Below are 142,032 nucleotides of genomic sequence, written 5' to 3' on the forward strand. Positions count from 1 at the left end.
GAAGACAGAAAAGCATTAATTGAGACAGAACAACATTAATTGAATATTTAACTTTTGCACAAAAAATTACCTAATGTCCTATACAATCACAGGATACACATCAGATGTCCTAAGGTCACTGAAGCCAGCTGACTTCCATGAAATAGCAAGAGGGAAGCAGTTGATGTGAAGCACCTCATGGTTTCAACTCCATCCCCATTAAGATATAGGCAACTTAAATGAGGAGTTGGTATAATAAATGAATCTCCAAGATCAGTTCCTCTCTGAGCTAGAGCACTGATTGGGAACTCTGCACTGATCCTTATTACAATATTTTCAAAAAGGCTAACAATCCTGAGCAATAAAGCCTTAAAAATCAAGCATGAATAAATTCTAGTCACTTCACTAAACATTATAAAGTTGAAGTTGTGTGCAGACAACTCATTCCCTACCTGATTGGCCCTCCCTAGGATATACTGCTAATAGGGAGAGATCACTCTACCAATGAGGGACAATCATGGGATTTATCTGCCTACTTCGTCCTCTTCCTGCTGCTTACCAGGTGGAAGAGGTGCTGGCCTCTCTGAAAGGTCCTGCTGCTGTTAAGTTTCCCCAACCCCATCCTCAGCTTTTTTCCATCCTCCATCTCCCCCAGGCAGGGCAGGGAAGCCAGCTGCTTCCTTTCCCCCTGTGTTGGTCTCAGGTTTCAGCTCTCTGTTGAAAGGAAGCACAGAGGAGCTGCCAGGGAGGCAGAGAAAATCAGTATTTCAAAAACAGAATGCCAAGGGACAGACAGAATGCAATTAATGTCTTACCTCAGTCCAGGGAGTCAAGGGTTTGTTTGGGCAGTCCAAGGGCATCAGCAGAAGCCACAGTTCCACAACCAAGGCCCCCCAGTCTCAGGTTAATATAAGAGGGGGCTCTCAGTCCTTACTCTGTGATGACTCAAGAATTTTGCAGTGAGGAGAAGTCTTGTTAACATGGTACATCGCCTTTAGACTGGAGCTGTCTTCTAGCTCCTAGCTGATATTGCTTAATTGGCTCAGGTGAGCCAGGTGGGCTGACAAGGCAGGGAGCTGAAGATGGTGGCTGGATAGAGGAATGAGGAAAGCTTATAACCTGAAATTCTAAGGTGCTACTGGAATCAAATTTACTTGTTCTACAGCAGACCAGAATAGGTTCCCTCTGAAACTGCTTCTCCATATTTTCTGAAAGATCTTGACTTTAACAACAAAAACCACCTTAACTGGCATATATAATGATTACAAAATGTATAGTAAGACAAATCAGGGTAAAATCCACCAGATCTTAAGTTCCTGGAGCCTAATAGCCATTTTCAAAAATTTAGCCATCCTGTCAATTATATGGGAACTTCCAGGTGTGAAATGGGGATTTCTAGGTGTGGAGGAAGGCAACAGCTTTATCTTCTCCATTTTAAATGGTGTGTTTTTTTTTTTAATGTACTGATTATTTACTGATTTTGGTGTCTTAGTGACAACAGCTTCCATATAAAAGACCTTGATATTCATTAAATAAAAAACCAAAGCAATACTATCACTTTATGCAAATATTAGATACACTGAAAGTGACGTAAATTGGAGATGAACTCCCTTTATTACACAGAGGAGTTTGTAGAGTTCTGCTGTCTAGAAGACTAATCAACAAGCAAGACCTGCTGTGCAATAAACCATCCTATCAGGACTCCAGATCTGGCCTGCACATCTTAATTTAATGACAATAAGGCAAGACTGTCTCTCCACTGCACAGCACAAATTAGCACATTGACTTCTAAAGGCATAAATCTACTGAGTAGCATATTTTCCCTGTAGAACATTACTAAGAAAGTTATCTGGCCAGGAGAAAAAAACATAAAGCAAGAGGAACATAATGAACTTATTGAAAGTATAAGTCTTAAAGAAACCACTACAGTAAGTTCTTAATTTCTAGTTTCACATTTCTGGAATTACCATCTACAGGTACATTTTTTTCATGTGAAATGTACTGGAATTATGGATAATGCAAACCTAGTTTTTTATAATTTGACAGGAATTACACTTCTTTTACACTTATTGAAAACTTTATATTAAGATAGAAAATTGTGCATTTTGTTTCAGGACTTTGGGAAAGGCATGCTTTTTGTTAACCTTGTTTTGGGAATGCCAATCTGGAAATTTCAGAGCCATTTTTCTCTGAGCGCCTGAACATTATGCCCTTAAAAATTAAATTAAATAGCTATGCCCCTTCAAGAGACAGAAAGGGGAGTGAGGAATGATAAGAAGAGAAAGAGATATGGGGGGGGGAATCCCTAGCTAAGACCCATTTAAAAGTTTAAGACCCATTGCTGTAGACTTGACTTCCAGAAGTCAAGTGCCCACAGTTTTTCAATGGACAGTAGACTTCATGTCCAGACTCAGAGGTCAAGTCTACTACCTGTGGCACATATTGATCCTTTTAAAGGGAGAGAGTGAGTTGGTAAGTCATGACACAGATGCTGCCAGTTTTTGAACCCTGAAGATCCATTGCAGTAGATCTGACCACAAGAGGGGCAAGCCTGCCAAAATGATTGATAATGAAATGTACATCAAAAAAAGATAATATGGATGCAAAACAAGACAATAAAGGGGCCAGTAGGGCTTGATACACAACACAGTGTGGATAGCACAAGTAAATGTTGATATTAAAAGCAGTAGGCAGCAAACGTTAGAGACAATTTATATTTCATTATGCCCCCTCCCCCCAACATACACTCACACAACTTTATTCAGGGGCATCAAGTATGCAGGTACTCTTCTCTCTGCATCCCTGACTAGAGTTTGCTGGTGGACTTACATGCCTTTCTTATATTATCCTAATAGCTCAATACAGTTGGCCACTACTCACATATCTTAGTGGAGAAGGGATTATTTATTTAGTACATCATAGTTAAGGAAGAAAGAGGAAGTTGAAGCCTCCTAATGGGAAGAAATATTCAGTGCCTAATAGATTTTCTCCTGTCTCAGTTGTGCCATCTTGATTTGACTTTCAAAAGGAATTCACAGGAAAACCATTTGTCTGGCTATGTAAGTTAAGTCAATAAAGGGAAACATTTTTTAGCCCAAGAACATGGCCAGTTATGTCCACAATCCTCCCATTAGTTCCTCTTTGAAATGTTATGATGGGCTGAAGTGGTAAGCATCTGTCAGCATTTCTATTTCAAACCTCTGCCTTCAGAGTTTTCGAAACCCCATCCCTGCATACAATAACACCGCAAGAGAAAATAAGGTATGCAAGTTGTCAGCGGGGGTGACTATGTTTGCTTTAAAACAATTTAAAAGAAGTGTAAGCAGATTATTAGGGTTAGTGAGGTTGGATATAATTTGAGGTGTTTTTTGCATAAAATATATGACACCTCTAGAGTAATATTGGCCTCATATCTGAAACTTTCAGTGCATTAAATCGAATGGCTGCAAAAATATTAATAATAAAATTGCAATGTTTCAGTGGAAGAGTGCCACCCCTTGCCACTCAGATGCTTTCATGTCCTGTGTTTGTTTTGGATGTTAACTTAAAAAAAACTGACTGTGTATTTGTGGTAGGCCCACTTAAACTCAATGTTTAGAATGCAGAAGTATCTTATAGTCTTATAATTATGAACTGTAGGTCTGTGATGGCAGAAATGTGTAAGAAACATTTTTCCATGTTGACACTTGGCCTCCAAGAAGTTGCCCAAGGGTTGGTTGGTTCCTCATTGGTCACCTTTCAATTCCATACTTTGGACCCAGCAAGGGGTCATGATCATGATCAGAGTGGGACTTTCTAGCCTCCTCCAATCTCTCTGCAGCACAACAATCTCCCCAAAATTCTGCTTTTAGGGGATAAGACCACCCCCCAAAGAGTATGAAGAATATGAATATCCATTTAAAAAATCCAACTTGTAATAGTGGAAACTGCTGGATCCAAATGTAATATTGCAATGACTTTTTGACCAACAGTTACAAATTGTACACCCTCCAGGATACTGGCCTATTGTTTATAATTTGTCATTATATCTCATAAATAATGCTAATTATTAGGGCTGATCCTGCGTTGAGCAGGGGGTTGGACTAGATGGCCTGTATGGCCCCTTCCAACTCTATGATTCAATGATTCTAATAAGGGTATTTGATTATATCTTAGAGATATTCAGTGGGTATATTTACTTCTGTTTTGTACTTGACAAATTAAGTTTCAAAAAGTTTTTTCCCCTCTCTCCTAGCAGAAGGCAGGCAGAAAGGAGTTAATTGCTTTCAAGCATCCATGAAATACCAATCACCAAACTTTGAAAATGCTAATGGCCATCTTGGTCAGAGCACAATGAAATGATTAAGTCACACCTGACACCTAAAAGGGAATGAGAGACTACTGGGTATGAAGGGCTAGATTGTATTTTTGTTTGTTCTATTTATTCACCATCACTCCCAGGCCTGTTGGCTCATGGCAGTTAACAACAATAAAATCAAGTACAACAAAAACCCATCTCCCAACCACCCTCTCAAACCACCGATTCCTAAAAACCCAGTAGCTCCCCTTCAGCCTGGCACCTCAAAGCAAGTGCTTGGAGGAGAGACCTTGTAGATCTTCCTTGCCCTGGCCTCAACCAGATGTCTGGTGAAAGAGCTCCATCTTGCTGGCTCTGCAGAACTGGGACAGCTCCATCAGGTCCCTCAGCTATTCTGGGAGCTCAATCCAACATGTCAAGGACAAGGGAAGGCCCACATAAAGCAAGTTATGGAAGTCCTGTCACATGGATCCTGGGCCAGGTAGGGTGCTAGAAACCTGGCCTGGTGAAGATTTTAAAAATGCCATTTGGGCTACCTTCGTGACCTGCACCTCCATTGATAGGGAGGCATCAAAGGTCACTCCCAGATTCCTGGTATTTTTCTGTTAATTTCAGGAATGGATTCTTTGACTCCTTGAGGTAGATTGAGGGAGAGGAGCTCAGTTTGCAGGTCCATTCATAGAGGATTCCATATGGAAGTAGCAGCACAGGGAATAACACTGCCTGGAGAATAGGCGAGGTCCTGCCAACTGGATTAGGCAATACTGGCTGGATTAACTAGGCAGAATATAAAGGAAGTACATTTAATTACTGATTAAATTCCCTTTTAAGTTGGAAAATAGACTTTCTAAAATTTCTTCAGGGAACAAAATAATTTCCCTTCATTTTGTCAGTTAAGTTGATAGCAGAATCTTATTCAACCAGAGCCATCAAATGCTACCAAGGTGGGAGCAGATGGTATTCTGGGGGTCCTGGACCATTTATGCACTGGGAACTTCACTGCCCCACTCCCCTCTCAGGAGCACAGATCGGGAGCAGATGAGGTGCACTGGGCCAAATGCTCCCCCATTTGGATGTAGGAAGAGGTAGGGCAACCTGCCACGACTAAAACTCCAGCCTGCAGCATGGCATGAAACCTCCAGTGCATAAACGGTCTTGGTGTCTCAGAAGACTCTGGGAGCCAACTGAGGCATGTAATAATTTTTTTATGATGGCTGGTTGGGTTTTGGGAGTGAGGTCAGGGACCAAGTAAGACTATTATATCTCAAATATCCCCCTAAAATATCCCCCAATGTATTATCCATTTTATAGAAGAAATTTGGCCAAATCAGAATTTACATCTAGGATTTATGATGCTGCCATTCAGTCTGATACAGCTTTAGTGAAGAGTAAAAAAATTGCCCCATGATTGGCATTGTTTGCATATTAGAATACTTGGGAAGATTATCTTATTCAGATCAGCTACTTTCCACTAAAAAGAGCTCTTACACTTCTCTATTTAATCTCATACTGGCAATTGTCTTGGAGGGGACTTACTCAGGTTCCTTGATGCTTGTCTGTGCTTTTGTGGCACAGGAGGAACTGAACATCTTGTTAAGTACCCATCCTTATGTCAGTTTTAAATAAATTTCTCCCTTAGCTGCTGAAGGGTAAAGAAGTGCTTCAAAAGAATGACTTTTTATTAGCAAATAAATGTCAAAGCAAGTAAATGTCAAATAAATGTGCTTGAATCAGCAACGTCTGCTTTGGCACTCCCTAAATCCCATGCTGACTTTGTGGAGTTACATGTTATGAATAGTTACTACGATTATTGTAATGGCAACTCTGAGAGTTTATTTTTGTCTGTCATTTCAAAATATTTTATAAAGTATTTTGTTATGGACTATACACAAATTATGCAAATTTATGCACAAATTTAGACTATCTCTGAAATTTGGTTGCATTCTACTTAGTCTTTTCTGATTTACATAAGTGCAGTGATCACAAAGATTAATATGAGAGCAATATTTACATCACAAGGGGAGGACATAAATATGAACACCATGAAAAAAACAATTAAAACCAGGCATTTTCAACTCAAACAAGAACATTTTAATGCTTTTACAGCAATCTGGTGCACAGTTAGGCTGCTTAAACGTAAGGACTCCATCTAGGCCAGGAGCTTTAGTATTCCAGGCAAGACAGCCTAAAGAGAAAAGGCTACAAACATAATCCTTAAAGTACTGTGCCAGTTCAACCCAGTTTGCCACTTTGGTTTAGAAAATATGGAAATTGCAGGCATGATATTGTTACCATCTAATTGCAGTTGAAATTGAAGAGCAATTATATTTATGATCACTATTCTCCAAGTTGAAACAACATCTCCATTCTGCAGCACTGCTTGCCCTAAATAAATGGGCTCCTTGACAGCTGCTCATTATTATTGCAGTTCACCTCTTGATCTCTTTTGTTTGTGATCCCAACCGTGTATGTTTCCTCAAGTACATGATAGCAGCAGTATAACTACTTCATTATCTAGAGGGTTTGAAACTATTTGCTAGGTATCTTTCAAACTCAGGAGCTGGAAAGTTTCAGCCATATTTCATTTATAAAAATATTCCACCAAAATCCAATCCCCAAAAGTGAACTTTCAAAGATGAGGACCACTATCCACAGTCTGATGAACCTTTGCATTCATTTGAATTGTCTCCTAACAAGACTGGAACAAAGTTAGGGTGCCAAAATCCTCAGCAAGCCTACTCAGAAATAAGCCCAATTTCAGTCAATGGAGTTTACTGCCCATAATTTTATTGTCAGGATTGTAGCCTTTAATAACCTCCTATTAGAACCATGAGAAACTGTCTTCTGATTCTGATCTCTGACCCAGCTGGCGGGAGGGTGTGACCAGAAATGGCCATCCAACTGAACTTCTGAACTCTCCCATCAAGAGTTAGTAATAACAGGGTACCTATAAAACTATGTGGCATTTGCTCAAACTATTTACTACTGAACTGAACATCTCTGATATTGGCAAATGTTTTATTGCGAGAGTTGAATGTAGGTAATTTGGCTGATGAACTTGCTGTCTGTGAAATATGTAGCATCTCTAACAGAGTGTGCTGGAAAGAGCTTTTCTGCCAGATAAGACAAGGTTGCCAACTTCTAGAGTACACAAATCTGGCAAGGAGCAAGTCCCATCGAGGGCCAGGAGGACCATACTGTCAAGGGATGTAATCCATGTGCACAGGAATAGAGATAAGGGGTAACAGAACCCAAAAATTAATTCAACTGAGGTGCGCAGATCTCTGTCTTTTCTGAGGAGATATCGGGAAGGAAAGTAGAAAGGGCAGCTATAGTGTTCAAAAAAAGGACTAGTCTGAAAATTAGGGGCTTTTCGCACGCCTTCAAAATCACACAATGGTTGCTAATTGAAAACGCTACTGATTTGCCATTATGCACAACGTCGTTGACAATCTGCCACACACCTGAAACCGATCCACAAAAAGCGCTTCCTTGTAGCGCTTTCAGGGAAATCCCCAAAAGTGGATTCACCCTCCGGAAAGCGCTACACTCCTGCAACCAATCTGCAACACTAGCGGGAAAGTTCTGTGCGTTACCATTGTTGTGGTTTCTACAAAGTCCCTCCCCCTGGCTCTCTCCTCTGATCTTCCGGTAAAGCGATAGCCATTTTTTTTTCTCCGAGCGAGCGGGGCTCAACCCACCAGCGAGCCTCTGTTTAGAGGCTTCCCCGGCTTCAGTCCCTCCCCAGAGCTGTTTAGTCACTAAGCACAGAGAAGCCCGTTTGCTGATGTATTTTCCCTTTATTTTTTACACTGTTTTCGGCCGAAAATCGGGCCCGTGGGGGGGGGGGTTACTCGGGAGGAGCGTGGCAACGATGAAATGACAGCTCAAACACACCTGCCAGCTGGATGGGTCTCTCCATTGCAACGAATCTGTGTTGATTCGTTGCAATGGGTGTGTTTTAAAAAAAAAACTTTCTTAAAGGGAAAGGGGATGTTTGGGAGCATGCTAACGGCTGCCCATTGGCTGCTTGACGGCCAGGGGCGGGACGAGCTTGGCAATAGCGCTTCCTTTCTAGCGATTTTTGCTGAGACCGGAAGCCTTTGGGAAACGATAGAAACGCAACTGGATTCCACTACAAAGTCAGGTATGCATAATGACGAATTCCACTATTTTAAATGGCGATTTTTCGTTCAGCAAACAATTTGCTATAAGGATCCCGGTGCGGAAAGCCCCTTAGAGTCCAAATTGGTTGCAAGCCTGCTGCTATAAAGCCCTTAAAAGAACAGTATAGCAAATCCCTTTGCTTTAAAATGTGCTAAATATTTCAAAATACAGCCTTACTCTTACACTGCCATGGTATTTATTTATTTTATTTATTTTACATTTATATGCCACCCTCCCCTGGTATAGAACTTAGTGGAACAGGAACAATACAGAAAACCAGTGTCTATAAAAAACAATAATACTAAATAGTAGATATCAATAAAACAGTAATGTGGTAGAACAATAGAACAGTAGTGAATAGTAACAACTGCAGCATACTGTCAGCTCCATGGTTAGGTGGTTCAGGCAATGATTTTCATGGGAGGGAGTGTTGGGGACCCAGAGGAAGCTAATGGTTCTGGGCAACCTCAGCCAAATGCCTGGCAGAGGGGCTTCCTTTTGCAGGCCCTGTGGAATTGTTCTAGTTCCACAAGGGCCCTGATCTCTTCTGGGAGCTTGTGTCACCAGGTGGGGGCCAAGACAGAGAAAGAGAGCTTCCTTGGGGCCAGGGATCACTAGGCAGTAACAGATCACTTGGAAGTAGCAGAGCATAGAGCTCTTTGAGAAGTGTAGACAGAAAGGCAGACCCTCAGGTACACTGGGCCTTAAGTCTGATCCAGAATTTGACTGGTAGCCAGTGCAGTTGTTGGAGGATGGGCCAAATGTGGGACCTCCAAAGTGTTGCTGTGAGAATGGTGGCTGCAGCATTCTGAACCAGCTGTAGTTTCCGGATCAAGGTTAAGGGCACGTCTAAGTAGAGCCAAGTCCAATCTAGAGGTGATTGTCGCATGGATCACTATGACTAGGTGTTCCAGGGCCAAGTAGGGCACTAGTAGTTAGGCTTGGAGGAAATGGCAAAATGCCAGCTGTGCTACTCTCATGACCTGAGCCTCCATTGAGAGTGAGGCATCAAGGATCATCATGCCCAGGTTCCTGGCAGCGTAAGTCACTGAAAGCTGCACTCAGTTCAGGTTTATTTATTATTTATTTATTAGATTTTTATGCCGCCCTCCCATAGGGCTCAGGGCGGTTGGGTAGGCATGCTTCCTTGCTTGGACCCTTCCTGCCTAGCCACAGGACCTCTGTCTTTGAAGGGTTCAGCTTCAGGCGACTCTGCTGGAGCCACCTTGTCACTGCTTCCAGGCAGCTGGCTAATACTTCTAGGGTAGAATCAGGCCAGCCATCAATCAGGAGAAAGACCAGGGTGTCATCTGCCTCTAGGATGACATCCCAGCCAAACTTCTGCACCAGTTGGATTGTATAGGATTGGAGAGAGAACGGCTCCTTGAGGGACTCTACAAGGAAGTTGGCTCAATGATCTCCTATTTCCACCCTCTGTTTGTGATCCTGGAGAAAGGAGATCAGCCATTAAAGGGCTGTCCCCCATACCCCAGAATCGGCGAGGCAGCGAGCAAGAAGCTCATGGTTGACTGTGTCAAACGCTGCTGAGAGATCTAGTAACACAAGCAGCACCAACCATCTCCGGTCCAACTGGTGACAGATGAAACAGCTTTATTTGGCAACCAGCCAGGAGAGGGGGGAAGGCATTATACCAATGGAAAACTGGCCACTTGGCTATAGTAGCCCTAGATCAGGGCTAGTCAAACTGCGGCCCTCCAGATGTCAGGGTGACTAGTGCTGTTTCTACCCCATGTCCAGAAACCAGACTGGGATGGGTCTAAGACTGAAGCTTCTTCCAGGAATGCTGATAGCTGGTCCATGACAGCCCTTTAAAGCATCTTCCCCAGAAACACTTAATGCAAAAGAGGCAAATAGTTGTTTGTTTCTCGTGGGTCCAGAGATGGTTTGAATCATAGAGTTGGAAGGGGCCATAGTCCAACCCCCTGCTCAACGCAGCATCAGCCCTAACCATCCTAAAGCATCCAAGAAAAGTGTTTATCCAGCCTTTGCTTGAAGACTGCCAGTGAGGGAGAGTTCACCACCTCCTTAGGCAGCCTATTCCACTGCTGAACTACTCTAACTGTGAAATTTTTTTTCCTAATATCTAGTTGCAGGTGGTGATAAAAAAAAAACTTCTATGATCTTATGTATATCACAGGGGATTCAGTTTTAAGCCATGCAGATGACACTGACACATGGGTGCTTCTGACATCTCTCATAAGAGTCTGTGACCTAGGTGTCAGCAGATTTGGAACCACCTTAAATAATTGAACTGTTGCCACTGCTGCTTCATGGGCCTTCAAATGTTCAAGATATCTATCAACCATCTTCAGTGTCAATTGCTGCATGTCCTAAAGAGGCATAGATAGAAAGCTATGTGCTTTCATGGACTTAAATACAATGGCCATTTTCACAAGAAATATAAGAATTGGCATGATCCTCAGAGGTGTGACTTTGGTCATCACAAAATGTTTTTTCAGACCGTAATTTACATGCTATCTTGGATTAGGTTTATAGATCTTTTTGATTTACTAGGTAGAGTGAGAATTGCTTTTATGAGGAACTTTTCTACACACTGCTGTCTGTTCTTGTTTGAAGTTCAGTATCTTTTCCATCTCCAGTATCCTTCTGTTAACATACTAGCAAGAAACAAAATAGACAGACATTTTAATTAGGAGGATGATATTCATTTTAATTTGAACATTTGCTTTGAATGACCTAATAGATATGCATTGAACTGTTATGCATACCTGTATTATTTTTTTAAATATATATATATTTATTTTCATAAATATAGAAATGAGACAGTATAAGTTGTTAATACAAAGAACAGTAAAATATAGTCTTCATTTGTTACACTTAAACCCACTCCATTAAGTGTCTCCTTTTAGTTAAGCTTTGAGTTTAGGCTGGGAGGTACTGCGGAGATATGTTTAATAATACAGATTCAGCTTACATAGGAAATCTAAGACCCCATGTTAACTACACAATGGTATGAACTTTTGCCCAAAACTTATACGCTTTTTCACATTTTCACCACATTTAGGAAAAGAAGCCTACTTTGTTACCACATTTCCAACATTTGTTAACATAGTTTTTATCAATTTTAACAGTCACTTTTGGTGTCACATACCACCTATAAAACATTTTATACTTGACACAGTCTAAGAGCCATCCTGACAGATATTCAACATATTTTCAGATTTCAATTAAATGCTTAACATTGGACATTTTTTGTAGAGCAGTATGAACTTTGGCCCTATAACAATACTTTCTTTAATAATATTAAAGAAGAAAGAAAGGGGGGGAACCCCACTTTATCATGACATTTCCAGCACTTACAATTATATTGCCTTAAAAGTGTACAGAAGAAGAATAAAGAAAAGATTTCAAACATTGCTTCTCCTTTCCCTTCCCCAGTCTTCTTAAGGGGGTCTCATATCGAGGCTTGCTGCATCTTGTTGTTCCCGTAGACTTATATTCTGTCTAGTTTGGCGTAGAAAGTGCCGTTGTACTCTTTTCCGCAGAGTATTCACCGATGAATCTTGAGGCAGTTGCACCTCCTGGACTCCGATATCCGGTGATAAAAAGGTTGGGGACCACTGCCCTAAAGGATTGGAGACGGCCCCAAGAGCTCACTAGGACTTCCTGGGTAGAAAAAGTGAGATGGGGTTTGCGTACCCCTCCTCTTTTCTGCCAATTGCTTCCACAATTGGCCCCTGTCAGGCTCCAGTGATTGCACTACAATCCCCTCAGGACGATATCTTTAGCCACACATACCTGTATTCTTTATGATATAGATTATGCTAGTCTGCTGTTCATCATGATCAGAAAAATACAACAGACTTTCTTTCTGGGAGCATGCTATATAATTTCCTCCTTTTCTCTTTTTTTTCCAAGATGGACAGTTGCTTTTCTTGTTCTTTGTTTCTGTCTGCCTCACACAGTTGTTTAAATGTATATAGATATGTGCTGACCCACTTGGAGGAATCAACAAAAATCCTTTGTTTGTATATGGCAGATTAGGATACAAGAGGCTGATAGTAATTCAAAGCAAACAAATTGCATTATTTCACTTTTCTAGGAGAAAGGGTCACGTCAGACTGTCATGTTGGTTTCAAGTTTAAATTTGGCATGTAAAAAGGCAAAAGGAATGAGGTAACTTCGTATAACTATGTACAACAGCTTGTCACAAAAATGTAGCTGTTTTGTTTTACAGGTAGGTCTTTCAAACTGTAGACTGCTCTCTTGGCAGTCACTGCATAAATAAACAGACAAGCTTCTTTGTCTCTAAATACTTAAGTATGTATACCAGAGCATTCACACAAGTCCCCATTTCCCTTCTAAATTAATTGATAGGGATCACCCCCTTTTACTAGAGCTATTTCCCTTAGGGAAGGGCTACCAGTCCAACTGATGTAGAACTTACTAAGGACATCTGATTGACATAGAACAATGCAACCCAGAATCAGAATCACACAGAGGTGGGAGAGACCACAAAGGGCCATCTAGTACAGATCTCCACCTTCTTGGGGACATACAAACTACACAGTCCTGACAGATGCTCCTCCTGTCTCCTGAGTTCAAGCAGTCCACCAGCTTCAGCCTTCCTGGCATCAGGATTACAGGTGCAGACTACCATGCTTGGCTGTCAGGAAGGCTGAGGACAATGAACTGCATGAGTTCAGGAGTTCTAAGCTGCAGTGGGTTATATCAATAGGATGTTCAGCATGACTGTTTTTTTTTCTAGAAATAGACAGAACTTTATGTGAAAAAAGGAGAAACCAAGTCTCAAAACTTTTAATTCTAAAGTTACATGATTTTTATGACAAGACAAAAACAACTTTTGGATGTGCATAGATGTCTCCTCAAATAGACAAGGGAATTAGATGGTTCCTAAGATACACTGGGCCCAGACCATGAATGGTTCTGGTTCAAGGTTCTGGTTTAGACCATTAACAGTCTAACTCCCAGAGGGTACGTGAAACACATACCTGCTCTGGGGTAAATTGGTCACTCCCCCCCCCTTGCAAACACACATGCAAATACACACACTTCCCTTCCTTTTCCCCCTCCCCCCCTTACCTGCTGGTTTCCTAACCTCCTCTTTGGTTCCTGAACCCTCCCTTACTCATGCACACATGCACACACAGACACACAGAGAGAGACTCCCTTTCCCCCTCCCATTTCCTCCTTACCTCTAAGTTTACCAACCTCCTTACTTCCTACTCCCCCCCCCACTCACATACATACACACACATGTGCACACAGACTCCCTTTCCTTCCCCCCTCCCATTTCCCCCTTACCTTTTGGTAAGACGATCATATATAAATTACAATAAAAGGTAAAGGTATCCCCTGTGCAAGCACCGAGTCATGTCTGACCCTTGGGGTGATGCCTCCAGCGTTTTCTTGGCAGACTCAATATGGGATGGTTTGCCAGTGCCTTCCCCAGTCATTACCGTTTACCCCCAGCAAGCTGGGTACTCATTTTACCGACCTTGGAAGAATGGAAGGCTGAGGCAACCTTGAGCTGGCTGCTGGGATTGAACTCCCAGCCTCATGGTCAGAGCTTCAGACAGCATGCTGGCTGCTTTACCACTCCGCACCACAAGAGGCTCTTTATAAATTACAATACAGTGGCCAGTATTGTGGGTGAATGCTTAATTCTCTCTTTAACAGAAGAGAATCCCAGAGAGATAAGCTGTTTTGAGAGGTTTGAAGATCTGATGCTATTTGGTGGTTGTTGTTGTTAGGTGTGAAGTCATGTCTCACCCATCGCGACCCCATGGACAGTGATCCTCCAGGCCTTCCTGTCCTCTACCATTCCCGGAGTCCATTTAAGTATGCACTGACTGCTTCAGAGACTCCATCCAGCCACCTCATTCTCTGTCATCCCCTTCTTCTTTTCCACTCAATCGCTCCTACCATTAGGCTCTTCTCCAGGGAGTCCTTCCTTCTCATGAGGTGGCCAAAGTATTTGAGTTTCATCTTCAGGATCTGGCCTTCTAAGGAGCAGTCAGGGCTGATCTCCTCTAGGACTGACTGGTCTGTTCGCCTTGCAGTCCAAGGGACTTGCAAGAGTCTTCTCCAGCACCAGAGTTCAAAAGCCTCAATTCTTTGACACTTGGCCTTCCTTATGGTCCAACTTTCACAGCCATACATTGCAACTGGGAATACCATAGCCTTGACTAGATGCACTTTTGTTGGCAGGGTGATGTCTCTGCTTTTTAGGATGCTGTCTAGATTTCCTCCCCAGGAGCAAGCGTCTTTTAATTTCTTTGCTGCAGTCCCCATCTGCAGTGATCTTGGAGCCCAGGAAAATAAAATCTGTCACTACCTCAATTTCTTCCCCATCTATTTGCCAGGAATTGAGAGGGCCGGATGCCATGATCTTTGTGTTCTTGAAGTTGAGTTTCAAGCCAACTTTTGCACTCTCCTCCTTCACCTGCATCAACAGGCTCTTTAGTTCCTCTTCGCTTTCTGCCAATCGAATGGTATCATCTGCATATCTGAGGTTGTTGATATTGCTGTTTGGTAAAAATCTTCAATAATCAATAGTTACATCCATCGCATATATGCATTTGCATTTTTTATTTGTAGTTTCAGTTCAGACTCAAAGTGTCTCCCCTCCTCCAATTTTCCCAACAACACCCCTATGAAGTAGGCCAGTCTGAGAGTTTGTGAATGGGCCCACGGTCATGGGGCAAACTTCTGAATATCTGAAAAAGGCAATTTAAATAAATCCATTAAGTTTATATTGCCAAGAATATATTATCAGGGGAAGTTTCCTTGCAATTCAAAAGAATTATTTCTAAACTATCGTTAAGTATACTTGATATGCAACAATAAAGCTATATTTTCCCTTAGCAATAAAAAAGTCAGCCTATATCAACCCTTTGAGGCTGTAGTACAGCACAGATACCAATGAACACATAATAAATAAGCCACTGTGCCTTTTCCACAAAGTCAGAGAGTAAGATGGGTTTTTAGATTCCACAGTCTGCAGTTTTCCAAAGTTCAAATGAAAAACAGATATGATATTCTGACGGAGACTGCCTGGAACATTCATTGCAGTTTCACATTCAGAAAGGCATGCAGCCTAAGTCATCCAAAAAGGTAAATATTTCTTCCCAGCATGCTTTTATGTATTAGGATGATGGCCTTGTGAAAATGAGATTTACAGGAATTCTTTCTAGCAATATATGAAAAAGCTGCTTTTCCTGCAAGACCAGCTGGAAGGGAAAAGAAGGTGTCCCAAGGGTCAAGGATTAGCAATAGGATTGTCGGCACAGGGAAATTCCTAGAGATTTGAGGGCAGAGTAGGGTTGCCAGGCCCAGCCTTGCAATTAGCAGGATAGGATGGGGGAAGCAGGAGGGACATCCATTGATAGCAGTGTGACCTCAAATCCAGGGAAATCCAGAAGTAATGTCATTCCTCTCAAAGAATCTCTGAAAAATCTATGGTTTTATCATAGAGTTTCTATTAATGCTTAGAGATAACATGGCAACACTTCTGGGTTTTTCCTTGAAGTAATGACATGCAACACCCACTGTGAGTGCAAAATCTGCATCCCCCAGTGGGCATATGGCTACTCTAGGGTGGAGGCTGGGGAGGGCAGAGGTCGGGGAGGGAAGGTACCTCAGTGAGGTATAATGCCATAAAGTGCTACCTCCAGAGCAGTCATTTTCTCCAAGGGAACTGATCTCTTTAGCCTGAAAAGCATCTTCAGACCTCAAAGGTCAGTTCCCTTGGAGAAAATGAAGGATAGACTCTATAGCATTATAACCTGAAGGGTCTCTCTCCAGACTCCACCTCCAAACCTCCAGGAATTTCCCAACCCAGACTTGGCAACCCTAATCAAAGCACCCATCACACTCTATCAAAAATCCCAAGATGCCTGCAGGCTCAAAATGTTGGAGATATTAATGTTGTATTGGTCATGCACTGAAGTAATAGCACTGAAGATACAGCTTAAATTTCAGCTCTAATCTGATCTTTAAGTATACAAAGCAGCTAGCTGCTTACTTAATTTAGTTGCAAGCATTATCATGCACTTATTAGCACACTTCTTGTTTCAACTTATCAGCTAGCCTAATTAGCCTGTTCCATGATGTTTCTGACTGGATACCTGATTGGGGATAACAGCTTACAGGTCAGGCCACACAGCTCTTTGCCTGGGCCTTGAGCTTGTATTTAAGATGTGGGGCACCATGTTTCATTGCCTTCCAGCCTCCTGCATGTTGCCTTATGTCAGTCTCTCTTAAACTTTTTTACCACTGAGAAACACCTGAAACTTTCTTCAGGTTTCCAGGAGCCCCAGGAGTGCTGTGATCATGCTGAATATGGTTGGAAGGCATAGCTATATACATGCCCACCCAGGGCTCTTCCATTTTCCACCCCCTCTAGGCCCATCATTGGCCATTTTGGTAGAGGTTGGATGGGTTGACATGACCATGTATGGCCATATCATCCGATAAATATTTAACATTTTTTTAAATATATATATTAAAATTTAATTAACTCCCACCCATTCAGGAAACCCTTCCAGGGCTGTCAAGAAACCCCAGGGTTTCATAAAACCCTGTTTGAGAAAGCCTGCCTTATGTTGTTCTTTACTCTCAGTGTCTGCTACTTTGAATTGACTGCCTAGCTGCAGTGATGTAGAGATCCAGATAATCAACAGCGAAGCAGAAAATGGACAGCCAATGTTCTATAATCAGCAGTGAAGATATACCTGGATTTCTCTTCCCTAGATTTTTCATCAGTTTCCCTGTAGATGTAAAATAAAATGATCCCCAGCCTTCAGGCAAAAGATATAGACAAACTGGTTCCAATATGGCTATGGACTCACTGGCAGTCTTCAAGCAAAGGTTGGATACACACTTTTCTTGGATGCTTTAGGATGCTTAGGGCTGATCCTGCGTTGAGCAGGGGATTGGACCAGATGGCCAGTATGGTCCCTTCCAACTCTATGATTCTATGATTCTATGACCCACTTTGGTAAGTTATAACTTGGAAATGCTATAACTGTGCAAGGAAAATGTGGAGTGGGGGACCAGGATGTGAAGAATATTTTTTTTTCTGCTGACAGGTTCTTTGCAATCTCTTTTCAAAGAAATACATGGATTGTATTTGATATGACAAGCAGTGATGGGAGTAGCAGATATAATTTTTTAAAACAGAAAAAGGGAGAAGGCACAGTTATTTGAGAGGAGTCAGCATTTTCTGCCTTTTTAGTCTTCTGTGATGGTGTGCTCTGCGGGTAGGAGAACCACTGAAGCACTAAAGCTTGCCCTGTTTCCCCACTGTCAGTGGGTGGGAGGCTTTGACTGGCAGCCCATCGATGGATGGCTGCTACTGACCTGATTACTTTGCAAAGAGCTTTGTGTCTGAGAATCCTTTTAATTATTGTTATTATCATCTTCAGAGGCAGAAGCCTCGTCTTAGGGAGAGGTAACAAATATGGACATTCACGACCAGGATTAACAACAAGCCGCACTAGTGAGCAAGGGCCAAAGGCTGAGCTGAACTGAATGTAATTCAAAACCTCCACAGCTGTTTTCATTTTCCTCCCTTCAACACAGCCTCTGTGTGGCACTTCAGGGAGAATTATGAAAGTGGTGTGTAATTCAGAGAAGAAATGTCCTCCTCAACCTAACCCCCCCCCCCCGCAGTGCCGCCTTTTCCTGAAGCAGTGAAAACTGCTGTGGTAGATCATTTTCTGTTCAAGGGAAATATCAGATTCTATTTAATAGGTATTTGCTGTGTAGACTCTGACTATTTCTAACTGCTTACTTTCCAGTCCTGTTTCCCTTCCATTCTTATTCAGAACTTCCATCCATTAACCTAAGCCACCTATTGTGCGTGTCTTTTGTGATAAAAATGGAATTGACTTCAGTGGATGTAGAGCAGTTCAGAAAAGCCAGAGGATTTTTTTATCTCTTGAAAGAGAATGCTGAATTATTTGGTCTATGTTAATAGGGCTAGTGCTTCACATACATCTCAAAGGGTTGTAAAATCTCTTCAATTCACTGATCTTATCTTTGGCAAACTTAAAATGCATCCAAGGGTTTGGGTTTGTGACCCACATTATACTTTTATACTCTTATAGTATCATCCTAAATGGGTCTACTCAGAATTCAACTAAATTCTGTTAAATTGGATTTAATCCGAGGCAAGTGTTTTTTAGGATTGTATAGCCAGGCTGCAGTTCTAAACATGCTTAAGAGAAAGTAAGCTCATTAAATTCAGCAAGATTAACACCTGAATATACTTGTTTAGGATGATACTGTATGAGATCGCCACTGTTTCTGGCACAAGGAAAACCACGTGGAAGAGACAGTGAATAGTTAATGCTTTAACCCGGTCTGAGAACTGATCTTTCTCTTGCCATTTCTTGGCTTTTGAAAACTTTGGTTCAAAGTTTGGGGCCTAGTAAAATTATGAAAGGTTTATCTCTGGGAACTTAATGACATGCAATTTCAAGAGAGGTAAGGAATGGGATGGAGCATGAAAAATTTATTTTAGACCATCTTTGTAAATCCTCTTGAACAAGAGGTAATGAGGCAAAAAACTGGATGTGAGGTTAACCTGGAAAAAGTAAAGTATTTAGGAGTATATATTGATAAAGATTTGGAACACCTGTTTGAAAATAATTATAAAACAGTATGGAAGAAGGTACAAGAGGATTTACAAAGATAGTCTAAAATGAATTGTTCATGGTCAGCAGGAATGGCAACCATTAAAATGAACATATTACCGAAGCTGAATTCCCTATTTCAAGTTTTGCCTATAGATTTGCCTATAGTCATTAAAGATAAAACTTTATGAAGCTGGCAAAGTTGTCTTAATAAATTTATTGGAATTACAAAAGACCAAGAGTAGCTTTTAAAATCCTCCAGGATGACAAGATGAGAGATCAAGTATTTAAGATTGTATTATCATGCTTCGGTTTTAACTTGGATAACCAAGTGGATTATGACCCTAGCACATCAGCCAACTGGCAGGCCAGTTGTAAAGCAAGGAGTTTAGGCACCTCTGGTACACCATTCCACTAACTGATTGACAATTTGGTGCCATCAAAAGAGCCCCCAAGTTTTAAAAAGATTGGACCAGAGGGTCCAATTCTACAGGCACATGAAGAGGTTGCCCCCATCCAGCCTCCACGATTTCTAATGGTGAGATAAGAACAGAGAATCTTTTATTTTTCTTTTGAGGAGAGGCTTCAACAGCTAAGCTGCAAATGTGATGCCTTTACTTCAAATGCCTCCTCTGCCAACCATGAAATAGATGGAAAGGGGAAATTTCCTATTGACTTTAATGGCACCATTGACTTCGATGGCACCAAACTGCTTCAGGTTCTGCTAAATCTATTTGGCCAAATCTGAGACAGGGAAGGATGCTTTGAGTGCTTCAGATTCAACCCAAATCTGAAACAAGCTGATTGTTTTTTTACATGCCTAATGACAATCACAGACAAACATGGCTACCCTCTGAAACTACTTTTGGAAGTATTTCAGAGGCTGCTACCATTGTTAAAAACTGCGGTCCTTATGCTTTGCTTCTTGAAAGTTAGCTTGCTGCTTGTCTTCTTCCCACGTTAGCTCAGCTGGTCCTTTCTATATGAGCAATGGGCTATGCTGCTCATTCTTGTATGTTTAAGTTGCAACTGGGATCTATCAAAGTCTGTATAGGGAAGGACCTCACTTAGGTTTTGTGCTGAGATTGTGGCCCCTCACTGGTTAGCATTCTCCTTTGGTCAGTGTTTTCTCTTAGTTGAAAATAATAAAGAGAGATACTGTTATGTCTGCCAAAGTACCTGAAGTACTCTACAAAAGTACCTGAAGATTGAAGGTGGAACCTGGATGGCTGGGGCTTAGAGAAGGGACGGACCTCAGTAGGGTATAATGCCATGGAAGTCACCTTCCAAAACAGCCATTTTCTCCAGGTAAAATGGAATAACAGATGTTTATAATAGACAAATAATAAATAAATATTGGATTTATGTAGTCTGGAGATCAGTTATAATTCCAGGAGCTCTTCATCCCCCACACGGAAGTTGGCATCCATAGCCTGTTGTTGAAGCTTCCAGGGTCTCCTTTGACCAGGCTACAAAGCCACAGAGGGGAAATGTACACCCTCATTGAAGTGGCAGGTTCCTCATATCCAGCATGAAATGTTCTTAGTACACTGAGGCAAAACTCTTTCTTGTTGTCCTCCTCAGCTTCTCCAGCCAATCAATATAAGTTCCTCCATGAAACATGGAATTTTATACTGGAACATTTTATTAGGCTTTGGAGAGGGAACGCCCCACCCCCTTTTTCATTTGTATTTTTTGCCATTCCATTTGGTACTTTAGTTGGATGCAAATCTCAGCTGCAAAAAAAATGTTCCTACTTAAAAAAAAAGAACTCTTCAGTACTTTCCATTTGAGTGAACGAAGAATTCAGAACAGGCTATGTGCAAACAACTACAGTTAGCCACAGAGGCAACTCAAGTGTGAACTCAATATTTATTCAGGTTTTTACATCATTATTTACTACAGAAATCAGTGTAAAAACAGCACTTACACCTATGCCACATCACGCCTCTACACTACCTCTGGGATGCCAAGCAGCTGTATTAAAAGAATCAGCTATGCTGTATGTGTGTTTTACAATGTTTTCCAAAACCTTTTACAACATGTAGAAACTCTTCTATAAAAGTAGTCTTATTATTCCCAGTGTTAAAGTTTGCTGCACAAATATTTTGCTTGTCTATCTCCCTCTCTTCTTTTTAAAAAGCATTGTGCTACAAACATAATGACCAAGTGTTTCTTATAAGTACGTTTTCAGGAGTTCTAATCATGTTTTGTCCCTTGATGACACCTGTTAAGCTATTTCTCCATGCCCATATTTTATATTTATTAGTTGTTGAATTTTTACTCTGCCTTCCCTGAATTCAGGAGAGTAATACATTAATAACCAACCACATTTCCAGTAAAAACAGACAGCACCAATAATTAAAAACTAACATTTAAAATATCTACTTATAATTAAAATTATAAAAAATAATCAATGCAATTAATTGAAAATTATTTTTAAAGGATTAACAATAAGCAAAAGAAGCCCAATCTCTTAACCTGTCAGTATATACCTCACAATTTAGATTGTAAATTAAAAATACATTAAAATAGGAAAGAAGCAACTGTAGCATTATTTGTGGAATAGAGAGCATGGGATTAGTCAAACCACTAAAAAGGCAGAGCACCAAGAACTAGGATGAGATGAGAAAGGGGAAGAAAATAGCTGCAAGTAATGTGCAAATGAGTCCAGAGACCTTGCTGGACCTTGCTTTCCCTAGATTTATCTCTGCAAAGACTCTCCCCAGAGGGCTTCTCTGAGAGCACTATGCATGTGAAGAGGGACATGGGCATTTGGCTTAGTAGGCAAGGGGAGGCAGTTGAAGGGAATGTCTGGGTGAAGTAACTGAGCCCCCCTCAGTCTCACCAAAGTGGTCAGCATGGAGGTGTTCATGAAAATGCAGTTCTTCCCCCAATCCCCCATGAAAGGGAGAGGAGTGGGTTATCCAGCAGAGGACTTTGTCTTGTCCCAGCACTTGGAGTTTGTGATGAATGTGCAACATGGATTTTCCCCTCTCTGCCAGAGTCATGTCAGTTGACCTTTCTGGGCTTTACTTTGCTACAACTGTTCAGCCCTGAAATGAACAGGCAGGTGTGTCTGCCCCCTCTTCCAAGGAAGATGAGTAAGTGGGCTTGGCTTTTTGTTTGATCTTGTCTCACCACAGCTGTTGAGTGCCTAATATGAACTTGAGGAGGCAGCACCACCTCATTGCTGGAGAGGAAAGGGTTAGCATGGCCATGATCCAAGTCTTTAAGCCTCACCATAATTGTTGTGTGTTTCTTCAGAACATCACAAGAGCTGGGGGGTTGTCCAGTACTGCTACTCTAAGAAGCCTGGACAGAAGATGTGAGAACTAGCCAACCAGCTTCCTCCCAAGAAAGCCCCCACTTACCTTTCCACTTTGGACGAGGGCACAAGTATGAGGGAACTGATCACTCAAATCAAGGCTATGGATCAGGCTAGGAAATAGAAACTTGCAAAGTCTGATCAGTTAGCAGGCGATTCTTCTCCCCTCAACCAACCTAGGTAAACAGAAGAAAAGTTCACAGTAATCTTTATTATTATTACTATTAATCTTATTATAGAATCATAGAATCATAGAGTTGGAAGGGGCCATACAGGCCATCTAGTCCAACCCCTTGCTCAACGCAGGATCAGCCATAACCATCCTAAAGCATCCAAGAAAAGTGTGTATCCAGCCTTTGCTTGAAGACTGCCAGTGAGGGGGAGTTCACCACCTCCTTAGGCAGCCTATTCCACTGCTGAACTAGTCTGACTGTGAATTTTTTTTCCTGATATCGAGCCTATATCGTTGTAAGGTAAAGGTAAAGGTATCCCCTGTGCAAGCACCGGGTCATGTCTGACCCTTGGGGTGACGCCCTCCAGCGTTTTCATGGCAGACTCAATACGGGGTGGTTTGCCAGTGCCTTCCCCAGTCATTACCGTTTACCCCCCAGCAAGCTGGGTACTCATTTTACCGACCTCGGAAGGATGGAAGGCTGAGTCAACCTTGAGCCAGCTGCTGGGATTGAACTCCCAGCCTCATGGGCAAAGCTTTCAGACGGCTGCCTTACCACTCTGCGCCACAAGAGGCTCATTCCACATATCGTTGTACTTGAAGTTTAAACCCATTACTTGAAGTTTAAACCCATTACGTCCTCTCCTCTGCAGCCAACAGAAACAGCATCCTGCCCTCCTCCAAGTGACAACCTTGCAAATATTTAAAGAGGGCTATCATGTCCCCTCTCAACCTCCTTTTCTCCAGGCTGAACATTCCCAAGTCCCTCAACCAACCTTCATAGGGCTTGGTCCCTTGGCCCCAGGTCATCTTCGTCGCTCTCCTCTGTACCCTTTCAATTTTATTTACGTCCTTCTTGAAGTGAGGCCTCCAGAACTGCACACAGTACTCCAGGTGTGGTCTGACCAGTGCCATATACAATGGAACTATGACATCTTGTGATTTTGATGTGATGCCCCTGTTGATACAGCCCAAAATGGCATTCGCCTTTTTTACTACTGCATCACACTGCCTGCTCATGTTTAGTTTACAATCCACAAGTACTCCAAGGTCTCCTTCACACACAGTGTTACCTAGAAGTGTATCCCCCATCCAGTAGGCATGCTTTTCATTTTTCTGACCCAGATTATCTTTACACTTATCTTTATTAAATTGCATCATGTTCTCATTTGCCCATTTTTCCATTGTGTTCAGATCTTGTTGAACTCTGTCTCTATCTTCTGGAGTATTTGCCAGTCCTCCCAATTTGGTGTCATCTGCAAACTTGATGAGTAGTCCCTCCACCCCCTCATCATTAATAAATATGTTAAGAAGTACCGGGCCGAGCACCGAGCCCTGAGGTACCCCGCTACTCACCTCTCTCCAGTCTGATGAAACACCATTGACAACAACTCTTTGAGTGCAGTTCTCTAACCAATGCCCTATCCACCTGACTATCTGAAAATCCAGATTGCAGTCCTTCAACTTATCCATCAGAACATCATGGGAAACCTTGTCAAAAGCTTTACTAAAATCCAAGTAAATGACATCAACCGAATTTACACGATCCAGCAAACCTGTTACTTGGTCAAAAAAGGAAACCAGGTTGGTCTGGCAAGACCTGTTGGAGACAAATCCATGCTGACTTCATTGGATCACCAAATTGTCCTCCAGATGTTTGCAGATCGCTCCCTTTAATATCTGCTCCATTATCTTCCCCACAACAGAGGTCAGACTCACTGGTCTGTAGTTTCCCGGGTCATCCTTCCTCCCTTTTTTGAAGATCGGAATAACATTTGCTCTCTTCCAGTCCTCTGGGACATCTCCAGTCCTTAAAGTGGTCCCGAAGATGATGGACAAGGGCTGTGCAAGTTCTCTGGAAAGTTCTTTGAGCACTCTCGGGTGCATTTCATCCAGCCCAGGGGTTGTTATTTAGCCTATCCTTCCATGTTGCTCAGGGTGGGTAACAACATTATGAAACATCATACAAAAGTTTAAACATTATTAACTAAATGAATGCCTCCAACTAAAATTCCAGAACGGGAGTTTTGGAGTCAGGAGCTGATCTTTGCCACCATCACCCTCCTCCCCAGTGGTGAGGCCAGCATTTTTTGTGGATGTTATTTTCGGTCCTGACCATAAGCCAGGTGGAATAGTTCTGTCTTTCAGGCCCTGCAGAATGGATTAAGGTCCCACGGGACTCTGATATTCCTTGGGAACACATTTCACCTCCTTTGGCTGAGGTGTTCTGAGCAGGTATTGATTCAAAGAATTTAATATTCTTGGGAAAATATAAGGAAAAATATGACCCCATTCTAAAAGACATACCTTTTGTCAACTCTCTATGATATGATGAGGCAATTGGAAAAGTATACAGAATAATCTTGGTCATCTGACACAATGCTCAATATGTGCCAGGCATATGGAGATGTCTCCTTGAAGACTGCCTTCTATTATGGGGGCTCTTGCCATGGTAACACAAGGTGGACCAGAGGAGCAGAGGGTAGGGTATGATGCTATGGATGCAACCCTATTCAGATGTTACAGGACTTTTCTGGCTCTAAGGGGAATTGGCTCAGGTTGCCTGCTTCAGCACCAGGATGGTATGGTCTTGATATATTATCAGTTTTGAAACCTGAATGTCCAATGCTGTGTTATCAGTGTAGTAATATTCATCAAAGGTTATGAGCAATGTCTACTGCTGCTAGACTTAATTTCTAAATGCATGCCATCCAAAGAGTGAACAGGTGACACTATCATTCTTATACTGCATACATAAGCATGCAGGCAGACACTGCTTACTTTAGCAAGTGTGTGCATGAGTCAGTCCCAAAAGGTCAGTCCTTGGTGGTCTAATGGAGAAGAGGATTAGTAGCTTTGGATCTGACACCTAACTGAAGCACAGACTGATGTGACCAAAACAACATCTGTTTACTAGTAAGAAGATACAGAAGGAGAACAGCTGATTTTCAGGAAGTGCACAAGGGAGTTCAGGCAGTCTACAATTCTAATCAACAAGCACAACAAACTGAGCAAAGAGTCCACCCCATGAGACTAAACCAACACATGAATGTCAGATAGTGGGGCAACAGACTATTTCATTGTAATGCATATAATAATTGCATCTCAGAGACAAGGTGGGTTTGTTGATAGACATAATAGACTGCTTGCTAGCCACAACCCATCCTAAAAGTTGAGGAAGTATCATGTTGATGAAGATCAAACATTAATAAAACCTAGTAAGTAATATCCTTTGTCTTCAATTTGGATGCTGGTAAAGAAGAAACCTTCTTTGTGGGATACCATACATGCTTGTGGACTATTCAGCTTGGTGAGTTACATGTTGTACAGGTTTTGGTGCAGACATGTAGAAAAAGGCAATCAAGGAAAATCGAAAAAGCTATGGTAACCTTGTGCCATCTCCTGAGCCTTTAGAGATATTGTCCTGGAAATCAAAACAGATGTGCAACCATCAGACCATTTCCTCATGATCAAAACGCAGGTTGCTGCCAACATCAGGTGGAAACAGCATTAAAACCCATGTGTGATGAGAGGCTGTGCAGGGGCAAATTCCTCATGCAGAAATGGTCTCAGAATTGTTGGGGTGGAATAACCAAAAGCAAAATTGGTTGCACCTTTTATTCTTTTATATTTTTTTGAAGTCATGATTATTTTAGTGCACTAGCTAAACTGTCATAAAGCCGCTTCCCTTCCCCATTTTCAGGATTTTATTTTCTTGTTAAACTGGAATAAATAACCTATAGGCACACTTTGTTCTTCCCTCAACTAGTGCCCTATGTATTTCTTCGTGGAGTATTCACAGCCTGAGACTATAGTTGTTTTCCGAAAGAAAGCATTTGTATCTCAGCAGGTTAGAAAGATGTTTTGCTTACAACCTTAAGAATTTTTGTATCTTTTTCATAAAGTTAGGCCAAGCTATCTTGTATACCTTGATTCCCTGTCTCTGACTTCTTTCTAATTCAGAGGAATGTGTGAAATCTTTATTCTGGTTTTCAATAAGATCCAGCTTATATTGACAAAACTGATACTGAGAAACTTATATAATAGACCTCCTGTATTGCAGGAAAGTGTCTGAAAGAAGTTTGATGATGCAAAAGCAGAAATGTTCTTGTTAAACATTTGCTTTGATGGAATATCAGAATAATTACTCATGAGCTCATATAATTATGCTTGGGCTCGTGTTAGTTCTACCTTTGGATCAAAACTTTACTAGATACTCACTAAGAATTTCACAACCGTTCTTCCTTCCCTTCTGGCTGCAAGTCAATTAATTTACCTGTTCCTCCATCCAGAAAAAGTTCTAAGGCAACTAATGCAGTATGATTAGCTACTTCTGCCAATTGCGTCTCAGTGCCAAAGACAGGACTGCAAAGCTTGCAAACAGAGAGCAGAATTAACCAAACAACTTCACTGTTGGCAAGTTCTTGGTTTGGAAGAGCTTGGCTTTGCAACTTCACATGTTATTTCATTAGGTTATCATGTTCTACACAGTACATATTTCATGTGCATACATTTGTACACACATCACATTATATGTGCATTGCTAAAATTATAGAATGAACTGATCAATTTAAAATATTCCCACTGACATTGTAAATTGTAAGTTTGTTGAGCTGAAGCTTCAGTTGCCAGGTTTTAACCTAGCAGGGGTTATGACTGTATTGTAGCCCATAGAAAAAAGAGACATGAAATGGAAATCATGACAAATCCTTAACACAGGCCCATTGTGATGTATTTTGTACCTTGCCTGTTGATTTACAGTAGTCAACAAAGACAACTAGATGTCAGAAACAAAATTTCTCTTCTGCCTTTGATTTAATGTGGATCAAGTCAGTTAAAGACTAAAGCTGATTTCATCTCTCTGACTTCAAAGGGCCAGGCCACCAGTTTTATAAACTCAGTCGAGCCTAAATCCCTGGATTCAAGTCATGCTGGTCAATCTATGACTAAAGCATATGGAATCCAGGTATTTATGAATAGGTGGGTTGAAGTTCTATGAGTTCAGATACAGAATTTTGAAAGGGTAAGTTTTACAGAAGAAAAGCATAAAATTCCTGTATAATAGGTCTAACACCACAGTTATTTCAATTTAAATAAGCTGTGGGGGAATGATTCTACAGCCTTTGGCCTCTAGACTTACTATGCATTTCAACATCTACTTCAAATTACTAGATGAGGTCATAGAATCATAGAATCATAGAGTTGGAAGGGGCCATACAGGCCATCTAGTCCAACCCCCTGTTCAACGCAGGATTAGCCCTAAGCATCCTAAAGCATCCAAGAAAAGTGTGTATCCAACATTTGCTTGAAGACTGCCAGTGAGGGGGAGCTCCCCACCTCCTTAGGCAGCCTATTCCACTGCTGAACTACTCTGACTGTGAATTTTTTTTCCTGATATCTAGCCTATATCATTGTACTTGAAGTTTAAACCCATTACTGCGTGTCCTCTCCTCTGCAGCCAACAGAAACAGCATCCTGCCCTCTTCCAAGTGACAACCTTTCAAATACTTAAAGAGGGCTATCATGTCCCCTCTCAACCTCCTTTTCTCCAGGCTGAACATTCCCAAGTCCCTCAACCTATCTTCATAGGGCTTGGTCCCTTGGCTCCAGATCATCTTCGTCGCTCTCCTCTGTACCCTTTCAATTTTATCTACATCCTTCTTGAAGTGAGGCCTCCAGAACTGCACACAGTACTCCAAGTGTGGTCTGACCAGTGCCGTATATAATGGGACTATGACATCTTGTGATTTTGATGTGATGCCTCTGTTGATACAGCCCAAAATGGCATTTGCCTTTTTTACCGCTGCATCACACTGCCTGCTCATGTTTAGTTTACAATCCACAAGTACCCCAAGGTCTCGTTCACACACAGTGTTACCTAGAAGCGTATCCCCCATCCAGTAGGCATGCTTTTCATTTTTCTGACCCAGATGCAGAACTTTACACTTATCTTTATTAAATTGCATCTTGTTCTCATTTGCCCATTTTTCCATTGTGTTCAGATCTCGCTGAACTCTGTCTCTATCTTCCGGAGTATTTGCCAGTCCTCCCAATTTGGTGTCATCTGCAAACTTGATGAGTAGTCACTCCACCCCCTCATCTAGATCATTAATAAATATGTTAAAAAGTACCGGGCCGAGCACCGAGCCCTGAGGTACCCCGCTACTCACCTCTCTCCAGTCTGATGAAACACCATTGACAACAACTCTTTGAGTGCGGTTCTCTAACCAAGGTCATCTGAAGATTTGGGCTGGATCACTACTGATATGTAGATGTGGAAACTGTCAGTTCCTTGAGGCAATTTTGAAGTGTGTAGGAGCTAATAAACTAAACTTTATCCATACAAGATTGAAGTGCTATTGATGAGAAGCAGTTCTGGTCTGGGACTTAAGGTGTCATCCATCCTGGATGGGGCTGCCTGGAAGGAATAGGTCTGTGGTTTTAAAATTATATTTATTTATTCATTATATTTATGCATTATTTTTTATTTTTTATTACCTGCTACTCCCAGCCAAGCTGGCTCGTGGCAGGTTACACATTGAAAACCCCACAATAAAACCCAAATTAAATACTGTATCCCACCCTGGTGACAAAAAAAAACACCAACCCCCACTCCACAATTTCCCAAGTTCCTGCCTCAAGGGATAGATGGTAAGAGATGGTAATCGGGGAGTGGCTGCTGTTCTAGCCAATTGGAGGGGGGGTGGCTAGGTCTAATTAACCTGGACTTGTCCAAAGACCTTATGGAAGAGCTCTGTCTTACAGGCCTTGAGGAACTGAGAAAGCTCTGACAGGACCCTCAGCTCACCTTGAAGCTCATTCTACCAGGTTGGGGCCATGACCAAAAAAACCCTGCCTTGTGGCTCAAGGCGGTTTTGCTTTGCATATGCTTTTAATGTGTTAGCTGCTCTTGGACTTAGTCCTACTGCTGAATAAGCAAGTGACAGCTATGGCCAGGACCACTTTCAACTGGTTACCCAAGCATTTCCTGGGCAGAAATATATGGTCACTGGGGTGTTTCCCCACCTGGAGGTCTGGGCAGAAATATATGGTCACTGGGGTGTATCCCCACCTGGAGGTTGGCAACCTTAGGAGCAACCAAATAGAGGGTCTTCTCAGTCATGACACCAAAACTCTGGAACTCTTTCCCCAGGAAGACTCATCAGTCTTTTTCTGTTACCATCTTCTGAGAGTAGAGTTTTTTGTTTGGTTTAGAGATCTCTTATCTTTCCTTCCTGCCCTATGTTTCAATTGTTGGTTTTATGTTTCTGCATTTTAGCTTTGGTTTTAATTATGTGGTTTTGTTTAGTTTTTAAATTATATATCCTTTTAATGTTTTAGCTGCTTCAGTAGCCCTGAGGAAAGCAGAAAGATAAAGTATACATTTTGTAAATACACACACACATACACACATGCACATACATCTGTGTATGCATGCATTGTGGGAAATTTTTCATGTATCCTGTATCATTAAACAGATTTGAACTGAAAATGTAATTTAGTTATGAAGAACAAGAAAATATTTACTGATACTGTGACAACAAGCAATTTGCCATCCTGATATTTTTTCTTTGGCATAAGGCCAGTTGCTCTTTTTGCCAAGATACAGAGCAAACTTTATGTTCTTACATTCAAAAAGAAGCTATTTCCATCTTAGACACATTCCTTTCATTTCCACAGAAACTGATTAGGTCTTTGCTGCTCTTACATAGACATAAATTTTTTCCAACTTAACATGTTGCTTTAGGACAGCTCTACTAGGCAGTAGGATTCCATATGTGCTGTAATGTTTATGTTTCTAAGCAATACCTTTAGTGACCACATTGGGGTACCAAAAGAAAAATGAAAAGAAAAGGCTACTTTTAAATTTTCTGTTTCTGGCTATCTGCATTGGAAAGGGGAACGAAAAAGAAGGTGGTCTGTATTCCTGGCACACTGCGCGCTGAAAGAAATGTCTTTTATAGGCCAAATTGTGTACAGATCCCACCAATAAAACCTTGTAGCCCTGAGTGCCTATTTTTAAAAATGAGTGGATTTCATTGGAATTAGTTCAGGAGAAAGAAAAACATTAATTCACAGACACGGGAGATCTGAAACAAAATATCTTGTCATTATGAAATCTGCAGGTGTTGGACAGGCATGTTTTGCAACTGCCAAAATATTTCCAACGGCTCAGTCTTTTGGGACATTTTGTTTAACATTCAAGCAAGTAGCTTCACAAACTCCACTAAACCAAAGACATTCATGAACAAGCAAACAGATTACTTAGGCATGTTGACCAAAAATATATATATTCTTTACATGTTCAAAGCTCCTTCAGGATTACAGGAGGACTCTGCTTTATTTAATAGGTTTAGGATCAAGCATTCAAACCATAAAACAAAGATAAATACTTTTTCATACAATACACAATTGAGATGTGTAATTCATGACTTTGAGATGCTGAAAAGGTTTCTTTCTTGAAGAGAAGCAATGACCATTTCCACACTTGAGGCTTTGCAACAGGCTGCAGGCTAGAGTTTGAGCCAGGGCAGATTGCCCAACCTCTTCCTGCTTCCGCACAGGGGAGCATTTGGCCCAGCACACTTCATCTGCCCCAGATTTGTGCTCCCATATGGGAGCCAGGGCAACATAGCTCCCAGTATGAAAACAGTCAATGAGGAAATGCCTATGTTTCAGGAGATACTTTTGGTATCAGTAAACTTCAGACAGACAGAAAATTGGAATGAACAGCCACAAGATTTATCATTTTATTTGCTCTGATGTACATACACTATTTCCTGAAGATGAAACTCAAATACTTTGGCCACCTCATGAGAAGGAAGGACTCCCTGGAGAAGAGCCTAATGCTGTGAGCGATCGAGGGCAAAAGAAGGGGACGACAGAGAATGAGGTGGCTGGATGGAGTCACTGAAGCAGTAGGTGCAAACTTAAATGGACTCTGGGGAATGGTAGAGGACAGGAAGGCCTGGAGGATCATTGTCCATGGGGTCGCGATGCGTCAGACACAACTTCGCACCTAACAACCACAACATACACTATAGGACCTGCCTAAAATAATAGTTTTTGAAGTTTTGAGTAACCACCTATACTTGACTCAGACAACTCAGAAACTACAGCTGGTAAAGAACACTGCTGCCCAGTTACTATCAGGTTGAACGTGCATGTTATATCCATTTTGCAGTCACTTTGTGGGTTACTGATCAGTTACTAGATTCAATTCATGGTTCTAGTTATCACCTACAATACCCTTTGTGACCTAAACTTCCTGCTCCACATCACCATCACTCACCTGAACAAAGTCTTCTGAAGACACCATCCAAAAAATGGGAAAGATCAGCAGCTGTTTGTTCATGTGCATTCTCATATGGATTCTTCGACCTTGTGTGACAGTTTGCCTGAGGAAGCCAGGAAGGACTCCACTATTCTTGCATTCAAGATAATGGGCAAAACAGAAGTGCTCAGGACATTTGTGGTTTATTTAAAGACTAGAAATTTTGCAGAATGGACTAATCCTATATAACAGAATAGGATTATAATCCACTGCAATGATTATTATAGATATCACCTTCTTTAAATGTATTATTAATACCTTGTATTTCATGTCTTATATAAATTATAGGATACCTTGCCCTCTATAGTTTATTGTTCACAATGTTCTCTGTTTCTTAAATCCTAACCCTCTTGCATTCTGCATTGGTAGTTTTATGCTGCCTAACTGCATTGTTTTATATCCTATAATTCTCCTTGACTGTCAGTGAGAGCGGTGGGCTGTAAATAAAGTACATAAATAAGCAGGAACCCTGCTGCAACCCACCAAGCAGGCCATTGCACTGCTGCCACCCAGGACCAGAATGCACCAAGGGAGAGAATGAAGAAAATACAGCACCCCTGCTTGCTCTGAACTAGAGAGCTCTGCAGGTGCAGGTTTGACACCTGCAACCATGTCCCCTTTTGTGACATAGATGCATGGGAAAGGAATCATGTCAATTCTGATCATAGAAAACATTCCTGCTGCCTCATTATCTATTTTTGATCTCTGAGATTTTGTGAGAAGGGCCCCTTTCTCTGTACCATGGTATACCTGAAAGGTTCTTGATAAAAATAATACCCAATAATCATTCTGTGTTCTATCAAATTTTGCCACAAGTAGAGCTTTAATTGCAGGAGCTAATGTCACATTTTGAAAGCTGAAATTAGATCAAAGTCTGATCAAACTGCCTTTAAACCATAATCCAAATTGCATCACATCCAGCCTAAATTGCTGCTGTCCCTTTATATATTTCATTGCAAAGGAAAAAGAGTATGGTGCTCCCAAACATACATATGCAGGGCAGACATAATTTGGCTTTTAGTGTGTGGCAAGGCATTATACCAGAGCAAAGAGTATAATTACAGCTTGCACAAACATGGCTTCAAGACTCTTTTAATGTAAAATGCATGACTAACATCATAATTCTAGCCATTAGCTAAGTTACATAATCCTGCATAAACATATATATGTCTATATAAAGCCAGCAGCATCAGCATCACCAGATTTCTATTTTTAGGGGTTTGAGGAGTGATTAATTTTCTGCCCTTATTAATTGCAGCACATGTTAACATTTGATCAATTGCATTAGCTAATATTATAAGAACAAAATGAAATAGTTTCATCTGTTTTTACAATAAGACAGAGAGCATCATGGGAGCAGGCACGGTGGTCATGAATAAAAGAGAAACATTCATTTATGATAATTGGTTGCAGCTCACCATTTGGCTGGTTCTTGTGACCTAAATGTATCCAGTTGTTTCCTTTCTTTCCCTTTGGTTTTTGGGTCACTCCTAATGGTTTAATTCAACAAAAAATGTCTACCATTTCCTGTAACCTCTGTCTTTTTTCATTCTACCTTCCAAACTAAGAGGGTTTTTTTCACACAGAGAAAAAAAATCTCTCTCTCTTTCTCTCTCTCTCTCTCTCTCTCTCTCTCTCTCCCCTTCCAAGTGAACAAAGTCAATATTGTTGACAGAGACAAGGTCCTCCCCCCTCCCCCATGTAATAGCTATTTATTTGTTTCTCCTTTGAGTTCACAAAGCTTTTTTTGTTTGATCCCCTCGGTCAAAACTTTGACACGGAACATGCCCTCTCTGACCAAGAGCAATTTCTAGGAGTGGGGGGAGGAAGACAAATATCTTCATTCATGTTTAAGAAAGCAAAGAAATTGTTGTAGATTAATATTTGTGCATTTGTAGCAAATTTTCTGATAGGTCTGTAACACGTTCAGCCACCCTGGTTGAGAAATACAAGGGGCAAGACTACCATGGAGAGCTGAGCTTTTGTTACTCTTGGACACCTTTCAAAACATCAGCATGCCTCCAGTTTTCCTTATCCCAGCTGTTTTCCAGCACAAAGTAAAAGTACTGTGTGTTGTTTTCAAGAATGAGGCACTGCCTGCCTGAGGAATCCTTCAAATGCAAGATGGAGTTCTTCATTTTTTGCAAAAGTTCCACTCTAAGCAAATATCACAAAATTGATTTTTTTAAAAAAATGTTTCTCATTTACAGATGTCCAGTTTAGAAAAGGACACAACTGAAGTTTCATGTTCAGCAGCTCAAGTACTCAATGTAGTCAATGGCAGATATTACTAAATACAGTAGATCTGTTTTGGTACCAAGATAGTGGGCCATTCCGCATTCGTCCAAAATAGCACAATGGTTACTAATTGAAATCGCTACAGTTTTGCCATTATGCACAACGTCGTTGACAATCTGCAACACTCCTGAAACCGATCTGCAAAAAGCGCTTAGTTGTAGCGCTGTCAGGGAAATCCCAAAAAGTGGATTCACCTTCCGGAAAGCGCTACACTCCTGCAACCAATCTGCAACACTAGTGGGAAAGTTCTGTGCGTTACTATTGTTGCGGTTTCTGCAAAGTCCCTCCCCCTGGTTCTCCCCTCTGATCTCCCAGCGAAGCGATCGCCATTTTTTTTTTCTCCGAGTGAGCGGAGATCAACGCACCAGCGAGCCTTCGTTTACCCAGCGAGGCTTCCCTGGCTGCAGCCCCTCTGTTTAAAGTCACCAAGCACAAGCATCGCAGAGGCCCGTTTGCTGGTTTATTTTCACTTTATTTTTCACACTATTTTCGGCTGAAAATCGCGCCCGTGGGGGGGGGGGTTTCACTTGGGGGGAGCGTGGCAACGAAGGAACGGCAGCTCAAACACCACCTGCTAGCTGGATGGGTCTCTCCGTTGCAACGAATCAATGCATATTCGTTGCAACAGGTGTGTGTGTGTGTGTGTGTGTGTGTGTGTGTGTGTGTGTGTGTGTGTGTGTGTGTGTGTTTTAAAACCTTCCTTAAAGGGAAAGAGGCTGTTTGGGAGCATGATAACAACCGCCCATTGGCTGGTTGACGGCCAGGGGTGGGACACAGCTTAGCAATAGCGCTTCCTGGCTAGCGATTTTTGCAGAGACCAGAACCCTGTGGGAAACGATAGAAACGCAACTGGATTCCACTACAAAGGCAGGTATGCATTACGCCAAATTCCACTATTTAAAATGGCGATTTTTCGTTCAGCAAACAATTTGCTACATGGATCCCGGTGCGGAATGACCCAGTGTTTTGCTGTCCAGAGAAAAAGCCAGAAGGGGGTTCCAACATCAGTCCTGCAACCACCACAAAGATGAGGCAGGAGGGTAGAGCTGCAGCTCCTTCTTGGGGGCAAGAGGAAGGCACAGTACTTGCCTGCAGCTCCAGTGTTGGTTGGTACAGCTGTGGGGCCAGCTTTCTTCAAAGTGGTAAAAGTGGGTGGTAAGCTGGTAATGCTGTGGTTTTCAACCTGGCAAACCAGAACCAAAGCCACACCTTCACAGCTCAACATTGGCCTGCTGCAAACAGATCGAGGAGGAGGCCTGATTACATTTGGCATAGACCACTCAAAAATTTTTCCCACGGACAGAAGGCAACACCTGGTATTGGCTGGCTTCCTATGAACCAGAGGAAGGGGGAGGGACTTGCAGGGTTTTTTTGGGGGGAGCTATTTAAATTCCTCCAACACAGAGCCAAGGATTACACAGTCAAAGCTACTCCTCTCTCCACAGAACTAGGTCAAAGATAATAGCAGAGAGTGAAAGGAGATGCTGACAAAAAGAAGTGGATCAGAATAAAGATTCAACCCCCTCCCTTCCCTGTCTGAGGACTTTGCAGGAGTGAAGGTTGAAATCAGTATACCCTCTGGTAGCCTCATTTCCAGAGGGTAGGATTGCCAATGTCCTGGTAGTGTCTAGAGATTCCCTCCACTATTACAACTGATCTCCAGGAGACAAAAATCAATTCACCTAGAGAAAATGACTGCTTTGGAACATGGACTCTATGGCATTATACCCTGCTGAGTTCCCTTCAATCTCCAAACCCTGCTTTCCTCAGGCTTTATGCTAAAATATCCAGGCATTTCTCAACCTCGAGCTGGAAAACCTAAAGAAGTTGGGAGTACAATACCCTTGATGAACAACCTGCCAACCAAGAATGGCATCTTTTTATTGCAATAATGGGGTATTTACGGGGTTTTATATGATTTTACTTTGATTTTATATTTTATTGTGAACTGCCGTGAGACCTTTTGGCGAATGGCGGTATATAAATCCAACTATAAATAAAATAAATAAAAAATTAGATAGCCTTCCTTTTGTACTGCTAGCACTGGCCCACCTCCTCACATCTACAAACTGCTACTGTAGGTACAATTAGATTACTTGCATTGTGGTGGGATTCTATAACCTAATGCCACTAGTCTTCAAACCTTTGTGTCACATAGAGGCAGGGCAGGGATTTTATGCACTACCCATATATAATGAATAGAGAGATCTATTCAAAATCTATGACTGTGTGTAAATGTCTCTATGTTCACAGGAATATGATTTGTTTTGACTTCTCACTGAACATAAGTGTGGTCTGCCACCATGATGTAACTTTCTTCTGCCCATTTGAATCATGTTCATTATCTATGGTCTGGTGTGCTTTGTTTGTTCCTGAACATTGATGGAATTGAATTGGCCATCTGAGTTTAGAAACACCACTAATATTTGCAAAATGTTCCCAGTTACTTTAAATGTTGGGATTAAAGACCACCCAAAATGGAAAAGTCATAATCAAGAACAAATATTTTTGTACTTCTCTGACCATTTCCACACAGGGCAAAAAGGCCAGGCCAGTGCTCATATGGCAGCGGGACTAATCCCCACTTCCACACAACATCAGCACTGGCTTGGCCCCCTCCAGGGCCTGGTGTGCTTTGGCCCTCTGTTGCCCCATGGCAAGAGACCACATATATTTCCACATTCCCTTTTCTACCATGGGCACCAACATGGCCTATCCAAGCACAGGCTCATGAAAAAGGGAAGAGTTGGTCCTTCCAGACCCAGCTCTTCCCCCTCCTATAGTGTTCCGGAAGGGACCAAAAATGCCTTTGTTGGCTCCGCAGTGCTTCACAATGGTGCAGAGCTGACTGGGCATAAAAAAAAATAATGATGAAGGTGAGATTGCATTGTGCCTTACGTGGAGGCAGAAATCCAGGGGGGATGGGGACACAGGAAGCAGGGGCACACAACCCTGTCACAAACTCCTGGCAGTGGCCCAGTGCAGCCATGTTTCTGGTTCATGTTGAATCTCATGATTATACACTTAATAATTTCATACAGGAGATTCTTGAGTCTCAAACTGTCTCAAGTGTCATAAAGTATTACATGAGTCTATGCTAAAAAGGTACACCTGTTTTAGAAACCTTCATTGTATGACCTTCATTGTATTTGTCTTGTTGCCATAATACCTTCAGAAGGTCCATTCTTCAAACATTGGTAGAAGGTCCCATGTCCCGGGGGGGGGGGGGGCGGTATCTACTTTACCACTTCTTTTCATTGAAGACTAAAAGCACATTTTGTCTAGGTTCATTTCAGTAATTAGAAATAATCATACTAATGTCTATGATAGTAAGTACTTTTGTTCCCCCCAAAGGCAGAAGGCCCTAATTTGGTGCATCAAATATGTTTTCCTTGAAAAGCATTTCTGGGTTGATTCTGCACTTACTTTGTTTATTCTGGTGTGGATCCTGCTGAATTCAGATTGATTTGAACTCAGGTCTTCCTCTATCCCCTCCCCCCCCCTAATTGAAACAGAAAATGTTTTGTACATTAATGGTGGAAGCTCAGAACGTGGAGGGAAGGCAAGATAGCTGGAGGCTCTTTCTTTCTTTTCTTGAATGGGGAGGGGGGAGAGGATTGGATACAGAAGAAAAGGGGGAGGGGAAACCAAGAGGCAAATCTATGCTGAGATAAGTTAGGGTTTCTAGAGTGCGGTCACTTTAAGACAAGCCTTGCAACCGAGAACCAGGAAGTCTTTGAACCAATCAGGGAAGCCCTGGCCAATCAGGGAAGACTCCTTTGCTCCCAGGCATGAAGCAGTAAATTAATTCACAAAAAGGAGCCATTTTCTCATGTCGGTCTTTCAAATATCAAAGCTTATATCCACTCCAGGGCATAGTCTGCATGGGGATTTTTATGCAGTCCCAGTTTGAATTAATCCCTCCCATCTACAATGAATTTTATTTGCATTTTGATTTTGGGCACTTAAAATTTTCCCTTTGCAACAAGCATGATTGATTCATGGTGATCTTACCTTTCCACTGCAATATCCTGGAGTGGACATAAGCCTCAATATTTGAAAAACCAGCATCAGGAAGATTGCAGCCCTCTGCTCTTTGCGAATTAACTTGCTGCCATGAGGCTGTAGCAAAGAAGTCTTTCCTGACTAGCCAAGGCATCAGTTCAAAGACTTCCTGCTTCCCGGTTGCAAGGCTTGTCTTAAAGAGACTGTGCTCCAGAAACCCTCTCTCAGCAGAGATTTGCCTCTTGGTTTTTTTCCCCTCCTCTGCTGTCTCCAATCCTCTCTACCACCATGTTCAAGAAAAGTAAGAGGCTCCTACTGTGCTTGGCTCCCCCTCCCCACCCCAGTTCTGAGCTTCCCCAGTGCAGAACACTTTCTCTTTCAATGTGGGGGAGGGGGATAGAGGAAGACCCAAGTTCAAATCCATCTGAATTCAGAAGGATCCACAACAGGATAAACAAAGTAAGTGCAGAATCAGCCCAGGACATCATGGGGGAACGGTAATGTCACCACGAATCAATCATGCATGTTGCAGAGAGAAAATTTAAAGCACCCAAAATCAAACAGGAAATTAAGCATAGACTGCAGGAATTCATTTCATTTGAATGAACTGGGAGTGAGTTTGAACTGGGAGTGAGTAAAAAGCCCCATGCAAACTACACCCTGGTCTTGAGATACAAAACTGAATCTCCACATAAGGATTTCAAAGAGACAGAGGAACTAGAGATCAAATTGCCAACATACACTGGATCATGGAGAAGCCTGCTGAGTGACCTTTGGCCAGTCACACACTTTCAGCCTTATGTTATGTTCAAAATCCTACAAGCTAGGCACCAGCAATATGTGGACCGAGAACTTCCAGAAGTACAGGAAGGATCATGGAGAAAGCTAGGGAGTTCCAGAAGAACATCTACTTCTGCTTCATTGACTATGCTAAAGCCTCTGATTGTGTGGAGCACAACAAACTGTGGCAAGTTCTTAAAAAGATGGGAATACCAGAGCATCTTATTTGTCTCTTGAGAAATTTATATGCAGGTCAAGAAGCAACAGTGAGAACTGAACATGGAATCACTAATTGGTTCAAAATTGAGAAAGGAGTTCGGCAAGGCTGTATACTGTCGCCTTGCCTATTTGTATGCGGAGCACATCATGAGAAAGGCAGGATTAGAGGAGTCACAAATTGGAATCAAGATTGCAAGGAGAAATATCAACAAGCTCAGATATGCAGATGATACCACTCTAATGGCAGAAAGTGAAGAGGAACTAAAGAGCCTGTTGATGCAGGTGAAGGAGGAGAGTACAAAAGTTGGTTTGAAATTCAACATCAAGAAAACGAAGATCATGGCATCCGGCCCTCTCAATTCCTGGCAAATAGATGGGGAAGAAATTGAGATAGTGACAGGTTTTATTTTCCTGGGCTCCAAGATCACTGCAGATGGGGACTGCAGCAAAGAAATTAAAAGACTCTTGCTCCTGGGGAGGAAAGCTATGGTAAATCTAGACAGCATTCTAAAAAGCAGAGACATCACCCTGCCAACAAAAGTGCGTTTAGTCAAGGCTATGGTATTCCCAGTTGCATGTATGGCTGCGAAAGTTGGACCATAAGGAAGGCCGAGTGTCAAAGAATTGAGGCTTTTGAACTCTGGTGCTGGAGAAGACTCTTGCAAGTCCCTTGGACTGCAAGGCGAACAAACTGGTCAATCCTAGAGGAGATCAGCCCTGACTGCTCCTTAGAAGGCCAGACCCTGAAGATGAAACTCAAATACTTTGGCCACCTCATGAGAAGGAAGGACTCCCTGGAGAAGAGCCTAATGGTGGGATTGATTGAAGGCAAAAGAAGAAGGGGACGACAGAGAATGAGGTGGCTGGATGGAGTCACTGAAGCAGTAGGTGCAAACTTAAATGGACTCTGGGGAATGGTAGAGGACAGGAAGGCCTGGAGCAGGGGTAGTCAAACTGCGGCCCTCCAGATGTCCATGGCAGATGTCCATTTTTCTAATGATCATTTTAAAAATGTCCTCCTTGGGTTAAAATTGCTGCCACTGTCAGTTGCACTCCCTTGTCTACAATGAATGGCCTTATATGACCAAATCTGATTAGCTACCTGATGCTATGATGACAGTTCTTCACCGTATGGTCCCTGACTATAAGGGATCACCCATGGGACTAGTCTGGTCTAGACAGGAAAAGGACAGCTGAAGGTGAAAAAAGACACAGAACAAGGATGAAATGTGAATATTATTTTAGAGACAGAAATTTCAGCTCCAATAATTAAATCCAAAATTAAGAGTGGGGCATATTTAGTACAACCCTAATATACTAGAAATATAATCCTTTTCAGATTGCTTGTGTTTATAGTTCTATTTCCTTAACATTGGTAGTATTCCTTAACCCTGAACTCTTCCTGATATCACAGTTGACATAACTACTGTTAGTAACAATTGTAATAACTTGTCTGTATATACATTTCGGACAACACATGGTGGCATTTCCGATATATTGCAAATGTGTATATGGAGCTTTAAACACAAAACCCCCAGGACCCCACAAATACAAATCTGCCAAATGTCACTGTACCCTTCTCTAAACAGAGCAGTTGTATATTCAACCTTGTGATTACTTATTGTTTTGGTTGTCCCCAGGCCATACACATAAATGACCTTATGCAGCCAACTTCAGACTTGATTAATTCACTGATCAACATTTTGGGAATCTGAACATTTGTATGGTTTGTGACTGATACTTGAAAAATGCTTAAAGCTTACTCAGTAAAGATAAATACCCTTTCCCATTAATCTGGAATTACCAGCCCTCTTTCAAGAAAGCAAATCAAGAGCATGCAATTTCTGTTCCTTTCCTCCTTTTTTATTCATTTAGAATCTTACAACACACTATGGGAAATGTGACAGGGAATGTGGGGAATGTGCATATAGAATAAAGCACAGGTAAACCAATATCACAAAGGAAAAACAAAGTAGCAAGCAGGAGAACTATCATAATGCAAATACATTTCAAAAGGGGAGATTCTGTGATTAGAGAAGAAGTGTTCAGAAAGACTAGGAACAACAGTTATACAGTATAAAGAAATCCTCTTTTTGGCATTTTGGCTGATGTATCTGCTGCATAATTTTGTCTATGAAAAGGTGGCCCTAGATTCTCACACATCAGGTGAACATTTGTGATAGCACTGCAGATTTACAATATGTTGCTGCTAGTATTCTGGCTAGCTATGGTGTAGTGCAGTGGTCCCCAACCTTTATTAGGCTGGGGACCGGCAGGGCATTGGGCCGCGCCCGCGGGGACCGCGCCCGCGCAGGCCACGCCCACGCATCGGGCCGCGCCCGCAGGCCGCGCCCGCGAGCCACGCCCGCGGATCGGGCCGCGCCCGCGGATCGGGCCGCGCCCGCGGGCCACGGCCACGCATCGGGCCGCGCCCGCGGGCCGCGCCCGCGAGCCATGCCCGCGGATCGGGCCGCACCCGCGGGCCACGCCCGCGGATCGGGCCGCGTGGGCGCGGCCTGCACGGGCGCGGCCCGGCCCTGATTCCCTCTCCCCGCCCTCCCCACAGTAAGAAGCTTCCCGGGCCGCAAGCTTGCGGCCTGGGAAGTTTTTTACTGCGGTGGGGGGGGCGGGGAGAGGGAGCTGCGGCCCAGCGCCATGGCCTTTGCGGCCCGGCGCCGGGCCGCGGCCCGCAGGTTGGGGACCACTGGTGTAGTGGTTAGGAGTGTGGAGTTCTAATCTGGTGAGCCAGGTTTGATTCTGCGCTCCTCCAGATGCAGCCAGCTGGGTGACCTTAGGTTTAACACAGCACTGATAAAGCTGTTCTGACCGAGCAGTAATATCAGGACTCTCCCAGCCTCACCAACCTCACAGTTTGTCTGTTGTGGGGAGAGGAAAGGGAAAGCGATCGTAAGCTGCTTTGAGACTCCTTCTGGTAGAGAAAATGAAGTTAGTGGAAGGTCAACTGATTTGAACTTTCCACAAGTGGTCCAGCTGTTTGTGGCAGATCATGAACAGACACACTTCCAGATCAAATATCTTTGCTCAATTGAAATATTTAACAAATTTCAAAGCAACATAATTTGGAGGGCATATAGAAGTACATTCAGGGGAGGTCACCTATGACTTTAATGTCTCTAGGTTGCACAGGATTCATGCTATACACTCCTAAACTTTCAGAAACAGCCTGTCAAAATGACAGGAGGTCATTCTGACAGTTACAGGTTCAGGAAGTTCAAGAGTATATCAAATGGATCCTGTGCAAACTAAATTCAAAGGGGAGCTCTAGCTGACTCTCCTCTACCAGCCCTACAAGTTTGGTGAGGATTGGATTTATGTGGTCCAAGTTACACATCCCCTCTCAAGGAAGGTCCCCCAAAAACAGTGCTTTCTTGGGAAACAATAGCCTGGGGGCCCTTTTGAGGGGCTGTAAATCTAACTCCTTAATTCTGGTTCTCGCCAAACTTGTAGGACAGGTATAAGAGAGCCTTTTAGTAATTTCCTACAATACTGCTCTCTCTAGTTTGCACAGAATCCATCCTATAGTCACAAACCTCAAAAATTGCAACAGTTTGTTTAGCCCCTAAAAGGTTGTGGCCATGTTTCATAAACCATCACACCACAAACCAAACTCTGTTTTCATAGTTCATACCCATCCCTGCAGTGTGAGAAAGTGTTTATTAGGAAGATGCAGAGATGGCAGAGCAGTGAATGTTGGGTTCTGTGTTCACTGTAGAAAATATGGTGCATGCTATAGTCACCATTTTAAGGAACTGAAGAACTGAGACAAATTGAGGTGATCATAGAATCATAAAATCATAGAATAATAGAATCATAGAATCATAGAGTTGGAAGGGGCCATACAGGCCATCTAGTCCAACCCCCTGCTCAACGCAGGATCAGCCCTAAGCATCCTAAAGCATCCAAGAAAAGTGTGCATCCAACCTTTGCTTGAAGACTGCCAGTGAGGGGGAGCTTACCACCTCCTTAGGCAGCCTATTCCACTGCTGAACTACTCTGACTGTGAAAAATTTTTTCCTGATATCTAGCCTATATCGTTGTACTTGAAGTTTAAACCCATTACTGCGTGTCCTCTCCTCTGCAGCCAACAGAAACAGCATCCTGCCCTCCTCCAAGTGACAACCTTTCAAATACTTAAAGAGGGCTATCATGTCCCCTCTCAACCTCCTTTTCTCCAGGCTGAACATTCCCAAGTCCCTCAACCTATCTTCATAGGGCTTGGTCCCTTGGCCCCAGATCATCTTCGTCGCTCTCCTCTGTACCCTTTCAATTTTATCTACGTCCTTCTTGAAGTGAGGCCTCCAGAACTGCACACAGTACTCCAGGTGTAGTCTGACCAGTGCCGTATACAAGGGGACTATGACATCTTGTGATTTTGATGTGATGCCCCTGTTGATACAGCCCAAAAGGGCATTCGCCTTTTTTACCGCTGCATCACACTGCCTGCTCATGTTTAGTTTTGCAATCCACAAGTACCCCAAGGTCTCGTTCACACACAGTGTTACCTAGAAGCGTATCCCCCATCCAGTAGACATGTTTTTCATTTTTCTGACCCAGATGCAGAACTTTACATTTATCTTTATTAAATTGCATCTTGTTCTCATTTGCCCATTTTTCCATTGTGTTCAGATCTCGTTGAACTCTGTCTCTATCTTCCGGAGTATTTGCCAGTCCGCCCAATTTGGTGTCATCTGCAAACTTGATGAGTAGTCCCTCCACCTCCTTATCTAGATCATTAATAAATATGTTAAAAAGTACCGGGCCGAGCACCGAGCCCTGAGGTACCCCGCTACTTACCTCTCTCCAGTCTGATGAAACACCATTGACAACAACTCTTTGAGTGCGGTTCTCTAACCAATTCCCTATCCACTTAACTATCTGAAAATCCAGATTGCAGTCCTTCAACTTATCCATCAGAACATCATGGGGAACCTTGTCAAAAGCTTTACTAAAATCCAAGTAAACGACATCAACCGAATTTCCCCGATCCAGCAAACCTGTTACTTGGTCAAAAAAGGAAACCAGGTTGGTCTGGCAGGACCTGTTGGAGACAAATCCATGCTGACTACCTTGGATCACCAAATTGTCCTCCAGATGTTTGCAGATTGCTCCCTTTAATATCTGCTCCATTATCTTCCCCACAACAGAGGTCAGACTCACTGGTCTGTAGTTTCCCGGGTCATCCTTCCTCCCTTTTTTGAAGATCGGAATAACGTTTGCTCTCTTCCAGTCCTCCGGGACATCTCCAGTCCTTAAAGAGGTTCTGAAGATGATGGACAAGGGCTGTGAAAGTTCTCTGGAAAGTTCTTTGAGTACTCTCGGGTGCATTTCATCGGACCAGGGGATTTGAACTCATCCAGTGCAGCTAAATACCTCTCGACAACCTCTCTATCCATGTTAACCTGCCACCCAGACACTATCCTTTGGCTATGGCCATCTCTAGATGTGCCTAAACACTTTGACCTGTGAGAAAAAACAGATGTAAAATAGGCACTAAGCCTTTCTGCTTTCTCTGCATCTTCCGCTAGAGTTTGTCCATCCGCACCCGACAGTGGGCCTATTGCCTCCTTTACTTTACGTTTGCTCCTCACATAACTGAAAAATCTTTTCTTGTTACAATGGGCTTCCCTGGCCAATCTTAGCTCACTCTCAGCTTTGGCCTTTCTGATGATTGATCTACAGTGCCTAGTAACCTGTAGGTACTCTTCTTTAGAGCTCTGTCCTTCCCTCCATTTCCTGAACATTGTCCTTTTCTTTCTTAGTTCCTCTTGAAGTTATCTGTTCATCCAAATAGGCTTCTTAGAGCTCCTGCAGTGTTTTCGTCTTTCTGGGATAGTCATTGATTGAGCATGCAATAGCTCTTGTTTGAGTAGCGCCCACCCTTCACATGCTCCCTCGTCCATGGTATGACACTCTTCATGTCTCTGAGTTTATTCAAGTTTGCCCTACGAAAATCCAACATCTGCGTCTGGCTACAAGCTTCCTTGGCTCCCCATCTCAAAAGGAATTCTATGAGGACATGGTCACTCCCCCCTAGGGTCCCCACCTTCTTCACCTCATCCACCGCCTGTTGGTCAGTATTAAGTCCAGTATGGCTGAACCTCTTGTGGGTTCATCTACCATTTGATGAATGAAATTGTCAGTCAGGCAGGTTAGAAACTTGCATGACTGAGGACGCTTCGCAGAGTTTGTTTCCCAGCACACATCTGGGAAATTGAAGTCACCCATGATGACAAGGTCCTGCCGCTTGGATATTTTCTCAAGCTGCTCACAAAGTGCAGCATCCACATCATCTCGTTGGTCAGGTGGTCGGTAGCAGACACCAACCACCAGACTGTTTGTTTTTCCCTCGCTTATTTTCACCCAGATGCTTTCCACTGTAGATATGCTCTCCTTCACTAGAATTTCCTGACAGGTAAGCCCTTTCCTCACATACAGTGCCACTCCTCCACCTCTTCGATCTATTCTGTTTTTTCTGAACAGTTCATATCCATCCACCATTACATTCCAGTCATGAGAATCATTCCACTAAGTTTCTGTGATGCCTACTAGATCATACCTTTCCATCAGCATGAGAAGTTCCAGCTCTTCCTTTTTATTGCCCATGCTTCGGGCATTAGTATAAAGACATCTGAATCCTTTTACTTTAGGTTCCCTATGAGCTGGCCTTGCCGGTTGGGCTGCCTCCGATCGTTTTTCTTCCATACACTCCCTATGTTGAACGTCTCCTTCCCCTTGTGGCTTTAGTTTAAAGCTCTCCTGATGAATCTCCCCAGGTTCCTGCCAAACACATTCTTCCCCAGTTTCGATAAGTGCAGTCCATCAGGTGCTAGTAGGCCTTCCTCAAGAAAGCCTATCCCATGGTCCCAGAAACCAAATCTCTCCTGCCGGCACCAACTACGCAGCCAGTGATTCACCTCCATTATCTTCCTCTCCCGACGTATTCCTCTTCCCTTGACAGGCAAGATTGAAGAGAATACCACTTGTGCCCCCATTTGCTTGAGCTTCCTCCCCAGATCTTGATAGTCTTTTTTAATAGGAGCGATGGTATTCAGGGACATGTCATTTGTTCCCACATGGACCATCACAAATGGGTAGCGATCCGTAGATTTGAGGAGTTTCGGCAGCCATTCTGAAACTTCTTTAATTTTCGCCCCTGGCATGCAACACACCTCTCGGGTTAGGGGGTCGGGCCCAGCCACATGGCGATCCATTCCTCTTAGCAGGGAGTCTCCAATTACCAGTACTCTCCTTTTTTTTCTTCTCAACTCCATTTCCTTCTGTTCCCGTGGCCTCTTCCCTTTGTCTTAGACTTTGTTTTGGGACCTCTTCCCTTGTTGACCCTTGCACCTCCTCTGTAAGGGCCTGAAATCTATTCTGGAGCTCCAAAGGCCCTGAGAACTGTCTCGCTCTTCGCCGTTGAGTCTTTTTCCAAACTGTCTGTAGAGGCTCCCTATTGTGGTCAATCTCCTTATCCTCTTCAGGACTGGTTGTATTCTCTTTATTCTGAGTTGAAGGGCTCTGGTCTATGAACTCCTCCCCTTTGTTACTTTGGGTCAGAGTAATAATTCTGTTTTCTAATTCCCTAATCTTTTCCTCCAAAAATCTTACCATCTTACACTTGATAAAGAAGTTCTAAACCTACTGAGGAATTAAAAACCCAGTAAGTCTCCAGGTCCTGATGTTATACACTCAACAATTCTTCAGGAACTCATATGTGAGATGGTTCATCTACTAATCCATACATGTATAAATTATCATTACATTCAACCACTATATCAGAAGACTGAAGACTAGGAAACATTATACTGACTAAAAATTAAGCCCGCTGTAGAAGAAATACAGCGTGCGCTAGGGAATTGGGAGGAAGAACGTAGGAAAGAAGGTAGAAGAGGGAAGGATGGATGGGAGGGAAAAGGGGGGGCAAGGGGTGGGTGAAGGATGGATAAAAGGGAGAAAGAAAGGAAGGGAGAAAGGAAGAAAGGCAGAAAGCCCGCAATGAAGCTTTCAATCAGTAGCTCAGTTGTTGGACCTTCAGAGGAACTGAGTGGCTGGACTACAAGGACTACTGGTCTGATACAAGATGGCTCTTCTTTTCATTTCACATTTTTGAGTCACAATATTTCATCAGAACTGGATAATCCATATAATTCCCATATTTTGATCTCCTTTTCCCATCTTTTCTTTCTTTGGCTTCATCATGATTTCACAAGGATACCAAGTATTCAGTCAAACTATATTTGGATTCATGCATGGGTTGCATATGGGAGTATTTAGTTAGTCCTGGAGGAATTGTGGCTGATATTATTTTAATGACTGCAGCAGGAGTAAGGTGACCTCTCCCAGATCAATACCATAGTTTGCAAAGATGCCTTTATTTTTTTTCTTCCACAAAAGCTGGGAGGCAGCATCTGTCTAAGAACACAGGTAAAGAAACTTTGTGTAGTTTAGACAGCTGTCTCTGTCCTCTGCTGAGAGTAGCTATAGCTTATGGCAGCAGCAACAATCATGCAGAGAGGTAGTTAAAGCAGGATCTGCCAAGACCCAGGGGCTTTTTGCACGGCTTCAAAATCGCACAATGGTTGCTAATTGGAAACGCTATTGATTTGCCTTAATGCACGACGTCGTAGACAATCTGCAACACTCCTGAAACCGATCAGCAAAAAGCGCTTCGTTGTAGCGCTTTCAGGGGAATCCCAAAAAGTGGATTCACCCTCCGGAAAGCGCTACACTCTTGCAAACAATCTGTAACACTAGCGATAAAGACCTGTGCATTAACATTGTTGTGGTTTCTTCAAAGTCCCTCCTCCTGAGCCTGTCCTCCAAACTTCCGGTGAAGCGATCGCCATTTTTTTTTCTCCGAGCGAGCGGGGATAAACGCACCAGCGAGCCTCTTTCAGTTTAGAGGCTTGCCTGGCTTCAGTCCCTCCCCTTCAGTCACTAAGCACACACATTTAACACAGTCATTCAGCCAAAAATCGGCCCGTGAGAGGGGGGGAGGGGGGATTTTTTTTTTCCACTCCGAGGCAGCGTGGCCACGATCAAATGACAGCTCAAACAGAGGCTTCCCCGGCTTCAGTCCCTCCCCTTCAGTCACTAAGCACACACATTTAACACAGTCATTCAGCCGAAAATCGGCCCGTGAGAGGGGGGGAGGGGATTTTTTTTTCCACTCCGAGGCAGCGTGGCCACGATCAAATGACAGCTCAAACATAGGCTTCCCCGGCTTCAGTCCCTCCCCTTCAGTCACTAAGCACACACATTTAACACAGTCATTCAGCCGAAAATCGGGCCCGTGAGAGGGGGGGGAGGGGGGATTTTTTTCTTTTCACTCGAGGCAGCGTGGCCACGATCATACGATCAAACGACAGCTCAAACACATTAGGCAGCTGGATGGGTCTCTCCGTTGCAACGAATCTACACAGATTCGTTACAATGGGTGTGTTTTTTTTTTTTTAAAAACCTTTCTTAAAGGGAAAGGGGCTGTTTGGGAGCATGCTAACGGCTGCCCATTGGCTGCTTGACGGCCAGGGGCGGGACGAGCTCGGCAATAGCGCTTCCTTTCTAGCGATTTCTGCCGAGACCGGAAGCCTGTGGGAAACGCTACAAAACGCAACTGGATACCACTACAAAGGCAGGTATGCATAACGACGAATTCCACTATTTTAAATGGCGATTTTTCATTCAGTGACCAATTTGCAACAAAGATCCCGGTGCGTAAAGCCCCCCAGAGTGACAACTTTAATAAGTATTTAGCAGAAGAAGATTCAATGACAGCAGCAAGTATGACAGCTTTGCTCCTCTTTGGCATGGAAGCCATTTTACTTATGCCTAATGGAGAAATGGATTAAGAAGAATGAAGAGAAGACTCTTCCATTTAGCAGCCATGCTTCATGCAAGTGTGTGTGATATGACAGTGGTAGAGCAGGTGCCTTGTATGTTTCATGCTTGTTCCCTGGCATTTCAAATTTAAAAGGGAATTTTGAATAGCAAAGTCAGCAAAACTCTCTTATTAAAACCCTCAAGGGCAGCTGTCAGTCAGAGCAGATCCTACTGGGCCAGATGAATCAAGATGGGGCTCAGCTTAAATTGTATCTTTATGTTATATTTTTAAAACTCAGAGGATGTACCTGATCTCTTTGCAATAATCTTGCCAAAGTCAATTAGACAACCTCTGAGTAAATGGAGAATTGCAGCCACTTTTAAAGTTCTTTCTTTTTCTTTTCTTTTAATGCTGGCATGTCTCACTCAGTAAAATGCTAACACTAAACAAAAATATGAAATATAAGAAAAGCTTGATTTAGTTAGAGCTTGACTTTGGTTTTTTGCTTCAGATATTCAGTTCAAATCAAATCTATTTTAATACAGCACTGCAGCCAGTTCAATGATATGGCCAACATTTTACCAACTCCCTGACACACGTTTTTGATAGTGTCGTTAATTTCTTGGCTAAAAGTGCCATATTTTCTGCTTCTGTTTTGCATGAGAAAATCCCAGGAGCACTGTCAACCTCCAAGTGAGACTTGGAGCACTCTCAGAATTATAACAGGTCTGTAAACTAAATAGATCAGTTCTCCAAATTCTGCTGCATCCCAACATCTCCATGAATTTCCCAACCCAGAGTTGGCAATGCTAAACCAACTCACAGCATTTTTCTCAGAGAAGATGGTGCTGCAAGTATAAAAGGAACTACTTCTGTGCTCATTAATTCTAATATGACAGTCACACACACACATGCCAGATCCTTCCCTACACTCAAAGACAAGTCTAGCCGATTCTAACGATGTCCTAATAATTAACCCTCATTTTGCCCTTTGTTTCCTCAGAGATGCAATACTGGCAGAAAAATCTATGTGGGGCAAAAGTCTGTCATAAAGATCTTTTCCTCCCTTAATCCACCCCATCCTCCTTACTGGAACTAACAAAAACTGGTTTTCAAATGATACCTCATTATTCTAAAAACATAGCCTTTCTAAATGTTTAACAGATCCACCCTGAGGGTTCTAGTGGGAAGCTTCCTATGGGCTTCAGTGGGGTCTGGACTAATCCCACAGACCACCCTCTCTATGTATTTAAATTCCTGGTGGACCAACTAAGCAGGAGCATTAAAAATGGGAACTCAGCACTAAGAGATTAACAACCCTTCCCTTGGACTCACCTTTCCTCTTGAGGCTTTCCCGGGCTTTCCATTGCTGTTGAAATGCTCAACTTTTATGTTCCAGCTAGGAAAGAAACCAAAGACACTCTCATTCTTTTCCTGGAGTGTGCTAAGACAGCCCTGCCTGAAAAGACTGTTTAATGCATTGTTACAAACCCTCACAGCCTCTTTCAGACAAGCTCCTTTGAGATCGTGCAGTGGAGGCAGAATGCTAGCTGTCTGCACTTTGCTTTCTGCTGGAAGATTCAAAAATTAAGAAAAAAAATAACAGCTGAGAAGTAAGAAAAGAAAGAACTTCTGTGTCTTCCATTCAGAAAGAAAACAACACTGGCACCTGAACTGTCTGCGTGGGATTTTGTCCTATTCTTTTGTGCCAGTTCTCAAGACAACACAAAACTGTTCAAGCTCTTGGGCCTATTGAAAGTCTTCCAGAGCAAATGAAGACACAACACTGGAAAGACTCCCATTGTCTTCTTTGGGTTATGATCCATTGTTCAGCGCCATCAAAGGAATAAAAAGCATCAACTAAAGTACAACTCAGATGAAGAATTAAGTATAGACTACAATACATGGGCAAGTTGAGCATGGGGAGTACACTGCAGATTCCTCCATTCCTTTCTGAATGCTTAGAGACTTATATGAACATACTTTTTACATATAAAGCTGTCATATTCTGAATCAAAGCACCAAGGAGCCGAATGGGGCATTTCTTGTCCCTGCTGGGATGCCATAGGTGGGGAGGAGCCAGGCCTGGAAGGCCTGGCATGGCTGCTGATGGCACATGTGGGGGGGAAAGGGAACATGGAAATATTTGTGTTTCCTTTTCGTGGGGCAACAGAGGACCTAAAACTGGCCAGGGCTGGGAGGGGGCCAGGCTGGTGCCAACGTCATGTGGATGCAGGGATTAACCCCATGTCAATACAACCACCAGCTCAGCCTTTTCCACCCATGTGGAATCGGTATTACTGTCTCATGAATTAATATTAATAAGTCTCTGACTATATACATGCTGTCACCCCATTTCTCAACCCACTGTTGGGAAATGTAGTGGCAAGATTAAATGTAAATAAATAGCAAAGAGTCATCTGGATACATAAGGTACAATCCAGAAAAAAGTGACATGACTCAATGACAAAACCATAATTATCATTATGTATGCCTAGTTTGTTGTGAACTATTCTCATGGCAAAATAAAAGTCCAAGCTGGATTTATTCTAGCCTTGTCACATCAACTTCCAATGGTATGAATTTGTCTCGGTAGTCTTTACTGATCTTCTGCACTTTTCAAGAAAATATCTTGAAAAAAAACCAGAGTTAAAAGGAACCATGGCCTCACAGAGTGCCCCGAAAAATAAATGAGATTCAACTAAAATAGATGTGTTCACTATGTTTTTGCAATATGGCCAATATTCTTCGAGCAAAAGAACCATTATCTATCATCACGATTTCTAATAACTGGTAGTGCTTCTCTATAGTAAAGCAAGAGCTATATCTGAAGAAATATCCACGCTGGTCTGGGTTCCTCTTGGATATAATTAAAGACAGAATGAAACCTTGGAAGATTTGGGTGCCCTGGTTACAAACATAGCTCAAGGAGGTGTTTGGAATGAAGGAAATGGTGGCGCTTCTTCAATTTCCCATGAATATCATATGCACTGCTTGCAGCACATGTTGTGTTGAATCACCACATTCTTTAGCGGTGGGCACAGATGTGGGCTTGATCTGACAGATCAGGGTCTTTGGGGTCAAGCAGGACTAAATTGGGGGCAGATGATTTCAAAGATCCAGTTTGTTTTTAGAAACAAAAAAAAGACACTTAAAAATGTTTCTATTATGAGTTCAAGAAAGAAAATAACACATTGGTTTAGCTTCCTTCAGGACAATTGATAATGTCTATGGGATAATGACTGTCCCCCCCCCCTCCACAAACAATTTAGGCAGGATTCTAGATCACATTTACTCATATTGTAAGACCTGCTCTTTGACATTATATCATGCATTTATTTAATGTTTTATTGTTTTCACTGGTATCAGACTCAGCTTCTTTAAGTTTTTTAATGATAAATGAAGTTTTTCTATTGTAAACAAAAATATATGTAGTCCCATCACATGACATATCTGTAGTGCTAAATAGAGGTGCATTCATATTGCTTTCCTGATCCATCTAAGAACAATTTATACATAGAAGCAGGATTCCATATGTGTATTCCTAATTAGAAAAAGAAATCAGAGAAGCAAATGGATGTTACATACTGTCCATCTTCCAGATCTTACAAACTGGTCTGCTCGTACAGAGCCCTCTAAAAATTATAAACTCTGTTAAACTGCTGTTTGGGTGGAAAGCCGGATTCAGATTCCCCAGTCCCTCTTCCCTATCAAGCAGACAACTGGCATGATTTTTTCTTCTTGAAAAGAATATATGTATGCAACATTGTTATGTGCATGTTGTATGCATTTTGGTGGAGTCTAAATGTAATTAATTACTCTTCAAGCCATTTTCAGCTCTTCCCCTGCTATTGAGGTGCACACACAGGGCCAGTCCAAAGATTTTTAGCACCCTGATTTTGCCCTGGTCCCCTGCCATGCAGGTAGGAAGCCACCTTTAATGGAACTGGGGCTTGCCATTTCTTCCCTGCCATTGCAGAAAGGCACTGGAACCTGCTGCTGCTGCAACCCGCACATGTCAGTCTAGTGATTATGGAAGAACCCACCTGCTGCCCAGGTGTATCCACATGACTTGCAATTGTGCAGCACATACTGCAGACTGTTGATGCATCATGAAATGCAATACCACCACCACCACACACAAGCATGCCAATCCCAAGCTAGTCATAGGGTTGCCAGACCCTCCAGTAGAGGCACAGGTCCCCCACTGCCAGGCCTCATTGTCAAACCATTGATCAGTTGACCAGTGGTGGGGACTTACCCTCCCCCAAAGAGGGAGATCCATCCAACATGCAAAAATGTGTGCCCACAAGACCTAGAAGTGACACCATCACATCTGGGTCATCAGGATGATGCTCTAGTAGTTGGGCAAAAATGCCATGGTTGAGGCCAAATTTACCATAGAGTTTTTGCCTAAATACCAGAGCATTGCCCCCAGTCTCAGAAGTGATGACATCATATCCGGGTCATGTGGTTAGTGATGTAGACGTGTCACTGCACGTTGGACAGGGCTCCCTGTGGCTCCCAGTAAGTCCTCCCCATCCCCTGCCAGTTCCCAGGAGGGACTTGGCATCCTAGGTGGCAATGGGGGGGGGTGATCCTGGACATCACCTGTGTAGGGAATAGTCCAGTTACTGCAGATAGCCTAGCTAATAAGTATTACGGCCTTTTAGTATCACTCTGCCAATGGCACAATGTATATATTTTATAACTATAATGTAAAAAATATACTGCCCTTCTCTACTGTTGTTTACATACTGTGCTTCTATAACAATTACAGAAGATAAAATGGGAAGGAAGTTGACTAGGACATTTTGGGATATTTAATATTGTAATGACGGTGTTTTCATAGCTTGTTGGAAAGATACAAAAGGTGATAAATACCAAGTAATCTTTGAAGCAGGAGTGGGAAAACATCTCAGGGAAGTTTCCAGAAAGTCATCTCTGTGGAAAAGATGAGAAACCAGGACCAATCAGACTTACCATGATCAAACTGCTCATGTACACATAAATCAAGCCCTTCTCTGGTGGCCTTAATATTTATTGCTCATCATTCAATTTGAACAATGTTCAAATGAGCAATTTTCCCTGATGCAGAAACAACTTGTGCTATAGAACTATGGCTAGTGCATGTCTCAGCAAATGTTACAACTTATGTGTCCCAGTTTGCAGCAGCTTTTGTACATACATAGTCTGTGAACTTGATCATCTCAGTCACCAAAGGAGGCACATATCCTCCAAGGATTAAAGGTCAGGCCTACTTTTTCACCATTAAAGGTCAGACCTACTTTTTCAGCAAGTAGCCTCTGGCAATTTCTTCTTTCTTGGTACCTGTGCAATTGGTTGAATCATTTAAATGGCTTCCAGACTATGTACTGATTTTTCTGCCTGCTCAGTTGGTGACATACTGGTACAGTCCTAAATTTAAAAATAACAGTGCCTGAGAACCATGATGACAATGTTCATTCATGAACTTATTAGGATCCAGACAGTTAATGTACTACCAAATGATGTACGACCACTAATGTACTACCAAATGATGTAGTCATAAGGGACATCTAGAGACTCCTCCCTGGCAAATATTAACTTTGAGATGAGGTGTTGATTGGTGACTTGTGTTTTATTTAAATAAGGTGATTGGCAAGGGTGAGGAAACAGGGGCAGCCTGGGATGAGAGGCCACAGGAAGGCAACTGTGGCAAAGTAGAATGTGACTGCATATGTGTATTTTTTTACACAATTATAAGTTCTAACCTTTAAAAACAGGATAACAGTTAGTTGAATGTTCATTTATGAAGATCTCAGCTTGTATGAAAGCTGTGAACTGAACCAGCAGATGCTCAAGTGTTCCTACTTTCCAGCCAGCGCTTTTCTGTCAACACTTCCATAGCTAGGTGGTGAGAAGGAGCTGGAGAAGAACCAGCAGGGCAATAATTCATCTCTGCCTTGAAAGTAATTCGTATAAGACAGTGGTCCCCAACCCCCGGTCTGGGGACCGGTACCATGGATCAGTCAGTACCGGGCCGCGGCTCCTCCTCATCCTCCTCCCCGGCTGCTGCCTTGGGAGCTGCCCTGCCATTCTGCTGCCAGCTCACCTTTGGTGCTCTCCAGCGGCCGCCATGGCTGGGGCTCCCCCTCGGCATGGCACTGCACAGCTGCAGGTGGCAGGAAGTCAGGGGCACCGGCGGGAAAGCAAGCGGAGCAGGGGCTCAGGTGGTGGCAACGTCCCTAGGCAAAAGTCTACCCCCACCCTCAGGCCTCTGTAAAATTGTCAAGTATTGACCGGCCCCCAGTGATAAAAAGGTTAGGGACCACTGCTATAAGACACTGAAGCTCATAAACCCAAATGCTGGTGTCATCACTTGATCATATCAAGGTGAACAGCTGCTCAGCATAACATACATGATGGTCAAAATCAACATTGTGGGGGTGGCGGTGCTAGCAGCCTTTGATACTGCTGATGTCTCCAGAGAGCTTTCTCCTTCACTCATAGGACGTTACACAGTTAATTTGGTTCTATCTTTCTGCTCTTCTTTTTTATTTATTTATTTGTTTGTTTATTTATTTTGTACCTTCTTCCCTGAAGGCTCAGGGTGGTTTACATGAAACAAGAAACAATACACGTAACTCCATTTATAGTAATAACAAAGTGATGATAACATTAACATAATTACAACAATAACATTAAAGAATAGTGGAAACTGTAAAGAGCATCATTTCACTGAGGCCCAGTGGGTTGGGCGAATTTCTAGTAGTTGTCATAGCAGGGAAGCTTGGAGGCCAACGGGGAGCAGTGGTTTAGGTTGACCTTAACCAAATGCCTGCCAGAGGAGTTCCGTCAGGGCCTTGATCTCTTCTGGGAGCTCATTCCACTAGGTAGGGGCTGGGATGGAGAAAGCTCTGGCCCTGGTTGAGGCCAAGTGGGCTTCCTTGAGGTCAAGGACCACCAGGAAGTTGGATGTGGTAGAGCGCAAGGCCCTTTGAGGGGTGTAGGTGGAGAGGCGATCCCTCAGGTATACTTTGCCCAGTCCACATGTGGCTTTAAAGGTGATAACCAAAATCTTAAGCCTGATCCAGAATTCAACCAGAAACCAGTGCAGCTACTTGAGGATGGGCTGGATGGGGGACCTCCGAGGTGTTGCTGTGAGGACCATGGCAGCTATGTTCTGGACCAGTTGTAGTTTCCAGATCAAGGATAAGGGCAGGCCAGCATAGAGTGAGTTTCAGAAGTCCAATCTAAAGGTGATTGTCACATGGATCACTGTGGCTAGATGTTCCGGGGCCAAGTAGGGTGCTAGTAGTTTGGCTTGGTGAAGGTGGTAAAATGCCAGCCATGCTACCGTCGTGATTGAGCCTCCATTGAGAGGGAGGCATCAGGAATCACTCCCAGGTTCCTGGTGGAGTGGAATACTATAATCTAGATCAGTGGTTCTCAACCTGGGGGTTGGGACCCCATGGGGGGTCGAATGACCCTATCACAGGAGTTGTGGCACAGCGAGCAGCTTGGCCAGGGGAGCGCTGCCACTGTTGCTGCTCCTCCTGCAAGCCCCTCCAACAGCACCTCCAGCGCAGCACAGTCTCCTTCCAAGTGCTCCAGATGGCAGGGCATCTCGGTGGGACAAGAGGCAGAACTGAGCTGAGAAACCCCAGAAAAAAAAACAATTTATATACAATCATGAACAATAGATCTTCACGCCATTGGTCACGCCATTCAGTTTAATTTCTGTGAAAGGACACTTGCATAACTTTATGGTTGGGGATCACCACAACATGAGGAACTGTATTAAAGGGTCACAGCATTAGGAAGGTTGAGAACCACTGATTTAGATATTAAGAGAGGTTTGATACCATTGATTTTGTCTCTATTTGTGAGGTGAACTTCCATCTCAATGATAATATGACTTTCTAGTGTTAAAGTTTTTATCAACCTGTCATTTGCTAGCCTACTGACCTGGCAGAAATTATAGATGACACATATCAAACTGCCTCAGAATCCACATACCTCACAGCATGCTAGAAGCAGAGACAGAGCTGTTCCAGATTAGCAATTGTTAATACAAAACACAAAGCAGCATAGGAAGGAGAAGAGGGAGTAAACGTTCCCTGGCTGGGAAATTATACTGTTACATAACAGATAGTTTTATAGAGGAGACAGGAAGGGAATTTCCTTGGCTTTCTACTACCTCCAACACCACCCACTAGCAAATAAATCACCGGATCTCTAGAAGAAATACCAGGATAACAACCTGAAACTTTGTGTTAACCTTTTACAGATGGAAAAAAGAGTGCAGCAGAGATTCTGACAGCTCTAGAGAGGCTGAATTTCCTCACTTGTGGTGAAAGTGGTTTTCAGTAAATGAGCACTTATCACAATATTGACCCACTTGCAATAAGCAGGGATATTTTACTGCTCCTCAAGTGTAATATTGTGGTGTGTGGCTATCAACACAATGAGCTAAAGACTTCCTTTCAAAACACAAGGCCACTCTGGCTCAGGGTAATATTTTGCTCTGTTTCAACAGTACAAGTGAAAGTTTCTGGTTTTACTACATGACTTTAGTGAGCATACTGTTCTCCAGAATCTATCTGATGGACCACTACATTTCATGAATGATTTGGGGGGAAAAAGTAAGCAAAATGAATTGGTCTAGACCAAATCTCACTTCACCATCCAACAATTTTCATATCATAAGGAAATGCTTTCTTACATTCAGATCTTACTGGGAAAGGTACAGTTTAACTCAGTATTGATGTACACTCACCAGAAATGTGATTGTCTTGGAGGCAAGGGGGAAAAATCCTGTTCTGCTTCCTACATCCTATTCTGATTCCCTTGAGCCATTAGAGAGTATGAAGGCAGGTTTGAAGAGTCACAAGAAAAACCATGTGTGAACTTTCAGTTGTGGGTGGAAGAATCATAGATCCATTAACTGGAAGCTATAGAGGAAGAGAATGGGGTGGGGGAGAATGAAAAAACAATACAAGTGAGTAGCATCAAAACCTATTCATCAAAAAATGAAAGAAAAGGAATTTCATGGACAGGTAATTCCATGGAGAAGCTACATGAAATCTTGCTGTCCATTTTATCCAACATTATAAATCTTTTCATAATGCTACCAACAATACACTAAAAAAATTAGCAGATTGCTCAAGGAACATGGGGGGGGGCACATGACATTGATGACACAAAAGAGCAGCAATAAATAAAATTCAGAATCAGGAAATCCTCACTGGAAAGCTACAAATTCAGATCTGAAGGGAGAAACAATTAAAAGTTTGCTTTGGGCTAAATTTTGATTTAATGTATCCTAGTTTGTAGTCTGGTATACTACAGGGTACAGTTCTGTCAGTAAGGCATAGGAGGTAACATACCAGAGAAAAGTCAAACTATTTCCTCAGTCAAGAATGTTCACTCTGGATAAGCCACTACAGGGCAAGCTATCCTACCACACATGGTTGTTGTTGTTGTTGTTGTTGTTGTTATGTGCGAAGTCGTGTCCGACCCATCGCGACCCCATGGACAAAGATCCTCCAGGCCTTCCTGTCCTCTACCATTCCCCGGAGTCCATTTAAGTTTGCACCTACTGCTTCAGTGACTCCATCCAGCCATCTCATTCTCTGTCGTCCCCTTCTTCTTTTGCCCTCGATCGCTCCCAGCATTAGGCTCTTCTCCAGGGAGTCCTTCCTTCTCATGAGGTGGCCAAAGTATTTGAGTTTCATCTTCAGGATCTGGCCTTCTAAAGAGCAGTCAGGGTTGATCTCCTCTAGGACTGACCGGTTTGTTCGCCTTGCAGTCCAAGGGACTCGCAAGAGTCTTCTCCAGCACCAGAGTTCAAAAGCCTCAATTCTTTGACGCTCGGCCTTCCTTATGGTCCAACTTTCGCAGCCATACATTGCAACTGGGAAGACCATAGCCTTGACTAAATGCACTTTTGTTGGCAGGGTGATGTCTCTGCTTTTTAGGATGCTGTCTAGATTTGCCATAGCTTTCCTCCCCAGGAGCAAGCGTCTTTTAATTTCTTTGCTGCAGTCCCCATCTGCAGTGATCTTAGAGCCCAGGAAAATAAAATCTGTCACTATCTCCATTTCTTCCCCATCTATATGCCAGGAATTGAGAGGGCCGGATGCCATGATCTTTGTTTTCTTGATGTTGAGTTTCAAGCCAACCTTTGCACTCTCCTCCTTCACCCGCATCAACAGGCTCTTTAGTTCCTCTTCACTTTCTGCCATTAGAGTGGTATATTCTGCATATCTGAGGTTGTTGATATTTCTCCCTGCAATCTTGATCCCAATTTGTGACTCCTCTAATCCCGCATTTCTCATGATGTGCTCTGCATACGTTAAATAGGCAAGGCGACAGTATACAGCCTTGCCGAACTCCTTTCTCAATTTTGAACCAGTCAGTGATTCCATGTTCAGTTCTCACTGTTGCTTCTTGACCTGCATATAAATTTCTCAAGAGACAAATAAGATGCTCTGGTATTCCCATCTCTTTAAGAACTTGCCACAATTTGTTGTGCTCCACACAATCAAAGGCTTTAGCATAGTCAATGAAGCAGAAGTAGACGTTCTTCTGGTACTCCCTAGCTTTCTCCATGATCCAGCGTATGTTGGCAATTTGATCTCTAGTTCCTCTGCCTCTTCGAAATCCTGCCTGTACTTCTGGAAGTTCTCGGTCCACATATTGCTGGAGCCTAGCTTGTAGGATTTTGAGCATAACTTTGCTAGCATGAGAAATTAGTGCAATGGTGCAGTAGTTTGAACATTCTTTGGCATTGCCCTTCTTTGGGATTGGAATGTAAACTGACCTTTTCCAATCCTGTGGCCATTGTTGAGTTTTCCAAATTTGCTGGCATATTGAGTGTAGCACTTTTACTGCATCGTCCTTTAAGATTTTGAATAGTTCAACTGGAATGCTGTCACCACCACTAGCTTTATTGTTGCTCAGACTTCCTAAGGCCCACTTGACTTCACATTCCAGGATGTCTGGCTCCATGTCAGTAACTACCCCACTGTGGTCATCAGTGATGTTAAGTTCGCTCTTGTATAGTTGTTCTGTATAATTTTGCCACCTTTGTTTAATCTCTTCTGCTTCTGTGAGGTCCCTACCATTTTGGTCCCTTATCATACCCAACTTTGCATGAAACGTTCTCTTCATATCTCCAATTTTCTTGAAAAGATCTCTGGTCCTCCCCATTCTATTGTTTTCTTCTATTTGTTTGCACTGTTCATTTAAGAAGGCATTCTTATCTCTTCTAGCTTTTCTCTGGAATTCTGCATTCAATTGGGTGTATCTTTCTCTTTCTCCCTTGCCTTTCACTTCCCTTCTCTCCTTAGCTATTTGTAAAGCTTCCTCAGACAGCCATTTTGATTTCTTGCATTTCTTTTTCTTTGGGATGGTCTTAGTTGCTACCTCTTGTACAATGTTGCGAACCTCCGTCCACAGTTCTTCAGGCACTCTGTCTATCAGATCTAATTCCTTAAATCTATTTGTCACCTCTACTGTGTATTCGTCGGGGATATGATTTAGTTCATACCTGAGTGGCCTAGTGCTTTTCCCTATTTTCTTCAATTTAAGCCTAAATTTTGCAACAAGAAGCTCATGATCTGAACCACAATCAGCTCCTGGTCTTGTTTTTATTGACTGGATAGAACTTTTCCATCTTTGGCTGCAGAGCACATAGTCAATCTGATTTCTGTGTTGACCGTCTGGTGATGTCCATGTGTAGAGTCGTCTCTTGGGTTGTTGGAAAAGAGTGTTTGCTATGACCATTGTATTCTCTTGACAAAATTCTACCAGCCTGTGCCCTGCTTCATTTTGTACTCCAAGGCCAAACTTGCCTGTTATCCCGGTTATCTTTTGGCTTCCTACTTTAGCATTCCAATCTCCCATGATGATAAGCACATCATTTTTTGGCGTTGCTTCTAGAAGGTGTTGTAGGGCTTCATAGAACTGATCAACTTCATCCTCTTCAGCAGCAGTGGTTGGGGCATAGACCTGGATCACTGTGATGTTGAATGGTTTGCCTTGGATTCGAACTGAGATTATTCTGTCATTTTGGGGATTGTATCCCAAGACTGCGTTTCCTGCTCTCTTATTGATTATGAAGGCTACTCCATTTCTTCTGCGAGATTCTTGTCCACAGTAGTATACCTGATGGTCATCTGAATTAAATTCACCCATTCCTGTCCATTTTAGTTCACTGATTCCTAAAATGTCGATGTTCAGTCTTGTCATTTCTTGTTTGACCACGTCCAGCTTGCCTTGATTCATGGATCTGACGTTCCAGGTTCCTATGGAATAAAAATCTTTACAGCATCGGACTGTCTTTTCGCCACCAGTTACTTCCACAACTGAGCGTCCTTTCGGCTTTGGCCCAGCCGCTTCATTCATTCTGGCGCTACTCGTACTAGCCGTCTGCTCATCCCCAGTAGCATATTGGACACCTTCCGACCTGAGGGGCTCATCTTCCAGCGTCATATCGTTATGCCTATTGGAACTGTCCATAGAGTTTTCATGGCAAAGATACTGGAGTGGTTTGCCATTGCCTTCTCCAGTGGATCACCTTTTGTCAGAGCTCTCAGCTATGACCTGTCCGTCTTGGGTGGCCCTGCACGGCATAGCTCATAGCTTCACTGAACTACGCAAGCCCCCTTGCCACAACAAGGCAGCGATCCTTGAAGGGGGCATGGTTGTTGTGGGGAAAGACAAATCAATCTAAAGACATTTGACTTTTAAATGTGTAGATGGAGATATGGATTCGTAATCCTTCTCTCCTAAAGGGATTTATATGGGCAGATTTGTTTCCATTAAATTCCAGTCTTTTTAATTGTTCTAAAGCTTTGCTGGTTCCATAATGTACAAGACCACAGTTATGTTAAATGCACGTTTGGCTAAAAAAATGAATCTCAAAGGAAACACTGCTTTTGTGAATTATTGGCCGGCATTCTTTCTCAGTGCTTAATATTAATGCTAACTGGTTATTTATGACACTAAGAAGTGCAGCCTTTTCACTTATTGTAATGAGGAGTGAGGTCATAGACCACAGAGCAATGGTATTCAGACATCTCCCAAGGCTCAAAAGGATTATCATGGTGAACTGTGAGAGTGGAAGCCAGATTCAGTCTTGATGAATTTGCCAGCACCACGCAAGTCCCATTAAAGAAAATGCTCTTTCAAGCACACACACTCACACAAAGCAATCACCCCCTGAAAGCCAGAGATACTTGTAAAAAGTCAAAAGGTGTTCTAACACCATAGCCACTGAAGGATTGTATATAGAGTCAAAAATATACGCATACCAGATGCAAAATAGCACTGCCCCATTTGGTTCAATTCAATCAACATAAAAGGCTTGGATTCAAACCTCAATCTCTGCTGACTGAAGCATTTCATTCAATGGACCGTGACTTTTTGGCTTTTCTCCCTCCTTGTAAAGCCCAAAATACCCCCTTGCTGTTCTTGAAGAAATAGGGGAACCTACCCCAAGAACAGTATGAGGGAAGGATTGGAGGTATAACATGGGAGGGGGGAGTTGGCAAAAATCTGTTCCTTGCAAGCACAGAAATAATTGTTGGGATCCAACTCAAATACTAAATTGTGTTATTGGTTTATATCCAGTAACATGAACTTTATCACTCAAAATGGAGGAGAAACTAAGGATTGGATATATCAGTTGTGTACAAAGGTGTTCCATTTATACGTGGAGCTAAAATAAGCAGGTGCACATTCAGTGTATATATTCAATCAAATATCTGTATTTTAAAGCTGATTTTATAAAAACAATTAAAACAACAATTGAAAAACCATAAATAGGTAGGAAGGGGAGTGAGGGAATGCCAAACAAAACAGAACAGTCTTCATCCATTGGTGGAAGACAATGTTTGTGGAGGGAGAGGAACAGACAACTTTCCTGGGGAGGAGTCATGTTACGCCTACTGCTATCTGTAAATCTTTAACATCTCATGCAGAAGCTCTGTATAAAAAGATGCCTTTTAAAATCATTCATATTGTTTTTTTAAATATATATATATACACTAGCTTCAAAGCCCGTTCCTAAGAACGGCCAGGCAGCCCCCGGCCAGGCAGCTTAAGGTGACTTTGGGCCGCAGCTCGCTGCCAGATCAAGTGGGGCAGGCGGGGGTTGGGCAACTTGTTAGCAGGGCCGAGACAGAGCTCCTTAGCAGGTTGTCAACAGGCCCAGCCTAGCAGGCTGGGAGGCCCTCATTAGCAAGGCCAGCCTAGCAGGCCAAGAGGCCCTCATTAGCAAGCCCTCCACCATGACCCTTTGCCCAGGGCCCTTTCCCCTTACCTGCTGCTGGCTCCAGGCACTGAGGCATCTGAGAGCAAAGAGGCTAGAGTCCAGGGACAGAGGGTGGGAGCTGTGGGGCAGGGCCAATCAGGACAAAGCTGGCTGCACCCTGATTGGCCCTATTCCAACTTGGACAGCCAGACATGTCCCACCCCCTAAGCTGTTTCATAAATATATAGAGGAACAACAATGGATAAGGATTGTTTATCTTACACACCTTTGTTTTGTGGTGGCAGCTGCTGCCAAGCAATGTTTTATTTTTAATCTGCATAACTACCTAATTCAATGGCCAATCAGAAGTTCTACTGGGCAAAAGTCCTGTCTCCCTGTCCACTTTCTAAAAATGCTTGGGGTGTGTCAAGAAACATATCATCAGTTACCATGGCCCTTACTGTACAGATTTACAAGGCTGACAAAGGAAGAATCACACACACTCTTTTAAACTTATCAAAATAGTGACAAAGGTAACAAAACTTTACCCAGGAAGACTCAGTTCAGCATTCATGCTATGAATGCCTTGGGTCAGCAGACCCTCATGGGGCAAAGTGAGGGGATCTGCAGTGAGATATGACCCCACCTCCACAAATAGAAATGCCATAAGATTGGAGAACTTCATGGTTGAATGCCAAAAAAGAATGATATAAATGGCAGTTGTGGTGATAGCTGCCACAGTCTTCTATCTACGCCACACACACACACAAAGACCAATGATCATTTTGCTGTAACTAGATACAATGAACACTCAGACTGCTGCTTTTTTTGTTTTGTTCAAATCAACTCTCCAAGTCTCGTTAGTTTTTTAAATGGAGGTCTATAATTACTGAAAGGGGATGTTTAAAGATGAATCTAATTGTTTTGTTGGTTACCTAGAGTGTTTATCATTTCTTGCATCTATAAGGAAGATCCCAGGGCTTATTTCTGAGTAAGTTATCTCATCAGTCTCATGATTTCCTTTCATCAGTTTTGCATCCAAAAGCAGTATCCCTTTGGGTGTATTGAAGCATATGCGACATTACCAACAATAGTTCCCAGATGGAGACAAATATGAGGGGATGTGGGATGTCTGGGTAAAGAAATTTCAGCTACAGCCCTGTAGAACAGATCATATCAATGTTGTTTAACACAATGAAAATGTAATTGGTTACAGATGACAAACAGGGATTCTATTTGACAGCACGTTAGACACCCAGTCAATGGTTTACATCAGCCTGTCAATCTCAATATGGCACTTCCCTAAAAAATCATTTGGTTTCTTTTTCCCCCTCTGTTAACCCTCAGGAAACACAGTGAATTATGGCAACAACATGTTTATTGTCCTCAAATGCCACACTGAGAACCTGACTGATATTTTTTAATGGAAGGGTATATGAAGGTTGTTTCACAATGTCCATGCTCATTTCCCAAAAATATGGCTCAGATGTATTAAACATGCTTAGTTTTTGCTTTCCTGAGACAGACTATGTTTGCATATGTTTGGCTGAGGCCAAACATACGCAGCACACACCAGCACACGGTGTCATTTGTCTTCTCTTCATACTACTGTGTATGGATACAGACAGGAAACTGTCTTTCAAAGGTCATTGGTCCATGCAGCAGTCACTGAGAATTACAAGAGCCCATTACTTGCCCAAGGACTCATAGCTGTCACATTGCTGGTAATATATTACAGCAATAAAAATATACAATCACAGAATTACAAGCTCTGAAATGAACCTGAAAGCATTCAAGTGTAAGTCCCAGGATTTAGCCAGAAACTTTAAGCATTACTAGGGGCATTTTCACACATGTGGCTTAAACTGGCATTTCCTTAAATCAGACCGCACTATAAATATAACATTTCTATTTGTGGGAAGATACATTTGATTTTTCTTCCATGTTCTATCTTGCATTCATAGCATTCACGTGTGACATTAATACCATAAGGAGTGCTCTTAAATACTTGTATTGCAATGAGATAATGGCCGGGGGGAGAGGGGGGAGGTGATGTTCTTTGAAAATGAAGGGCATTTTTTCAAATGAAAAACTGGGGGATTTTGAGCACCAATGAAAAATTCCTATGAAATATTGATTTTCCTCTTCTAATGAGTAAAATGCTTTTAAGGCAAAAGTTAACTCACTCAAAATATATATTGTAAAAAATGATGTATAAATGTTGTCTTACTTCATGTAAGATGCATTTAAAATGTTATCTTACTGTATTAAAATGACTTGATATCAAAAAATGCTGTTAAAGCAAAAGAAAAAGAATTTGTTTTGTAAAATTATTTGATACATTTCATTTTCCTCAAAAAATTCTAGTGTTTTTTTTTAAACCAACGAACAACAGGGTTTATCCATTGCTTCAAAATTTCTGGATATTTTATCTGTCTAATATGAAAATACTATCCAGATATGCTGGCTGTTGAGTGCCTTCTTCACAGAATTACTGTTCTAGCAATACTCCCAAAGAAAAGCCATGAGACACCAGGATATGAATAACCTATTTTACTATTGGCCGATATATGTTCCTGCATCAGTGCAAGTTGCTCACGCTCCAATGGCATTTCCTCCCTGGGCCCATACATCCACTCAAGCCAATAATGCACTAGTTTGGGACATGCCCCCCATCCTTAGACCTTTCAGGGGGTTTGTCTACTTATAAGCACTACTTATATTGTCATAACTCACACTATTCCTGCCATATGAGAGAATTACCCTAGCTTTAGCAACCCTTGATCCATCTGCAGACAATCATGCCACATAAACACTGAGGTAAGTCAGTGGAGAGATGGACAGAGGTGGGATACGTTGGGGGTAGAAAATCACTGAGAGCCAGCTTGGTGTAGTGGTTAAGAGTGGTATCCTCTAATCTGGAGAACTAGGTGTTCCTACTCCTCCACATGCAGCCAGCTGGGTGACCTTGGGGCAATCTCACAGTCCTCTTAGAGCTCTCTCTGCCTCACCTACCTCATAAGTATGTTGTGAGAAGAGGAAGGGTAGGCTAATATAAGCTGTTTTTACACTCCTTTGGGTAGTAACAAGCTAAGTATAAAAACCTAGCTCTTCTTTTCTTCGGTAATGTTTCCAGCTATGGAAACCCGTAAAGTTTCAGGTGTATGCTACAGTGTCAAAGGACCCAGTGATGTCTCTTTCGGTTGTGCAGCTGAAATGATGATGTGACATGGCAGGATTCTGTTCCAGCCCTGCATCTTTTGCTGGGCAATAGGGGATTGGGGGCAGCAGTTTCCCTATCCTACCTGGCAAATGGCAACTTTAACTCTAAGTTCCTTTGCGGGTGTAGCAAATCAAAGAGCAGGCCAGATGGGGATAGTGTCATTGTCATCACTAAAGATAAGTGTGGGGGGGGGAAAGGAAAACCCAGCTTTTTTAACACTTCTGATTAAAAATTAGGAAATTTATGGTAGCACTGGGGGGGGGGGATGCCGGTAAAACATGTAATCCTTTAAAATGAATGCTTCTTTTAGAGTGAATGAAATTGTTCTTATTTAACATATTTTAACATCTCAATGTGCCATCAAGAGGAGATTTTAAGGAGGTTTGGAGTGGGGTGTCATCAATATGCAGATTGACACCCAGCTCTGCCTCTTATCGATGGAATTCCATTCTTGGCCTCATACCTGGATGCAGTGGTGGAATGGCTAGGTGAGACTTGTTTGAAGCTAAATCCATCTAGAAGAAGAAGGAAAAAATAAGTTTTTATATCATGCTTTTCACTACCCGAAGGAGTCTCAAAGCAGCTTACAATCACCTTCCCTTCCGCTCTGCACAATAGACACCGTGTGAGGTAGATGGGGTGGATAGAATTCTGATAGAACTGTTCTTTTGTAAGAACATCTCTAAGAGGACTGTGACTAGCCAAAGATTACCCAGTGGGCTACAAGTGGAGTAGGGCGGGGGTCGTCAACCCCCGGCCGTGAAGGCCTCAGTAACGGGCCGCCGGCGGCCACGCCTGCCTCCCCCCCACACACACACACAGCGAGAAGCTCACCAGGCTGCGTGAGAAGCGGCCACCAAAGCAGCCGCTTCACTTGAGGCCCGGCTAGCTTCTTGCTGCGAGAGGTGGGGAGAAGAGGCAGGCATGCTGGTGGACACAAACGTGCATGCACGGAGCTGCCGCACATGTGCGTTAGCGCCCCCTGGTGGTGAAAACACACATGCATGGCAGCTCTGCACATGCACATTTTCACCACCAGGGGGCACTAACGTGCATGCACGGCACCCAGACCACCAGCTCTCCCCCCCCCCCCGGAGCTGGTCCTCAACCATAAAAAGGTTGGGGACCACAGGAGTAGGGAATTAAACCTGGTTCTCCAGATCAGAAGCCACCACTCTGACAGAACTGCTCTATGGCAGTGATTATATAGCTGGGGAAGCCAAGTGGGGGGGGGGGCACTTCTACTAACCCTTAATGGGGTCTGACTTTCTACAGTTGACTCCATCAGGAATTTGTGAGAATGGCTTGATTCTTTGCTCTCCATGGACAAATATGTGACCTTGGAGACAAAGATTTACTATCTATGCCAAGCCCACCAATCTTCCTTGGAATGACCTCACCATGGTAATTTACTCAACAATTATCCAAGACTGAAGAGCCTCTTGTGGCGCAGAGTGGTAAGGCCACCGTCTGAAAGCTTTGCCCATGAGGCTGGGAGTTCAATCCCAGCATCCGGCTCAAGGTTGACTCAGCCTTCCATCCTTCCGAGGTCGGTAAAATGAGTACCCAGCTTGCTGGGGGGTAAACGGTAATGACTGGGGAAGGCACTGGCAAACCACCCCGTATTGAGTCTGCCATGAAAACGCTAGAGGGCGTCACCCTAAGGGTCAGAAATGACTCGGTGCTTGCACAGGGGAAACCTTTACCTTTACCTTTTTATCCAAGACTGGACTACTGTAACATGTTCTATGCAGAATGTGAGGATATTTGGGTCACCCTTTCACCCCTGAGAGAGAGCCTAGGCTCAGACTGCCCCTTTCGCGGGACCCACAGGATGCTTAGAGCCAAAGGAATCACACCAGAGTGAAGCTTTTGAAAAGAGAGTATATTCCAAAGTGTGGGGGTGAGTTTGGCCCCTCTTTTGGCCATGCTCTCTTCTGACGTCTGTTCCCTTTACTTCCTTAGCCCTGGAAAGAAACACTGGTACTCTCCGTTGCTTGAGAAATGCTTTAAACTTCACTCCATCTCCAACAAAACAGTCTGCATACACGTCTCTTCTTACTACCTCCTCGTGCTCTCTCTCTTCCCCTTTTATCCTCCCCTCCTGTCTCTGCCCTGTGCATTTAAACCCCTTCCCTGCCCCGCTCCTTTTCCTGGCCCTTCCCACTCTGAGCATCGTTCCTTCCCAGGTACGTATTGTTCTCTTCCTCTCTCTAGGTGCCGATGGCTCCTTGTTCTCAAACGGGCCCTTCCCTAGGATGAGCGGGTTGGGGCACTGTGCTGAAGCTTCCCCCACCCACCTGCCCACCCACGGGCTGTTTGAGGATTGTCTCTGAGTTCCCACCCCTGGATGCTGTCTTCTGGATGCTGGTATATTTCCCCTTTCCCCTGTCCTCAGTCCCGCCCCTAATACATGGGCTGTGCTTTCTCCTTTTCCCCTGCCTCCTTGCACAGTGGATTCCACCCTGCTCTGTCCCCCCCGGAGTCTGGGGGGGCAGTGCAGGTGGGTGGCACTACTCGTTCCACCCCCGTCGGGATGCTCATTGCTCTTCTATGGGTTGGAATGCATCGCTCGGGGCTCCTGGCTCCAGTCAGCTGTGTGCGATTTGGGTGAGTCTTTCCCCATCACCGTCGTCCCATGGTGCCATTTGCCACATTGCTCTGTGTGTTCTCTGGGAGTCCCTGGGCCCCCCACTGGGGCTCAGGATGTGCCATCTTCCACTTTTCCCCTGCCTCCTGGTAGGGCCTTGGGTGGAATGGGCGCTGCCTCTGGGCCCCGCGGCTGTCCTCCCACCGCCCCGCCCTTTCCACCCGGACACAAAAATATGCTAAGGTTACAACAGTACAAGGTAGCAAGTTGAGCAAAAACAGTGTGATGGAGTTCTAAGGAAAAACTCTAACCGTTTCTCACCCCACCCATGTCCAAGGCTGGGAGACCAGCATAGTCCAAAGTCCTATTCTCTCTAGAAATACCCATATATACTCGACAATAAGCTGACCCAAATTTTAGCCAAGGCAACTAATTTAACCACAATATCAACAATAACAGGTAAGTGGGGACCCTCAAGTATAAGCCTAGGGGGTCTTTTTCAGCATTAAAAAATGTGCTGAAAAAGTAGTTTTATACTCAAGTATATTGCACCCAAATTCAGAGTTCATTCCAGCAGTGTCCTTCCAGTTGGAAAAAGGATCTCGCAATGAGGCCACCAAACAAGGAAATGGGCTGCATTTTTAGTTAGCACACGCTTTAGTTAGCCCACACATCAGGGCAACCACGACAATCGAATGAGGCCATCCAAACTAGATGGCTGCCATAGCACTCAGGTATAAAAAGAGAAATCTTGATGCTATCAGAGGGGATATCTGGGATATCAGAAGCCACTTTGGCTAGAGATGTATAGTCAGGACCTTTGATGTGCTTATGCAATGGCCAAATAGCCTTTGAAGATGTTTTGGGATGTACAAGTGGTCCAGAATGCAGCTGCCAAGTTTCTGACAGGCATTTGGTGGGGCCGACTGACCCATAACATCTACAGATGCCCCCCCAGATGGAAGGACCGAAGCTACTGAGGGATTGTCCAGTTACTGTTGAAGCACCGTTCTAATTGTTGCAGTTGATGTGTTGTTGTTATTGTTATACTGTTATATTGATTTTGATAGTGTCCTATGTGAATGTTCCAAAATGTTTTATGTAAACTGGCCAGAGCCGTAGGGAAGAGCGGTATAAATAAATACATAAATAAATAAATGAATGAATGAATGAATGAATGAATGAATAAATAAATAAATAAATAAATAAATAAATAAATAAATAAATAAATAAGTAAGTAAGTAAGTAAGTAAGTAAGTAAGTAAGTAAGTAAGTAAGTAAGTAAGTGTCCTGGTCAGCACACCGATCCTATAGCAGCAACACTGGCTCACAATTAGTTTCTGGTGCCAATTCAAAATGTTGGTACTCATTTTTGAAGCACTAAATGGCCTGAGTCCCTTATATTTTCAGGATCACCCCTCTTGACATGACCCTCCTCATCTTCTCTAGTATTCATTATGTCATTTATTGGAGGTCCCTGGTCCACGAATTGCTTCTCTTGCATCAACAAGGGTGAGGGCCTTCTTAATCATGGCCTCTGTCCTGTGAAACCAGCTGCCTAAAGAGGTGTGTGCCTGAGGGACCTCCGTAGATTCTGCAGGGGATGCAAGGCTGCTCTTTTTGGATGATTGTGATCATAGAATCATAGAATCATAGAGTTGGAAGGGGCCATACAGGCCATCTAGTCCAACCCCCTGCTCAACGCAGGATCAGCCCAAAGCATCCTAAAGCATCCAAGAAAAGTGTGTATCCAACCTTTGCTTGAAGACTGCCAGTGAGGGGGAGCTCACCACCTCCTTAGGCAGCCTATTCCACTGCTGAACTACTCTGTGAATTTTTTTCCCCCTGATATCTAGCCTATATCGTTGTACTTGTAGTTTAAACCCATCACTGCGAGTCCTCTCCTCTGCAGCCAACGGAAACCGCATCCTGCCCTCCTCCAAGTGACAATCTTTCAAATACTTAAAGGGCTATCATGTCCCCTCTCAACCTCCTTTTCTCCAGGCTGAACATTCCCAAGTCCCTCAATCTATCTTCATAGGGCTTGGTCCCTTGACCTCAGATCATCTTCGTTGCTCTCCTCTGTACCCTTTCAATTTTATCTATGTCCTTCTTGAAGTAAGGCATCCAGAACTGCACACAGTACTCCAGGTGTGGTCTGACCAATGCTGTATACAATGGGACTATGACATCTTGTGATTTTGATGTGAACTATGACGTCTTGTGATTTTGATGTGAACTATGACATCTTGTGAGTTTGATGTGTCCTTAATATTGATTAAAAAATTGTCATTGGAAGTTTTGGCTATAATAAATATTTTGTAACTAAAAATTGGTGCTACTGAACTCAATACTTTCTTGACCTAGTTTGTTCTGCCACGTGGCTCTGTGTTGAAAGTTGCGGTATGATCCTAAGCATGTTTGCCTGGTCCATTTATGGTGTCTACAGCCAAGTTGGGGTGGGTAGGGTCATTGGTATTAAAGACATAGGTGGATTGACCTTACACAAACTTAAAGAAATGACTGCAGATAGAACAAAGTGGGCCTTTGTTCATAAAGTCACCAGGAGTCAGAAATGAACATAACAACAACTAACAAGGGCCCTATTCTGGGTCTGGTGCTAGGGTCCTGCAAATACTTATACCGGACCTGGGTGTGACCTTTGTCAGACAGCAACAGCAACAACAAGCAGCATCCATTTGGAGAAGCCCACCTGTTCCTTAAACAACAGCATCTGATAGAAGCTGCCCAGAAAGGTCAGGGGACTCAAGAAGCAGAGCAGGAGAAAAATTATAGTGAAAGCTTCAGAGAAGAAAAGAGCAGTTACTTTATTTTACTACATAATTGACCTTGCAAACACTCTACTGAAAAGCAATATATAAACACTGTAAATAAATATGTTACCTTGTAATAAACGATTAGCCTCTTATTGAATAGGGGAAAGCAGATGTGATATTTTCATAACAAAAAAAAGTCTTGTTTGGTTTGTATCACACCTTGGATGAGACTATGCATTCTTTATCAGATTGAGCCTTTGTGCCTGAATGTATCGCTTTTGCATGTGGGAGAAAGCAACTTCCTTTCTAGCTGCTCAATTCATTTGTGTTTATCTTTTTAAAAAAGCAACCTTGCTTTTATGCCATTGTAATCTCATTTGTATAAAGTGAAATCATCTAAAATCCTTTTGGCTTAACTTTTGACTAGACCAAGTATCTCTCTGCCACCATGTTTATATCATTGAAGTATTTCCATTGACACTAAACAATGTGAACTGTTTTTCATATTTGTAAAAGTGTTGGGACTTGATTCAGTTGCAATAGTACCGCTATTAGCTCCAGAAATAAACAACCATTTTAATAGGATCCAGGATTTAGATATGCTCCAATTTCCACTAGTTTCAGTCAAGGTCTACTTGTGAGTTTCTTGGTGAAACATCTGAATGAGCTTGGCTATATTTGTTTGCATGATCACCCTGTTTACTCACACAATTAGACATTCTCATTGTTGCCAAATCCCCTCCACCATCTGTCTGTGGCTGCCTCCAGTTTTTCAAAGGACATAGAGTAAATTTTGGGGAAGAGGGACCTGTTCAAGATTTCTCAGTTGAGGCTTACAACCTTGCATCTGTCATCAACCCTCTGATCTCCCAAGAATGTCTTCATTTGCAATCACCAAGTCCAACTCACTAGAGATGCTGAATGATTCATCAGATATGAGCAGAGGCCCTTTAAGGAACATGCCATGTCTGGGGGGGGGGGGGGGGGCACGACAGGACCAACATAAGCATCTCCAGCATATAAAAGTTCAGTAGCCATTGGAACAAATTGTTAGCGTTGGAACTAACCAAAGAGCTGCACTTTCCTGGCCACTGTTGCTGGTAGTGACACTCTGCTTCAGATTTCCTGTATCAACTTGATGCTGCCCTGCAAACACCTGGAATAGAATGGAAAGAACAGAATGCTGCTTATATGCATGGATCTTTCTTGTTACATTGGACCACTCCAAAAATTAATGACTTGTGCAAACTGATGATCCCTAACAATTTTCTTGCCGGTTTCCAGTTTTGCTGTAAGTTGTATGACATAATCTAATGATGGAAACCCACATGACAGAGAAACCCACATCACAACTTTTAGGCACTTTTGTCTCCTCCCACCATAAAAATATCATTATTGAAAATAACATCTGAACACCGTCCATTGGTCCCTCCGATTTCCGCCCCGGAGCAACTGCGAGCTGCGCGCAGCTTGCTCCTTTGCCAGCGGCCTGCCGCGTCGGGAGGCGCAAAGAGCCTCCCACACACGTCAGGCCGCTGGCAAGGGAGTCCCCGGTAGCCGCGTGCAGCGTGGCTGCCGGGGGCTTCCTTCCCGGCAGCCTGACGCGGTGAGAGGCGCAAAGCGCCTCTCGCCGCATCAGGCCGCAGCCCAATGAGCCCCCGCCAGCCGCCCTGCGCCCGGCTGCCGGGGGCTCCCTTGCCTAGCGCCCGCTGCATTCAGAATACAGCGGGCTTGAATACTAGTTTGATATAACTCTAAACATTTTTTTCTGTTTGGAGCAAAAGGTAATAGATTTTTGTCAGCCCTAAACATTTCATTTATTTTCTGATGTGACAAAAAAAGTTTCTTCTACCCTAAAATGTCATTTTTTCTTCTATTTTTAAAAGAAATTAAAATATTTTCATGACCTTTGAAAGTACATGGGCCCTAGGCACCATGCCTACCATGCCTAATGGATAAGTATAATATAGCTGAATGATTAAATAAATACCCTGATTTTAAGTTTTTCCTCTGCTAAATTTGCTTGTGATCTTGGTATGTAAACTCAGCTACTTTCAAATTGCCTCTTCATGTAAAATATTTTTATGTTGAGTAACATCCTTTTTCCTATGGCTTGTTGAGTTGATAATTATCAACACACTTCACAACAAAGAAAATGAAGTGCATTCCTTAATAGGATGGTAATTTTTACACCTTGAGTTTCACTCCAGGAAAACTTTACTTTCTTCAGTGCAGAAGGTAATCATGGAACATATTATTTAATCCTAATGCAAATCACTCCAGCAGGAAATGTTGTAAAGAGAAAGTAATCTTCTGAAGGAAAAATAAATTATCAGCCATGTTATGAAGGAAAAGAAACATTCTCAAATAATTTCTTTCTTTGTTGGTACTGGCTGGCAGCATAATCCTTCCAAGTAAATTGTAATTTCCAAATTAGATTATACATTATGTCATATTAGTTTTATTTTAGAAAAACAAACTGACTTAATGGAAAAGTGCCAAAGTTGGCTTGCAATTGATGTAAAATTGTCGAGCTTCTGCTGTGAAATGTTTAATGTTTTTTTACAAGTTTAGTAGTAAATATAAAACCGAAATTAAAGCAAGATTTTTCACATGGCTGAGCATTGATCAAACTGTAGTGAAGGAAAAAGAAAAGCAAAAAAGTAGCACACACAGAGAGACATGGACATTTCCTAGCATGAGGACTGAATTCCACATACAGTAAAACATACATCGACAATAAAAAGGCAATAATTCTCCCACGGTTTTCAGCTATGAATGCCTTATCAAAACTGATATGTACATATGTAACAATATATTGACTGTGTATTTGAGTGTTTCTGCTAGCTTGTTTTTATTAAATATACCCAGGTAAGTGAGAATCTGCAAAGAACTGAAAAGGCCCATTTTCCACTCTCTCATCTTAAACTATTTTCTCTTTCCCTCCATCTGGCAATCCCCATATTGTCATCATTCTTTGATGCCTTCTCTCCTTCCTACCAATCCACCAACCGTTTATCTCCCCTTCATCTTCAGCTATATTTATTGTTTACTTTGTTTATAGCCTAACTTTCTCCACAATGGAAGCTCAAAGCAGTTTGAATCATTATCCTCAGAACAGGCTGTCAACAGAGGTGCACTGGGAGTGAAAAACCCTGGAAATGGACCCCTTCCTCAGCTCACTCTGACTTGTCCTCAAATAAGGAAGGAGAAGGAGAAGAAGAAACTTGTCTGACCTTGTCACTCTCTCCCACAACAGAGGATGGAAGGAGAGAGGGACAGCCTGCCTCACCAGTTGGCCAAGAGCTGCTTTTCTTTCCTCAGGTACTGCCTCATAGGGAAGCATCTTCTGCTGGTGAGTGTGTGTGTGTGTGTGTGTGCGTGCACAGGGGGGAGGTGATGGTGGCTCAGGCAGCACTGCCCCAGCTTCAGAATTGCTTGAGGAGAAAGAGGGCAGGAGTCCAAGGCTTTAAAAATATTCCCAAACTAATATTGACATACATAATGCCCTGCATGTGGAAACTTGTGCAGCAGAGATTGGCTGAACCTTTCTTTTTGGTAAGCTAATTTTCTTACATGCGGGCATGGAGAGTATTTTTTGCCATTTTCTGAGGTGCAGGTAGGCAGGCCAGTGGGGTGTGGGGAAGAAAAGGAACACAAGGGATGGGGGTATGACACAAGAAGAGGAAAGGAAGGAGGAACTTGGGCAGCAAGATGGCGGAAATGGAGGAGATGTGAGGGCGGGTGCAAGGGCCCAGACTATAGCGCATTTCCCCTCCATACAGTCTTTTTGCTGGTTGCTCACTGGTTGCTCACCAGTGGCTTGCACATTTTAGGGTGGTAAATCCACTTTCCTGGATTTACCAGATCACGGTATAAAAAGGTGAAATAGTGAAACACCTACTGGACAGCCTCAGGATGTTGGCAACATCATGTGGAGGGGGCTGAATATGTCGCCAACATCCTGAGGCTGTCCAGCTACATTTTGTACATGTGGAAAAGCATGAAAAGCAGGCAATTCTAAGACACTTTGAGATTCTTTCAGGTAGTAAAAAGTGGGGTACAAAAAATAGTTCTTCTTTTTCTTCTCTCAAATGCTAAAACAATCCTGGAAAGGACCATGTCCCTTTCTCCTGACTTTTACTGACAGAAACCAGCAACAGTCATTGAGGACATCCATTTCTTAGCTATAGGCAGTTTTCACAATTTTGTTCATAATGTGTGTGTGTTGCTGTTTGTTTTCTATATTTTAGATTTTTCTGCAAACCTGGAGTATTTTCCAGATTTGCAGAAAGAGTCGACAAGTTAATTCACATGCTCATTCTATGGATTTAAGTCTCTTCCAATTTGGCCGACTTGGGTATTAGAATATAGATAGAATCATAGAATCATAGAATCATAGAGTTGGAAGGGGCCATACAGGCCATCTAGTCCAATCCCCTGCTCAACGCAGGATCAGCCCAGAGCATCCCAAAGCATCCAAGAAAAGTGTGTATCCAACCTTTGCTTGAAGACTGCCAGTGAGGGAGAGCTCACCACCTCCTTAGGCAGCCTATTCCACTGCTGAACTACTCTGACTGTGAAAATTTTTTTCCTGATATCTAGCCTATATCGTTGTACTTGTAGTTTAAACCCATTACTGCGTGTCCTTTCCTCTGCAGCCAACGGGAACAGCATCCTGCCCTCCTCCAAATGACAACCTTTCAAATACTTAAAGAGGGCTATCATGTCCCCTCTCAACCTCCTTTTCTCCAGGCTGAACATTCCCAAGTCCCTCAACCTATCTTCATAGGGCTTGGTCCCTTGGCCCCAGATCATCCTTGTCACTCTCCTCTGTACCCACCCCCTCATCTAGATCATTAATAAATATGTTAAAAAGTACCGGGCCGAGCACCGAGCTCTGAGGTACCCCGCTACTCATCTCCCTCCAGTCTGATGAAACACCATTGACAACAACTCTTTGAGTGCGGTTCTCTATCCAATTCCCCCCTATCCACCTAACTATCTGGAAATCCAGATTGCAGTCCTTCAATTTATCCATCAGAACATCTTGGGGAACCTTATCAAAAGCTTTACTAAAATCCAAGTAAACGACATCAACCGAATTTACACGATCCAGCAAACCTGTCACTTGGTCAAAAAAGGAAACCAGGTTGGTCTGACAGGACCTGTTGAAGACAAATCCATGCTGACTTCCTTGGATCACCAAATTGTCCTCCAGATGTTTACAGATTGCTTTCATTAATATCTGGTCCATTATCTTACCCACAATAGAGGTCAGACTCACTGGTCTGTAATTTCTCGGGTCATCCTTCCTCCCTTTTTTGAAGATCGGAATAACATTTGCTCTCTTCCAGTCCTCTGGGACATCTCCAGTCCTTAAAGAGGTCCCAAAGATGATGGACAAGGGTTCTGCAAGTTCTCCGGAAAGTTCTTTGAACACTCTCGGGTGCATTTCATCCGGCCCAGGGGATTTGAACTCATCCAGTGCAGCTAAATGCCTCTCGACAACCTCTCTGTTCATGTCAACCTGCCACCCAGACACTATCCCTTGGCTACTGCCATCTCTAGATGTGCCTAAACCCTTTGACCTGTGGGAAAAAACAGATGTAAAATAGGCGCTGAGCCTTCCTGCTTTCTCTGCATCCTCCGTTAGAGTTTTTCCATCTGCACCCAACAGTGGGCCTACTGCCTCCTTTACTTTACGTTTGCTCCTCACATAACTGAAAAATCTTTTCTTGTTACAGTGGGCTTCCCTGGCCAATCTTAGCTCACTCTCAGCTTTGGCCTTTCTGATGATTGATCTACAGTGCCTAGTAACCTACAGATTGATCTACAGTGCCTAGATACATATAGCCTGTATCACTAAAATAAGGTGACCTGATTGTCCCACTTTTGGAGGGGCATCTAGGGGCACCTGGCAAATTGTACTTATGTTGAAATTTAAAATATATATATTACAATACTATTTTTGCATTCTATGCATTCTATGAAACTTTTTATTGCTCCATATAGACCAAATTTTTAATCAATAACCCCCCCCCCCCGGTCAATGGTGTTTCGCTTTACCAATGTTGAAATCTGGTCACCTTACACTAAACAGTACATATGGAGGTCATACAAACTAATTGGTGATTGAATTATCAGTTATAAATTTCTGAAGGTTTGGAATGAAATGTGAAGGAAATGTGTGTATTTTTGACATTTAAAGTGCTATTTTTTATCCTTTCATGTTTGAAGTGTGCAGTTAGTGTAGTGAGAAGGTACTATGCCATTACATTAATTCAGACTGAATTTTCAAGGGCATTAACTATCATTCTTTTCAAGAAAAAAAAACAGTGTAGCCTTTGATCATCAAAAGTAGATATTTAACCAATGTCCAATTTAATTTCTATGATCCTGTTCAGCACTTTCTTGTAGCAGCAACCAGTGAAGTGATCCTTCAGGTAGAAATTGTCTGTTGTTAAGTAGCACCCAAATGGGAGAAAAACTCAAATTCAAATTGATAGGCATCAGGCAATGGCAGCAGAGGCAGGAGGCTAGCAAGGGACAAGCCATATTTCTTAGTCATCCGCAGCCTTCTATGCTCCTACATAGAGTTGACATACCTTCTCCTGTTTCCAGTGCCATTGTTTGATATTCACTCATAAGGGTGCAGACCTTCTTCCCACAGGCACCACTCATCATGGGTAATTACTCTGGGATCAGAATATTCATGACAGTCAATTCATACAGTGTCCACATGCCTAGAAAAAGGCATCTACAGCCCACTGTCACTATAACAATAGATCTGTACAATTATGGGACAAGCACAATATATTTCCATTATTGCACAGTTGGTGGTCACTGATTCGAGACTTCTTGTTTCTTCTTCATCCTGTAATCAAGGCATCAACATAACTGTTTCTTTCCTTGGGGCAAACAAGATACTGCATACAAATGTAGTTCTTGCTACAGAAAGCTACCATGCAAGTAGGCAATGTTGCAGTCATGGGTAAATTGAGAGAAATAGTGCCCCCCCCCCAGAAAACAGAGAGCATCTTTTATCAGGAATGGTGTTCTCCTTATGGCCTTTCCAAATCAACAGGCTTATCTGGGTTTCATAGATGCTGACTGTTCAGCTTCTTCTTCCAGCTGTTGTTTGTAGAAATTCCATTAAAGAGAACTCTGGCTGCTGGATGTGCAGGAGTATTCTCAGCCATCTGAAACTTTCCTCTATGTATCACATAATTCCCCCCTCCCCAGAGTTTTTGAATCACAGCTAGAGAACCTTGGTAGCGTAATTTCAGAAAAAGAAATCTGCTCATAGAGACTAAACAAGAGTCCACTGATGCTTCCTGTTGCAATGAAAGAGGTACAGGATGTCCATGCTTTTTATTGAAGCGATTTTTAATCTCTCCAGAAACTTGGATGATATATGTTTTCTGTCTAAAAGATTAGGCTTCAGAAAGCACCAGGGCAGCCAGAACTAGTGGGGGCTTTTAGGTTGTTGTTGCCAATAAATGAATAATGCTATTTTAAGGATCTCTCCATCTGCATACAGAACCTCATAAAAATGATTTGTAGTGCTGACAACCAGATTCATAGAGAGAAATTTATCACTCATCAGGAGTATATTTCTATGCTATGTACATCTGCTTATATACTCACATTAAATTAGATTATCTGGAGGGCAGATTGGAAGCCATTTTGTGGTAACACTGTCAAAACTCCTGACTTCACCAAACTGATTACCTAAAGAAAGTTTCAAGCTAAGTTACAATGTTTTCAAGTTTGAGGTCCTATGACATTTTTAGCAGTCTTGCTAAATTTGCCTCAGTACATTCAATGCAGGACTCACACAAACGCTAATTCACTATGCTCCTAAACTACTACATTTTGATTAGCAGTGTCATGGGAAACTTGAGAGAAATAGTGCCTCCCTCCATGAAACCTTGAATGTACTACTACAACACTTGCCCAACTCCAGAAGAGATTGGGAAAATCCCAGAAATATGACTGATCTTCCAGAACTACAACTGATCAGTTACCCTGGAGGTATTCCGCATGGAGCCAAATAAAACAGTTTAAAAAACAACCAGTTTACACCACTTTATTATATTACAATCGTTGTTCTGCATTGAATATAGTCTGTTGAAAAACTACGTGGCAATGCTCTCTGCATGGAACAATTCATAGCCCTGCCCCCTGTAGTTTTGCCAACTCCGCTTTGTTCTCTAATGCAGTCACTAATCTGCATAACTAAGGAGCTTGTCTGCATGACTAATAGTGCATCTCAGGCAGGCAGGAGAGAAATGAATCGGTGTAAAGCATCTTTCAGAAACAATGCTTAAAAGACACTTAAAGCACCAAAGAGGTAGTTCACCATGCAGAGCAAAATCAGTTTTATGGAGTAAATTCACTCTTCTGTGCAGAGATCAGAAAAACAACTATGTATTTAGTGAGTTTTCATCAGCTTATCCATCATGCAGAAGAGGCCCTGGAGAAAGTGGCTGCTTTGGAAAGTAGATTCTATTCCATTATATCCCAAAGAGATCCCATCCCTCCCCAACCTTGAACTCCCCAGAATATATCCCCAAATTTCCTGGTTATTTCCTAACCTAGAGTTGGCAGCCTTAACTGCCATGTGAAACAGCATTCAATATCATCACACAGGCCCATTATACACGGCCTCCAAAACGGCGATTTTGGGTCACATGGAAAACACGGAGGGGGAAGACGCAAAGCAAACCGGTTATGCACGGGACGGGGTGCAATGGCAGCAAAACCCGGAGCGGCGGGTGTCAAAGCATCGATGCGGAGTCAAGGGGAAGCAAGGCGAGCGCGCCGCTGTGTTGGTGAGCATCAGAGGTGGAGGCCAGGAAGGGCGGAAGCAGCCTACGCAGGCGTAGCCCTGCCAGGTTTGTCAGGCATGGAGGGGGAGGGAGCATGTTTCCCCTTCCCCTTAGTTTACTCCCAGTTCACCTCTCCCCTTCTTTGCTGCCCCGGTTCCTCTGCCCCATAGGTTTCCCCTTTATATTGTTTCCCCTACTTTAAGCTTTGTATTGTATATTTGTGCTTTGTTCATTCACACTGTTTTATAAAGTTTTTATATTTTCCTAGAGACCTCACCTCCGTTCTTGTTTGTGGTTGGGGTGTGTGTTTGGTAATGGGTGGGAGGTGGGTGGCCGGCCTCTCTGCCGTCCTTAGCCGCGGCGATCCCCTCACCCCCCTCCACTGTGAGCTCTCCGGCCGCCTTTCCGTCCATGGTCCCTTGGGTTCCCCCCGGCCTGCGCCGCCGTTCGTTCCAGCAGCTGCTTGAGCGGTCGCACCGCCTCTGACCCTCCGGCCTCCCTGATTATGCACACGGTCAATTTGGCGCCGCCTCCGGTTGTGCCTGGTCGCCTGGGAAGCTACGCTTTCTTCCGCGTTCCGCTAACGCAGCTTTTTCGGTGGCGTGCACCGAATCTGCGGCCAGTTGCAGCCGACTCCGTGCATTATCGGTGATTTTAGTCGCCGCCATTCCACCCCAAACACACACTAAAACCCCCGTGCATAATGGGTCACAGAGAAGATCTGGGAAGGAACAAGACAGAGGATATATGAAGCCCTTTGGCAATTAGGAGGAATTACCAATGGCATTAACATTTAACACTTGTAAGGCTCCTTGTCACAGAGAGGCTGGGTTCTGCCTCTCTCTGAAAGCAACTAATGAGAACAGATGAAAGGTTGAGCGGAGACACGAAAAACAGCAGTTGAAAAATGACAGATGGTTTAGTACCAACAGCTTAAGGGCTGGGGCAAAAAGGGGTTCTCTGACTGAGAGGAATGATATAGAAACAGCACTTGGAAAAGGCTTAAATCAGTAAACTTGTAACTAAAGGATCCAAGTTGTAGACATAGGACCTCAGTTCAAAAGTTAGTGGAAGTGAAACATTGCTACTTAGACTTTACCTTCTTCAGTGATTTGTTTGTCCGTTCCACATAATATATTTCTGGTAAGGGCTTGGAGGAGGAGCATGTCTCATGGCTTAAGTGCCACTCAGCACTTAACACCCACTCAGGGTGGTGATCCTGCCCCTGAGTGCCTCCTCCAATAAGGCTGCCTGTCTGTCCAGCTAATCGCCTTCCTTCCCCCACCCCTGACCATCCCCTCCTCCTTCCATTTCCCTCCGAGGCTCGGAGGCTGCAGATCCCTGCCACTTGAGAACTGCCCCTGTGGGTGAGTTCCATAACAGCTGTCTATAGCCTTTCCAAGTCCTAGGGGGAGGGGGAAGCCATCTGCAGAGTTCTTCCACCACTACCCCCTCCCCAATCTAGCACCTGTTGTATTCCTGAATGCAATGGGCTTGGCTCCTAGTAGCATAAATAAATGCTTACATACATACATATATTACAGGATATGAAAGAGTGGTGGAAACAAGTGACTGGAATAGTGTTTGAGCCTCACTCTAGATGAGCGTGGGCTGAGATGAAGAAGAAGAAGAAGAAGAAGAAGAAGAAGAAGAAGAAGAAGAAGAAGAAGAAGAAGAAGAACAACAACAACAACAACAACAACAACAACAACAACAACAACAACAACAACGGCCACCATTATTTTCAAGGGGATCTGAGAAAGGAAGGCAGAAGTTAAAAGCAGTGTCCAGATTCACCATTTCCTATTTCCCTTGTTGTAATTACACTGAATCCACCAATGCGAAATACAATATTGTATCTGAAGAGGAAACCTAGTTTCTTTAAATGTAACAAAGTCTTCTGGGCCAGATGACTTGCATCCAAGAGAACTAAAAGAACTTGCAGATGTAATCTCTGAAACTCTGTCAATTATTTTTGACACTTCTTGGAGAACAGGTGAGGTGCCAGCTGATTGGAGGCGAGCAAATGTTGTTCCCATCTTCAAGAAAGGGGAAAAAAGAGGATCTGGGTAACTATCGACCTATCAGCTTGACAACTGTAGCTGGTAAAATTTTGGAACAAATAATCAAACAGTCAGTCCTTGAGCAGCTGGAACAGAAAGCTGTGATTTCTAAGACTCAGCACAGGGTACTTGTTAATGGTTCAGCATCCTCGTGAAGAAGAGTGACAAGTGGAGTTCCCCAGGGATCTGTCCTGGGGCCTGTGTTGTTCAACATATTTATAAATTATTTGGATGAAGGTTTAGAGGGGATACTTATTAAATTTGCAGACGATACTAAACTGGGAGGGCTAGCAAAAACAACCGAAGACAGAATCAGAATACAGGATGATCTTGATAGGCTCGAGAAGTGGGCTAAACTGAATAAAATAAAATTCAATAGGGACAAATGTAAAGTTCTGCATTTAGGTAGGAAAAACCAAATACACCAATATAGTATGGGAGAGACTTCTCTTGGCAGTAGCATGTGCGAAAAGGATCTAGGAATCTTAGTAGACCATACATTGAACATGAGTCAAGAGTATGACTTGGTGGCTAAAAAGGCAAATGGGATTTTAGGCTGTATCAAACGGAGTATCGTGTCCAGATCACGGGAGGTGATGGTATCGTTGTACTCTGCTCTGGTTCGGCCTCACCTGGAGCACTGTGTTCAGTTTTCAGCACCCCAGTTGAAGAGGGATGTAGACAAACTGGAGTGTGTCCAGAGGAGGGCAACAAAAATGGTGAGGGGTTTGGAGACCAAGATGTATGAAGAACGGTTGAGGGAGCTTGGTCTGTTTAGCCTGGAGAGGAGACGACTGAGAGAGGATTTGATAACCATCTTCAAGTATTTAAAAGGCTGCCATATAGAGGACGGAGCATAGTTGTTCTCTCTTGCCCCAGAGGGATGGACCAGAACTAATGGGATGAAATTAATTCAAAAGAAATTCCATATAAACATCAGGAAGAAATTCCTGACAGCTACAGCTGACAGGCTTCCTTGAGAGGTGGTGGGTTTTCCATCTTTTAAAACAGAGGCTGGCTAGCCATCTGATGGAGAGGCTGATTCTGTGAAGGCTTAAGGGGGTGGTAGGTTACAGTGCATGAGCAATAGGGTTGTGAGTGTCCTATATAGTGCAGGGGGTTGGACTAGATGATCCAGGAGGTCCCTTCCAACTCTATCCTTATCCGTTGTTGTTCCTCTATATATCTGTGAAACAGCCTAGGGGGTGGGACATGTCCGGCTGTCCAAGTTGGAATAGGGCCAATCAGGGTGCAGCCAGCTTTGCCCTGATTGGCCCTGCCCCTTCAGCTCCCGCCCTCTGTCCCTGGACTCTAGCCTCTTTGCTGTCAGACACCTCAGTGCCTGGAGCCAGCAGCAGGTAAGGGGAGAGGGCCCTGAGCAAAGGATCGTGGTGGAGGGCCTCCTAACGAAGTCCTCTTGGCCTGCTAGGCTGTTCCTGCTGACGAGGGCCACCCGGCCTGCTGACTGCTCGATAAGGACTGCTAAGGAGCTCTGTAACGAGCTGCCCAGCCCCCACCCGCCCCACTTGATCTGGCTGCAAGCTGCCGCCCAAGGCCACCTTAAGCTGCCAGGCCAGGGGGCAGGGGAAGGGACCCTTTCCAAACCCGTTCTTAGGAACGGGCTTTGAAGCTAGTTATTCTATAATTCTATTATTAAACTTTGTTAATCTTAAAGGTGCCACTGGACTCTAAATTTGTTCTGTTGCTTCAGACCAACACGGCTACGTAATTAAACCTATCTGCAAGGTGCAAAAGTGGTGATATTGGCTTTTCCCTCCTCCCTGCAGCCCCTGTTGTTGCATGGGTTTTCATCTACATAGGACACATGACCCCTGCAATAGCTTCTTAGTGCCAGCCTGATGGAGAAAGGTAAACATGAGAAAAATTCACCTCTGCCAGCTCTTTTCATTGGTGCTGTGTAAGAACCAACCAAACAAAAAAACAAACAAACAAACAAAAATCAAATCTATCTATACATTTTATCCTACATTTTTAAACAAAATTGTGATAGAGTGAAGGGCTCACAAAATGCTAGGGCACCCTCCTCTGCTCGCATGTAGAATATTTGGGGAGTATTGCAATACTTGGTCTCCACCCTATGCTTAGAAGAAGAAGAAGAAGAAGAGGAAGAAGAAGAAGAGGAAGAAGAAGAAGAGTTGGTTCTTATATGCTGCTTTTCCCTACCCGAAGGAGGCTCAAAGCGGCTTACAGTTGCCTTCCCATTCCTCTAAGATTCAGATTCAGACCAACACTTGAAAGAACAAGAGAGCAATTTAAGTTTAGGCAATTAGCAGCTCAAAAGGTGAATTACAGAAAGGAAAATGCAGTGATAGATACCTTTCCCCTAGGAAAAAAATATCAAATGAGTAAAACTAAATAGAGGGGAAACAAGACATACAAACCTGCTCTGGAGGAGAAGGGGGTGGCGGTTGTCCTCAGCCCTGATGGAGCGCATTAGAGAATGGAACTGGGTGGGCACTGGAAGGAGATGTGGAGGCAGATCTGTGAATATGAGAAATGAGAGCCTAATCAGAAAGCTAGGGTGGCAGGACATTTGAAAGGTTGTCACTTAGAGGAGGGCAGGATGCTGTTTCTGTTAGCTGCAGAGGAAAGGACGCTCAGTAATGGGTTTAAACTACAAGCAAACTTAAAAGGACTCCAGGGAATGGTAGAGGACAGGAAGGCCTGGAGGATCATTGTCCATGGGGTCGCGATGGGTCGGACACGACTTCGCACATAACAACAACAACACAACGATATAGAGACTCTTGTGGCGCAGGGTGGTAAGGCAGTAGAAATGCTATTTGAAGCTGTCTGCCAATGAGGCTGGGAGTTCAATCCCAGCAGTCAGCTCAAGGTTGACTCAGCCTTCCATCCTTCCGAGGTCGGTAAAATGAGTACCCAGCTTGCTGGGGGGTAAACGGTAATGACTGGGGAAGGCACTGGCAAACCACCCCGTATTGAGTCTGCCATGAAAACGCTAGAGGGCGTCACCCCAAAGGTCAGTCATGACCTGGTGCTTGCACAGGGGATACCTTTACCTTACAACGATATAGGCTAGATATCAGGGAAAAAATTTCACAAAGTAATTCAGCAGTGGAATAGGCTGCCTAAGGAGGTGGTGAGCTCCCCCTCACTAGCAGTCTTCAAGCAAAGGTTGGATACACACTTTTCTTGGATGCTTTGGGATGCTCTGGGCTGATCCTGTGTTGAGCAGGGGGTTGGACTAGATGGCCTGTATGGCCCCTTCCAACTCTATGATTCTATGACATATTCCAGACCAATTAGAGAAATCAGAGCTGAGGAAGGGAAGAGGTATTGCCATCGGTACATGGGGATAATACAAATGCAGCCTTTTAAAGATGAATCGGTCAAAAAGTAATCCTTTGTCAACATGGTAGAGAGTTTTCTCCATTTACATGTAGAGCGGGGGTAGTCAACCTGTGGTCCTCCAGATGTCAATGGACTACAATTCCCATGAGCCCCTGCCAGCATTTGCATTTACTGGCAGGGGCTCATGGGAATTGTAGTCCGTGGACATCTGGAGGACCACAGGTTGACTACCCCTGATGTAGAGGATCTAAAATATTTACTTAGGCAGATTTGAAAGATAAATATGACTGGGTCCTTATCATGATTTGGGAAGGGTGGAAATCTTCTTGTCTGGTAATTCTGATATATATCACTGGAATCAGCTCATTGCTTATTACTTTGGAAATCTATATTGTTAGTTCCCAAGTCATCTGGGAAGAGAAGGACAGTGATGGAGAATGCAAAATGAGTTGGTAGTGTAGTGAGTGAAACAATATGCTTTAATTAATTTTTTTTCTTGTTGTCTGGGTGAACAGCATTCCAAAACCTCATAGTAGAAGCATCTTCCCTGACAGCCAATGCTGAGAAGGTGTGCTTCTGATCTCACAAATACAGCAGTAAGTGCATTTACTGCTATTAAAACAAATCACAGCAATCTGTTTTATTCCAGTTACGGTTGTTTCCCATTATTGGGTCTTACTGTTTTTTAAGTATAAAAGGTAACTGAAAATAGACCTAAGTGGGTAGCCGGGTTGGTTTGAAGCAACAGAACAAATTTATAGTCCAGTATCTTACATTTTATCTGAGGAAGTGTCCATGAACACAAAGGCTCATACCTTGAAGAGAAAAAAAAAACTTGTTGGTCTTAAAGGTGCCACTGGACTCTAAATTTGTTCTCAGAATGGACCTGGCAGTTCCCAGGTATCAGATGTTTCCTCATGCTAGTCTAAAAATTATATTCAACCATCAATTTGGAAAATATAACTTGAGAAATGCTTATCTTGTGCTAATGCCTTGGAAACTGTTAACCAGATCCTGTGATGCATTAACAATTGAAGTGAAAGAAGTATTGCTTAACGTATTCTTAAAATAACAGTTCCCTCTCCTCCAACTTGACATACCACTCAGTTTGGCAGAATTGCAGAGCACAAGAAGACACCATCAAATGTTCTGAGACAGGTAACATTGCTTCATGTTGATTATGATAACAAAGTATTTTAAACAAGATTTATTCTCTAAGAAGAGTACGCTAGTCCCTGAAAATAGGCTAGGAAGGATATGCTGTCATACCTAACACTACATTAAATGCAAACTGAGAACTTGATATATTTTAGGAAAATTCAGCACTTTCTAGACTAATAAACATTTTACAATATTATTGCACATGTTCCTTTCACTTTGTACAAATAATCATTCCCCTCACATCTAATAAGTCTGCCTGACACATTTGTAGCCCTATAAAGTCACCTTCAAGGGGCCTATTTTGGGGTGTATTGATCATGTATTTACACAAATCTCAATGACAAGTTATTTCAAAGTCATGACATTTGTGAGGTCCATCACTGCAAAAATATGAAATGGTTCAACTGGCATATGTTTGTCATAGTTTATTTTTCTGGACCTTATTAATACATGGAAGAAAATGATTTAGAATTTGGTCAGAAAAGGGACACCAACACAGTTTCCAGGGAAACAAAAACCCAGCCACCCATAAGTTTAATAACAATTATTCCCTGGCCATACTTTCTCATGTCTATTCCCAGGACTCTGACTCTCAACTCAACTTTTATTCATGGGGGAGTCTAATCCTTCTGCTGATACTGCATTTAACATTTTCACTCATTTTTCACTCATTTCTACTCACTTGAAAATATATGTGCACATACATGTAAAGGCAATGAATAGAGACAGAGTTGATCACTCCATTGGATCTAAAACTCTATTGCATCAAATGCAGGCATTCTGATTCAGACATTTCCTTAATGCACAGAGGCTAGAGATGTTACTGGAATTTGATAACTCTTGTTTGATTTGGTTTGTTTTCATGGTTTCTGCACACTTTAATAATGAATCTGCAATTATCCTTTTTCCTCCCAACAATATATAATAGAAGCTTTTATGTTAAAATGTATGCCTGTTTTTTTATCACTAACATAATAAATAACACTAAATGGCATATAAATAATGCTAAATAAATGAATGAAACTGGGAAATGTGCCACAGAAAATAGGAGAGGTAAAAGTAGTCTCCCCAAGTGGGCATAAGAATTAAAAGTAAAGTATTTTCACCCATTCCTGTCAAATAAAGGATGCATTATAAATGAACTCAGTCCATGAAGATTTCCCTGTTTATTTGAGCAGAGAGGCAAATGGTATATGTGAAGAGTTGCTTCTTGTATTGCACTGAATGAAGAAACCTGTCCTTTTAAAACCATGCAAACCAGTGGCCTTCATTGCATTCTTGGGAAGTAAATATCAAAGGTTTCCTCTGTGTAAAGAAGTATTTTCTTTAGTCTGTCCTGATAAACAACATGTTGGAATTGGGTGATGTCACACCAAGGCCTAGTTCCCACAGAAAAAAATAGTAAACACAATTCTGGATTCTATCAGTTCAGAGTTCAGGCAACCCTCCATACAGTATTTTAGATGCCAAGTTGGCCTAACTCTCTGTCAGCAGGCTACTTCTTACTAGTGCTTTAAGAAACCAGCCTAGCATGACCATGGTATCAGTGTCTGGATACAGGTTGGGTTTTATCATCCAGTGCTGTTTCTGACTGTTTTCTGAAGTAGCAGGGCCACCAATCTCACAGCAGAGTGGTAGAGAATGTTTTCTTTTCTCTCAATTTGCCAAGGTTAAAGTTTTCTTTATGAGATTAAAGCAAAAATACAGAATTGTTGAGAGCCTGCAAGGATCCCAGACTAATAATGTGGCAACAATGGAATATGGAACCTAAGAATATGACCAATGAACAGTGCATTTGTTGAGCATTCTAGACCAGCTTTCCTTCTCTCTGAAAAATTTCTAGTTTCTTCATATCCTAAAATGGTGAAAACTATCCCAACTATAATATGAGCCAAATGGGCCATCCTTATCTATTCCAGCCATATCATAATCTGGACAATTCTTTACCAGTGTAAGATATGGCCAGGCATTTGAGTGCTTTGAAAAACTTTTCATGGCCAATAATAGTTCCAGTTTATTCCAAATATCAAGCAACTTGAGGACCAAGTTTGAGTTACATGAATCCACATGATAAACAAAAGTTAATAATGAAGACCAGCTGCCAGGTGTGAACACCTATCCATTAGAAATAAAGGTTATGCCCATATAAAGATGGTCCACAGGTGGTCCCACTTGCTGAAACTGACTTTGGGTTTTAGGCAGGAAACATGCCTAACAAGAGATGCAGTGCTTATACCTGGTGCTGACTGTTCTGATAAATGCTCTGCCAAAACAATTCTACACTGATGGAAAGACATGAGCAGCTTTTAAGTCATTCTCCATGTAGGTTTAAGCAAGCCACTAAAATGACAACATTTTCATTAAACTTACGTTGGTCGATCCATGAGCAAGAGTTAACTAAAAACAGAACCTTCATTCTGCTTATGACCTCAGATCCTTATAAGCTCAAATGAAGTGCCAGGGAAATATGATATAAATAGGAAAGTTATAATCACTTACGTAACAATGCAAGCATTTTGAAGCTTGGTTTACCATAAAAATGGATATAACACCCCCATATTTTAGTGGGTCCAGATTACTTTCAAAGCAAACTGAACAAGATTAGCAGCTTTATGGAAACACATGTTAACTAGTTGTACAGGATTTCGTTTTCACCAAAAGCTGTGTCTCCATCACTGGGGCTATTAACGTCATATGATACTTTGGAGGACAGTGGGTAAAATAAATTCCAGAAAATAGACGAAAAAGGATTGTAAATCTTTTGGGAGCCATTGAAACTCAAGACCTTTGCTTAATGTTCAATTACTTGCTCATTTTCCTGTTACTTCACGCTCTGTCCTGATCCACTCTGCTTTAACGTAAAGTTTCAAACTCACACTCTCCAGCATTCATCAGATTAAATTAAGTCCTGGTTTTGCATTAGGGAAAATAGAATTGGAATCAAGTAAAAGAAAGGATTCAAAGAAAACATCCTAAACCAAATCTAATTTGCATGCATTTAGATTTTCTTGATACAATTCTTTTGTGATTTACAGAGCAGTCTGAAAAGAGAGTTAGTCTTTTTAGCCCAATGAAATCAATGGACTTAAAAGGGTATAACTGTGCTTAGGATGAAGCTGCTGGTTAAAAGCTAAACACAGAGCACTAAAAGCCATCAAGAAAAGTAGTTATTTGGACATCAGTGACTGAAACATGTAAGAAAATCTCTGATCCGTCTTTTCCACTAAGAGGGAAAGCAAAATACTCTTTCTTGACAGAAGGAAGAACAAATAGCTTTGTGCAATGCTGAATTCCTGGCGCTTTAACTGGTGCTTATTCTTTGGGAAAGGAAACACAGTTTTACACAATATCAAGTTAGCATTTCCCATAAATAACAAAATAGTGTCCATCTCCAAATTCTGATTTGATTATAATAAAACATTTATATCCAGTAATTTTCAGTTAACTTCTCAGTGTTCAAAGCATTTTACACAGATTATTGCCGCCACTGACACTGCGCCCACCCGCACAGCCTTCTTCCCCTGGCCTACACATGCCCATTTTTTATAAATGGGCTTTTTTACTAGTTGGTTCATGATTCAGTTTGCAGTTCATGTACAAACTACAAACTGAACCTCAAAAATATGGTTCATGCTCATCCCTATTCTTAGTTTCTTTGTGTGTTATCATGGTGAACCTTCTTTGTTTGTGCATTGTCATTGTTGATGTTCCTGACTGCCTACCTCACTTTAAAGCATTTTATGATGATTTATGCTATTTGTATTAATTTAATGCAAAATGGATGCCATTTTAAGCTATAATAATGCTATGAAATTTCATTAGTATGGTAGGAGAAAAAAGGACTGCAGTTTCATTCCAATGAGGGGAGAGGGTAGTATATAAATATAATTAATTAATTAATATCAGAAACTGGAATTGGTTTATGGTACTAGTATGATCCCTATCACTGCCAACACTTGCCCTGCCAGTTCAAAATTCAATATATGTTTGAAGACAGATTTCTCCCATAGTTTCAGATTTGGGACAACTGGATTCAGATTGATTGTTTCCCCTCACACATCTAGAATCTAATTTCAGTGAAAAGTGGATCCATTCAATAAAAGTTAAAATTAGACTTTTCAAAATTTGGCCCTGTGATCAGGGGCTCACTCTCAGCATATCTGGGGAGATTTATAAGCGTGCTGGACAAATTACAGTGGCTTTAGAGCTCCTTTGGAGCCGCTCTCAGAGTGTTTATTCAGGCCTACTTTTTGTGCACTAGCCCACTTTCATGTCTATTGGAAACCTACCAGGGAAAGTACCAAGCCCCTTAAATCAGATCAAGCTACATTAAACTGAAGATTAATTTCATCATAAAGGTTAGCTCCATTTTCATTCCACTCTTTCTGCCTGCAATTTGTCTTCATAACAAGCATTAATTAATAAGCCCTGCACAGCCTTGGAAAACTGCCTTTAATCTTCCAAAAGTGTAAGTGCTCACAGTCACTAATGTAAAAATCTCACTCCACAATTCATCATCAGGTTGGGAGATATTATTTTCTCTCACTCCAGTTGACTGACTGAAAGGTCTAGGTGCACAGGTGAAGCTTCAGATGTTGAAAGAGCTGTATTTTGTTTTTCTCTGCATGGTGCCAATGCCTTTTCACGTGACACTGGAGTATTTTTCAAGAATTCAGGAGCCCAGTTCTCCTGTGATACATAGGTATATAAAATTAAAGAGGAAAACCAGTGCAAAATTCCTTTCCAAACAGTGATCTGGGACTCCCTTTGAACCTGAAATGTAAAATACATTAGATGACATTCTTAAACTACATTTGGAACTGTCACTTCCTTTCATAATATGTACTGAGTGTAAGAAAGAGTTAATGGGCTATGTCTTAAAATCCATTTCCATTAAACATTTATTTTTCAGCTATAGTGCTAATTTGTATTTGATTAAAGGATTTCTAAGCACTTCTATTCAAAGTGGATTGATTTGCATTTTTTGAAAATGTATCTGAAGAAGTGTACATGCATACAAAACCTTATACCCTTGAATAAAACTGTGTTAGTCTTAAAGGTGCCACTGGAATCAATCAGCTTGCACAGAAAAAATGGTTAGAGGCAGAAAATTAGCTTATATAGTGAGATAAGTATTCTATTTTCCTGTTCAGCCCTGGGTGGCCCATTGTTCTGGATTTGTGAATGAACTCAAATGCAGCAATCTGACATTGCAATATCCCCTTGAGGTTTCTCTGCTTAAGGACTCCCATTCTTAAGTCAGCAATAGAATTACCTTGAACACTGATCAAGCTGACCATAAATCAGTCCTCTCAAGAATCAAATTTTCTAGATGCCAGTATACAAATACATAGAAGAAGCATGACAATGACATTTTACCAGAAACCTATTGATTGCCAAATATACCCATATGTCTTCAGACAACATTTTTAAAACACCAAACAATCCATCATCTAAAGTCAAGCACAGTGCTACAGTTGTATTGGTTCCTATCCCTCAGACAGAGATTCTTGCCTGCAGGCAGGGCATTAACCAGAAAATTCTGGTTACATTTGGGTGTTTGGTGTTTTCCTGAACCAAACCCCCAAACCAAAAGCCCTGAAATGGATTGCTGAAATCACTTCCAGTCATTTAAATCTAATAGGCAGACCCATCAAGCTGGAAGGTTTAAATAGCAACCATTTCAGCCGTCAATTTTACTTCCTTCCATTTCCAAGCAGGGGGAAGAAAAATCAATTTCTGAAATGGCTAGCTGTTTTGAAGAAGAATAAGAGTTGGTTCTTATATGCCACTTTTCCGTACCCGAAGGAGGCTCAAAGCGGCTTACAGTCGCCTTCCCTTTCCTCACCCCACAACAGACACCCTGTGGGGTGGGTGAGGCTGAGAGAGCGCTGATATCACTGCTCAGTCAGAACAGTTTTATCAGTGCTGTGGCAAGCCTAAGGTCACCCAGCTGGTTGCATGTGGGGGAGCACAGAATCGAACCTGGCATGCCAGATTAGAAGTCTGCCCTCCTAACCACTGCACCAAACTTTGCATGGAAGGAGGAAATAAAACAAGACAGTTTAAATGGCTTGCATCCATTTAAACCCAACAGCTGAAAATGGCCTGAACACCCAAGCCAAACCAGACAAAAGGTCCAGGAAATGTTCAAGGGAGGTGCCTTCCCCAAACGGTGGTTCAAGAAGCACAAATGTCCCAAATGCATGATGAATTTATGGTTGTAAACTGGTTTACGCCCATCTCTGCCTGCAGGATATACAATGAACATTCTTGTGAATTACACTACCCACCTGATGTAGTAAGGAAAAAGAGCAAAAAAGCCAGAATGATCTCAATGGGTAACCTGCTACAAGATCAATCCAAACAAAGCAACAGCAGAAAATCACTGGTGGTCACATACAGCTCTCAGCTCAAACAGGTTCATTATATAATTAACCTCTGCTTGTTATCCTTTCTCATGGACATTGGGAGGCAAATCATTGTCACCCATAGACAGCCTCCAACAATTTCTCATCCACAACAATGGCCTTCCTAACATGGACACAGACTCTGTGATGAGGGCCTGAAACAAACCAAGATGCCAATTCTGCTCCATTCTGACAACTAGGAATAGACCCAAGCAGGTCAATTATCAAAAGAATAAATGGGCATAAAATAAATATTAAAAAACCCACAACACTTAAAACCAGTGGCAGAACATTTTAATCTTCTGGGTCATTCCATTGCAGTCCTCAAACAGAGAAGCTCCAAGGGGAGACTACAGTGCAGGATTTCTGAACATGAGTCCATTCACAAGTTTAGAACATTAGACCCTCTTCCTTGAGACTGAACAAAGACACAGGATTCTTATCTCACCACAGATGCTAATTTTCTGTCCCCAAGTATTGCCCCTCTGCTCTAATCAAGCTGACTATAATGTACATTGTACCTCTGCATCCTGAGTGCCTTCTTTGCAAAACTCCTTCCCCCTTATTTCTGGGATATAAGGGAACTCCATTCTGACTTGAGTCTGAGGAAGGGAGCTTTGACTTTCCAAAGTGTATACCCTGGACATCTTATCAGTGCCTAAGGTACTACTGGATTTAAAGCTATGACAGGGAGACAAGAAAAAGTGTAAGAGGGAAAAGGAGAATCATATGGCAAAGAAAGAGGTGATAAAGCAATGCTAAATACTGATCACAGACAGTTTTAAAATTCTGGGAAGCCTAAAGATTTTGAATGCATTTCTCTGATCTCCTTGGAAAAACAATTATTCCTGTTTTTCTATATTTCTCCCCTTTTCCGTATCTTACCAAATCCATAGCAATGGGTGTGCTGTAATCATAATGTTATGTGCTTCTTCCCAGTGGATGTATGTGGAAAATTCCTCACACTGAAGCTCACATGAGTGCAGGATCTGTGAGCAAAAGCCTGCTTCTCTTCACTGCCTTCCTCCCATTAGATCACAGACTCCACAAACTAGTTCAAATGTCACCACAGCCATGAATTTCCTTTGGTGGCTTTAACAAACCATTCCCTCTCAGCCTCACCCCTTCTCACATCTGCAGCATGGGCATTTATAACACCAACCATTTTACATGATCCTTGTGAGGATTACTGAGATAAAGTAGAGGAAACCATTTGGACATAACTATATAATTTATATGCCCTACTGTTGTCATTTATTTCCTGAAACCTAATTTATTGTTGGAAACCATTATCCCCTCATCTTGTTATTTCTTGGAATAACTATCCCACACTGTGCTCCCATTGCTTCTCTTCAAAGCTACAAAATAGCTGCAATGTGACCTTAATCTAGAGAGAATTTCCTACCACCCTCATCATCACCCGCCAGAGGACAAAAAACATCCCAAGACCCTATTGTAGTTATTAGACCACTCTAATTTTTACTATAAATAAATTTATTCCTTAGAGCACTTAAGATAAACTCTAAGGTTAACAAACACTTCACCATGCAACTATCCAGCTGTGACGAATATTTAAGAAATCCGATACAGCTTGCCTAAAAATTATTCATTTGCAGGCCTCATTGCCTTTGAGGATCAACTGTTTTATTTGTAATTTTTGACATTTCCCTTCTTTTCCTGTTTGGCCTGTGAATGTGAAGGGGTTGTAAACACGAATTTCAGCTCACTGCCTTAAGGCACCACATTGTTTGTCAAGATGCCAAAAGAAAGGGGAGGGGGGAGGACCTGAAAGGTCCTTTGGAGCATTCCGGTCTGAAGGGCTTGTAAAGATAGTATTTGTTTGTTTTCTTGATCTGACTTTGAATCTGGCTCTAGCACTTGCCCTTCAGGGAAAGGCAACTTTTAAATAAATGCTTCAAGATTGTGCAAACATTTCAGTAGTCTCAGAGTCCTGGCTTTCTGGGTCAAAGAAGGAAGAAAATACATGTCACTCAACAAAGAGATGGAAATGATAAAAGATGGATAAGACTGCAGTTGTGATTTTTCATGGACTGGGTGACAGGACTACATATTTGCAAGATTCACTTGCAACTAAAACAGTTTGTTAGATGTGCTATTATAGATGAGTGAGATCATCACTGGTTTTCTTTTACTGAAGTTTGTTAAGTAAGTTACTTGCCTCTCCGAGTCCTGAATATTGATATTATTATATCAATATGCAATGCCATCCAGAGCTCCAGTCCTAAACATTTGCAGTGTGACCTGACTACAGTGCTGTTATCAAAGACATCCATGGTCCTTGCACTCAGCACTTGGTCTGATCCAGCATGGTTCCTCTTACATAATGAGTGCATAAGTAATCATTTATGATGTTCTGACAGAGACACTGGTATAAATCTTAAGCATTTATTTGAAGGGCTATATATTGTTATATTGAAGACACCCTGCTCCTGTCAAATTAAAAAACACAGAAGCTGTCTTCTGAAAGCATCCTTCCAAACAAAATAATACAGTGGGTATATACCAAATCCTGAAGAATAATGAAGGCTTTCCATCCCATAAAAGATGGAAGTGCTTTCATTAGGCTGGCTTGTCAACCAAAAATAATCTGAAATTTTTATCTGATAGCTTTTTCCACCTTGGTAAATTCAAGTTTGGGGGTTTGCATCATAGGGAAAGGCCGTTAGAACTGAGAAAGACTATTTGTATTACTGTTCATAAAGCAAAATGCTGTGGCCATCACCATCTTCAGAGGTTCTTCAGATGGGAAGAATGAGCCTGAGGATGAGCTAAGGCCATCTAGTAAGTCCAGCCTTACTGAACATTTTATGAAAACCATGTCTTCTGATTGAAAGGAAGTTACAGACATATGGATCTTAACTTATTTTTTAAAAATAATTGGTTAATCAATCAATTCAAACACAAATTTGTTTCATTTCTGTAAAAGTGGTTTCTCTTTCAAGTGTACTATATAGGCACCAATTAACTCTGATGACTCTGAGGGTGGCTCTGATGTACACATTGAGCTCTTGAAGGTCTTTGGTATCTATTTTCAGTATGGAAGAAGCTCTGTAGATATGCAGAAGAACTTCCTCTTTCATTCAAGTCAATTTGTAAACCGACACATGCAAGAGTTGTGACCATGTGTATATCACATCACAACTTACTCAAACCATGGTTGTATTTTTACCGAGTTTCATGAACTGACCCTTAGACGAAGAATGTTTAAGTTAGTGGTTTCCCTACAGTCACATAAATAACTGACATTGAATTTAGATTAGAATTTAGGATATGCCAGATTTTGGTTCTGTGGTCAGACCATGCATTAAAGCTGCCTTTTTAACAGATGAGAAAGAGGAATGCAATTTCAAGGGGAAGTGATCTTGTTTCTCTGGACTGACTTTTTTTCTTTAACTCAAAGACAAATGTTTAGTCTACTCATTTCAAAAACAACCATAATTTTCATCACATTATTGATTGCAAATGGTGGAGTGGAACTTAAACATTGATCCCACGAATCATGTGAATGATTCATTACACTTCCAACAGCAGTTGTTGGGAACTATGCAGTTGTTCAGGCAAAGGACCAAACAACATGTGAAGAGGAGCTTTCTCCAGAGCATTTTCTAAAAGCAGCCACCAGGGTACTGCTTAATCTTTTCATACTGATTCTCTAAATAATAATTCTCCTAAATAATTTTACTGACTGACTTTTTCTTATGAGATTTAGTACTGGTTTCTTATGTTGTAAACTGACTTGAGAGGAGGAGGTGATTTTAAGGTGATACAGCAATTTTTATTTTTACAAAAAGTCAAGAAGAAAAATAATAGAATAGTTCTGCGGGAATAGTTTGTTCCTAAGCAGACACTTTGACAGAGAAGGGAAAGGATGACATTTACTTGTGGACCCTTTTGAGATGCAAGACACAACTGATGGTTCCCTTGGCAAGTCACAACCATTGTGCTTGATGTTGTTGTCAGCCATTCAGTGTGTCCAACTCTTGGCAATCCCATGGCACAGCCACTGCCACAATCCTCCCTCAGCTGTGCAATGTTCTGACTGGTGTCCATTCCAATTGTGTCCAACCACCGTCCCTTTTGTCAGCCTGGTTTCCTTTTCCCACTGACCAATCCTAGCATAATTGCTTTCTCCAGTGAGTTGAATCGCTTGATCTGGCCAAAGTAAGTGAGCTGGAGTTTCATGATTTTGCCTACCAATTATATATCAGACTTTATGTGCTGTAGTATTCCTTGTTTGTGACATTTACTGTCCATGGGACCCACAGAAGCCTTCTCCAACACCAGAGTTCAAATTAATTGATTCCTCTCTTGTCCAATTTTTTCATTATCTGACTTTCACAGCTATAAGTAGCTATTGGAAATCTGATAGATCTAACTAATCTACATTTGGTAGTCAGGCTTATGTCCTTGCTTTTCCATGTTTGGTTCAGGTTCATCATTGCTGAGTGACACACAGAGCAATTCAATGCTTTATTTTCATACTGTAATCACCACTCACATCAATTTGTGATCCAAGAAAAATTAAATGAAGGATCTGAGAAATTAAAAGTCTTCCCAATAATAATTTGACTATAGTAACTGATTTAACAAAGGTGAATTCTACTTCTTCCAAATGACTCAAGAGAAAACAACTTCAGATATGTATTTTTTAAAAATAGAATTTGAGCTTGGGTTTTAATGTGAATTATGCAATAGCCATAAATCCTCCTTTCCCCCCCCCCTTTTTGTGGTTAAAATTTTAATTGCATATTCAAATGGAACTCTAGCCCTCAGACTTGGAAACACACATTCTTTAATTCATATAATCCAACCCAAAACCCAAGGATGGTGATATCCACACGAATATTAAGAGTACCTCCTCTATAAGAACTGCTGAGATCTTTCAGATGCTCTTATTCAACACCCTTGAGATTTTTCTTGACCCCAGTTTTCCCTTGTCTTAATTGATTAAACAAATGTGGGAAACTCCAGGCTATACTCTAACATAATCCAAATGAATACTTTTTTCCTGGATTTGTTTATGCTTGCTGAAACATTAATAAAATGTGGAAAAACAGAAGCAACTTCAATTGAAAAGGGAAGATACCAGAGATGTCTGTTGTTACCCTGACTATTTATCCTATCCACAGAGACTTTAGCTACAAACATCACCCAAGACACAAGAATTAAAGGAATAAAAATGGATGATCTCTGATCATGTCCTCAACAGAAGCTTATAATAATAAGAACTCAAGAAATAAAAGTGGTATTTGAACATACAGCAATATGGCAAATGCTAACAGGAAAATCAAGTCCTGGCAAAATATCAATATACAATGGTTGCTTTGTTATCAATCATTTTCAAGACAAATAACATTGGTTGACAGTTTGTTTCTGGATCAAGTTCAAGCTATTGGCTTTCACCTTTAGGGCTTTACGTGGCTTGGGCCTTATGGGACCGCTTACCTCCTTATGTCCCCCAAAGGGCACATTGCTTTGTGGACATGAATGTGCTGATGGTCCTGGAGTCCCGAGATGTATGCTTGGCTTCAACCAGGGCCAGGGCTTTTTCAGTCCTGGCCCCTACCTGGTGGAATGAGCTCCCAGAAGAGCTGTGGGATGTGATGGAGCTCTTTGGGTTCGGTAAGTCCTGCAAGATGGAGCTCTTCTGCCAGGCATTTGGATGAGGCCGAATCAAGTCCCCAGGATTTGAGATCAGGTCTCCCCCCACCTCCTAGTTCCTGGGCTCAATATTCAACTGGGTCCAGTTGTTGGATATCGACCCCCTGGTTGTTCCATCACCAATTCTTATGATTGGACTCCATACTGGTGACAAGAGCTTTGAGTCATTGGGGAAGAAATTATATTTTTACTAGTAATCAAGCCCGCTGCAGCTAAATGCAGCGGGCGCTAGGACTCACCAACGGCGGCGGCGGGCTGGTCGGCGTCGTCGTCGGTGGACACGGCAGCAGGCTTCTTTGGGCAGCAGGCAGGCAGGCTCCGTCGGGTGTCAGTCTGCCAGGCAGGGAACCCCCGGCAGCCGCGCTTCGCGCGACTGCCAGGGGCTCCCTGGGGCGGCAGGCTGACGTGGCGAGAGGCGCTTCGCGCCTCTCACCGCGTCAGGCCGGGAGCAACTGCGAGCCGCGCACAGCGCGGCTCGCAGTTGCTCAGGCTGGGAATCGGAGGGACCAATCGGCAGGCGCTTCGCGCCTGCCGATTGGTCCCTCCGATTGTCTGTCGTGAGGAAGGGTCCAACCCGGACCCTTCCTCATCACGGACAAAGCCCACCTCAAGGGGGCTTAACGAATTATTTAGTCCGTGGCGCCACGGGCTGTTTAAAGATATTGATACCGCCATGTTAATTGTTTGTATTTGTGGGGATTAATAGGAACTATATTGTGATTATGTTTTTAGGGTTTGGATTGTTGTTTTATTATATTTTATGTGGCTAGAATTATCTATGCAGCAAAGTAGAAATTGGATATCAGTCAAAGCTTAGAAGAATGGGGAAATAAACTTGCCAAATGTAGTAATGGTGAAATTAGCAACTTATTTTAGAAAAAAATCAATTATGAAATCTGAGTAGAGATGGAGTATGTATTATGCAAGTAAGAGGTTGGTTGGTTTGAATTTCGAACCTGCTACTCCCAGCAATGTCAGCTCATGATGGCTTACAACATTTTAAAAATACAAATTACAATATAAGACAACAAAACTTAACAATCCAGTATCAACAGTATTAAAAACAGTAGTAAGCAACAGCATTAAAACAATCCACAGCCAGATGGATGTTCTTCTTGGGTCATGGAAGGAAGTAAATTTAGGATTTCAGGTTTCAAGTTTTCGAGGAGAGGTGCAAGATGACCCAAGTCACTATTCTGGCCTCAACCAAATGTCTGGCAGAAGAGCTCCACCTTATGGGCCCTGCGTAACAGAGTCAGCTCTGTCAGGCCCCTAATATTCTCCAGAAGTTCATTCCACCAGGCTGAGGCCAGGACTGAAATGGCCCTGGGCCTGGTCAAGCCCAAGTGGACTTCCCCCAGGTCAGGGACCACCAACCTATTTGTGTTTGAAGAGGGCATAGGCAAACAAGCAGTCTCTCAGATACTCTGGACCCTAACTGCAAATAGATTTAAAGGTCAAAACCATTTAGAATGGGAAATAGTTTTAAAATTGTATATAAATATATTGCAATGCAGAAGCTGAATGAGAACAAGTTTTGAATACAAATGTATATATAAGTGGATTTTGAGCCTTTTATTTCTTCTTTTATTTTCTTATTATGAAATGAGATATATAACATAATAGACTTTGTACTTTGATATTTATTTATTTATTTATTTATTTATTTATTTATTTATTGGATTTATATCTTGCCACTCTCAAGGCCAGCTTGCAGCGGGGGGCAGGCCTGCATAGAGTGAGGTACAGAAATCATTTATGGAGGTGATTGTTGCATGGATCACCATGACTAGGTGTTCAGAGGAAAGGTAGGGCGCTAGTAGCCATGCCTGGTGAAGGTGGAAAAATGCCTGGCTGGCTACCTTGACCTGTGCCTCCATTGTTAGCAAGTTATAGCGAGTACTCAAAATGTTGAAATATGTAATACTAGGTTTAAGGCCCACTGTAGCCCAAATACAGAGGGCACTAGCAGGCAGGTGGCTGAGTGTGGGCGGAGCCCCCCAGTCCCCCTCACTCCCCCCAGGCCCCCTCCCCCACCCCCTCCCCTCCCGAGGCCCCAGCTTCATCCAGGGAATCCTTTCCCCTCCCCTCCCCCCAAGGCCCCAGCTTCATCCCGGGGAAGCCTTTCCCCTCACCCCCTTCTCCCCGAGGCCCTGGCTTCACCCCGGGGAAGCCTTTTCCCCCACCCCTCCCCTCTGAGGCCCCAAAGCCCACCGTGGCGAAGCCTTCCCCCAATCCCTCTCTACACCGAGGTCCCAGCTTTGGCGCAGCGAAAGGAAAAGGGCCTGCTCCTTTTGCCACGTGGAAGCCTTTCCCCCCCCTTCCCCCCCTGATGTCCCAGCTTTGGCATTGGGAAAGGACCAGGGCCGCCAATCTTCGACACGGCGGCCCTGCTCCTTTCCCGGTGGTGAAAGCTCTTCCCCCGGCCCCCTCACCTCCCGGACTAACACTCAGAAGTGGGCCAACTGTTTCATGGCTCCTGATTGGCCCCTTCAAGTTTTTATCCCAGACTCGCCCCACCCCTTTCTCCTCCCGCCCCCCCACCGTCCCTGAAGTCTCGAACGGCGTTCTCTCACCCCCAGGAGTGGCCTCGCTGCGGCTGGAGAGAAGGCTGGCTCCCGCCCCCCCACCATCCCCGAAGTCCCGAACGGGGTTCTCTCGCCCCCGGGAGCAGCCTCGCTGCGGCGAGGCAGCTCCCGAGAGCAAGAGAAGGCCGGCTCCTGCCCCCCCCCTCCCCAAAGTCCTGAACAGCGGCGCGGCCCCCCAGCGGACTCACCACATCGGCTGGCAGTCCAGTCTATGCGGTGATTCCCTGGCCGGGCGAAGCAGCCAATGGGGAGCCGCACAAATTGGCTGCTTGGGCCGGGATGGACACTCGGAGGGGCCAATCAGGAGCCGCTTCATGGCTCCTGATTGGCCCCTCTGAGTTTTTATCCTGGACAGGGCCCGCCCTAACTCCTCCCAGACAGCCCTTACTCTTTTATTCAGTCCACGGCGCGCTGCGCCGCGGGGCTGTTTAAAGATAAAATCCCTCTTCTTTTTTTGTGTCCCCACTATACTATTACTTTGTTTTTAAAACCAAAAATGTATATTAAACAAATAAAATGCAGGGAAATGCTCCTATGAAGAAGTTGGTTTTTATACCCTGCTTTTCATTACCTGAACAAGTCTCAAAGCAGCTTATCCTATATAAAAAAGGGCCAGCCCCAGATTTACCTGGGGCTATTTTTGTAGCTGCGGGACTGGGGATTTCTTCCCCTTGGCTCCATAGTGATTGCAAGGAACCACAGGGAGTGTTCCGGACGTGGCTCAGGCCCAGCCAAGCAGACTCCCAGTGCCAGCGTGGAAGGGTGAGGCTTTCAGGGAAAGCAGAAAGTCAAGGATTTATTCTGGTCTCCTCCCCCTTGCTGGATGTAGCTGGGCCCTTCCAACTGTTAACTGCAGCTTCCCCGCCCACCATCCCTCTGCATGCTTTATCACAGCTCTGGTCAGCAGTTTGGGTATTGGGTATTGGGTATGGTCCAATATGGGGAAGGGTGGAGGCTGTGCCTGCCAACCTCTCCTGCTCTGACCCCATTAGCGGCCTTGGGATAGGACCATTCAGTGATATGCCCAGCCCAGCAGGCTCTCGCTCTCAGATGGAATTATACAGTGGTTTGTGCACATATGATATTTGGGACTTACCATTCTCTGTTGCTCCCCCAGCAGGCAGGCTGGGTGAGCTGTTAGTTCATCAGCTAAAAGTTAGGTCACCCAGTGCTGGATCCATGCCCTGTGTGGCACCAAGGCTTCTGTGGTTTTGTGTTCAATAAAAGCTGTGGCCTGGTTTTTTCTTCCATTATGTCACCTGCTTTATTTGTTCCCCTTTGATCCTTACTCTTTCCCCTGCTCCTAGAACTACAAACATGGTCCTGGAAGTATCGAGGTTAATCATGTGTCACCTTAATATAAAATACAGTATTGGGTTACTGGTGTGTTTATTGCTCTAAATGGTTTTGTAATAATTGTTAAAGGGAATCATAAAAATATAACTTTAAAAGCATTCAATGTTTTACAGCACTAATTTCTAGCTCCAGTAAATGACCTATACTTGGAGACAGAGTATGACCCTGCTGAAAGTATCACAGTGCATAATTTGGTACCAGGACCTGGTACGGAATAGAGTATCACCATATCAAGAGCCACAGGCTGCCTAGGTGAGCATTGGCCATGATACGGAGCTCATGTATCTTTGTTGGCAGCAGACCACCCAGAACAGACTGCTTTTTGCTGTAATGTTCTAATCAGTAAAAGCTTGGGTCCGTTTTCTTATGAATTTAGCTTGTTCCCTATTCAAAGCAATTATAGTCTGTGACAAGTTTATGACTCAACATGTAGACAGTCATGAGAAGATGCTGCTTCAATCCAGTAAGTAGGGGACAGGCTCTTGGCAGTGAACTGGAAACTAGGCTTTTTAAAGAAGTACTTATTTAAACTTGCTCTCTAAAAGAGACTTATTTCCCTGGTTGCATGTGAATATTTTGTGGGTTCTATTTAGGTGGCCAGGATTTGGGAATTTGTCTAGAAATAGAAAACAGATTAGCAGGAATAAGATAAAGGATTAAACACAACCAGCAGGCAGCCACATTTCTAAAAAGACACAGATGAACACGATTAAGCTTGCAGAATGTGGTGGAGTCTGGATATTAAAAGTCAGAAACAGGACCCCAAATCCCAGAGGGCTTTTATAAGCACACTGCTGAGCAATGGGTGGGATGTTAAAATGTTCCTCTCTGTGGAAATGATGCTAAAAATGTCTTCTCCAAGCCACTATTTTTCTCAGATCCTGCTGATTTCCTTTCTTCTTTAGGCCAAGAGTCATGCCTTCAGATACCAGCAGTGAAAACAAGCTGACTGGCTCACTGTCCAAACAGATATGATTGAGTTGGTCCAATTTTCCATGGGCAAGTTATTTCAGCTTTTACTGGGGTGTCTTGGGCAGGAGGGAGGAGGAGGAGGAGTTGGTTCATGTATGCCACTTTTCTCTACCCGGAGAAGTCTCAAAGTGGCTTACAATCGCTATCCCTTTCTTCTCCCCACAACAGACACCCTGTGAGGTAGGTGAGGCTGAGAAAGCCCTGATATTACTGCTTGGTCAGAACAGCTTTATCAGGGCTGTCGTGAGCCCAAGGTCACTCAGTTGGCTGCATGTGGAGAAACAGGGAATCAAACTTGGATTGCCAGATTAGAAGCCGCTGCTCTTAACCACTACACCAAGCTGGCTCAACTAATAGGGGCCATTCCAAAGCCTGCATGGGATTCCCACTTTGAATATGAGAGGCGTCCTTTCATTGAAATTACCTGCACAATTTCTCATGCTTTCAAATTGTCTTATACAATACCAAAATGGGATCTCTATCACAAATTTTGCCACTCTGTGTCCGTAATATTTCACACCTGATAGGATGCATCCTCGGTCTGACTCCAGAATCCCTATCACCCAGATTCATCACTCATTACTACATTACTCTATGTAGTAACTAAAACGTGTTATTTCAGTCCTGCTCAAGGATATCCAAAATGACTCCTAAAAATTCTGGGACTAATGAAAATTTATCTCCTAGAATTTCAGGAGTATTTCAGGTTTGGGAGCAACCAGAAGTGGGGAGGAAGGGGGAACAGGGCTTAGCATATTTGGTCCCTTTACATTTTATGTTCTATGGAAAAGCTGGCCTCCAGAATTCCTCAGGCCAGGCCTACTCCCATCATAAATAATAGGCCTTTAAATTGTAAAAGGATCAAAGACACTGACTAACATGATCATTGACAGACCTAGCCGCTGGAGGCTAAGTCTACCCCCATGTACTTTTAAAGTCTATACCAAAATGCCCACCCCCACTTAAAGTTTTAAAAGAAATGAAGGACTGATAAGGGCCCAATTCAATCCTTCCTTTCCTTTTTGGTGGTTACAAAATGGGGATAGGATTGTGTAGCTTCCCCGTTGTTTCTGCAGCTACCAATATGGCACAGTATGAATGAGGCTTCCACATGGCAGATTTCCCCACACTTTCTTCTGCAGTGCTCTCCTCCCCTGAGGCTTTTTAATTATATCAAATTGGCAATTGGATATTGTTATAATAATGTTATTATTGTTATAATAATATAATAATGTATTACTATGTTCTTTGCATTCCCAGCTGTTTTTTTTTAGTAAATCTCTAATCCCTTTCATTGCAGCTCCAAGAAAACTGTGACTGGTCCAAGGTCACCCAGCTATCTGCATGTGGAGGATTGGAGTTTTCCAGATTACAGACCTCCACTCTTAACCACTATACCAGGCTGAAACTTTGCTTCTAATTATACCTTACACATAAATATTATCATGCCGCACATTGTCAACCTGTTCTATTTTTTTTACATTTTACAAAATATTTTAATTAATTTGCATTTGATCTTGCAGCATGTAACTGGCTTTTAGGAAGATATCATATGGCTCCTATTTCTGCTGGCAGAACTCTCATTCTTGGAAAAAGAGTCAGGATCCAGGGCATCACTTTGTTCTAGTAGATAAAACATAGCAAACTTTTTAGTAGTTAATTAACTGACAGGGAGATGAGTTCTTAGAAGAAACTGGCCTGAGAGAATTTGGCTCCTGAAGAGTTTATTTGGCATATATTGTCTGGCAGAGGCAATGAATTCTTGCATATAGCTATATTTTTAAGCCAGTAACTTGTGCCGTATTAGAATATAAGGGAGCTCAAACTGAATAGTCAAAAATAGTACCAAAATAAATATGGCAGTTTATAAACCAATAAATCATTGTTATTTTTTAAAGGTTTATGAACTGGGTCTCTGAGAACTTCTCCTAGTCAAGAAAATAGTGTTTGAGTAGCCTTTTTCCCTTGCCACTGGCCTACCATATATATTCATTTAGGCAATCTTTTAAAGGCCCTTTCTGGAATGTGTGCCACATATAATTGAATTCCTTGCAATGCTTTTCATAAAGATTGCTCCATTGCTGATATTCAGTTACAGGGTAAGTTAATAACTAAGTGGGCTAATTCCATAGATGTAATTTTGGGGAGGTGAGATGCAGTAGCCATTAAAAGGCAATGAAAAGCAAACCCCAGTTCTGATGTGAGTCTGCAGTTTTTTGTTCCATATGCTGAGGAGAAATATTTCTTCTTCTTAATATACTCTACAGTAAAACTGCTGATAATATGAAAATAAACTACACCTGGGGCAACCGAATATTATACTAACAGTCTGTCTCTGATTAACCCCCTTTATCGTTGCATACATCGTATTAGTTCATTTCAAAGAATTCACAGAGAAATTCATACTTCAACCTTAAAACAGAAAGTAAAAACACAGCTGATTTGAATTACCCACTGACCACATGCACTGGGTTAGGTAATAAAATATGGAAGCAGTAAGATATGTAATGCTTTATTAAGCTATCTTAGATACAACAGCATGCATACCAATTACGCCTGCAGGCTACTGAAAGCCTAAGCGAGCGCTGTCCTGGACCACCCAAAGAGATGGCTAAACAGAACCTGCTCTTCACTCCACAAAATAGACATCTATAAATAAAAGTCTATACACTGCAGAATGCCTGCTTAGTCCTTTGCGCCTGTAAATCCACATGTTTATCGAACGAACATCGCCTCAACATGGGCCTATTCTTCTCAGCATTGTTTGAGACATGCTTTTTAAAATGTGTTCCCGATGTGGTTTTAAGCCTGGCTTAGGGCTCAAAGTTTATGAATGTTCAAATAAAACAGCTGAAAATTAAATAAAGACCAGAGAGATGGCTGGATCAGGAAAGAGGAAGGGGGGGGGGGGGCTAAGCAGCTTTTCTCCATACCAAAGAGTTGTGTGTGTGTGTGTGTGTGTATACGCACACGCGTATATGTACTCCATACAGCAAATGACATGAGAAATCATTTGCCAATTTACTGCATAAATAAACAAAATGTTTCTGCTCTTGGACTTTTGCACATATACAAACAAATCTAGCAGGGGTGGTAGGATCAAAGGGCAAGTCTGATCATAATACTGAAATTAACAATTTAAGGGTCTCTTGTCATAAACAAGAACTGCAAATGTGGATTTAACCAGATCAATGTGCTCAAGCTGTAATTTTTGAATTACTTTAAACCAACATGAACCCATTTTATATGGTCCCTCCAACCTTATGTTATCCTTAACATGTAAACTGACACTAGTAAAACAGAACACTAGAGAGTGTGGAATGAAGAGATGGTATACACAAAACAAAATGACATTTTTTAATATACAGGTCCCTCTTTATGATACATTAGCAGTGCAGTGAAAAGCAAAGGAGATAACCTTTATATATAAACCCTCAGATTATTTCAGACATTAATTTTCCTGCCCTTGGAAACAGGTAGATTGGGGAGTGCAGTTCATTTCCTGATAAGTATCAAAAAGGTATCACACAGCTGAGTGTCCAAACACATGGAAGCAGAATCAGTAGGGAGCCAAATGGTTCTGGTAACCCAGCCAGGGATCTCCCCACCTCCCGGGCAGCTGCCTTTCCCAGGCGGCCAGGCAGGGCGATTGGCGGCTCTCTGAGCCGGCGATTGCCCTACCCGGCCAGCTGGGAAGGGCTCCCCCCGCTGTGCAGCTGCCTTTCCCAGGGGGCCGGGCAAGGAGATCACCCTGCCCAGCCAGCTGGGAAGGGCTTCCCCCCCCCCCGGGCAGCTGCCTTTCCCAGGCAGCCGGGTAGGGCGAAAGCCAGCTCTCTTCGAGCCAGTGGCCATGCTGGCTGGGCGGTGGAGAAAGGCACTCCCCCCTTGAGGCTTCCCACCCTTAACTAAGGCAGGGGCTTGTTTTCTGGCACCAAAGGACACCCCCTCTGCCCTCCTGTGAGCTCCGCCGACCACCTTGGTTGTCGGCAGGCCAGTGGCGAATGGCAGTGGTGGGGAGAATGCGGAGCACAGCAGGGAGTGGGCGGGTCAGGTCTGGGACCAGTGGTCAATCACCAGCCACGCTATGCACAGCTGGCGATTGGTGGCTTGTTGTCAGAGTGACACGCGGAGGGCCCAATCGGCAGGTGCTTTGCACCTGCCGATTGGGCAGCCCGCTTGTCACTCTGGGGAAAGGGTCCAATGGCCACCCTTCCCCATCCCAGAGCGGTTACAGATATGTCATTTCATTTATATTGCACAAGTCATAAATTCGTATGAGGGAGGGCTGTGATAAAAATGCTGGGAGGGCTGTGATAAAAATGCATACTGGTCCCAGAAAAACTAAGGGACTCCAGAACCAAAGTTAAATATTGACATCTTCTCCAACACTGTGCCATCAACCCTAGGCTGATTCTTTTGTGACTAACATGCCTCATTTGATTTTCAACATGTGGCACTGAAAAGCAATGAGGGATTGACAGCTGTCCATCTGAATCCAAATTCCCATGGTTATATTTACTCCAGGATATCGTAGGGGGAAAGGTAGGGTCACTCCAGATCAATCATGCTTGTTGCAGATGAAAAATGTAAATCACCCAAAATCAAAATGGAAATCACATTCAGTGTAGATGGCAGGGATATAATCTACCTGGGATTGGAATAAAAACTCTGTGCAGATTCAGCCCTGGTCTCATTCATCTTCTGATTTCTGGATTGCAGTCTCTCTTTTGGTTGGTGATTGAGCCAAAGAATGGTAAATTTTTAATCTTCTATCTAGGGATTTACAAATTTCCCCTTTTTATCGCTGATGTGCTAGTTTTTTTGTTTTATTTTAACTCAATTTCCAGAACTATCCTATTGAATCAATAGGAATGAAAATTAATACAATATTGCAAGGCAAATACATGGAAATGTTATTACAAGGGAAACAAACCTTTTGAAAGGAAAATTAAAACAAAGCTTTTGCCCATATCCAGTTTTTATAGGCAGTTTTTGAAATAATTCATGACTTATGAGGCTTGTGAAATAGATTCTGGTAAGGAGGGATGTTTTCACTGTCTCACAAAAAAACAAGAGCTAGATGCCTGGGAAACCAGAATACGATCCCACCTGAATTCAGTAAGTCCCTGGTCTGATCTGGCAAAAATCTGTCTCAAGATGCAACTGGGGATAGGCACCAATTGACTAATGAAATTAAAATCATCACAAATTTTGACCAGATTGAAAAGCAATGTTCATGAACTGAAGAACCACCATAAATTTTCACAAAGTTTGAAGCCATGGCAGTTCATGAAGAACAGGGAGCAGGGATTTAAACTCCTGCTTTCATCTCTTCATGAAAAACAGCTGAGCAGTTTTGTGAAAAGCTATGGGAAGCAGAAACCAGGGATTTAAATGGCTTTGATCCTGGAGCTGGTTGACCAAGAAAGCTGCTTCAAATAGCTGAGTAGTGGGAGCAGTTTGCTCCACGCAGCTTTTTAAAAACATTAGTTTTTATACCCCACTTTCCACTACCCAACATCTCAAAATGGCTTATAAACCTTCCCTTCCTCTCCCACAACAGATACCCTGTGAGGTGAGGCTGAGAGAGCTCTGAGAGAACTGCTCTGTTAGAACAGTTCTAACAGGACTGTAACTAGCCCAGGGTCACCCAGCTGGCTGTATTTGGAGGAGTGGGGAAATCAAATCCGGCTCTTCAGATTTGAAACCACCACTCTTAACCACTACATTACTCTCTTGAGTAGCACTGGTTCCATGCAGATAAGCTGTTTAAAGGCGCTGCCCAAGAAAGCCCCTTTAAACAGCTGAACCATGGGAGCAGGCTCTCTAAACAATTCAACAGTCTAAACAGCTGAGCCATGGGGGTAGCCTTCTCCCAAGCCTCATCAGATTAGTCCAAAACACCTCAGCTGCAGGAATGGACTGCCCTCACTGCTCAGCTGTTTAGGGCCTGAACTTCACCCAGTTCAGTATGTATGCAAGCCAACTGAGATCACAGGGCTCATGATTCAGTTTGTAGTTTGCCCATGAACCACAAACTGAACTGCATTTTTGTGGTCCGTGCCCATCCCTGGATACAAACTCCAAATTCTAAAAACCCTGTACCAGAATCTGTTTATCTGAATTCAAAGCTGGCCTCCACCTTCTACCAACAATAGCATTATTCCATTGGGTAGATTGGGAATTTAAGTTAGGATTGCATACAACTAGTGACTCACCAATTCTAATGCAGCCCACCAACTATACTTGGCAGTCTCTTACAAGCCCAATAAATGTCCAGATTTTGCCTAAACTGTAACACCAGGAATTCTGTCAGTCGCCTGGCAGAGTCCAAAACATGGTGGCTGATTGTGTTAGTCTTGATGAGTCATATTTTGCACAAGCTTGGCCTAGATGATCCATGGGACCTCTTCCAACTCTACAAAGCTATGATTCAAATGTGCATAATTTGCAGATACATTTGGACTGCAGGATGTGGATTTCCTTGAGCCAAGGCACACCCAGCCTGGCCTATGCTTCCTTGAGATACTTTGCTCATTACCCAGCAAACAGCCATGGAACAGTTAAATGCCTTTTCCAAGGCCACACAGGGAGTAGTTAGCACAGCCAGAAGAATTCAGGAGTTTTGGCTCTCAGCCCTATCTGCAGAACAGAACTCCCTCATCACTGAGCATATTTGGGGGTGGGTAGGGTACATATGGTTTCCGGCAACCATCCCAGAGGATCACACTGGGTGGGTTTTCCAAATAACAAGCAGCAGCCTCAGAAGAGGAGGCAGGAATTCCCATTGACAGACAACCACCAGGCATACAATAGAGAGCTCAGCAAACCACTGCTCTTTTGCGATCTATTTATAAATAGTTGTTTGTTTTAGCATCTTTATTTGAAACAGAGTAAGCAGAAGTTCTGGAAAGAGGTTTCTAATCAAGATGCCTTGGATTTGATTAGCAATGTATTGCGACTGGCAACTGTTGACAGCTGTTGCTGACAATCAATTCCTTGCTAACATGCTTTTAATATAGTTGTCTTTCACAAGTATATATGTTTTAGAAGCAATTTAGAATTCCTTGTCTCCGGTTTTTGAACGGAAAAAAATCCTTCTTTAAGTCTATGTGAATCCAATTTGTGACACTTCATTTTGATACTGTTTTCTGTTTCTTTCAATATATTTTTCCTGTTAAAAATAGGCATTACCCCACATTATCGGTACCTCAATAAATTATTGTTATACATAATACATATTGTAAGGATTATGATTTGTATTGTGTGAATAAATACCAGATACACTGAATGTGAGAACCATAAATATATGCAAAGCACAAATGACTACAGCAGCAACAGAGAAAAAATTGAAGAAGCATAATGTAAACTAACACAAGAAACTCAGTGGGAAGATTTGCTCATCCTGACATGTTTGTTAGCCTGTTTATTCCAAATAGCACTGCACATTTTAACTAACTGATGTGAATTTCAACCATATATACTCATATGAAAGTAAATTGTATTGACTCCAAAGAGAAGAAAAAAGAGAGAGTACTGGTAATTGGAGACTCCCTACTAAGAGGAATGAATTGTCATGTGGCTGGGCCGACCCCCTAACCCGAGAGGTGTGTGGCTTGCCAGGAGCGAAAATTAAAGACGTTTCAGAACGGCTACCCAAACTCCTCAAATCTACTGATCGCTACCCATTTGTGATGGTCCACGTGGGAACGAATGACATGTCTGTGAATACCATCACTCCTATTAAAGCAGACTATCAAGATCTAGGGAGGAAGCTCAAGTAAATGGGGGCACAAGTACCTGTCAAGGGAAGAGGAATGTATCAGGAGAGGAAGATAATGGAGGTGAATCAGTGGCTGCATAGTTGGTGCCGGCAGGAGAGATTTGGTTTCTGGGACCATGGGATAGGCTTTCTTGAAGAAGGCCTACTAGCACCTGATAGACTGCACTTGTTGAAGTTGGGGAAGAATGTGTTTGGCAGGAACCTGGGGAGATTCATCAGGTGAGCTTTAAACTGAAGCCACAAGGGGAAGGAGACGTTCAACATACAGAGTGTAAGGAAGGAGACAGATCGGGGGCAGCCCAGCCAGGAAGGCCAACTCATAGGGAACCAAAAGTAAAAGGATTCAGATGCCTTTATACTAACGCCCGAAGCATGAGCAATAAGAAGGAAGAGCTGGAACATCTCATGCTGATGGAAAGGTATGATTTAGTAGGCATCACAGAAACTTGGTGGAATGATTCTCATGACTGGAATGTAATAGTGGATGGATATGAACTGTTCAGAAAAAAAAAGGGAAAAAGCATCTGGGTGAAAATAAGCGAAGGGAAAAAAAACAGTGTGGTGGTTGGTGTCTGCTACCGACCGCCTGACCAACGAGAGGATGTGGATGCTGCACTCTGTGAACAGCTTGAGAAAATATCAAAGCGGAAAGACGTTGTAATCATGGGCAACTTCAAGTGACCATGTCCTCATAGAATTCCTTTTGAGATGGGGGGGGGGCAAGGAAGCTGGTAGCCAGACACAGATGTTGGATTTTCATAGGGCAAACTTTAATAAACTCAGAGGCATGATGAGTGTCATACCATGGATGAGAATGCTGGAAGGGAAGGGAGCATGTGAAGGGTGGGTACTACTCAAACAAGAGCTATTGCATGCTCAATCCATGATTATCCCAGAAAGACGAAAACACTGCAGGAGCTCTAAGAAGCCTATTTGGATGAACAGAGAACTTCAAGAGGAAATAAGAAAGAAAAGGGAAATGTTCAGGAAATGGAGGGAAGGACAGAGCTCTAAAGAAGAGTACCTACAGGTTCCAAGGCACAGTAGATCAATCATCAGAAAGGCCAAAGCTGAGAGTGAGCTAAGATTGGCCAGGGAAGCCCATTGTAAGAAGAAATGATTTTTCAGTTATGTGAGTTACTTTACTTTCAGTAAAGTAAAGGAGGCAATAGGCCTAGTGTTGGGTGCAGATGGACAAACTCTAACAGAGGATGCAGAGAAAGCAGAAAGGCTCAGCGCCTATTTTATATGTTATTTTCCCACAGGTCTAAGGGTTTAGGCACATCTAGAGATGACAGTAGCCAAGGGATGGTGTCTGGGTGGCAGGTTGTATTACCCAAATTGCTGGGGAATAATGAATATAGCAAGAGGCAGGGTATCGCAGGATCTTTACTACCAATTTTTACGGGGTCCTTTCCCTGGAAGAAACCCTTCTTAAATGAAGAGGACAATTAAGCTTACAATCAGGGGATTTATTTGGGGAATATATTGGGATACACTCAAAACACACACATAAGCAAAACCATACATACACTAAGTTCTACAGGGGGACAAGTTACACTAAGTTCTACAGGGGGGACAACATACTGCACCTTTCTTGGATCCAAGTAGCCAAGACACTGGGTTGACGACATCAGGGGATTGACAGGATGTCGGGTGTAGACAACAACAACAACAACACACACACAGTGTGCACAAAGCTTGATATATTGTTTGAAATTCCAGGGCCAACCCCAGGGACTGCCCACTGGGAGGTCCGTGATTGTTGTTTGGTCTCTGATATTATGAGTACCTGACAGGTGGGTTTGAACTGTGAGGTCACTAGAGTGGGAGGTGTGGAGTAATCTCATCAAGTAGAACAATACCTTGGCTAGGTGTAATGTGTCGCTAAAGGCCCTGTCTTTGTTTTATCAGGAAGGACAGGGGGAAGACATTTGGGGATAAGAGATGCTGCTAGACAGAAATTACACTGGGCAAGAGAGACAAAAGAAGTCGCAGTTAGTATCTGGAAGGGATATTCCTTTCCTGTAGATAGTCTAATGGTCTTTGGCTGGGGGTGGGGGGGAGGTGATTTAGATAATGTGCACATTTAGCTCAGTCAGTTGGCCAGGAAGGAAATGTAGTGAAACCCAAGCATGATGTAGACTTGGCCTGGCTTCCTAGGTTTCTTAAGGGGCCCTACTGACTCCATAGTCAGACTCTGCCAGGCTGGTTTCTGTGTGGACCAACCTGCTCAGAGTCCAGTCATGGCCTTCTGTGCATGAAGGTGTCTCTGTGTGAGGCACCCTTCCATTATGGGCTACCTTTAGGGTAACAGTTGACATGGACAGAGAGGTTGTCGAGAGGCATTTAGCTGTACTGGATGAGTTCAGATCCCTGGGCCGGATGAAATGCACCGGAGAGTGCTCAAAGTACTTTCCGGAGAACTTGCAGAACCCTTGTCCATCATCTTCGGGACCTGTTTAAGGACTGGAGATGTCCCAGAGGACTGGAAGAGAGCAAACGTTATTCCGATCTTCAAAAAAGTGAGGAAGGATGACCCGGGAAACTACAGACCAGTGAGTCTGACCTCTGTTGTGGGGAAGATAATGGAGCAGATATTAAAGGGAGTCATCTGCAAACATCTGGAGGGCAATTTGGTGATCGAAGGAAGTCAGCAAGGAAGTCAGACCAACCTGGTTTCCTTTTTTGACCATGTAACAGGTTTGCTGGACCATGGAAATTCAGTTGATGTCATTTACTTGGATTTTAGTAAAGTTGGATTTTGATAATGTTGATGTCATTTACTTGGATTTTGATAGTTTCCCATGATGTTCTGATGGATAAATTGAAGGACTGCAATCTGGATTTTCAGATAGTTAGGTGGATAGGGAATTGGTTAGAGAACCGCACTCAAATAGTTGTTGTCAATGGTGTTTCATCAGACTGGAGGGAGGTGAGTAGCAGGGTACCTCAGAGCTCGGTGCTTGGCCCGGTACTTTTTAACATATTTATTAATGATCTAGATGAGGGGGTGGAGGGACTACTCATCAAGTTTGCAGATGACACCAAATTGGGAGGACTGGCAAATACTCCGGAAGATAGAGACAGAGTTCAACGAGATCTGAACACAATGGAAAAATGGGCAAATGAGAACAAGATGCAATTTAATAAAGATCAGTGTAAAGTTCTGCATCTCGGTCAGAAAAATGAAAAACATGCCTACTGGATGGGGGATACGCTTCTAGGTAACACTGTGTGTGAACGAGACCTTGGGGTACTTGTGGATTGTAAACTAAACATGAACAGGCAGTGTGATGCAGCGGTAAAAAAGGCGAATGGCATTTTGGGCTGTATCAACAGGGGCATCACATCAAAATCACAAGATGTCATAGTCCCATTGCATATGGCACTGGTCAGACCACACCTAGAGTACTGTGTGCAGTTCTGGAGGCCTCACTTCAAGAAGGACGTAGATAAAATTGAAAGGGTACAGAGGAGGGCGACGAAGATTATCTGTAGCCAAGGGACCAAGCCCTATGAGGATAGGTTGAGGATAGGTTCAGCCTGGAGAAAAGGAGGTTGAGAGGGGACATGATAGCCCTCTTTAAGTATTTGAAAGGTTGTCACTCAGAGGAGGGCAGGATGCTGTTTCCATTGGCTGCAGAGGAGAGGACACGCAGTAATGGGTTTAAACTACAAGTACCTCTTGTGGCGCAGAATGGTAAGGCATCCGTCTGACAGCTTTGCCCATGAGGCTGGGAGTTCAATCCCAGCAGCTGGCTCAAGGTTGACTCAGCCTTCCATCCTTCCGAGGTCGGTAAAATGAGTACCCAGCTTGCTGGGGGGTAAACGGTAATGACTGGGGAAGGCACTGGCAAACCACCCCGTATTGAGTCTGCCATGAAAACGCTAGAGGGCGTCACCCCAAGGGTCAGACATGACTCGGTGCTTGCACAGGGGATACTTTTACCTTTACCTTTACAACAATATAGGCTAGATATCAGGAAAAAAATTCACAGTCAGGGTAGTTCAGCAGTGGAATAGGCTGCCTAAGGAGGTGGTGAGCTCCCCCTCACTGGCAGTCTTCAAGCAAAGGTTGGATACACACTTTTCTTGGATGCTTTAGGATGCTTAGGGCTAATCCTGTGTTGAGCAGGGGGTTGGACTAGATGGCTTGTATGGCCCCTTCCAACTCTATGATTTTATGTCTTACTCAGAAGTAAGGATGTGCATAATTACTGTTCATACTTATCAGAATAGATTTAAATGTAAAAATTTAAGAGCACCCCCGCAGGATCATACCAGTGATCCATCCAGTCCAGCATACTTTTCACACAGCAGCCAAACAGTTGCCCTGTAAGGCCAACAGACAGGCCTTCCCTTGTTCCTGCCCCCTATCACTGGTATTCAGAGGTCTCCTCCCTCTGAATATGAAAATTCCCCTCACTAACCATCAGAGCTGGTTTATCCGTACAGCTATAGGCCCCATGCTTCAAAGGGCCCCTCACTGTGCCTTCCCCCACAGAACAGGGCTGTAGCATCTCTCCTTCCCCCTTTTTCCTCTTTAAGGACACTCAGAGTGACACTGCTTTCCACTGTGTGTATGGGGGGGGGGGCTCTGCCCCTAGTCTGGCTGCCCTCACTGCAATTGTACTCTGTTAGGGCCCCATTAACTGGCTCTGGTGCTACAGGCTCTGTGAATCCTTAAACCACTCCTGTTAACTATAACTATTTTATGTCCATTGATGGACCTGACCTCCATGAATCCTCCATACTTTCTGTTGTCTAAGTAATCTTAACAGCTAAGCTTACTCAGGAGTCTTTGGTGAAGTACTTTCTGAAAAGCCTTTTGGAATTCCAAGTATATAATATCTATTGGATCACCCTTATCCACATGCTTGTTATGCTTCTCAAATAAAACTAAAACGTTGGTAAGGCAAGGCTTCCATTTACAGAAGCCATGCTGATTTCCCTTCAACTGGTTTTACTTTTCTATATACTTAATAATTCAATATTTAATAACAGTTTCAATTAATTTGCCTTGGACAAATGTTAGGATAACTGGCCTATCGTTTCATAGACCCATATTCCTTTAAAAAATGTTTCATGGTGTGTGTCCTCCTTCACTACTCAGTGGCTTCAACAACATGCACCAACTTTATTAAAATACTAGTAAAAGAGCCCATTGTATTCCAAATACAATGGGCCCTAGCAGGGGGGTGGAGAGCGAGGGACTGGCGAGGGCAGGGTGAGGAAAGGTAGCTTACCGGTGAGAGGGCTGTAGCGACGTCGGGCAGCTCCTTCGCGGCGGGCAGCTCCTTGGGTGGCTTCTTCTCGGCGGGCAGCTCCTTCGGCGGGCGGCTCCCTGGCGCGGTCTTCTTGCCGGCGGCCATCTTCGTGTGCCGGCGATGCGTTTTTAGAGGCCGGGGGCTCCCTGGGCGGCGGCGGGCGCGGCCCGTGGGCGCGGCCGGCGGGCGCGGCCCGATCCGCGGGCGCGGCCGGCGGGCGCGGCCCGATCCGCGGGCGCGGCCGATGGGCGCGGCCCGATCCGCGGGCGCGGCCGACGGGCGCGGCCCGATCCGCGGGCGCGGCCGGCAGGCGCGGTCCGATCCGCGGGCGCGGCCCGATCCGCGGGCGCGGCCGGCGGGCGTGGCCCGATCCGCGGGCGCGGCCGGCGGGCGCGGCCCGATCCGCGGGCGCGGCCCGCGGGCGCGGCCCGATCCGCGGGCGCGGCCCGCGGGCGCGGCCCGATCTGCGGGCGCGGCTCGCGGGCTTAGAGGTTAGATGTTTAGAGCTTAGAGGTTCTTAGAGGTTCTTAGAGGTTCTTAGAGGCCGGCTGGCTTGGAGCAACTGCGAGCTGCGCTACGCGCGGCTCGCAGTTGCTCCGGCAAGGAATCGGAGGGACCAATCGGCAGGCGCTTCGCGCCTGCCGATTGGTCCCTCCGATAGTCTGTCATGAGGAAGGGGCCAATCGGCACCCTTCCTCATCCCGGACACAGCCCGCCTTCCAAGGGCTTACTGTTTTATTTAGTCCGTGGCGCCCGCGGCGCCACGGGCGGTGTAAAGATTAATATAATTAATCTATAGTCTGGGGTATATTTTCAGCCCAGTTGCTTTTGAGGTAAGGGGTTGAGTGCAGAGATAGGTAGATCTATTACTTTTTCCTCTTAAGACACTGCCACTTGCACATTAGTAAACCACAAGCAGGGGCTAATAAGGAACTTGAAGGAGTGGCCCATCTCTCTCTCAAAATGCCTAGTGTTTCCCTCCATGTCTAATGCCACTTTCACTTTCTGTCTCCCTCTCCCTAAGCATGCTAGCAATCTCTTGAACATTTTCTTTTTCTCCCTCACTATGCCTACTACCAATCTCTCTCTCTTTCTCAATTTGTCTTTCTCATTCTCTGTCCCTCAGTCTTTCTCTCTTTCCCACTTCATCCTGTTCAATGGAAGTGCCATGACTCTCCACTCATGCAGCTCCAGGAGAGCGGATACTGCAGGTATTGTGACAGGAGGTGGAACAAGTCTCTGTCAATGACAGTTCTGTGCAAGTACAGAAACTCCTTTGGAGGAATTAACCTCTCTCCATGTTGGATACATTTTTAGATTTGTCTGAAAACCAGGGTATTCCTCCAAGTTTCCAGGGGAGATAATCTTCTTTTCATCTGGCCCCAGTCTGTGGATTTCAGCATCTGCAGCTAGGGCCAAGTTAGTTATGTAGATGTCCAAAAAGTACATCCACTTACCACTTAAGTTTTGTTTCTGTATTATTATTTTGTTTGTTGAATTTACATCCCACCCCCCACTCAGCATCTTGGGGCAGCTAAAAAACAGTTAAAATACAAACAGTTAAAATTCAACATAACATACATTAAAATATTATAAAACCATAGATTAGTATAAACCATAAACAGTGCATGAAACACACCCTACCTAGGGCACAAATCAAACCAGAAATGTGCTGACTTTAAACCTTGGGGCGCATTTTAGCCTATAAAATGTATTTAGGTTAAAAATATATTGATTTTCTCTAGAAAATAGTGGTCTGGGAAAGCATGTTTGTAAGATATAGCCCCTTCTGATAACTGATGGCATATGCTGAATTTCTAGAAGGTTTATCACAGACAGATGTGTTCTTGGGATATAAAAAATGCCAGAGATATAAAAACTGCAATTTAAATGTTATTAATTATTACCATTATTTTTTGCCTCATGAAGTTTTGGGCTTCATGTCTTCAGACTCTGGGAGTTTGGGTATTGTATTGCAAAACATAATGCCCTGTGCCATGGCAACCAGAAAAATACCTAATGTGAATGGATATTAAAGTAAAAAAAGAAGCAAACATTTAGCAACATGTTTATGCAAACCTTAATATTAACATGGATAATATGTAAGAAAATACTTCCTCACATTTTCCTATGGAAACCCTTTTATATCAAACTAGAAACTAAGCCCGCTGCCGTTTAAATGTGCTAGGGAGGCTATGGAGTTGGGCGGGGTGGGTGTGCAAGCTGGGGGCGGTGAGGGCGCGCACCAGAGGCCGGGGATAGGGTGGCCTGTGCAGCTCCCGCGGCATGGACCTACCGGAGGCATCAGCATTGTGAAGGAGAGGAGAGCGTTGTTCGGGGGGCCGGGGTGGCACTGGTGCTACCGGGGCCGTGTCTGGCAGGAGCATACTCTCTTGCCAGGGTCGTCGTGGGCATGGCTGGAGGGTTCCGGCACCATGGCTGTGGGGGAAGCGGGTGGCAGGTGATGTTTCATGGGCGGGCCGGCTGCGCGGGTGCGGGCGCGTCCTGGAAGGCAGGCAGGAGTTCTTGGTGGCGGCGTTCTTGGTGACAGAAGGCCAGAGCGGCTCGGGCGTTCTTGGCGGGGTGGCCGCGGGGTCGCAGGAGCCGTGTGGGGTGGCCGGGCGGAGTTGTGGTAGTTGCGGGCAGAGTTGCTTTGCGCCTCCTGATTCGTCAGTCCGGCGGCAATGGACCAATCGTGATTGGTCCGTTGCCACCGGACTGACAATTGGAGGGCCCAATCGGCAGGCACTTCGCCCTTCCTCATCACGGACAGTGCCCGCCTTGGGTGGCCTTAGCCGATTATTTAATCTGCTCCACAGGAGCAGTTAAAGATGTTTAGGACAAACACTGGAAATCATTGAGAGAAAACACCAGGTAATAGGATTGTTCAGTTAATAAAAATGAGATGTGATGCTATGCAGAGGTCTAAAGAAAAAGGCAAAAGGTTTCAAGCTTTCCATTAATGCAAATTTGGTGAATACAATATTGTAAGGAAGGTAGTTAAGAAAAAATAGTCATGATGAAAGCTTGTTATTTGATCAGAATAAAGAAATATTATCAAAATTCTACCTCACATTATTAAAGAAGATAGTAAGAGGTACTAGATTTTGTGCTAATGCGGGTGGTATCTGGGGAAAGTGGTAAGTGAAGATGTTACACCTTCATGCACAGAAGCCCATGGCTGGACTCTGAGCAGGTGGCACACACAGAAACCAGCCTGGCCGAGACTGACTATGGAGTCAGTAGGGCCCCTTAAGAAACCTAGGAAGCCAGGCCAGGTCTCCATTTTGTTTGGGCTTCACTACATTTCCTCCTTGCCCAGCTGACTGAGCTAAATGTGCACGTTATCTAAATCACCCCCCCCCCCAGCCAAAGACCATTAGACTATCTACAGGAAAGGTAATATCCCTTCAAGGTACTAACTGCAACTTCTTTTGTCTCTCTTGTCCAGTGTAATTTCTGTCTAGCAGCATCTCTTATCCCCGAATGTCTTGCCCCAGTCCTTCCTGATAAAACAAAGACAGGGCCATTAGCGACACATTACACCTAGCCAAGGTATTGTTCTACTTGATGAGATTACTCCACACCTCCCACTCTAGTGAGCTCACAGTTCAAACCCACCTATCAGGTACTCATAATATCAGAGACCAATCAACAATCACGGACCTCCCAGTGGGCAGTCCCTGGGGTTGGCCCGGGAATTTCAAACACTTTATCAAGCCTTGCGCACACCCTGTGTGTGTGTGTGTGTGCTGTACTCTCTACACACCCAACGCATTGCTTTGAGTTTAGGTGCTGGTCATCTAAGTCTCCCTTCCTTGCTCGCCTGAAAACCATCATTGCTTCAGGATCAGGTGCAGTATAATTTCCTTCCCCACTTGCTAGCATTCCCCCTTTAGAAGTTTGTGTGTCATAAGATAGAAGGCAGATATAATACATTTCTGGCAGCAGGTTCTCCAGGCAGAGTTTGGGGCTAAAATAATTTTTTTAATGGAAGTGATTATAGAAGTTACAGTTGTATTAGATCCTGCGATCATTATTTCAGGCTCTTTTTAAATGCTGGAACACAGGAAGTAGAAGTAGCACAATGGCAATAGCAGCTTGTTAGGATTTCAATGGGTTAGAAATGGAACCACTGAAAGAACAAGAAGGATGGCTAATGATTTCCAGTAGTGGAAAGATGGAGATGATTAATACATGTAAGATAGATAAGTAGAGAATCATTTAATGATAAGATTATTTACTTGAAAAGAAATTTATTGTACAGGAATAAGGATATATCATCATAATCACTGAGGTGATTGTAATTAAAATATTTGTATATTGTATAAATTGTGTTTGTAAATAAGAATTTTGCTGTGCAGGAGAATACTCTTACCACAAAAACACAACCACACTTTTCTTGGCATTAAACAGGCCACAACTTTAATGAACCATTGAGCGTTGAACCAGCATGGGGATAACGGAACCAGCCATCTTGTGGCCCTCTGGCCACAAGGAAGGCAACTTTAAACCAACAGGTATGCCCAGGACCATCCGGCCCACACCAGGCCCCATATGCCCCCAATGACCTGTTGGTTACGATAGGGAGGTGACCAACTTTGGGAACCCATTGAGGCGTGAATCTCTGCCGGGTCCCCACCCGGAAATGCAGATCTAACTTCAAAGGTGCATTTCTCCATGAGATGACTGCCCGAGTCCGCTTACCCACAGCCTCTTACGGAGGCCCCCTTTCTTATAGCATGCCAGCACGCAAGCTGGGATTACTCACAAATGGTTCCTCCCCATGCCCCAAAAACCGCAAGTTGTGACGATAAATTCAAGTAACTTCTAAACAGTTTTCCAAATATTACAACAGCCTTCTTCTTTCTTTCTTTAAAAAACATATATATAAGAATATATAGTCACATAAAATATATTTTATGTACACTCCAATAATGACTGAGCTCTTAAAACACACCCCCAAACCACCATAAAGACAGGGCAGGAGGGTGCGCAACCGCGTTGCTGGCGAGGCGGGAAAGAAGCCGAAGCTTCTCGGCTCCTTTCCCAAATAAGGGCAAAGCAGAGGAGGCTGGGAAGAGCAAACTCACCTCCCTCCCTTCCAGCCTCCTTCTGCTGCATGCCCCCAGCTAGCCCAAGGCATTCTGGGACCTGTAGTCCCATTCCACTATTTTCGGGCGTCAGCTTCCCCGCAGCAGCAAAAACGCTCGGGGTAAGTCCCGATTGCCCTTGTCAAACAATCCTCTCTGTCACCTCTGGTTGATTAGTTACTTAGAAATTCAAGCATAGATTACTGACCAAGATCTTCAACTGTAGACTGACAGAGAATCCATTCAGCAACCTCCCTATCCTCCTCTAATAATCTTCTAAAACGTTTGTCATTTAATGAGCCAAAAAACTGGCTGTTTAAATTTATTGAAGGCAGATTTCTTAAAGTGTTTGTCTTCATGCTTCTCAAATCTTTGTTGCTGCTTTTTTTGTTCCTAGCCATATAGAGCTTAAGACACTGGTAAACTTCAGTGAGGACTCTGATGCTTTGGAGCAAGCTGCCATTACAAACATCAACTGTGCCCCCCCCCCTTCACAAACAGCATAAACATGTTCTTAGAAGATACTGTGATTCCTAACTGGACTATTTCATGGAGATGCAACAGTGACCAAGAAATTTTGCCTCTTTGCTATCATCATTGCCACATAATAGGCTCTAATATGAGCTCTATGCCACATTGATTGTATTAATGTTCTTTGATGATATGTGCAAGTCACCTCGTGTGGACTATTCTAATATAAGGCACAACTCTGTTCTATGAATGTGGTTTTCAGTAACATTCAAAATTTCAGGGAAGATTTGACACTTTCAATCATCCCATTACTGCCTCCAAGCAGTGGTTTAGAACATCAACCACATCCTTGATATTCAAAGGGGGGGGGGGGGACTGAGTAACATATGCATATTGTTGACATCATAGTCAATATCTCCTGATGACCTGTCCTGCAGCACTCAACAAGTCAATGGCAGCAGGGCAGAGGAGGAATCCCACAACACTATCTTCTTAGACTGCCACTTCTCCAATAGGACTTGAATCACCATAATACACATTAGTCCCAGTGCTGAGTTGGCTCAGTAAGATAGTATGGTCAATAGTATCAAAGGCCATTCAGACCCAGCAGAACTATCAGGGTCAGAATCCCCATCTCCTATTCAACACAGGTCATCAACCAGGGTGACCAAAGTAGTCTCTGTTCTGAAACCTGGTCCGAAGTCAAATTGAAATTCTCTCTTCCAAATCAGTCTCTTTCAAATATTCCTGGAGCTGAGAAGCAACAACCCACTCAAGCAGTTTGCCCAAAAAATAATGGAGACCATTCAAAAATTTTCTTGTATAGTAGGACTCAAGGATAGTTTATTCAGAACCAGTCTAATCATGGCCTCCTTGAGCATGGGCAGCACAAGGAAGCATTTACTACTCCCCTTAACCACTCAGCCAGGAAGAACAAGGATCAAAAACACAATGTGTAGGTCTCACCTGTCCAAGGATCTCATCCACATCCTCAGAATCCATAAACTGAAAAGTATCCATAGTAAATTGGACACGCAGATGACAAAATATATAATAAATATATAATATATAATAAATAGTAAATTGGTCACAGTATGCCATCATATAGTCAGGGTCCAAATCCTTGGAGCTTTGATCTAAAAGGCCCCAAAACAAACAAAACTGGACTATTTCATGCAAATGCAACAGTGACCGAGAAATGTTGCCTCTTTGCTGTCATCATTGCCACATTGCCACAGAAGAGGCTCCAATATGAGCTCTATGCCACATTTGATTATTTTTGCTCTCAGTCTTCCACTACTCCTCCCTGTTTCATCACCGTCAACTTACCAATGAACTGGAGAGATTTCTTGTCTCAGGCCAGGGGGAAAGGGTACTTAAGGTGATTGTGTCAACAGCCTAGGCCATCTTCTTATTCCAGACTATGGTCAAATCCTTGACAGAATCAACAGCTATTCCCCATATTTGGCATCCGAATAATATTTACCCAAATCCAAAGACAGCTAATTGCATTGAAATCCTGGTCAAAGTCACCCCATCAGTGCCCAAAGGTTTTGGGAAATTAGTTTTAATTGGATGCATCTGGTATCTGCTCTTTTTCTTGACAGCTTTCAAAGGTGTGATTGCTCTCATACGTCTTATTTATAATACTGCACATGATTAGGCTGCTTAAATCACATTGACTGCATGCAGGATAACAGCCAAGGTCATTATTTAATGTTTTTTTTTATTGTGGAATCCTAATATTAGTATGGAATACTAACATATCCTCCTACTCACTCATTCCTATCACAACACTATCAAATTAGCTCCTAATCACTTGAGATACATAATTTGCAGTGATTTCAAGAGGTTGCTTGGCAATTATGTCAGTTTGACACCTTTACCCCAAGACTTGAAATCATGCCTTCTCTTCTAATACTTTAAACCATACTCCAGCCATTGCTAATGCACACAATTTTGCTTACTACAAAAACCTCTTACTATTTAAGTAAGAGGTACCTTTATGACTGATTCAAACAGAGCAAACAAGGTCATCAAGTAATGTCAAATGTTAAGTGATAGCAAAAGGAATAAGTAATTATAAAAGATGAAGCAATTGCATTTTCAATTATTCTCAGGTTTTCAGAAAATGTTCAGCTCTCCGTGTTCCAAAACAAAGTAGATCCCCACCATTTTAACATTGAAATTGGAAATAAAGGAACCTTTTGGCACATTCCTAATCTCTATAGCCCTTCATGCTGCCAGCAAAGAGTTGACATGTCTTTTACAATAGCCGTTTTCAGACATTAGATTTTGGTATACCAACCACATGTAACAATAATGTGCAGATCCCAATACCAGCACCATTTTGTATGAACTAGGCAACATGGATATTTTCCCCCATGGGCACCTTTTTGTTATGCAAAAATATGTACCCTCAAAAATCTGGTATTCTTTTTATATGTCTTCAAGCTGGAAAATGTGTGTATTGTCCTTTTCACACAAAATGGTGACTGTGTGTATAGGGATGATTCTGTGTAATGCACACTCCCATTATGCATAGTTGGAGCACCCAAACTAAACATCTGAAAAGGGCTACAGATATTTACTACAAATGTCTGTGGAGATGGGCTAAGTAACACAGCAGAGCTTCCTGTGGTAAGACCTACTTCTGTTTAGGCTAAATTAAGTACACACACAAAATTCCTTTGCTATATTTTTTGCTGCATTCTTTCTACTTTCAGCTGGTAGCCAGATGGACCATGAAGCTGAACATTTAAGATAAAGGGTGAACTATACAGATAGGGAAACCTAGCATTGGAAGGATTTTAGTCCCTTTGAAAGACTAAACTGAAGGAGCTGACCTCCCATGTGTGCCATAATTTTAAAAGCCATTCGCTGCTGGTGCTTTTGCCATCAAGGGTGATGCTGCATTTTTCTAAATGGACAAGTGTTTCATTTCTAAAAACTAAGACACTGCCATGTGTGTTCAGTCTCATAGCATGCAGCATTTTATCTAATATGTTTTATTGCTTCAAATATTTCAGAAACTCTATATGCTAAACCATATACCCCAAATAAATCACAATCAAGTTTTAAATCAGACAATAAACAATATATTGCAAGACATAATCTGAAGCACAAGACTAATCATTGAACAAGTTTTCTACAAGGAATTCTCATGCCATGCTAGTTTTTTTCCCCTCCACTGGGGCTAACAGCGGCTCAGAAGCAGAGGATTTCTGTAAGAAAAGTGACATATAACTATTCCACATGCCTCCATGCCAGGCTGCCACCTGGTGTTTGTGATGGGGCAGTTTTCTCTACCTCTTCCTGGGTCCAGATGGGGGAGCATTTTCCTTGTGGGACCCGGTCTGCCACGGATTAGTGCCTCCATACAAGGCAGCCGGAGCTGAGTGGTTCCACTGTGTTTCACGGCATCAGGGGTTATTTTTTAAAAAATGTTCAACAAGATGGGATTGTGATACAGTGCAATCCCATCTTCCTCGATATTAAAAAAAAATTCCCTAGGTAGCTCCACTATGCTGCACAGCACCACAGAGCTGCCTGGGGCACTTTTGTCTCTTCTGGGATGCCCTAGTCAGGAGAGAAGCTGCGCCTGGACAGTCAGACTCTTCTCTGCCAGACGGGCCTGGCCCAATATAGACCCTGATGGCACCTGTAGCAAGAAAGGGATCATGGAAGAATCCACATTTCCTTGCCGTGGGGCAACTGAGGGCCTGAGTTTAGCCAGCTCCAGACTAGCCTTCCCTGAACCATTCTCTCCACTCCACGCCATTCTCTGGAGTTTGTTAAATATCCAAATATATATCCGGGATCCAGTCCTGTACAATGTGTACTTTTCTACCCAAGCCTACAACAGAAGTCATTCTGAGTCTCATACTCAGAAGTAACCTAGGACATTTTGTCATGAGTAGATACTGCAAAAAAAAAAGGCAAAATGTTTTTAAAGGAGGGATCAGCCCCAAGTTCTCAGTGTTTGAGAGCTGATAAGGAGGAAGGAAAACACACTAAAGCAGATCTAGTGGGGAGAAAGCAGAATGGGTGGGATCCATTTGATGCATATTATAATTCTAGATCTAACCCTTTCAACATATATTCAACATATATCCTGGGGGATTTTATCATTCATCCTTGTGCTGGAATTAAGCAAGGCAAGTTCAAGTTTAGCAAAGCAGAGAGAAGAGATTTCTAATTGGGCTATTGGCATCAACATGCAAAGAGATGATATTTTTATTGGGGGACAAGAACATAAGACTCATTAAAATAATTGTTTGGCTGCACATTCTCATCTGTGTTTTGGTGTTGATTTGTTCAGAGGTCATGACCATGAAGCTGGGAGACTTCTGTTTCAACAGATAAATATGAGACTTTTTGCCAGAATTTTTTCCTTTCCTGCCTGGAATCTGTCCATATGTATATACCATCACAGCAACTCCTGTTATTGAGTGAGCCAACCCAGACAACTTCAGTTATTATGGACATGCAAAAACAGTTCTACAAGGCAACCCACAAAAACTTGTGGGGACACCTCATTTTCTCAGCCCCCACCCCCTTATTCAGCTTTCCCTCCTTTCCTCCTCCTAGCAGTCCCTCCCTGGGAAAACTCTGAACATGTTAGATACTGCCAGTTGCTGGGCTGGGGTCAGTTGCATTATGGGGAACACACAAGGAGTTGCAGGAGACACTTCACATTCCCCTGTGCCCTCTTCCCATACTATTTCCTCTTTTGGTGTAGTGGTTAGGAATGCGGACTTCTAATCTGGCAAGTCGGGTTCAATTCTGCATTTCCCCCACATTCAGCCAGGTCACCTTGGGCTTGCCACGGCACTGATAAAGCTGTTCTGATTGAGCAGTGATATCAGGGCTCTCTCAGCCTCACCCACCTCACAGGATGTCTGTTGTGGGGAGAGGAAAGGGAAGGAAACTGTAAGCCACTTTGAGACTCCTTTGGGTAGAGAACAGTGGAATATAAGAACCAAAACAGCTTACTTTGTTCCGCTTCTACCATATTATCCTCATAATAACCCAGAGAGGTTGCTAGACTGAGAATAAGAAACTAGCCAAGATTATAATCCAAAACTCTAACCACTGCACCACATTGCCTTTTGTGGAATGGCTGTTGTTGAACAATCACAAGCAGCTAGACCTGGGTGAGTCATGTAAGTCATGTGACAACAATTCACCAAGCAATTGCTGCTGAGCTTGGACCTGGTAAGTATTCCCTCAAAGGCCAAAATAGCCCTAGAAAGGGCCCTTTTCTCAAAACAATACAAGAATTCAGTATTGTTGTAGTTGCCTAATAATGCCCACAATCACTGTGGTTTTCTCTTAAAGTTGCAGGTACTGCTTCTATCATTTCAGACGGTTTTAATTCCCAAATGTTGTAGCTAAATTAAAAAAAAGATTTCCTCTGGCTTGTAAAAAAATCTGTTTTGCCTGTCCAAGGCCCCAATCTCTAGATTTAAGTATTCAAGTTGAAGCTCCAAGGATAGGATAGTAGTATCCCAATCCCAGGGTAGCAGTTCCTCTCCCGTCACAGATAACAAGGGTCTTGTGGACAAAAGTCCTCCAAGGAAAAGGGACATGATCCATACTCTTCCACGGGTAGTTGAAGAGCTCTCACACTGATATGGCTCTGAGGGGAGGGTAGTTAGTCATAGTGAGAGATCCAGTCATTGGAAATGTAGATAACTGTTATGGTTTACCTGCCAGTGTCTCCTTGAATGAGGAAGAAATGGAAGAAGCGGGTCTCAGCTTCCTCATGCAGGAGAACTACCAGACAAGATAAACACTTTGTGAGGCACAGAGGAAGAATCTCAGCCTGAAGTCAGTGCACCATGCCCTCAGTGCCAGAGCCCAGAAAACAAAGCTAAAGCAGATTTCATTAGCCAACAGCCTCAATCCTGGGGTTACCAGAGCCCTCAGAATGCTGAACAACATAGGCCAGAAGGGAGGTACAGAATTAGTGCCATAATGTAAGGTTGATGGACATGTCAACCTCTGCCTGTGAGTTTGAGTCACCACAGGATCAGGGCTGATAGCCCTGTAGGCTGCTCAGCCATTGATGTCCCTGAAGGACTCAACAGGGTTTTACTAATAAAAGTAGCCAGAAAAGGACAGGCCAGCATGGAAGCAACTCATCCACAATCCTTGCATGGCTACTGTTAGTCTGTGTCTTATTCTGGGCCTCATTGTGTTTTGTCTTCTGAACTGTGACCTAGCTTGTATCTTTGGATTAACACCTGGTTTGATGTTGGGACTTCTGAACACCACTGCTTTGATCCTGGACTGTATAAGCCCTGATGAATAAAAACTGTATAAGCCCTGTTCTATAAAAATCAACATGGCTTTTACAACGGTAAGTCCTATCTCACTAACTGCCCAAATTCAGACAGGTAAGTAAGACAAGAGATTAAAAGTATAGTCAAAACATAGTCCAGGGATCAAAACCAGTAAGGCAAATCCAAACAGCATAGGTCAGGTCATAGTCCAGGAGCTCAAACACACCAATGCGCAGAACAAGTTCCTTCCACACTGGCTCACCCTTTCCCCTGCTTTTATCAGGAAAGACCTGCTGAGTCAGAGACAGCTGCAACGCATCAGTGGCTGTCAGCCCTGATCCTGTGGTGACTCAAGTTCATAGGCAAAGGTTGATTGGTGCTGAGCTGTCAACCATGTGCTATGACACTGGTCCTGTGCCTCTCTCCAGGCCTGGCTCCTAATGGCATTTCAAAGGCTCTGGAAACTCCAGGTGTGAGGCTGGCAGCTGTGGGGTTTCTTCTTCAGGACCTGGAATGCAGGACTGCGAGCATGAGATGCTGAGCTCCACCCATGACTCTCCCTCTGCTTCTTGTCCAGTGGATCATCCTGCAACATCCAAGAGTTGCAGGCCAGCTTCTTCCATTTTTTCATCTGAGGAGGCATCGGCAGGCAGCCCCATGACACTAACCTTTTTAGAATTCTTTCAAAGTGTAAATAAACATGGACACATAAATGAGTCAGTAGACATTGTTAATTTGGACTTCTATAAGGCTTCTGACAAAGCCCTCATCAAAGACTGCTGAACAAACCTCAGGATTATAGAATGAAAGGAAAAGTCCTCTTGTGGATTGAAAATTGTCTAAAAACCAGGAAGCAGAGAGTAGTGATAAATGTTCAGTTCTTCTACTGGTGGGATGTGAACAGTGGAATCCCTCAGGGATCTGTATTGGGACCGATACTTTTCAATGTGTTCATAAGAGCTGAGGGCCCTGATGGAACTAATGCAGTTCTGCAGAGGCTGTTAAGACAGTTCTCTTCTGCCAGGTATTGGGCTGAGGCCAGGTGGAGGAAATATCTTAACTCCTCTCCCAAAGGCATCCCTTTGATATGTGGTACCTGGGAATTTGGGGTGGGTTAGTGCAGGTGATCAGTGTGCTTTACTGAAGCAAGGAGGAGCCATTAAAGTACTCAGCTCTCTCCATCTGTTGATGTGTGGGCATATAGTTTGCTTGCAACCTAGCCATGAGGATTTTGTAACTACTCTTTAAGCTTTTGTACTCTGCTTCAGAAAGGAGACTAAAGCAGATGATTATGATTATTTTAATTAATATGATTATTTGCAAATAATCTTTCCTGGTTAAAATGTTCCCTTTTAAACCTCAAAGCTCTGTGATATGTGCCTCACCCAAAAAGGTAATTAATAACTGCATACTTTCAAAACACTGTTACACTGGAGCTCTATTTTCTGGAGAAACTCAGAACCAAGCCAAGTCCAACACTTTTGACAAACTTCATCATCAGAGGCTCTTAAGTAAACTCAGCAATTGTAGGATAAGAGGACAAACCCTCTTATGGATTAAAAACTAGATAATTAACAGAAAATAGAGTGAGTATAAATTTATTTGTAAATAAAAAGTAAATTTTATATTTATATAGTACATATTATAATTTAATATTTATTTATATTTATAAAAAGTAAAATTATTTGTAAATAAAATTAAAATTTATTTATTTGTAAGTAAAATTCCACTCAGATATGCAGTGGAGGTAAAAAATTGAGTTCAACTATTTCAGGGAACAGAGAATATATCTCATGAATTGTGACAGGAAATTCAATCAACTGTTGTAAAAAAAAAGATCAAAAAGGTTCTCAGATCAATTCTTTAAGAATAGCTGAATGTAGAAAAACAGCAAAAGTTGCAAGCAAAATCATACAACATAGCATAACAACAAATATTGAAAAAGAATTATCAGATTTCAAGTTGGCTTTTGACAGGAACATGGCATTTGTGATCAATTAGCAAACCTGTGCTGGATTTTGGAAAAGGCATGGGAATATCAGAAGGATGTCTTCATCTGCTTTATTGACTACAAGAAAGCTTTTGATTGTGTGGATCACAACAAATTGTGAGAAGACTTGCAAAATTTGGGGGTGCCAGTGCATTTGATCAAACTGATGCATACACCCCACGCAAACCAAGAAGCCATTGTATGTATACCATTTGATGACACTGTCTGGTTCAAAATAGTGAAAGGAGTGTGCCAAGGTTGTATTATTTCCCCCTTCCTGTTTAACTTGTATGCTGAGATCATTATGAGAGATTGAACTCAAAGAAACACTGGAATTAAGATTGTAGGAAGGAGTATAAATGTGCTGTGCTGATGACACTACCCCCCTGTCAGAAACTAAGGAAGGCCTAGAACAGCTGAGTAAGTAAAAAATTTGGCCTTGGGCTATGACATTCCCACTGGCAGCAAGCAATGCATTTGCTAGTATAGCATCATAATCACACCCAATAAGCTGAATCACTCAAATCAAGCAATGCCCCTGCTTGTATAGCATCATGCCACTCCTCAATTGGAGAGAAAGCACTGGGTACGGAAATACCAGTCAGGAATGACATTGTGTGGCAAAAACATGGACTAAGTGTCCTAGCTGGCTGGCATACTGTGTTACGCTTTTCCCTCACTTTCCCTTTCCTACCCACCATTACCTGTGAAAAGCAAACCTAAATGTGCTGAAGGAAAATTGAAACGGTTTCACCAGAATATCGCTTGCTGGTTAGTTCAGTCCCAAAGTCAGAGGAAACTGGATTGATAAAAAGGTCATATTCCATGCCTTTTTAAAAATTAGTAATGATCTGAAAACACATTTCTGCTACTGCTAATATATCTTAAGTAAAGGCATATTTCATGCACAGGAACAAAATTTCAAATTCCAAATATGTTTTGGCAATAATATAAATTCATAAGAATCCTACCTTTTTTCTAAGGAAATAAGGGTTCTGTAAAAGGTAAAGGTAAAGGTATCCCCTGTGTAAGCACCGGGTCATGTCTGACCCTTGGGGTGATGCCCTCTAGCGTTTTCATGGCAGACTCAATACGGGGTGCCTTCCCCAGTCATTACCGTTTACCCCCCAGCAAGCTGGCTACTCATTTTACCGACCTCGGAAGGATGGAAGGCTGAGTCAACCTTGAGCTGGCTGCTGGGATTGAACTCCCAGCCTCATGGGCAGAGCTTTCAGACTGCATGTCTGCTGCCTTACCACTCTGCACCACAAGAGGCTCTTAAGGGTTCTGTAGATTGTTGCAAAATACTGCAAAAACTGTGAAATACAAAGCCTTTTGAAATACAAATCCTTTGTCCCAGGGAGCCTTCTTCTGTGGAAAGAACCCTTCCTCTGGTGGAAGATTCCTGGAACTTGAACAATGGCAGGGTATAACCCAATACACAGAAAGAGGCAAATTTCCCCTCAAATTTGGTATTTCTAATTTGTAGCTATACTGGGTTCAATCTATTAAAAAGTTCTTTTGCATGAACCCCACTGAAATGACAGCGGCTATACAAAGTCACAGCACTGATGTTCTTCATCTATAAAAGAGGGGCTGATTTCATCTGCTTGAAGGAGCATCTAGCTGCTGTTGCTCAAGAACATTACAAGACAGTGAAAGCCCTTGGAGGCATCACAATCAGGTATGTTTTCTTATTGTTACAAAAAGATTCCAGAGGATCAGGAGGAAGATGCATGCAAGAATTGCTCATAATGACCAGACAAAAACTATTTGAGGGCTGACCTAGAAAAATAAAACAAGTGTAGGATGTATTGAAGGTCTTCAAGTGCTTAAAATGATCTCAGGTGGAAGAGGTGTAACCATTATACTTCTGACATTTTAAAAGAGATTGATTGAATATAAAGTACAGGAATGGCTGCCCAAACTGTGCATTAATCCAGGCTGCCTCCCTATCTGCAAAGCTGTTCAAGAAAGGGATCTTTTCCACAAAGATGGAAAAGACTGGGCTGGACTCGTATGGCAGCAGGGCTAATCTCTGCTTCCACACGACATTGGTGCCAGCCCACCCCTGTCCTGGGCTTGGCACACGTTAGGCTTTCCATTGCCATGTAGCAAGGGAACACAGATATTTCCATGTTTCCCAGCCTGGCCAACGGGGCCTATCCAAGTGCAGGCCCACATGGATGGCATCCTAGAGGGTACAGAAAATGTCCTACTCAACTCTCCAGTGCTTCGTGGCACCACCATATGCCTGGCCTGCACCCCTGCTGTGCAAAAAGGATTGCCAGTTTGTAGGTACTGTAAATTTTATGCCCATTATCAAAATCTTACATTACAAAAGGTAAATTCTGGAACAAAGTAAAATGTAAATAAGTCACTTACATTGATTCTTGTAGGAAAAATATTTTCTATATTTCAGGTTATCTTGGCTGCTATTTGAAATAGTTCTACTTACAAGAGCAAAGGAGGTAAAAGTGCTACATTAAAGATGACTATGTTTCATGTATTTGGCAAGACAGTCAAATGAGCAAAAGACAAATTAAAGATTAACTGGTGTCCTTAGATTACATATTTTATTACCTTCAACCAGGACTATAAATTCCTTAACTTTATATTGAGCCATACTAATGCCAAATAATTTCCTGTCTATAAAAAATCATTAGTTCGCATTGTTCGTTGAAAAGAAGAGCAAACATTTTCACCATTTCTCTTTAGGCTTGAAGTAAATCATTAGTGTAGCTAAAAGGTTGAGAGACACATTTTCCATTTCTACTGACATAATATGACATCTGGATGAGTCCATGAACTTGCAGAACTCTTAAATGAATAAATTGCTTACATTCCAATATATTTCAGGCATATTTACATCACGCCAAGACTTCAGAAGGAAACTATAAGCAGCCGCCTGCTGTGAAAAGGTTAGTCTGCTGAAATGTTGATGATGTGCAGTGTTTTTGATCGGTTGATGGTTTCCCATGCACATTTCTCCTCTCTTAGCATTAATTCTACCACAAAGTCCCTAGACCATTTTCAGTTAGGTATTTTCATAATACTGTTGACCCTAGTATGCCTTTGAGACTTCTCAGGTTTGCTTACATAAAGCCAGTTGTGGGAGAACAGCCATGCTTGGCAAACTGCAGAGCCACAAGACTATAGATGACCAGCTCCTCATGTGGTTAGACAAGAACAGCATTCTGGGAAATTTTAAATGGTGACTATGCAACACATGCTATAAAATATACTGTAACAGACCAGTGGCTTTTTGTACAGGAAGTGGCTTAAATTTAACCACCCCAACCCCAAAATACTACGATTTATGCTCTACCGAATAATCTGCCATACACAGAGCTTCATGGATATAATATGCAACATCAAATAAAAAAATAAATAAACACAGGTTCATTTTTTCCCTCTTTTTCTGGCTATGTAAAATTGATTTTCTATTCCAGCATAAACTCCCATATTTTCTTCTAAATACCTTCAGTCTTTAGTCCTTCCTTATCTGGCTTCTCAGTTAAGGCTCTGCAGTACAATTCACACAGAACTGGATTTTTTACTAACATTATGAATTTTCCTATCCATACAGAAAACCATATTTAACAGTGCTTCACTGTTAAAATAACAGCCTAAGGGGTGGGTGGGCAAAGATTAGGTGAAGTGCATCCCGATTGGGCCCTGACTCGGACAAGCCATGCCCACTTATTCCACTAGTGGCTTAGGAGCAAATTTAGTAGAACCCAGATACAGAGCCATGTATTTAAAAAGTGGAAAAAAACAAATCAATTAATACTTTCCTTAGCAGTCAGTTACTAAGTCAGCAGACCTACCCTTATCACTATAATTCCACTTGAAGCATTTCACATGCCTCATTTTGGCAATATGTACAAAAATTATACATGTATGGGGCAGACCTGGTTAATATTCACTTGACCTAGTAAGTCTAGGGTATTGCAAAAATAATACAGCAAAAATGAGCTTCACAACATTCAGAATGACCACAAAGCCACAGCAACCTTTTTTTACAACAGCTGAGTCACTTCATAGTGGGACAAAATGTAAAGCTGACCAGGAGAGGGAAAAGACAATCAGCACATGATATTTTTCCTCTCTGCTAAATAAGTAGTGAATACATCCGTTCCACTATACATATCTGGTAAGGCCTTGGAGGAGGAGCATGTCTCATGGCTTAAGTGCCACTCAATGCTTAACACCCACTCAATGCTTAACACCCCTAAGTGCCTCCTCCTCCAACCAGCTTGTCTGTCTGCCCAGTAGCCAGCCAATCTCCTTCCATCCCCTACCCCTGAACACCTCCTCCTCCTTCCACTTGCATCTGAAGCTTGGAGGCTGCAGATCCCTGCCGCATGAGAGCTACTCCTGCTGGAGAGTTCCCTGCAGCCTTTTCAGGTCTGGGGGGGGGGGATGGAGAGGCCACCCACAGGCTTCTTCCACCCCACCCCCCAACTTAGCACCTGTTGTATTCCTGAATGCAACAGGCTTTTCCCCTAGTCTGCAATAAAGGCAACAATCCACAGAATCTAATTGGAGCCAAATGGACTTCAGGTTCCTCCCTATAAAACAGTATACATATCTTACATCCATGCTGCATGGCAAACTGCTTTTGAAACTAATGGAAATATTCCCTTTGCTTTTGAAACCAAGGGAAATTAAGGGTAAGCTGTTTAAAATTCAGAAACAGCAACACAAGCCCATTACATGAACCTAAAGAATTATTTGAATTCTAACCAAGATGAAGGATACTCCAGAAGTGATAAAGCAGAAACTTTTGCCCTGATTCAATGGAGCACAATCAATCTTTCTTTCTTTCTTTCTTTCTTTCTTTCTTTCTTTCTTTCTTTCTTTCTTTCTTTCTTTCTTTCTTTCTTTCAGTAGCAGCACCCTTATCTCCTTAGTGACGCAGTCACATCTGGAAGTCCTAGCCTCTTCCCCTGTTTCTGTTGATTTAACAGTCTTCAGCAAACATACAGTCTTTCAAAAAAAAAGTTCTACAAATATCCCTTCATTTATTATAGTTTTGGTCTCTTTCACAGGCCATTACATCTGCAAACTGGGACCATTACTTTCAATCAGCCTTTATAAAAGGGGCTGTTGTTTGTCCAATTATGTTGTTTAAACATGCACAGACTATGATACCGGATGGAAAAAGGGTTCACATCATGTCATGCCATCCAGATGGGATGCCAAGAATGGTTTCTTCTGCTGTCTTTAATGTGGAAGGAAAGCCTACAAAATTAGATTGTGAATGTTGAGTATTTTTGACATTTAAATATTTTCATAACAAGAACCCATGACAGCTCTTCAAACAAGCATGTTTTTTTATTTTCATAAGGCCCTCCATTAGCTCATGTTGTTTAGATTGGTAATACTTGCAGTGTATAAATGTTCTTAGCACATGGCATATGAAAACAAATAACTTCCCATTAGATGTGCATCTCCTCCATCAAAACTGAGAACAAAATGGCATCTTAAAATTAAATTATATTGACAAGGCTGTAATCAATATTATAATGTGGTCAGTAATCTTATGCTTGTGGTAGAGCTTTTGGCAGTGATTAACTCAGCTGCCTGGCTATCACAGAAGGGCTGGCCAGTCAAAATGCTTCAGCGGAGTGATCTCAAGGGGTAACACTGCCATTCTCTGACTTGTTTTACTCCTAAGAGGCTCTAGATGACATTGACTGGATTATTGTAGCTGTAGAAAGGACTACAACAAGCAAAGGGTCCTCAGAAAGGAAAAGTTGGAGAAGCAGATGGCCCTCAGTGCATGCTATCTCCTAACAAATGGAAGTGATGGTTTGTTTGGATGAGGACAATTGCTTTGCCATCTGCTTATGGCTCAGTATTTTCACATAAATTATTACTGAGAATCTATTGGGCCTAAATGCAACCATCCCTAAATAAAAGAATTTAAAAAGCAAGAGAGTTCTAAGGTTGGAAGAACCTAGGATGAATATGAAAGATAGCTTGGACTCCCATAGAAAGATGGAAAACTGGCTGGAGGAACCAAACATAAGGTTGCCAACTGATCAAGAACAAAAAATGCCCTGGTCTACACTTAAGTTTTGAATTGTAGCCTGATATGATGGTGAAGCTTTTTCAAAACATGAACATTTTCACCTGCATGATCATTGCACACTAATATTTGAATTACTGCTAATCAAATAACTAGCAAAAGCTAGAGCAAAACAGGAATTTCCCAGACTTCATGGTGACCATGTTTGGTAGGCAACCATCAAACTAGAACAGAACACTACCACACTGGGCAGCCACAATCACCTGTGAGCAGAACCTCTGATCTGGTAACCTGTCTACAACTGTTGAATGACTCACAAACATCCAGCAAACAACTGTCACGATAGAATTTATTTTCCTTGCCTTATGACAGCTTATATATCTGCACAGTAGGTGAATGCTCATGAATGGTTGGGTTGGATAATTAAATGCCTCCCGCAAGGCCATGTGAAAATATGCCTGCACAAAATAATGTCTAAAGTGCAGACTCTAACACTAAACAGCAGGACTTTAAAGAGTACTTATAATTGCTGGCTGACTGATTTGCTTTGCTCACCATTTACTTATGTAGCTGGCTGCATAGCAGGAACAATGACAAATCTGTGGGGGAGGGGGAAAATAGAATTCCCATAAAACTGTATGACAATGCACATGCATGAAGCACTACCAGTGGGACATGCTTGAGTGTATGAAAGTAACCAATCATGCTTGGATGGAATGCAAACAGCTGCACTGATCCGCAGGTAAAAAATCTGTTCCCTGTCCACAACCAGCAAACAGGCTGTGAGCATCTTTATTTCAAAAGCTGTCAACCCTAATAATAATTGGCCAATAGTAATACGAAGCAACCTGTAATTTATGGAGGAATACTGAACAGGTCTACTTAGAATACTATTCAAGTCTACAGTAGGACTTACTCCCAGGAAAGTATTTTCAGGATTGCTCTGTAATACTGTTGACTCTCAATATTTTCTGTTTTCTTCAGAATGCCTTAGATGAAACTCTGTTTTTATATAAAAAGATAAAATGCATAACATTGTGCTTCCCCCATAATGTTCTCCTAAAGTTACACAAGCAAACACACAGAGGCACACACAAATAGGTTTTGTACTTTTTCCATTCTCTATAAAAACCAATAGTTGCATACTGTTACCTTCAATGTAAGACTTTCGCCAAAAAAAATATTATCCTAGCTAGTTTGTTACGAAAACATTTGAATAAAAAAATCAGCTTCAATAAATTATGTAAAAGGCCCAATCTTTAATCAGCCAAGTCTTAATAGGTTTGGAGATAACAACACCAAGATATAGCCGAGGACATAAAATAATCGTAAAATACTGTAATTGATGATGCATTCTACTTTGTTGCGCCTACACATCTGAAAAAGAAAATGTTGGTTTCTTGTCAACACTGAGGCAATATCTGGCTTTCAAGAATCTTATGTTCTGTTTTATATTCTAAGTGAAAAGACTGTGTCACAGAAGCAGCCTAAATAAAATTGACCTCATCAAAGAAACTGGCCCAGGATCTTTTAGAGGGGGAAATTAACTTCGTAGTGAATCGAATTTAAGCAAATGTAGAAACTAAAATCCCATGTTAAGTGCCAAGGACTATTCAAGCTTATTATCAGCTGCAAATATAATCTTTAAACGTCCCGCGGCGCGAGGCGCCGTGGACTAAATAAAACAGTAAGGGCTGATGGGGAGGAGTTAGGGCGGGCTCTGTCCGGGATAAAAACTCGGAGGAGAGAATCAGGAGCCGCGAAGCAGCTCCTGATTTGCTCCGAGTGGCACTCCGTCTCCCGAACGCCGCGCCTCCAACTGTGCAGTCCTCCCGAGCCGTCATCCTTGCCGGATAGCCACCAGGAAGGAGGCTTGCCCCACACTGGTGGCCTCGGGGAAAACTGCTTCACCTCCAGCCGCCGCCTGCCCTTACACACAGAGGCCGCTCCTACCTGCGCCCTCTCTCCCACCAAGCCGCCCATCCCCGCCCTTCCCACCCCCACCCCAAACACCCCTCACAGCCTGCCAGTGCCCATGACCTTCCCACCCCCCCACACTTACCACTCACCGGTGTGCTGCTTTGCTGCCTCTCCAACCGGCAATTTTAGTGGAATATTGAAGTCACATTAGCGGTCTATATATTCCCCACAGGTTTCCAGGCTCACCGGAATCACAACAAAGGAGGCGATATTTCCCCCCACTTTTGCTCGCCCCTGGCCATCAATCAAATAGAACAGCCAATAAACTGTTGTGCTTGTGCTCCCGAAAAGCCCCTTTCCTTTAAAAAACTGTTTTTTAAAAACCCCAAAACACCACCAGCAACAAATATTTGTTCATTCATTGTCTCAGAAAGACCTTTTTCGCTGGCGCTGGAGGTTGTGCTTAATCATTTTCACACTCTTCAAGTAAAAAAAAAAATTTCAGCAATGGGTGCAATTTCTGGCCGAAATTACGGGCAGTGTCGAACTGGGGGCTTTATTGTGCTCGGAAAGTTTAAAGACAATTGCAGAAGGGAGCTTTTTTTACTGTTAAGCACTTTAGAATTGCTTGTGAAGGGACTTCAGCTGAAGAAACCTCGTGTTCGCTTATTCATTGCTTTCGGTGGTTTATGGGGGGGGGGGATGGCGATCCCATCTCCGGAAGCTTGGGAGCAGGAGCTAAGGAGGGACATTCTTTCTATCACTATTTTGAGAATGCACATGTCTTTTGCTGATGTGTTGTGGATTGTGCTCAGAAGTCAAGTGCTTCTTTTGGGGGGAATCCACTTTTTTGGATTCCCCCTGAAGCTCTATAAAATTCCAAATATTGCTGGAGTTTGGCGGGAGTTTGGCGGTTTGTTGACAATGTGATGCGGAATGCTAAAATAATAGCATTTAAAAACTGTAAGACTTCAGCTAAAGTTAAGTTGTGCTGAATGGACCCCAGTGTTCCCCCTCCATCATTCAATTCCCAGCATAGGCCATTTTGGGAGATCTAGGCTCAGTTTACATGTCCTTGCAGCCACACAGGCCTCCAGCTGCCTCTGTAACCTGTCCTCCTAGCCAGTCATAGCTGCAGTTATCCCTGCTGGCACTCCCTGCCCACAACAAAGCCACAAACAAGATTCACAGGTGAGTCAGAGACCCAGCATCTGTATGTAAAAGGAGGACTTTTGGTGGAGTACATCTTAGCTGGCAGGAATAAGAAAAGGTAAATATCCAGGAGCCCTGCCTTGCTTTGTGGATGTCTTCTGAAACATCCCTGAGGGAATATGCTTTCAGAAAATTCCTACCTCATGCTCACCTTTGCTCCCTAAGACTGTTTACGCACTGGAAGTTTCATGCTGGAATGCAGGCTGGAGTTTTAGTTGTGGCAGGTTGCCACACCTCTTCCTTCAGCCACACGGGGGAGCATTTGGTCTGGTGCACCTCATCTGCCCCCGATTTGTGATCCTGCACAGGAGCAGGAGCTAGAGCCTCTTGTGGCACAGAGTGGTAAGGCAGCCGTCTGAAAGCTTTGCCCATAAGGCTGGGAGTTCAATCCCAGCAGCTGGCTCAAGGTTGACTAGGCCTTCCATCCTTCCGAGGTCGGTAAAATGAGTACCCAGCTTGCTGGGGGGTAAACGGTCATGACTGGGGAAGGCACTGGCAAACCACCCCGTATTGAGTCTGCCATGAAAACGCTAGAGGGCGTCACCCCAAGGGTCAGACATGACTCGGTGCTTGCACAGGGGATACCTTTACCTTTACCTTTACAGGAGCTAGGGCAGTAAAGTTCCCAGTGCTTAAATGGTCTAAGAATGTCAAGTTATCCAAAAGGGGCTGTTGAATTCCATATTGGGTATGCTACATCATCTGAACCCATTCACTGCACAGGCAACACAAATAACCACTTGGAATACCACTGCAACAAAAGCATAATTTTATGTGAGAACTGTCCTTCCAGTTGTTGCTCCTAACTTCTTCCCCCTTGTATTGAGAGCTGCTTATCTGGGGAAAACAGTACTATTTGTGTAAATGATTTTGAAATAAAGCTGAATAGATTTATAAACTGCAATACATCCCAGGTCATCTACTTGATCAAATTCTCTTGTTTTAAATTTTATGTGGGTTTGTCCTCACGTTTGTCCTCACATCCCTTGAAAAGATTAAAACATAGTGTCATAACAGCTCCCCGCACATAACTTTTTGAGGAAATGAACCATTCATGGGATGATTTGAAATGCATAGCAATTGAACACATATAGGGTTTAGGATGTTCTAATATTCCTAGATGTCTTTTGCAGAAGGAAGCTGAATGGATCTTTAAATTAAAAATGTTACAACCTGAGGGACTAAATCATTTCTTGGACTTAACATGAGTTTTGTAATTAACCTTTGTTTATAATTTGTGGCAAGTGGAGTATATTCCTTAAGAAGAACAGGTGCAGTTTATTAAACAATGTGCCTATGAGTCATAGTGAAATGGTATGTGTTCCCAGTGTAACTAATTAAACAATGTACCTAATGAGCATGATCTGAAATGAGTTGATCTACTGTTTTATGAATATAGTGGATAACTAGAGGCTTTTGGGTCATTTATAAGGTAGTTACCTTCATGGACCTTTGATGGACCCAAGTTATATGGCTTAAAATATAAAATATAAGGTAAGTATATGTTCTTTAATAATTCCCTTTTTGATGTGAGACTTTTTTGATATAAAATATATATATTTGTTTCCATATTTAGGTAGTGTGTTGAAGACTTTGTTAGTATCTCTGAAAAAACATATTAAGAAATAAGGTAGAAAACTATTTCAGTTACATAAAATTTATATATATAATGTTA

At 42.8% G+C, this 142,032-nt stretch overlaps 1 long non-coding RNA gene across 1 annotated transcript; it reads right to left on the reverse strand.

The window, feature by feature from the left end:
* Positions 1-24,191: 24,191 nt before the first annotated feature.
* Positions 24,192-85,280, reverse strand: LOC143835716 (uncharacterized). Its single transcript, XR_013230324.1, has 8 exons — positions 85,195-85,280; positions 72,963-73,051; positions 66,992-67,043; positions 57,825-57,999; positions 53,948-54,007; positions 50,399-50,462; positions 28,757-29,004; positions 24,192-26,010 (listed from the first exon to the last, which is right to left on the reverse strand). It is a non-coding gene; the product is annotated as an uncharacterized LOC143835716 (long non-coding RNA).
* Positions 85,281-142,032: the final 56,752 nt, after the last annotated feature.

The sequence above is a fragment of the Paroedura picta genome, chromosome 4 (genome assembly GCF_049243985.1).
Source record: "Paroedura picta isolate Pp20150507F chromosome 4, Ppicta_v3.0, whole genome shotgun sequence".
NCBI classification, from domain to species: Eukaryota; Metazoa; Chordata; class Lepidosauria; order Squamata; family Gekkonidae; genus Paroedura; species Paroedura picta.